General features: G+C 46.5%; 10 protein-coding genes across 19 annotated transcripts; 5 read left to right on the top strand and 5 right to left on the bottom strand.

Moving 5' to 3' along the window:
* Window positions 1–10,018: 10,018 nt before the first annotated feature.
* Window positions 10,019–36,804, top strand: LOC131269519 (transcription factor Sp8). Its single transcript, XM_058271923.1, has 5 exons — window positions 10,019–10,126; window positions 33,940–34,265; window positions 34,932–35,005; window positions 35,084–35,929; window positions 35,990–36,804. Exons 1-5 carry the CDS (start codon window positions 10,019–10,021, stop codon window positions 36,802–36,804), a joined length of 2,169 nt encoding a protein of 722 aa, XP_058127906.1.
* Window positions 36,805–40,243: 3,439 nt separating this feature from the next.
* LOC131269532 (uncharacterized) lies at window positions 40,244–73,656 on the top strand. Its single transcript, XM_058271945.1, has 3 exons — window positions 40,244–40,257; window positions 41,971–42,483; window positions 73,549–73,656. The coding sequence occupies exons 2-3, from the start codon at window positions 42,156–42,158 to the stop codon at window positions 73,578–73,580; spliced, it is 360 nt and encodes a 119-aa protein (XP_058127928.1). The 5' UTR covers window positions 40,244–40,257; window positions 41,971–42,155; the 3' UTR covers window positions 73,581–73,656.
* A 17-nt stretch (window positions 73,657–73,673) lies between these two features.
* Window positions 73,674–89,205, top strand: LOC131269524 (obg-like ATPase 1). The gene is made up of 6 exons (XM_058271934.1): window positions 73,674–73,801; window positions 74,553–74,787; window positions 76,952–77,008; window positions 86,189–86,316; window positions 86,618–86,793; window positions 88,341–89,205. The coding sequence occupies exons 2-6, from the start codon at window positions 74,603–74,605 to the stop codon at window positions 88,989–88,991; spliced, it is 1,197 nt and encodes a 398-aa protein (XP_058127917.1). The 5' UTR covers window positions 73,674–73,801; window positions 74,553–74,602; the 3' UTR covers window positions 88,992–89,205.
* Window positions 89,206–90,505: 1,300 nt separating this feature from the next.
* Window positions 90,506–113,466, top strand: LOC131269521 (transcription factor kayak). 8 transcript variants are annotated; one of them, XM_058271925.1, is made up of 4 exons: window positions 90,506–90,573; window positions 91,012–91,726; window positions 109,543–110,468; window positions 111,215–113,466. In XM_058271925.1, exons 2-4 carry the CDS (start codon window positions 91,430–91,432, stop codon window positions 111,588–111,590), a joined length of 1,599 nt encoding a protein of 532 aa, XP_058127908.1. In that variant the 5' UTR covers window positions 90,506–90,573; window positions 91,012–91,429; the 3' UTR covers window positions 111,591–113,466. The 8 variants fall into 8 exon arrangements, with proteins under 8 accessions (XP_058127908.1, XP_058127912.1, XP_058127911.1 ...); XM_058271929.1 differs by lacking the exons at window positions 90,506–90,573; window positions 91,012–91,726 and adding exons at window positions 105,250–105,330; window positions 108,503–109,129; XM_058271928.1 differs by lacking the exons at window positions 90,506–90,573; window positions 91,012–91,726 and adding exons at window positions 105,257–105,326; window positions 108,503–109,129.
* Window positions 113,467–113,601: 135 nt separating this feature from the next.
* LOC131269527 (26S proteasome non-ATPase regulatory subunit 10-like) lies at window positions 113,602–114,689 on the bottom strand. The gene is made up of 2 exons (XM_058271939.1): window positions 114,504–114,689; window positions 113,602–114,420 (listed from the first exon to the last, which is right to left on the bottom strand). Exons 1-2 carry the CDS (start codon window positions 114,606–114,608, stop codon window positions 113,839–113,841), a joined length of 687 nt encoding a protein of 228 aa, XP_058127922.1. The 5' UTR covers window positions 114,609–114,689; the 3' UTR covers window positions 113,602–113,838.
* A 1,985-nt stretch (window positions 114,690–116,674) lies between these two features.
* Window positions 116,675–117,552, bottom strand: LOC131269528 (26S proteasome non-ATPase regulatory subunit 10-like). Its single transcript, XM_058271940.1, has 2 exons — window positions 117,461–117,552; window positions 116,675–117,377 (listed from the first exon to the last, which is right to left on the bottom strand). The coding sequence occupies exons 1-2, from the start codon at window positions 117,548–117,550 to the stop codon at window positions 116,796–116,798; spliced, it is 672 nt and encodes a 223-aa protein (XP_058127923.1). The 5' UTR covers window positions 117,551–117,552; the 3' UTR covers window positions 116,675–116,795.
* Window positions 117,553–119,770: 2,218 nt separating this feature from the next.
* On the bottom strand, window positions 119,771–125,727 carry LOC131269517 (N-terminal kinase-like protein). The gene is given in 15 exon segments (XM_058271919.1): window positions 119,771–119,964; window positions 121,443–121,547; window positions 121,615–121,783; window positions 121,785–121,912; window positions 121,915–121,987; window positions 122,068–122,202; window positions 122,362–122,507; window positions 122,990–123,154; window positions 123,217–123,481; window positions 123,574–123,729; window positions 123,836–124,057; window positions 124,128–124,206; window positions 124,286–124,521; window positions 124,615–124,929; window positions 125,090–125,727. Coding segments are annotated over 15 exon segments (2,718 nt in total). The 5' UTR covers window positions 125,468–125,727; the 3' UTR covers window positions 119,771–119,818.
* Window positions 125,728–126,439: 712 nt separating this feature from the next.
* Window positions 126,440–128,353, bottom strand: LOC131269529 (probable glucosamine 6-phosphate N-acetyltransferase). 3 transcript variants are annotated; one of them, XM_058271942.1, is made up of 5 exons: window positions 128,138–128,353; window positions 127,945–128,082; window positions 127,350–127,560; window positions 127,075–127,264; window positions 126,440–127,009 (listed from the first exon to the last, which is right to left on the bottom strand). In XM_058271942.1, exons 2-5 carry the CDS (start codon window positions 127,963–127,965, stop codon window positions 126,796–126,798), a joined length of 636 nt encoding a protein of 211 aa, XP_058127925.1. In that variant the 5' UTR covers window positions 127,966–128,082; window positions 128,138–128,353; the 3' UTR covers window positions 126,440–126,795. The 3 variants fall into 3 exon arrangements, with proteins under 3 accessions (XP_058127925.1, XP_058127926.1, XP_058127924.1); XM_058271943.1 differs by having other exon boundaries at window positions 127,945–128,032; XM_058271941.1 differs by having other exon boundaries at window positions 127,945–128,353.
* Window positions 128,354–128,852: 499 nt separating this feature from the next.
* Window positions 128,853–131,281, top strand: LOC131269525 (ubiquitin-like modifier-activating enzyme 5). The gene is made up of 2 exons (XM_058271936.1): window positions 128,853–129,183; window positions 129,260–131,281. Exons 1-2 carry the CDS (start codon window positions 128,985–128,987, stop codon window positions 130,234–130,236), a joined length of 1,176 nt encoding a protein of 391 aa, XP_058127919.1. The 5' UTR covers window positions 128,853–128,984; the 3' UTR covers window positions 130,237–131,281.
* A 619-nt stretch (window positions 131,282–131,900) lies between these two features.
* On the bottom strand, window positions 131,901–137,583 carry LOC131269520 (cytochrome P450 4g15). Its single transcript, XM_058271924.1, has 5 exons — window positions 137,364–137,583; window positions 136,190–136,387; window positions 135,335–135,517; window positions 132,472–133,389; window positions 131,901–132,388 (listed from the first exon to the last, which is right to left on the bottom strand). Exons 1-5 carry the CDS (start codon window positions 137,581–137,583, stop codon window positions 132,210–132,212), a joined length of 1,698 nt encoding a protein of 565 aa, XP_058127907.1. The 3' UTR covers window positions 131,901–132,209.
* Window positions 137,584–140,850: the final 3,267 nt, after the last annotated feature.

Here is a 140,850-nt window from a genome sequence, read left to right as displayed (position 1 = left end):
TTGGTTGCTGTAGAAACTATTTGAGAAGAAAAACAACCAAAATTCCAACGAAAAAGTAAAATAAAAACGTTTTAATTCGATGAAAGGTACGATCTCGGAACTTTTTGGACGGACGGGGGGCGAATCGGTGGAAAATATAACTACAGCAATCCCGGTCGGGGTGGTGGGAAGGGAAAAAACACTACGCAGAAATCAACAAAGCAAATTGCGTGCGGAAGAAAAAACACCGAAGGCAGCCCATGGGGCATGGGAGCGAAAAATGCTAATCGATCAAATTAATCGATCATCGCGATCGCGCTCGAAAATTGATTGATCGTTCTCGTCCTCTTCCCGTCCCCTTCCTCCCTCGGGGCGGACAACAAACGAAGGAAGACACGGCACGGGAAAGGGATATGGGAAGAAAAGTGGCCAGCAACAAGGCGAAACAGGGAGCAAGAGGATGTCAGAGGCCAATGACAGTTGGCGGTGCAGAATCGGTGCAATCGATCGCTGCAAGCTGCAGAGCGGGTTGGGAAAAGAAGGGAAAAGTGGTTCAGTGCGAGTGAAAAATAATACGACGCAATTATTGACCTTAATTTTGTTTTCCACTTCGAAATAAAATTAATTTTACGAACCGTGATTCGCTTTGTTTAGAACTTTCAAAAATTAAATCAAGTTGAAGCAGGTAAATGTAACACAAATGTTTAAGGATAGAGGAAGGTTAGGATAATAGACAAACTTCTAACGGCCCAAAAACTTTCCGAAGCGGGAAAAACTAGCTTCCTTTTTCCATCAGTTAAGGAAATTGTTGGCCTCCTTAATCGGCTGCCAATTTTCACCCGCCAACAAGCCACTTGCCAGATAATTCTATTTAGTTTATGTTCCGTTACTACACACAAACGCACACACACACACACACACACTTAGAGGCCACCGCGAAGCAGGGAAACTAAAGGCTGAGAATTGGATGAGAAAACGCGAATGAAAATTCAAATTTCTGCCAATTTCCTCGCAGCGCAAAGTCGCCGCACACACCTGTACAAGAAAGGTGGGGGGGGGGGGGGGGGGGGAGGAGGTGCTGGTTGAAGCCAATAAATCACCGCTCGAAAATTCCCACTCATTTATTTTATATTTATTTTCCTGCTTTGTTGTTTTTTTTTATGCGTTCCTTGCGCTACGAATTACCATCACAGCTGGCTTTTCCGAAAGGAACTGTCGACGCGACGGCCGCCGGGGGGAAATAGGGTTGGCGGTAAAGGGGAAAAACATCCGATTGTTGCCTTGCGGCAAGTGCCCGCACCTCCCCCCACCAACCCGCTTCCTTCCTTCCAGGTGCGGGGGTGCGTGGGCAAATTGATTGTTGAAAGTACCCATCAAAATTTATCGACAGCCGTAATTACTATGATTAAAATTTTTACACATTTTAACAAGTTTCGCCTGGGAAAGGGCCGGGGCTGGTGGAAAAATGGGAGGGGAGCATGGGGAAAGAGAGAGAGAGAGAGAGAGAAGCAAACGAGGCGGTGAGCAACCGGAGCAACAAAGTGCTAACGGAGGGCTTTAGTTTTCTTGCGTGCATGTTGGCTTTCATATTTTGTGGTTTGGTTTTAGTGCCGCAATCAAGCTGGACAATCAATAGAACAGCCAAACATATTCTAACGGACCGATCGATGACAAAATGGGTAAGCGTTCGTGCGTTTTCATCATTTCCCACCGGGCTGTGCGAAGGATACGTTGCATCTCATCTTATGCACGTTTTTGTGCATCTTCGGTATGTTTGTATACCAATTTTCGAGTTGATTTCCCTCTTTTTGGGGGAAAATAAAGTACGCGAGCGTTTGTTGATGGGTTTTTCAATGTTCTTTTTAAATTATAACTTAAAAAAATCAAGTCTGTTTTTGTTTTTTCAATTTAAACATTTAACACTTGTTTCGAGTGTTGTTTGCACCCCATTGATCACTTGTTTTGAGTGTTTTCAAAGAGCCCTTGCTGGTGGAACCATGCCGATCATAAATTTTCCTTTTTTTTATCTTGTTGGGAAATGTAAAATTAATCCAATTTTAACATTTTTATATGAATTATGTTTTTTTGGATTACCTTGAAAATTGTTACCAGATTTGAAGTTGGTTTCAAATTTGTTTACTACGAATTATTGGGTTTAGTTCCTTTGTACTTGACATTAGTTTTCGTTGAGTCTTTTACCGCTTTTCAAAGTGCGTTTGTTAGAGAATTATACCAAAGTTTAGCCTTTTTTTCGTTTTTATAAATTGTACTACCGCTCGTATTGATTTAATTTTATAATTATCCTAGTAAGTTCCGTTCTTTTTATGTAACGGCAACATTTTTACAACATTTTACTAGTCAACACTACATCTTTATTAGGAACTAATTAGCTTGGAAATTGATTCAGTTTGTGTTCGTGTACTTTTTTTGAAGTTCGCATTTGTTTTCCACTAGTTTTACAATGCTTTTTCCTAGGGTTGCGTTGTTTTTCTTTCTTGTGATCCGCTTTCTAATGCCCGTTGGTCATTTCAACAGCGTCCACCTTCGAGGGGTAGGTTCGCCAAGCCTTCTCAGAATATTCCTCCCTTCCCCCTCTTCCCTCTTCCCACCGTGGAACCACTCTCCGGGGCACTGCCCGTGGTAGGCGGACTCGTTGCAGAATGAAGTCACAAACATCAAAAATGTAATACAAAACTGGATTAATTATTCGCCGAGGGTACAATTATAAACAATTTGTACCCAAACCCGCCCCCTCCGCTCTGCACAAGGGGGGGCCCTGTTTACCCCCTTTACCATCCGCCATGTTTCATCACTTCCTATCACCGTTCCCAACCCTCCCTAATAGTTTGGCTTTAAATTATGCTACCTATTGTTTGTGTTTAACGCATTTTTATGTTTCATTCAGCGTGGATTCCAATATTTATAGGTTTTTTTTCCCGGCCGGCCAGCTAGTTTTCCGTACTCCATGGGAATGGCGGCGTTTTTTTGTGCGCTTTTGGGAAGATTGTTTCATTTTTGGGTTTCACCTTTGGGAAACCGTGGCTTCGGTTTCACCTTTTTGTTTTAATTTCTCTTTCACTGGAGCATTTTTAGTTTTCGTCACAGTACCTTCTTCATCTGAAGAAGTTTTGAGTTGTTATTTCATGAAATATTATCCACAAGTATTTTCTTTTACAGCGCACATAAGATTGATTTTGTTATTATAGGCACGAATTAAAATGGATGAACCATCGAGCACTACAACCCAACAATTGAACGGTTGGGTGGGGGGGTTAGTAAATCCGGGAATTGGTCCAAGACACGGTGGTGGGAAGGGGAGGTGCTGAGATTTTTAACATTTGTTGAGCGGCCCCGGGAAAAGAAAGAAAACCCGCTAACATGTCATTTCCATCCGCAATTGTAACTTAATTTCCATCCCCGCCCCATTTCCCAGTAGCCCATTGGGGGTGGGTGGGTTTAAGGGTGGGGAGGGGTGGCAACAATATATTGTTTCGCTTTACTTATACCCCCTCGGCTTTTTCCTCCTCCTCCTCGGGCGCTCATTAGAATTTTATGGCTTGATTGTGATTTGTGCCCGGGGTTTTTGGATGTGGTTGGTTGGGTGGCTTAAATCTTTAAATTATTTCGTTGAAAGCCGGGGCAGTGGAAAGCCAATGGTCGGTGTGGGTGGAGAGTGGACGAAAGTCACTACGAAAAGCCAAAACACACACACACACACGAAATGAATATGAAACAAAAACTAAACAGGGATTTAGAAGTCAAAATGGAACGCAACGAAGGAGGGCAAAATAAAAACTCAAAGTAAAAAGTAGAACAAAACACACCACCCTGTTCATGTAGACTTCCATCGCCCCCGCCTCCCCCTCCTATGGCTTTTGATTGTTTCATTTAAGGCCCTCCCGTGTAATAATGCAAACCGATGACAGGACACGCACCGTAATGCCAGTACGTCTCTATACAATTTGTTATTGAACCGTTCCATTAAATCGTTCCATCGAAATTGGGAACGTTCGGTAGCTCGAATACCTTGCGTTTTCTGTGATTGCGTGAGTGGAATTTCGGGCGGCCAACGTTCGGTTTTAAATCGTCAAAACTACGCCGGGAACCATTTTCACGATAGCGCACACCGCACGTTGCATGAATTTAATCACCGTAAAGGGAAACCTCTCGCTCGAAAGCTGACTTTATGTGTTTGTGTATGAATTATTCGGTAACGAAAATACATCTGCTTGAAAACCAGCAACTTGCAAGCTTTACGGCTTGCCGTGTGCGGGAAAATGTGTAATTTATTGATGCCAAGTCGAACGGGACTTTTACTTTACGCTTCCAGCCCGGGGTTCGGGGCTAAATTAAAATATAATTCAATTGTCAACTTCCTCCGTCGGGGTCGTGGGAGGACCGCCTCATCGTCGGGCCGAACCTGGGCTGTAATTTTTTGGCTTCTACTTCTCCCTCTCTCCCCTCCCCTCGGCTGCACCATTCCCGGGGCAACATTGTAGCGTTTTCCAATCAATTTATTTGATTAAATTGTAATCGCACGTACCACGTACGCGAATGGGAGAATTATTATTCAATTACGACCGATTTGTTTTCCCGCCTGCTTTGGGGAGAAGGGACGGAGGGTGGGAAAAAAACAAAAAAAAAACAAGGATGAATGTAATGACAGGGAGCTACGGGAAAACCGATCTCCCAGCCACTGCAGCCAGCTTCCTGTTCCCGCCGCTTTCGGGTGAGGACCGAAAGAGTGCCGTCTTTTTAAAACAGTTCTCTTCTCATTTTCTGTAGAGTATCACCCCTTTTTTTTCTTTTTGGTTTGGCGGCACCAAAGCGAAGATCCAGGGACCCCTGGAAGTGCTTGATTGAGGTGAATCATAATTCACGCTCCTTTCAGCCGTCTTAGGTTTCCACTTTGTGCGTTATTGGATCAAATGGTAGCGAAAGAACGGACGTAAACAAAAGGGACCCCTCGAGTGCGTAAGGCGATCGCGACAAAAGAATCCTCCCGGATGCACACACACACACACGCACACATACACACGGGGAGAGAAAATCCCACATTGTTCCCCGGCCAGGAGGCAAGCCCTTCTTGGACTGGGAAAATAAAAGCGAACGCACACGCCCCCTTCCGGTATAGCTTCGGATATCCTTTTCGGTGCGCTGGCATGCTCCGGTGGGCGCCCTGTGCTTCCTGCCGGTGGCCGGATTCGCCGGATTGGCTCCGCTCGAATTCCGTCGGGAGTGATGGAAAAAAAAAACATAACATACGAATGACATCAAATTCGGTAGCAGCGTAAGCCAACGAACAGGACCTTACCTTGGAGGAACACGAAGTACAACCAAGCCGAACCAGACGAATAGAGAGAGTTTTCCGGCATTGCAAAACACTGGATGAATCTTCTTGTATTTTTAAACTATGTTATTTTTAAACTATGTAACTAAAAGAACTTGTTATTTTATTTGATTGAAAAAAGCGATCGCGTGAACTAAAATTCTCGTACCCTTTATTTCTCTTCATAACAGGTAATGTTTACAATCAAGTGAACCTTTTTCGATGACGTTTGTGACTGCTCGGCCTCAAAGCTACTATATACTTAAACAGGTTACTACAGAGTGGTTTTGCTGGGAATTCATTTATTCTGGTGCTTCATTCAATCGGTTTTTCTGGGATTGATTTGAGAAGAAATTGATTTTTAATTCAAGTCTATTTAGGATTAAAGATAAACGTTAAAATGAAACTAAAAACAATAGAGCTGATAAAAGGAAAAAATCAAAATAAGACTGATTGACGAGATTGTAGGATAAAGTCCCATCGATGAAGCACCCTTGTCTATCCTGGCTTAAAATAACCGTCCTTAAATAGTCGTAAAAGTGCCCTTATTTAATGGTGTCCCTGAAAGGGGGTTGAAAACTTGGCTTGGGAAAAGCGGACTCCACTTCGCGCTGAAAAGTCAACAATTTTCCGATTGAGTTGCCCTTTTCGAAGCCAATCTGCGTCGGCAGATCAAAGGGATGACACACAAAACCCCGCTTTCGTCACGTGCGGCAAGCGGAACCCCTCTTCCCCGCTCACAGATTTGAGTCGGTGGGAAAAAAGGGTTACCAATCAAGCTCAAACCAAACCCTTTCCCCCCCATTCTTCGGCAAAGAACAATCGATAGCCAAGGGTTGGCGTGAAAATGGCAAATGCGTGGTGAAGTGGGTGGTGTTAGAAAAATAAACTCAGTCAGAAGGCATCAGCGAACCCCGTTTGTTGGTAAACGAGCGAATTGTCATCGCTTTTCCTATTCTACTCTCGTCCAAGTGAACCTATTTGCAGGAAAAGTTGCTTTGAAGTAGGAAAACTTTTCCCAATATTACGCCCTCGCTCGTTGCGACGTGACGTTTATTGCGTTTCATTGCATGTGACGTTTATTGGGTTTCATTTTGAGAAAACGTAAATAAACCAACACGCATCGTAACACTTAAGCTCGGAGCTTATGGGTCTGGAGGAAAAAAAACCATTCAAAGATAATGCTCGTTAATTTGGGAAACATTATATCAACCTAATATTTCTACGAGTGAAATGAAATGAAATATCGGTACGCAATGAAGAGATGAGTCTTTGACATTTCATCTTTACCCGATCAGCAATTGTGAATGATGAATCAAAATGAACCCAAAGTTCACAAAAGGGATCCAATTGAATCGGTTTTCGGTGAATACAATATGATTCTGCTCAAATCCGCTCGATTCCGACGGATTGGTGAGTAAATTCAAGGTAAATAATTCAGTTGAATTTAAGTTTTATTGCTTCCAATAAATTTTGTGATCCAACCGTGTGACAATTCGTATGTTGTTCGAACTCATCAAAATTAGCCTTATCATTGAAAAGTGAAACTATTTCTGTGACCATCCTTTCAAGAATACTCTCGAGGTCCCTTAAACCGGCATGGTTTCTCGAATATCCTTGAGGCGAACGAAAGCCATCGTCGAATGTCCTCGATTTTCGGGGGAACTAGGACAGCAGGGAGTGACCATCAACACCAACTTCATACCACTTACGATCCGTACTCCAGAGTCCGCCCGGAGAGCTGGATTGAAGAGAGCTTAAAAAAAGGACTTTCGCGAACACAAAAACAAAGGCAAGGAGCCAACCGGGCGCTGGTGCTGCGTTTTGCACAAACACACACACACGCGACCGGAGGGTGCCTATTTTTCCTCGCGGGGATCCACCATTAAATCCCCCCCCGTTTCCAACCGTAACGCGAATGTCATCCAATGTAACCGAGGGAAGGGTGAAAAAAGTGGGCGTTCTCCATCGGCACAGCGCTGTGTGTGTTGGTGAGTGTATGCCGGTGAGTGCGTTTGCCATTGTTCGGGCAGTTCTTGGAAGAAGAGAAAAGGAGGGTGTTGAACGAGGGGTGAGTTTGAGTTCGGGTTTGTGCCTCGGGGAAAGTAGGCGTCACCAGGTCGCTCCAGGTAGCATGGACGGTGAGTCCCGCGTGTGAGTGTGCTCGTAAACTCTACACACACAAACACGCATGCAGCTGCTACCCCTATGCACCCTCGCCCGGAATCACCCCCTCGGAGTGGCGACGCTTTCCTTTGCATCCTTCACGGCATCCCAAGGCCGCCGTTGGCGTGTCCTGCAATCGCCCACTCATTCTCGCTTCCATCTTGAGTGCCTTCTTTCTCACTCCGGTGCTCAGGATGACCCGCCATACGCCGTACCGTGTCTACTAGCGCTCTCGCTCCCATTCGCAATCGTTCTCGCCTGCTCCTGCTCACTTCGCATCTCATCTCCCGTTCTCACTCACCCGTCTCGAGTGACGTCTTGCTGCGAGTGCCCGATTGGCACCCTGCGCGCCGCGTTGCTCGCTGGGCGATACGGCCGGCCCGGCACAGTTTGTCGAGCGGTTTGTTCGGTGTGATACGACTCGCCGACTCGGGCGCCACTTTGCTCGATCGAACCCTCGGCAAAACAGGCAGTCGTAAGTTCGTACGCGCACGCAGCAGCAGCAGCAGCAGCACCAAGCACCAACAAGCAGCAGCATCCGGACGCCGTTGTCGAGTGTAGGGCCGGCTTTCGCATAGAGGTTTTCCCCCCGCACGTCCTTGTACGTAAGTGTGTGTATGTATGTGTGTTTGTGTGTTTGTGATTGTACGACATCGGACTCGGGACCCTCGCCAGGCGTACCGTGCGGTGTAGGTGTAGGCCCGCCTTACGGTACCAGAAGCCAGAGGAGAGGAGTGGGGAGGGATCACATGCAACGCGTGCGTGGTAGGGCTGTGTGCGTGTGTGTGTGTGTACCGGCGCCCGGTCCGATCCGATCCGATCCGATCGAAAGCCCCTCGGTCGGGCCTCGGTTGTGATGGGCTCACGGGCACCGCGGGGCCCTATTCATCATCGAAACGAGTTTACGAGCGTATTATTCAAAAAACTACTCCGTTCGAGGCCTGTGGTTCGTACTCTTGTGGTCTTGTGTCGTGGCGGTCCCCCTGGTGTTGCGTGTAACCCTAGCTCCAGCATTCCCGGGCACCGGCCACTCTCCGTTCCGGTTCTCGCGCTCTGTTTGCTGTTTGCCCTTCCGTTTGCTGGCGTTTGTTTGTTTGTTTGTTTGTTTGTTGACTTTTTCCTACACGATCGCTGTCAGTTGCCGTAGTCTATTGCTAAGTTTTGCTGTTTTCAAACTTTTTGGGTGATTCATTTCGCGTTTTGTGCAGCTCGCTAGAACCCAAGAACGGTGTGGTGTTTAGCCATCGCCATCGGAGGATCACTCGCCAAGGTGACAGTTCACTGCGAGGCAAGGATTTCGAAAGGCAGGATTCTCAGGAACAGTCTCAGGAGCGGTGTACATGGGACACATTTTACATTGTGTATGCGCGCGCACCAAAGCCGAAGGACAGGCTAGAGATCTAGCGAAACTTCCTTCAACCCAACGCGGAACCTGGAACCCAAGGGAGGTCCAGCAGCGCAACCAGCCGACCCGTCGGGAGGATGACAGCGGCTAGGATCGACGTGTGCCATCATAGGGGACACGTCGGATGACACTTCTCCTTGTGCGAGATCTTTCACCAAAACACCTTGAGAAACAGTCTACAATCAAACACACTGTAGTCCAGTATCGAATCAAGCACGTCTCCAATCTGAAGGCGATCAAGAGAAGGAGGATCGATAGAAGGAGAAGGAGAAAATGGTGGGAAGGGATAGAGAGATAGAAAAATAGATCGCGAACAGGAGGGCAGGAGGTAGAACGATCGGGTGTGTCTTACAACCAAAGTTGTTGAGGAATCCTGAACGCTAAACTAGTCTTCAAGAACCCATTCATATAGGTTAGGGTGTTTATTTCAGTCGATTGACACGCATACGCCGGAGATGTGAAAACGTCAAACAGACTAACGCAAAGGCGCAAGGGCATCACGCACGTGCAGAATAACTCTTTCACCTAGGAATGTTTCCCACATCCCAAACACCAGGCTCCAACTAATCGGACGTTTCGTTTGCATTTGTGGCGCAGGTAGCAAAACAACATTGGGCAAGTGTGTATCGGTGTGTATCTCGTACACGTGCGACCGTGCGTGTGTGTATGTGAGTGTGTGTGTGTGTCAAAGTCAAAGGAACCGGTAGGTGAGCCATCAACAATCAACGCGGGCGCAAGTGGGCCTGTCGTCTATCAAACACTAAGCAACACCGTGCGAAGCCAAGTACTGTGTGACACGGGAGGTCAAACAGGTGTGGAGCGATCGTGAGTAATGCAAAGCAGACGGTAAACGGCGGATAGAGCTAGAACTAGAAGACACATTGGCAGCCATCCGGCGCAGCTCGCCGAAACGTCAAACCAAAGCGATACGGGCGATCGGCGATTGCCCAGCACCGGGCGAGACAGCAGTAAAAACAGAGTGTTACAGTGGACGGAGTGCTTCGTGTGCCGAAGCGGAAGCAGGACCAGCGGCAGCGGAGGCAATCGAACCAGTCTTTTATCCGTTCCGCCCCAGCGCGAGCGCATCCGCCGTCAAGACGGACCATCCGCGGGGAGCAGGATTCGATCCCGTGTTCAGCATGTTGACCGACATGAGCCCATCGGCCGGTGCGCAGTTCTACGGTGCCCAGATACCGGCCATGGGCATGAACATCACCAACATCACGACCCACATGCAGAAACCATCGGTAAGTGATCCCCCCGAAACCCGTGCCTTTCATCTAGGTTCTGAGTCCCGCAATTTCTGCCGCATTCTAGATCCTCCTCTAGATAGTTTTTGTCCAAAAAGTCCGACATTTGAAACTCCCTAAGAAGTCTCACGGGGACGCGGGTCCCAACCTTGCTGTGCCAGGTAGAATGTCTGCTAACCTGCAACACACAAATCGCTGCGTCCCGAACCTCCGTCAAAGCTCCGGACGAAGGTAGTACCGGAGGGTTGACGGTTTGGACCAGCCGAAATCGGTAATAACCCGGAACGGGCTGGTGTCGGTTGAAATTTGCAAATCGCCCCCTCCGGGGGAAACGACGTCTGCGTCCACTCCGCAAGCGGTAACCACAAATGTACGCAAGAAGCGAAGAAAACGTGTGCGATGGTGTTGGGCACGATTTGTCTTTTCCCCCGCGATACAAGAGTACACCAATCCTGAACGTCGGCGCTGGAAGAAACACTGAAGCAAATGGGATTAAATTGAGGATGAGAATCAGGTCCACCTCAGGAGGACAATGTTTTGTAGGTTTTGCTCTTGACTCATCAACCCGACCCCGACGCCGATTGGTCACGCAATAGGAAGCACGTCTCAGCGAACGGCACAAGCGTCCTCTCCGATGGCTACATCGTATGTCTTAATGTGTTCGAAAGCCCACGACCTGGAAACTTGTTACTATTCAGTTCTGCGGTCATTTTTGAGATGAAAGTCAGATAAAATGGATGCGTTACACTTGTGTGCAGAGGATGTATTCAAACCCCGCCGGATCTCGTCGACATAGTCCGCTTATCGGCATGAAACCATCTACCTTAGACACTCTCGTCTAGTTAGTCACTACGCGTATCACTCGACACCTTCGCGACAATCACCGGGATCGATCCCTTGCTCACAGAGCGAGTCCAAACCCTAAAACCCAGAAGCCGTGGTTAAAAATGTATCAAATGTCATTAGCGCCACCGCTGTAACCCTCCCAAGGAGTGTTCCCTAAGGAGCCCTCGCTAGATACGGTTTCTCGATAAGGGAGACAGAAGTTTCCTATCGACAGCACTAACCAACGGGAGCTAACGAGCTCCCAATGCTGGTTGGTTCCATCTGGGGTCGTTTTCTTCTTCGTGTGACCTGAAAAATAAATTAGGTAGCGTTTCGTAATGCCGCGCGGCGTTGACACTATCACCCCGACGCGATCGCCGTTGATCGTTGACGACGGTACGGGGTAGTGACTCTACAGGGACAGGAATACACCTAGAATAGGCCCTGTTTTGTGTTAATGGAATTCCGAGACGCGTGTCATCGACGCCTGGCGGGAACTTCTGAACGTAACGCTTCACGAGCCCTATATGAGGGAGGGCGTTAAGTTGTTGATAGGCGCGCGCGCGCGCTCGTGTGTTCTGGAGTTCCTAATCTGAGTTCCTTTTCCGCCTTGTAGAAGGCTAGGAGATTTTGTTTCCATACAGAAAGTCTATCGTTGATGAACTATCGACGTATAGCCTCGGCAGAAGCAATCCACGCGAACCTTATAGTTCGCCATGTCGTTTACGCTTTTCGTGCCTTAGCGTCAAAAGTTCTCTTCAGCGAAGGGTCGGGTATTATTCTTGGTGATAATTAGAGTTTTCCTGTTTGCTTTTTTCCTTTTTCCTAACCTTAGTTATTAAGACAATCAAAAGAATGCCGAGATTTAGAGACTCTGTTACTATTCTTTTGCAGCCCGTGCGATGTGTTGTTTTCTTTTCAGAAAACTATGAATAAAAAACCAGCTACAGCCTGGATTGCTGTTCGTCATCCATTAAAAAGAAACAGGATAAAAAAGAAGATTTTATCCTTCAAAATTGCACTATTTTTCTTCCTCTGGTGATTGAAATGCCTCAATAAGAAAGAAAATGTCACTGTCGTCACCGTGACGTGTTCAAAAAGCGGGTGAGGGCTTATTGGCATTTTTTCCATTATCCTTGCTGCCACCTCCTTTCCCTCATTGTATCCCTCTCTCTCCCTCTCCCATTCGGCTCCCTGGAGTGCAGCGTTTACCAAATCCCTCTTGATCTAATTGTTGCCGGAGCTGGAGGAGATTAGTCGAGAGCCGTTTGTTGCGTTCTTCATGCCTTCGGTTTTTTTTTCTTCCCCCGTTTGCAAAAAGACATGCACCTCCGGGCAACTCCGGGAGTTCCAAAGTAGAGCAGCGGGACGCCAGTTTGCCGGGGTCACCGATTGCCCTTTTTGTTCCCGAGGTTGGAGTTTGCGAGTTTGGAGTTCAGCCGTGGACACAATCCCTTGGACGGAAAACCGCACTCCGGGAGTCGCCGTCGACGACGAAGGGGAAAGGATTATCGGACCAACAACAACAAACTGCATCCATTGTCGCTGTCGTTTTGCTTGCCGGTTCGGGATAATTTGGAGCAAGTACAAAGGACGTCCAGTCGTCGGGGTTTCATGCAAAAACGGCAGTCATTTGCAGCGCAAGGACATATCTCACATTCAACATTCATGCTGTGGAATGTTTTGCCTCTAGTCTTGCACGAGACTCTTGCTGGGTTGTAAGAAACCTTCACCGAAGTGTCTTTGCCTCCCCGGAACAATTGCAGCGAGGCGCTACAGCTTAGCGCAAAACAACAACACAACTAGGGTCGCAACAAAAATAGCACCCCGAACAGCTACGGGTTTTCTTTTCGGGAGTCTGAGCGTAAAACATTGGCCCGGAGTTCGGGGATTAGGCGCGAAAAACCGGGTCACTTCAATCCAGCGACGACCAGCAGGGTGTAGCCTCGAGGAAAGAAAAACAATTCCACCGAATTCCAGCAGCCCCTGAGGGTTGTGTGTGTGTGTGTTTTTTTTACGTTTTGTTGGTCGGAGACCACCGAAAAGAATTGCAAATGAGCGTCAAGCAATCGTACACTCGCACTCCGAACAGCGTTTAATACCATTTATTACAACAACCACCACTTTGCCACATCCTGTGCGGCAAATTATAAAAGCAGAATCGCGCCTTTTGTCCACGGCGCAACAACCCGAACCGCGGCCAGCTCGGCTGCTGCTGGTGATGATGGCGCTTTTAACCTCCCGAACTCCCCCACGGTGCACAGTGTGTTGTTCCGAAATGCCGGCGCCAAAATATATGTATAAACCGTGGAGGAACAAAAAAAACAACCGCTACCAGGTTGCGTTTGCATCTTTGTTTGACGTCTTTTCGCGCCACCGGCGGCTCGCACACACGAAGGTTTTACGGTGCACTAATTGATCTTCTTTGCATTGTGCATGATGTTTCGTTGCGTCCGGTTTTACGTATACATATCGATTTCATTTACATTTTTTAAATTTTATTGCCCCCTTGCGACGATTCGGTACGACTGTTGTTCGGCTACAACTCTGTTGTTCAAGCTTTACCCCATTTTGTTTAACTCTTTCAACTACGTTATTTAATGGTTTACGATGCACTGGTTGATGTTCTACGTATTGTGAATAATTTACCATTTTAAAATGCCACATTAAACTTGATCCTAATAGGATTTTACGTTGATTTACTTCATTAACTGTTTGGTTGGAAATTGGTGCTGCTGTGTAGTTATTTCCTTTTACCAAATCATCCCGACACCACTTAAATAAATTTGCTTTGAGAGGGTTCTCCGTTTCGTTTCAACTTGGTTTAAGAGATTTTGTCTTCAGCATGAATATCTTTTATTATCACCAGCGACTTTTCAGTGTGATTTGCAGTGTAATTGTTGTGTGTTAATTTTACTTTAACAAATCAACAATATAATACATCTTCTCTATGTTTTTACAATTACATTCATCACGATTTATCTTCATCGTGAATATTGCACTAGTTCTAGATTTATTTCAATCTTTCTTTTCTGTGTGGTTGGAAATGTGTTATGTATTTTGATTTAATTTTGATAATACCCCCTCTGTCCAAACTTTCTCCAAGAGGATTTACTCTACTCCATTCAACTTCCAACTCCAAAAATGGTAAATGTAAACCATCATTCATAAATATTCCCGCACTTTCCGCACAAAGTAGCGTTAGCAGCGTCACGGTCGACGCCGCGTCGAAAGGAAGGCGTCAGCGTTTAACGTCTCGGCTCGGCTCGCACCCAACGGGGGGAACGTGCTAAATGTCGCTAAAAATATGTTCGCACCGCTTTATGTCGCCTGGGGAAGAAGGGAAAGGGAGTAATGGAAGACGTATGCGAAATTCCGGGCAGCGAAAACCGCCTCCCGTTCGTGCCGCATTCCTAGCGAAGCGTTGCGAAACATAAGCATAAGCACCGCCAGGATTCCCGGTTCACGGTTTTCGGTCCCGGTTCGACGCGAAAGTTATTTTAGCGTAACATCCTTTGTGCCGAGCGCGCTGCTTCGTGTGTGTGTGTGTGTTTTTTGCAAATGTTTGGCATTTTTCCGCTGACAAATTGGTCCGCGCGGAATGGCCGGGCCGGGAATGTCGAACGAGCCGAAAATTGAAATGTCGACTCCGGGAGGCCGGGGAATGTGGTGTTTGCCGGAATTAGATTTGCATTCGGTAGCTGGAAGGTGTTTGGTTGTTTGTTTGTTTACTGGTTGATACGCCGACAGGCCGGGATTTGCCGAGAATCGCGACCATCAATCAACGCGCTAAGCGGCCGTCTTTGGAGTTCGCCGTTGAAGTGAAACATCGGTGAGCGTCATCTCCACGGGAGCGAAAACCCCCGGGTGCACGGTTTCGCAACAGGCACATCTTCATCTGTGAATTGGATTTGGTATGCTGTCGCCACCCGAACTTTAATTTAAAATTACAATAAAATTTTTGAAAATTCGAACCCCTACCGACGCTCTGCTTCCATAACTAATGAGGGATGGCAGTGGCGTTGCCGTTGAAAGTTCTTCGTTGTTCGATGATTACAATTCAACACCTTATCGAACGGGCAGAGCTGGGGAGGCTTTGATGTTTAATAAAACATTACCGAGACTTAATCGATGCGGTGCACACCTCCAGGCCTCCCATGATCCACCAGTTCGCGAGGTCCTGAGATTATGGAAGTCAGGTCATCTATGGAATCTTCTGGGACTTCAGTTGCTAGTTGCGCTTCGGTACACTTGCACGGGATCGTAACGCTTTTAAACATAATTCTGGAACATTTTATCGCCCAACTGTTGGCTCAAAAGGGTGTCGGTTCCGGGGGTGTGGGATCTCATTCGTAAAGCACTCCCATGCCCCTAAGATATTGGCGCTAGGCTCATGGAATATGCATGGACCAGATTGGGCCCGACCTGGATCGATGGACCCGACTTCGTCCAAGAAATTGGTGACTACTCCCCACGGTCCAGCATGATAATGAGCTGCATCCAATTGTATCTGGCGCGGGAAATATGAGTTTATTGAAATCAAATTAATTCGCCATCGAAACGATAATCCCCGTGGTCCATCTCACTCTCTCTCACTCCCTCAAGTACCTTCTCTTGGGGTCAGGCGAAAGGGCAATGTCGGGCAAGTTAGCAAGGCAATTAGAATGTGGCGACGTTCTGGAAGGTTCCGGTAGTGGACGTCACCGTGGAAGATTCTCGATTCTGGGCTAGAGCAGTCCATGATGTAACGTTTCAGTGGGAGACATTGATTCCTCCCTTCTGCATCAATGTCTGGAAGAATCTCCTACACTGGAGCAGTTTCTCTTACTCTTCCTCTTATTGAGTCCAGCCTTTAACCACCGGCTGTAGAAGTTTAAATGAATATTTGGCATACATATTTATCCAGAGCGAGCGCGTGTCCACGTATCCAAGCACGTTGCAGCCTCCGCTCGCCGTCTACCCAACACCAAGAGGACGAATTTCGGACGCTTATGTTAATTTCGCGCCGCACAATATCGCTTCCCATCCTCCGGCTGGGAATTGCCAACCCAATCCAGTCTCCCGTCTCGGGAAGACGTCGCCACCGACAACCGACCGTAAATATTTGCATCACAAAGGGTAGTGCTTTCACTCCCAGCGCTTCCCAGCCTGGGCCACGTACTCCCACGGAGGGGGGGAACGTGTAGCGAATTCGAAATGTATGCTCCACAAGCGCGGACTCCACAAGTTCAGGCTCAACTGCAAGCCTCCGTTCCAGGTTTCGCTACGGGGAGTGTGCCCAAACGCCCGGACTGGGTACCAAAGTGAGTGCAAATTGGTAGCATGCCAACGAGCCGCAGCATAATCACACGCATTATGCATTTGCGTACACTTTCCACCGAACGCCGGAACGCCCGGGGATTTTCGGTGAGTCAGGAACGTCGCAACTGGAGACAGTATAAATTTTCATTGTTCGTTCTGCTTTCACCAGAAGTTCGACTGGTCGGAACTGCATTGCAAGCTGCCATTTTTTCAATCCCAAAAACCTACTCTGGATATCTAATATACATAGACGTATCTTTGGAGGAGTAGCTTGTGACTTATCGAACATTTCTTTATCCAAACAGTTGTAGTAAACTTTTGTATTTACGGCAAAGCCGCCTTTTGACATATTGTTTCAATAAGTTTAAGCTTAAGTTTAAGGTTTCTAGCTGAACTTCAGGAAATATAAAAGGTTTTGGAAGCTATTTAGGGTAATTTCAACACTTACAAGTATTGTTTGAAATGGTGAAAACACTTACAAGTATTGTTTCCTAGTTCATTTTTGTTTGCCTATGTGAAAACCCTGGCAGAAGTTATGAACTTAGGGCTAAGAAACGTATTTTAACAGCTGTCAAACGTCACTTATCTCGTTTGTTGATACTCTGACCGTATGCATACTCTGTTATACACTTTATCTAGAATCTGTAGTGCATTTTTTCTGTCAAACTTGATGCCCTAGAGACAAACATTGGCGCGTTATGTCAAACAATGGTGTCATAGAGACAAAAATTGATGCGCTATTTCAATCGTGAGTGCGTTAGAGGCAAAAGTTATTATAAATTCGTCTAAGATCTTACCTTTTATAGACTACTGGAAAAATAAACACACTCCTGGGAATAATGTTCCTCCCAGGGGAAGGATTTCATTCGTAACTATGCTTTGAAAAATGACAACGCACAAAAACACACACACACATTGTTCACAACTCGCACGAGTCAATTTTAAAGTAAAACCCCGGCCACACACTGGCCTATGACGCTGTCGGCGTGTGGAGTGATTTATAGTTGATTAATTGATTTGACGTGTCGCCTACCGTACAGCAAAGCCGCATCTTTCCGTTTCCCGGAAAACCCAGGCTTCCCGAAAAGAGGAGAGAGAGAAGAAAAAAGGTCCGCCAATTCGCCGCGGACACTTAAACCTTCCCTCCCTCTCTCTCTCGTCCAAGTGTGTGTGTTTGTGTCGAGTGGACCTGGATGATTCCCGGGTGACAAAAACCGGACCCTTTTATCCCCGGAGTTCGGGCGCAAGAATGTGTGTAATCGGGTGGAAAATTTCAAGCCGTGACGTCGTCGCCGTAGCCTTTTCCACTGGAGTGGTGTGTATATTTTACAATTTTCACGGCTAATTATGGCACCGGCAAAAACGGACGTGCGCGTTTCCCCGTGGTGCGCCGAGGTACGTGTGGACATTTTTCCCTTTCTGGTCCCTTCTTCCTTTGATTTTTTCTTCCCCACCCAGCGGGAAACCCGAACCCGAGGGAAAAGTGTACGTGAAATTTCAAAATTATCACACAAATCCAGAATACTCAAAACCGGCAAATTCCCCGGCTGGTCCCTTTTGTCCTCCCCCCTCCTCTCCCGGCTCGCGAAAGCGAAACCTAGGGTGGCCTAATTTGTTCTGCTAATGGCTATGATTAATGGAATTAAAGTGAAAAGTTTTGCGGCCGCAAAGCAAAACCGTCTTCCGCGCGGCGAGGGTTTTTTTTTCCGAACGCGTTTAGGGTTTTGTGAGGCAACGGAAAATGGGGACAGGGTGTGTCGGTTTTCTCTTTGGGAAGCGCTGGCAAAAGGTCTTTGAGAAGCGCTCCCGCAAGGGTTAGAAAATCAGAAACTGGCTTTGCGAAAACAAGTTGTGCTTTTGTTAATGAAAATGAAGTCGCGTCGCGCGAGCGATCGGTGATCACGATTTTCCTTCCCATGCTCCATGAGAGGGCGAGGAGGAGTGGGAGAGGGAGAGAGAGAGAGTGGGAGGCCCTTGGAGGGAAACCCTTGGCCGTAGAGCGAGCCATAACCGTGACACTTGGTACCATTCGTCGCTAGATTCGATCGAAACCGCGTCGTGTGCGGTTTGCTACACCCGGCCTTACCATCCTCCACCCCCTCCCACACCCTCTACACCTCCTCCCACCCATACCCCGAGGGGCTTTGGTGGCCGCAATCAATTTGAATATAATTCAATTCACCTTAGCGCACGCAGCAGCCGACGAAGCCGCTCGAAGGAACAGAAACAAAACATTACCAACAGCAACAGGCAACAACAACAACACCATCAGCAATCTGCAACATCTACGGGGGGACCGTGCTGCAACAACCAGTCAGCACAAAACCGGTGTGCGCAGCCATTAATTATAAATTATTCACGATTTATTATTAATCCATCCGTGCATCCGGGCGCGAGCATTGCGACAACCGCTGCGATGGGGTTGAAGGGTTTGGGTGGGGGGGGGGGGAGGGTGACCGATCTGAGCATACCGATTGGCAAACGGCCGGCCACCAGAAAAGGCCTATAGCAAGTGGAAGTGCTACAAAAACCCCCCCATTGGTTTAAGGGATGCAGTTTGCAGGGAGAGGGTGAGTGCGGGTGGGGGGAGGGGGGGGGGGTGTAGGTCTTGTGGGTTAAGGGTAACAGGTAGATGTGCCCAGGGGGCGCGTAGGATGCATTCCACCTCCCCCCCCTCCCTAGTTGACCTTTTCCTCCCCCCCTCTAAAGCCGTGATCCGTGCCGCTCTTACAACCGTTACTTTTTTTTTTATTATTCCTATGTACCCCCAAGGGTGCATGTGTGTGTGTGTGTGTGTGTGTGTGTGTTTTTCCGTTTTTAAATATTATTGTTGCCAGAGGATTATTGTTTCCAAGGCCGACGACAAACCCGGCAAGCGAGCTCGCCTTTCGATCTCCGCCGCGTTTGCATCGTTTGACGTTTTGCTCGGTACATGTCCCTAACCTCCCCCCTTTATCCCCTCCCGTCCTTTTGTCCCTCCGTCTCGCGAATCACGCCGATCGCGAACGCAGATAGAGAGGATTTTTTCGCAGCTCGATGCAGAACCGAATTTGCATTTCCAATTTCGATCGAACCGCACGGTAAGAAAAAAAAAAACTGCACGCCTGATAATCACAAGAGAGAAGAAAAAAGCACGCACACACACACACACACACACACACACGTACGCACAACCCCAGCCAGAGTGTGTTTTGTTGTTGTTCCTAGTTGTGCCACGCACTCCGAGAATCGGCCCCCAAAGCGAAAATTCGCTCGAGCGAGACTCATTAAAATGTATGCCGCAAAACTACGCCGTGCTACACCGGATCGAACCGCGATGATGTATGTGTGACTGGCTGGGGATGCTGGCGTTTTCGCGACTCCACCAAGAGTTTTTTTTTTTACTTCGGCCCTCGGACGGAGCGCTTCAAAGCGGAGCAACGAAAGGCAACTGCAACAAACTGTGTCTTCGGTTTGGAAGACCCGGGAAAGGGTAAAGAGGGGGAGGGGTGGGGTTTGGACCTTCCCGGGATAAGGCCGCCAGGCAGACCATCTCCCGGTCCCGCTGGATTACCCGACGCCAAATTGTTGCGAAACCCGAAACGTACCGCACAAGCAGCCCGAAGCTGTAAGTGCAAGCGAGACGAATAATGATGGTAAATGATGTTAAAACGCACGTAAATTGGTGTACGGAAACCTCGGCGTATATGGCTCCGGTTTGGAGGCTCCGGTTCCCCCGCGAAATAAGCGCTCGATCGGAGATTATGTGTCAACATCGGATGAGAATATTTCAATCTCGAACCGATAGTGAAGGCTGGAGAATCCTTTTCACAGCGTATCCTGTTTTATCACATATGCTCTAATATCCTTGCACGGACTCAGTACTCGCTTCAGAGCTCTAAATTTAGCTTGCGTTACAAGGTTTAGTGTTTATCCGACAGTGTGTATCAACAAAAGCGTTTCTCGGCTGTAAAGTAATCGAAAACAGACGATCCATCATAACACAAACGTTAGGAAGAGAGAAAGCGAAAAGCAAAGGTGCATTGTTTCGAGATGACAACACCGAGAGTACATTGACTTGTCTTACGTTCTGGTGTTGGTGTAGAGATATGCCGCTACATTCGCCCTTGTTCATCTCGTTGCTATCGTTAAGAGAAGTTAGAAGCTATGTTTACATGGCGTGCTTAGCGCCCCTTGCAAAAGATAGTATCCTGTCAGTGAACTGTCAAATCCGCTCAAATGATTTTTTCGGTACTCGAGTAAAAACCACGGTTTGCATAAGTTTGCACAATTGTCATTCATTGCGAGCGTGAGGAAGTATATTATATGCGATTATGTATTGTTTATTTGCTGATGAGGTTTCAGTAAACACATTTTGCATTTTAACTAATACATTCATATGACACTTCAACTGATATGTCCTCCCGAATCGGCGAAAAGTGATGGTAAAACTGACATTTGCCAATCAACTGGATTTCGTTGTTTGTTAGAAACTCTTTTCGTTCCTAACGCCAGCTGTCAATTGCTGCAAAAAGAGGCACACAGCTGACTGATCGCCAGGATCGATGACCCTTGAGGTTCGCGTTTCGGTTAATCAGGCAGTTGCGATAAAAATATCAAAACAAAAAAACTTTGACTCTCTCCAACTAGCGTTCCCAATGATTTACTTTTACTACGCGTTCGTTAGGACGTATCTTTACAATGTTGATTTCTAAAACACCTCATGCATGCTCCCTACAAAAGCTTTGACACCTAGAACAACGTAGTATACAAAGGGTAAACAGTCTCAGTAGGCTGTTAAAAGGTAGAAGGCATCATCAAGCCCCGTTCGATGCGTCAAAAGAGGAATCAGCACGACGTAACATTAAACAATAGATCATAGCGATATGTCAGCTACGTGCGCATCCATCTTGTCCGTGTTAAGACTTCCAAGAGTTTGCTGTGTGACGTGAGGTTCTCCTGTTGATTGAGCTTCCTTGGATTGATTGTCCTTATTTCGCATCTACTCCTGGCTGCTGCTGTCAGCGCCTCTCAACGGGCTGTTTGAAGAAGGTGCATTTCCCCAGTCATCGGTGGGATAAATACTTTTGGTACAAAGTGTTGTTGCAAGAGATAGACTCAGACCCGACCCGAGGGAGTTGGCCACGGGTTTTCCTCGCTCGTGGTGGTGTTGAGTAAAATAAATAAAAGGCGTATAAAACCGCTCAGCGGGACAGGAGCAAAGTAGCGATTCCGACACTGGCATGCTGTTACGATGTTATTGATTCGATTAGGCACGGTGATTAGCGCCCGGTGGGGGAATTCCGGCGTGCGGGGAGGTTCATAAAAGACCAATCACCAACCGATGGCCACCGTCGGCGACCTCGGCGAACCCCCGGTGAAACTGTTGCAAAAAGTGCAGCAGCCAGCAACAGGCTGCTGCGCGAAACGACGCACACAGCGGGAACTCCGCACCGACGCAGCGAGCGGTCCTGGGTTCCGAACTCCCGGACGACACGCATCTCCTCGGGAGATATCGACGGGGCGCAGCCCAGGATGCGGCGATGTGCTCGCCACCCAAAGGAACCACCGGTAGCCGTTGCAGTTTCTCCTGCCTGCCGGGCTCGAGCTGGCGAGCTCCTGCTGTTCGCCCAGGCGTGCCGAGGTGCTGAAGGCGCCCTTTTAGCGCCTGCTGTCCAACGGCCGAACGCGAGGTGTCGGTTTGAACCTTATGGCGCTGCTACTTCTGCGCCGTACCCGGTGAAACCAGCGTTTGCTCCCGATTCAGCTTCCTCTGCGTGCGTATTCCCTGTTTGACGACTCACAGATACCGAATGCGGTTGTGCTTTGCGCCTTTACAGCTCGCAATGTCTGCTCTCGACTTGTGATTCCCTGTCGCGCATTTGGATATGTTTCCTTTTTAGTTTTTTTGGTGTTCCCCGCCCGAAATGTATCCTTGAGGCAAGGAGAGAAGAGAAAAGCAACCAAAAGCAACCGGACGCCCGTTGCGCTCGAGGTAATAATCGGCATCGCTTTGCTTGGGATGGCGCTGTTGGAGATCCCGGGAGCTCCGGAAGGGGCCGCCACACAGAAGCCACGCGGCAAGCGATTGCCAATTCGGCGCATTTGGAGCAGTGAAATGGTACCGGGCATAAGAAGTCGAGGTGTAATTGGATTTATGTTGTATTCGTTTGATTTATGGACTTCTGGTAGCAATGAACAGGTTCTCGTTGTTGTGACTCCGGCTATAGCTATAGCACCACTGCAGATATTCATTCACGGTGAATCGTTGAACACACATTTCACATGGATCCGACAAAGCGAGAAGAACTCTGTTGCAGAACATTCGACGCCCGAATGGTTTACTTTCCGGAACGTGTCGATGCCTGACGACATGTTACAGATATTGGACACGTTCCGGGTTCGTGCGACAAACTCCTACTAATGGCGTCAGTCTGGAATAAACTGTACCTTGCATAGGTTCCCGGAGCTGGAGAGGTGATGGGGGAGAAAACACTTACGCTACTGCCATTAATCGCCCGCCATTAGACGCCGGACGTTTTTGGAGTGAGTGGCATGTCGCCCTCACAACCCTCCAACCGTGCGCTACAAAAACAAATAGAGCTGTCCCCAATGAGACGACGCGCTTGCTCGTGATGTCACTGAATTGTTTCATCGTGTGTTGTCCGCGCGCCAATGGACGCCATTACTCATAATTTCCCCTCGCAAGTTCTCCTGGCGTTTGGGTCGGTCACCTGACACCTCGCGTGCGGTGTTTCGATCGCTGTCATCTAGGCTCGGGCTTCGCTCGTTAAAAGCGGTTGGCGTTAATGTGGCCACTTTAGGGAGATTTTATCGAACGAGTCGTCCACCCCAACACCGAGCTGCACTCGACGCCGTTCCTTCCGGTCCGGTTGATCATTGATCGGTTGAAACGTCACTTCTTCACGGAAATGGGTTGTTTTTCGTCGATTGATTCGTGTCGCTTGTGGGACTGGAAGTAAAAGCACTAGAAGGTGGCTCCCTAGGAGGTTCTCTTGCAACACCTCGCCGTTGGGGAAGGGACCTTAACAGCTAATTAAAATTGCTTCAATGTAGCAACCGCTGCCTTACGGGGAAAAGACGCACCAGGCATACATTGGTTCAGGGTGTATCTTCGAAGATCTGTTCGCTGGAATTGAATCGCTGCAGTTGTCCGCCTGCTCTCATTACCACTGGCCAGAAGCCATTCCGGCAAGCGTCCGCGGACGAAAGTTCGTGCTCATTAAGTGGAGCTTCCAAACCCGTGCGATGAGTTGCTGTGGTGTGTCTCACCGAGTGTCCGACCGAAGACAAACGTGGGGTGTCAGCGCGGCGATTCAAGCGTCCACTCAATCACCGATGGAGAATCAATTAGCGCACAATGAGTTGAAGGCTGGCTGACTGACTGTTGGGCCCCTAATGGCGGATGTCGGAGGGGGTCCACGGATCGGTTCTGCAATCTCTGGTGCAAGTTGAAAATGAGTCGAAATGAGGAAGGAACCTGAGGCTCCGCAAACAAACACTCGACGGGAAGGAAACGACTGCACGACTTCCAAATGGAGTCCTGGTTACTGCCCCATCCTCCCCCCTCTTGTTCGGTCTCCACCGGGCTCCAAAGCGAACGTCATTATCGACTCCCTAACACGCGATCATCATCCACCGAGCGCGCTGGGTTCTCTTCAGACTCCGGTCTTAGGCTCGGGTCTCGAGCGACATACAATGTTTCTGTCGTGCTTACGTCGCTCCCTCACACCGCTTACGGAGTGTAATGAGCCTCGGCTCCGAGCTAAGAAATAGACCGCTAAGAGAAAAAAAAACAAGGAGGAAATGAAACGAACCTCTTGCCGACGCACGCTTATCAGCTCTGATGGCTCATGCCATCGTGCTGGGGCGCTGCCACCGGCTTTGGGCCCCGGCCAATCCCAATTGTTTCCGCACGCTATATCGTCGGCTCTTCCGGACTTCTTCGCATTTCTTGGCATCGCAGTTGGCCCCGAGTCGTCATTACCTCAGCCCGGTAGACCTTCGCCCTCCGGCCATTCGTTCCTGTCTTTGCCTCCGCACGGGAAGGTCGCTGGAACTATGTACCTCCCGGAGGTGGCCGCACGCACCGAAAAGCCAGAACACGCACTATTTGCATGCGACCTGCGCTATTTTTTGTTGCTGGTTATTTTCCGCAGAATATTATACAGCCAAGGTGAGCCGATACGATGCTCTCTGAGCTGCATCTTGCATTCTTGCCTGAAAGGAAGACGAGCGCCGTGCGTCCTGCGAATCGACACCGCCGGGTGTCTAACATTGTTGCAAATCTCAGCATGATAACATTGTTGGGGCCGCCAAATTATCATGCCACTGCTGGTTGTTCTCCCCTCGGGGGGTCTCCTTCATAGCTCGCACGCCACGCAATCGCGCTCCTTCGGATGTTTTCCTTTCGACGGTTACTCCGCTGTATCGGCCACTGTCACTAATGACCATCTTGGACGTAAGGGCATCGGCCAAATCCGAGCCTGAGGGAAGGTCGAGATGTCGCCACAATCCGATTCTTGTCCAAGAGCTCAATGCGCTAGCTCTTCTAGTGCTGATAGCCTACAATGTGTCAACCAGGTTGCCGGTTACCTAGAGCTCGAGCATAATGACGTTGTTAAAGTGTACTTACCGCTGGAGTCGGCCCTTCCTGGGATGCACGCTAATGAACACTTTTCGGAATCGAGATGCTGGAGGTGCGACAACACATCTCTGATCCATCGACACATTGTTGTGCAGACTTGTGACGGGTCTTGGGGGAACCAAGCGATCCTTACATCAGGAGGCAAGCTGTACCTAGAACGTCCGCCTTGTTAATGTTTCCTAGAACTCCGACATTTCACTTCCTAGATCCGCCATATTAAAATTAATCGTAACTCCCCGGGCAAAGGCAAAACACCCTTGATGATAGACATTCTACTGACATCGGGAAGCTGGACTAGATGTAGAAACTGTTATCCGAAATGGGAAATTGAATCAACTTGAACGTTGTCGTACCGTACGTACTACCAATATTTAGTGTATAATCGCAGGGCGTACATCAACTCATGCGGTCGATGTTTGGGGTTTCCTTCAACTAACCTCATTATCCCCGCTACCGTTTTGCTGGCTAATTGGAACCACCGAGGTACTTGGCACTACGGCAAATTCAGCAAACCAGCTGGTCTTCACCTCATTACAATCACTATACGGAACCGTTTAATAGACTCTCAACAAGGTTCCACTAGGTGCTTAGCGAGAGAGGGGGAGGGAAACAGTTTCTAACTCGTTTTGGGGTAGCGCTATGAAGTTTGGTTGATTGCCCTATTCCCATACCCTACGGTACGATTTGATTTGACGCCAGACGGCAGGTTTTTCACGCTTTTCCGCAGAATAGTGGTCGTTACTACAAAGCGAGGTTCTGTTTTTCCCAATCTTTGAAGAAAAGTTGTTCTATGATGTTCCATAAGACTTAAGATAATTTAGAGCTGTTGCCTTACCCATGTAAATGGGTGCTATTATTGATCAAACAATTTGAAGCCATTTTGAGGCTATCATGAGATAAAAACGTGAAGATCCGTCAGCTTTCTCGAACTGGCAAAATCCTATACAAAAAGTAAACAAGAACTTAGACCTCGTTTACTCGTTGTCGCTAACGACGTTTTAAACGTCGATAAGTCCTCGACACGGCTAGGCGTGTTTTCGCTTTCTCCTATATGTTGTTTACTTTGTGTATGGGACTTTGACGTTTCGCGTCAAGAAAGATGACAGATTGTGTCCTTATCTCATGATAGCCTCAATCGTGTTCGTGACACCCAACAAAAAAGGGGAAAACAAATACAGGACATCATCAGTTTATTGCAGCGGTTATGCAAACGTTACGCTAGCGTAGAAAATGCTTTGGAGACGTCGCCCGGACACCGAAATCCTGATGCCGAATGCGAAGGACAATCTAGAGCCGTTAGAGACGTTGGTGAATCATTAACGTGTACGGTTGCATCTCTACCCTCTGCCTCTGCCCCTTCTCTTACTGCTCTTCCAGCATCTCTTACCCCTTCCTCGACTCTTCCTCCAACCAATCCACTGGAGAGGGTTGGTTCGGTTCGGTGCGGGTCTGTTTTTGATGTATTTATTAGCGGAACCCGAAATTGAACCAATTTGGAGCGGTTTCTGTGTTTTTGCGGCGGGCGCCATTCAAGTAGAAACGCCAACCCACCCCCCCCCCCACCCCCGCTTCCCTCACTCCCCACCCCTTTCACTTTCCTCCCCGCAGCAGACGCAACCGGCGCGCCCCGTGGCTTTTACTCAAACCCCTTTTTTCCCGGTTTGCGATGACCACTAATGGCTTTTCCGCTTGCCTCGGGGTTTTGCCTAAGCACCCATCGCTGCCGAATTCCTGCCGAATGGTTGTCGTGGAATGGGAGGGGTGGGGGAGAGAGGGAGGGGCCACAGCAAAGACGCGAGGGTGCGATGACTTGCGGGTCCTGCCCAACAATCGAGAGAGCGCGCGCGGTAGAAGTTTTATTTGTTTTAACTTTTTGGGCAGCGGGCAGCCAAAACCCACACATTAGTGGCGTGCATTTTACCCCTGCTGCAACCACCCTCAAGACCCCCTGTTGTACACACTCTCTACCCTGCTTCCCTGGGTCGGTGACTGGAGGCTCTTTACTCTATTGATTTTCTTCGTCATCCTGCCGACTTCCAAGCCGCCTGCGCTCGCCTGTTCACCCTTAGATAAGAGAAAGGGGCCCCTTCCTTCAGGGGCTTGCGGTGGAGGCGGTTTGGAGGTTGTTGCTGCAGGACCGGCCAGGGCCGGCGAGCTTCTGACATGCCGCATCCTAGCGATCGATTTAAATGATCCGCGGCGGTTTTTTGGCGTAACGTTTTGCCCGATTGCGCGTGTTTGGCGTTTTGGCGAATGCTTTTAACGCTTTCATCGGTGCCGGTCGCGCGAGACCGTTTTCTTGTTCTCCCCTTCCTCTTTCCCCCACCTCCTCCGTTCCCTGCTGAGTGTCTTTGCTGCGTTTTGCGCGTTGTTTTCGTGTTTAGGTACGCCATAGGCTTCCTTACTCTACTTTTTCGACTTCGCGGTTTCAGCAGTCTCTCTAGTTTCTAGTTGTTGTTTCATCCTTCATCATCATCTCGGCAACGCTGCCTGCTCGCTGACCCTTGCTTGCTTTCCCCCCCCCCCCCTCCCCCTCCCCCTTCCTTGTGTTCTCGTTCGTTCTCTCTTTTGATTTCTCCTTCGGTTTAATTCACCCGCGCACTATTACTTAAGCCCGTATTAACAATGCTCTATAATTATGTTGTCTTGAGGGTTTCAAATTTATGTATTCTTTCGCCACTCGTGTCACCTCGCCCATCCCCCCTGCCCCCCCCTTCCCTGCCCACCCATTCCAGGGGAGCCCTTTTTCTATAATGCATTTTATTTTATTTTGCGTTCCGCTTCGCTCCTCCTCCTCCTCCTCCGTTCCTACCCTTCTGGCGTGGCGCTTCGTCATCGATCAATGTATCCTTCGCTGCTCGCTAGATGCCTTGCGGCGCACGGGGACTCGCCTCGCCGAGCCCGTTTTTCTCGTTTTGCATTCGGTCCTGGCGCTCGGTTCAACGCGGTCCCGCCGGATGGACGCTGGGGCACTCTCGAACAGCGCACACACGTTGCACGGAAGCCGACGCGGAGATACATTGCGCCATATACTGGCGGTGATACAGTTTGTTGGTTTCCGTTCTGTTCCCCCGCAAACGAGAAACCACACGAGAGGTGTTTGGTTGTCCGCGAGTGATAAGTGAGTGACATTTCGATCGGTTTATCAGTCGAAGAACCAGAACAGCTTCGAGAAGCAGACATGTGTGCGGTTATTCTAACTTTAAAAAACAACAACATTCTCTTCGGTACTTATTAGGTTTCAAATCAAAGTGATTCGCGGAGTGCTCATGGTGCAGTGGTAGTGCAACAAGACACCACGCTAGAGGTTGTGCGTTCGAGCCTCGAGTCTGGCACCTTCTCTGGTATTGAAGGTATCTGGCTCTAATCACCGGTCTTAGTCTATAGACGTAGGGTCCCATTGATGGATCCACAGTAACTCTCCACGAAGTCAGAAAAAAACCACTGTAAATGAATTCAGCAACAACCCCCTTCCTCCACCTCTCTCTCACTGAGTTATTCTCCCCTTCCTTTTTATTATCCTGACTAGTTTCTGAACGGAAGCGGATTAATTCCAATCGCCCGGCCCAGGCTCCGGTTTCAGGTCCTGGGCCAGCCGAACTAGAATTACCCCCAATCAATTGCGACCTGCAATCAGCGCTCGCTCGCTCGTTCGAGCCCCCCTCAGAGATTGCGGCACAGTGTGCTCTACACTTCTCTTAACCTGGTTGCGTCGGTGGCGTAGGGAAATTACACGTTTTCGCGAGGCGCGCGCGCACGCGCACCCAACCGGTGCTTGAAGGTTTCTTCCGTGTGAGGTCCCCGAAGTGCCACAGTGTACGGCACACGAACCAGCTACACCGGTTGTGGCCATATATGCAGTTTTGCTGCATTTCGCAGGACCATACTGCAACTCTCGTGGCCAGCATTGATTGATTTCGCTGGCTTCCGTACAGCGCCTTTCGGGGAACGTGGGCCCTATAATTTGATGCACGGAGTAACGGGGTTTACGTTGTCCGCTAGAAGTCATTCAAGGGCACCGAAGGGGCAGCCCTCTGCGACTTGGCGATCCCTTGGCTCTATCGCCACATGCACCATAGTTGATAAACTCTCTTTCTAGCGGAGATCGTGAGTTCGAGCTCTCGGGCAATTAGACAATCCGGTATTAGGCGGCAATAGACCCGAGGACCTCAGGTTCCAGAAGTACCTGGAGTTCTGAGCTCACGCCAGATATCTCAGACATCGGTTTCTGCAACATTGAGGCACTACAACACCTCGAAAAACCGTGGTCGTCTTCTTTTCTGGACGTCTTCTGCCAAGTACCCGCTTCGTGGAAATTGCTACGGGAAAAGTGTGTCACGTGAAAATCGTCCATCGCTGCCAAGAACTGGAAGCTGATGAGCCGAACAAACACCCAACACCGAGCTGCCATTTGTACTGTTTAATTGCTATCTGGCACCATCATCTGGGCCTCCATCATCGTTTTGCGGCCAATGACAAAACCCAGTAGGGTCACATGCAGGTCGCAAGCGCCGCTTCTCGCTAGCCTTGGTTATGCGCGACACGGCGGTCTCCTCTAAGCACACTTTTTGCACCTTCCTCGTTCTTTGCCATTTTAATCAGCCCAGCGGTGTTAGAGGGTCAGGCCGTGTCGGTGTCTCTGTCCCATGCCGCATGCCGGATCGCAAATCGGCCGCCATCGTTAATGCCATTATCACACATATATATATATAGCCATACTGCTATCCACCTTCGAGCGCAACGATTTCCTCGGTTGTTTGTGAAGGGTTTTTTTTTCCTCGCTCTCTTTCTCGCTCGCTCGGTTTTTTGCAATTAGAAACGCATTCATCATTTCGAGCCAAGCAACCAGCATATATTGGCATCGGGCTGAAACCGGTTTTTGGTAAACCATCGCTCCCCCCCCCTCACCCCCTAACCCTTTGCTTCCTGATACCTTTTTACAGGCTCTGTGTGCCGTCGCGATTAACGCGATTGAGAACCATCTTGAAACACTCGAACATACGGCTTCTCACGCAATCGGATTCGTTTCATGTTTACTCACCGTTTCGTTTTGTGGTGCCCGGTGTCGAGTTAAGAAAGTAAGTTGTTGGAAAAATACTATTAACAGCTAATGGTGCTTTCCACCTCACTTTATCGTGTGAGTACTCGACCAACAAATTTATCGTCAGGTGTTTAAGTTACAAGAGACAACATGCCGTTACCGCTAATAACGTTTGAAAAACCGCATCAACTTTCAACCCAATGACAACTCAATTTGACATTTTGTCACTGAGGCAACCATGTTTAACTCTAACGCATCTACTTTGTCTCTTTTATCTTAGAAGTCAAGTCGATTTAAATGACTGCAACATTCAGCTATCGTTTATTATCAAATCTTTTCTTTCTTATTATCCTTCCGAGCCACAAATCAGTATTCAAAAACGCAAATTTTGCTTTGTAACTTTTGTGTTTTACAACTTCACACTTTACTTTCCAATTCTTCCAATGTAATTCTTTTGCTATTCTAGTAAAAACCAATTGTTTTGTACTTGTATTGTGTTTATTGATGGTTTTCATACATATTTGATTAACTCTCCTTATTTTCTTGGTTGTTTGAGTGAACTTTGTTGAAGCAGCATTTGGGAAGTGTTAAAAAACGAGCAAAGCTGGGTGTTGCGAATCTTTCCATTGTGGATGTTAGCTCCAAAACATAAAATCACTCAGAGGAGCTGGATTGGACACCTTAGCCTCTTAAAGGATGCTTATGAAAAGTCTTCCGCTGGTGGAACCGAATTTTCGAATAGGGTGGCATACCGATTGTTCGCATTGTTGCAGTTTGTGGGTTCAGCTGGCTGGCTGTGTGGCCGTGGAGAACCAGTTTACGAACCTCCCGCGGACGATGGCGCCAGCGTTCTTGGCCTGCCTACCTGCCAAACCACTGCGGCCCGGCTTTTGACCAATTATGAGCAGTAAAAGTCCCATTCTTTGGGACCTTCCCTCCAGGAGGTGCCGCTGGGGACCCCGGAGATAGATTTATGGCAACAACAACAACAACAACAACGGCAACCACTGCAACATTGACAGCTCCGACGCCGGAAAGAAGGGGGTTTCGGGCCTCTCTTCCGGGGACTCCGAGAGTCCCACCGGCGCTAATGATGCCTCGGAGCATCGCGGCTGTGATTAAAGAGCCGAGCCTGACGACCTTTAGGCGACCTCGTGGCGCTGACGATCGATCGGAGCGAGTCGTGCCCTTCGGTGACTTCAATCGACACACTTGAACAGGCACGGGAGGGCGGTGGGGAAAAGGATGAAAAGGAACAACACACATACACACACACAGTCCAAGAGTAATATGCGTACACGCAACGGCGAGGAGAAGCCTCAAAAGGAGTCAAACGTCAAACGGGGTCCATAACCAAATTAAATAAAATTTCGTGTTTGAAAAAGGCGATGCCCGGATGGTGTCAACATTTTCGAAAGAAAAAATCGAACAAAAAACATTAAAAAATAACAACAAAAAACCAACCATCTCCCCCGGAATCATGTTCTTTGTCTGCCTTCCTTTCCATTCCCCCGACCGCACCCATCCGCGGGTTCATTCATTCCTCCGGACCGTGGCGTTTAATCCAATTTCTTCCGTTTTTCATTTTTTCCCGAAACCCTTCCGTTCCCATCCGGCCGATCAATTTTCTACCTCTTCATCATTCCCCCTCCCCCCACCGACACACACACTCTCCCATATTTCTCGGTGTCGTGCCTCATCTTCTCTCCTGGCGGCGGGTTTTTGTTTTTTGTTTTTTTTTTTTTGTTAACACAACCGGGACCCAACATCGTTCCGTTGATGGGGTGCGACGGTTGGCTAGGCCGTTTAATTTTACGACCGGCCTTTTTGGAAGCTGCCAATGAGTGGACCCCGGCAAGTGGGAAAGCAAAGGCCAAATAAAACATAAATTGGTACCAAATAAACCCAATCGGACGATAAAGGAAAGTAAAGGCAACGAGAGGGAACCCGTTCTACCTGGAACGGAGGGCAAGTGGTAATATGTGCAAGAGCGCCAAATAAAAAAAAGGAAGGTATTAAATTAACAACGGGCCACTTCTTTGGCTTGTTTTAGCGAGTTTGTGCTGGATCGGTAGGCTACTACTTCCTAGCAAATGCAGCGCAAGAATTAATTCCTTGGCGCTAAAGTGAACTCTTCGTAAAAACACTTTTAAAACGATCAGCATCAACTGTCAAACGCTCATTTCACTCATATGAACCTCTATTTGGTTTGACTAAACGCAAAATGAACAAGCAGTTTTAGTTGCGCAACTAAAGTTTCACTTCAATTAGTCAGCAATCAAATGAGTTTGACAACTCGCTCAACTGACAGTTTTGAAAGAAGTCAACAGTACAAATAAAACAATTTTAAATCATCATTATTACATTGCCATAGGACGAATGAATGTTTCCGATGAATGAACGATGATGTCGTCTATCGATACCGTAACAGTGCACATCCTGGATTGCTTCATTATTGCATTGCTCGCTGTAACTTATGGCTTTTGACAGCTTCACAAAGGAATCCTTGCAATGTAATTGACGTGTTATTCTCGTCAAAATCAATTTTCTTCTGTGTGGAATGATTTTTATCGATAGTTGTCACACACATTTGATTAACTTTGACTATTTCATATAGTGTTTGAGCGAGTGAACTTGAAGTGAAATTAGGATAGTATGCTGTTATTTTGCTTCATAAACGTACGCGCCTTGTTTTGACAGTGTGAAGAAACTCCGATCGTTTTATCAATCTCGAGAACGCCAAGAGATTGCTACATTTTTGGGGCACTTGTCCCGAGACACTAGGACCTGTTTTCCTCTTCCCTTCACCACTTTGGGTTCCACAAAGTTCGCACGAGGCCTTTTTGGAAGTCACGAGAGCGAATTTTAACGAAATGGAGAAATCCAAACAAGCAATTCCTCACCTAATCGACCGGCGATCGAAATGGGGGGGGGAACGAAAAAAAAACTCATCCTTCAAAAATCATAAGCTCATCTCGTTTCTCCGGTCCCCCTCCCCGCGCTTCCTTCCTTCATGTCAATGTTTACGTGGTCGAGAACTGGTGAATTTCTGGGGCCTTCGTTGTCGGCAAACGAATTATAATCAACCGCCGAATTATGATGGACGCCAGCGCCAGCTCTGCTGTGTGTGTTTGGCATAGCCGACCCTTCGAGGCCAACTTCCGATCAGGACGTAACACCCCCCTCTCCTCCTTAGACCCCAAACTCCAGACAAACCCCGAAAGTGAGCCAGTTCTTGCCGCTAATGATTTTCCTGTTTTCTGTTCCGGCACCGAGTGCGAGTCAAAAGGACCCGGTGCCTTAGATCCTGCACCCAGCGCTGCCTCCCCCCCTCTATCGCTCCCAGCCACTCAAAATTGGGCTGCGAAAATGTATGCGAGCGAAAAATTAATGAGATTTTTTTTTGTCTTTCCCCCAAAAGCGGATGCTCCGCAGGCGGACTGGGGTTCTGTTCTTAACCTCGACACCTTCTCGCAAAAGCGAGGCAATTCGAGTAATTGGGAAACGGGGGGTCGTTTTTATTTTCCTGTTTTTGTGTTTGCGTTTTTTTTTTTCGTCTTTCTCTATCACACCAGTCCCACCAAACTGCATCGCACTAATCAACCTCACATTCATTAGGTCGCTTTGGACCTTCTTTTTCGGCGTTGTTTGGGAAATTTATACATGTGCTCATGTCTTTTGCCACTTTCGTCCAACGATATATAAACAATCATAAAAGTTCATTTGGAAGCACATTTTAACAATATTCACCGTCTTTGAGCTGAATCAGTTCAACTCTTGGTGATACCGAATCCTTCCAAAGCAATAGCACCATGGCCGCACCTTTTAGGCAACAGTTTTTTTGATTGGTGTGTTTTATTTGACAGTAGTTTGTTTTAATTCTCAATACGATTCTTGTTGGTTCTTTGTGATCGTAATAGCGTTAATTAATTCCCACTTTCTCTTCTTTGTTCTGCTCTTTCTCTTTCTTTTTTTTTTTCTCCTTTTCCGCTTCAGGAACACCCGGGATTGCGCGGCACACCGCTGGCAATGCTGGCCGCGCAGTGCAACAAACTGTCCAGCAAGTCGCCCCCACCGCTGGCGGACGCCGCCGTCGGCAAGGGCTTCCATCCGTGGAAGAAGAGCCCGATCTCGTCCGGGCCACACTCGCCCTCGAGCGGACAGTCGGTCGGGCTCGGCGGCGGTAACGGTGGAGGCGGGGGAGGCGGCGGTGGCGGGCTGGGGCTTGGAGGGGCCAACTCGGTCGTGCAGTCCTCCCTCGGGCGGCTCTCGTCGTCCGGCAGCTCGTCCACCATCAGCCCGATGGCGAACCTCACGTCCAGGTAAGGGATTCAACTCGTTCATTCTCCGTGTGCGTGTGTGCATGTGACCAAATCCGAGGTCAAAAGGGCAAAGTTGCCAATGTTAATTAGCGATGGTCGAATATCAGTGCACCGGATCAGTGTGAATGACTCCTGGCTCTGATTTGCAAGTGCAGTTAGTTCGACGAGCTGCCAGTAACGAAAAGAGTACCAAATCGCGTGCCCTGTTCGATCGTACTCGACACGCCCAGACTAGAGATGTGTAAGATGATTCATTTGACAGCTGAGATTCGCTCAGTTCGCAATGGATTGATTACGGCGTGTATGGCTTCCCAGCAGCAGATGCAAGAGTGCGAGCATCTAGATTTGGTGTGCCAAATCCTAACTCCCGACCATAACTTAGCCCGAACTCGACTCCGGATCCACGTAGAGCAGGGGTCGGCAATGTCCTGCCCGCCAAAATTTGGGTGTTACATACGAAAAACACATCTCAAATCTCATAAGTAAAACGTATGCCGACCCCTGAGTGTAGATAATTTGCCACCGTCAACACATGCACTGTTAAACCACATTCTCCATTGTCTGTTTTTTTCTCTTCCACTCTCGCTCTCTCTCTTTCTCTCCCTCTCTTCTTTTCTTTTCTTTCTCTCTCTCTCACTTTATGTCTTTTCCTGGCGGTGATTTTAGTGATCTGTATTTCTCCGGCGCAACCGGATCGCCCGGTGGCTGTGGAATGGACAGCCCGCACGCACTGCAGCACGGCAAACTCGGCTCCGACGGCGGCGGCGGCGGTGTAGGTGGCGGCGGCGGCGGAGGAGGAGGAGGTGGCGGCGGAGGAGGCGGTGGAGGAGGAGGCGGGGGTGGTGGTGGTGGCGGTGGCGGCGGGCCGGGCAACGCGAGCTCGAGTGCGGCCGCGGCCGCCGCAGCCGCCGCCCAGCTGGGCTCGGTGTACGGCCACCGCCACCCGTACGACTGGCACCCGTTCCAGGCGGTCGGCAAGCCGGACGCGAACGGGCTGGGTGGGAACGGGGGCCACGGGGCGCCGACCGGCTGGTGGGACATGCACGGGGCGGCGGGCAGCTGGCTCGACATCGGCACGAGCGCGGCGGCCGGCATGCACGCGGCCACGATGGCCAACTACGCGGCGTCGGCCGCGGCCGCCTCGGTCTCGGTCGGCGGCTCCGAGCACTACGCCTCCACGCTGACGCACGCGTCGCTCACCAACACCGCGCACCTGCTCGGCTCCGGCCAGCACCTGCTGCAGGACAGCTGCTACAAGAGCATGCTGCAGCCGGGCGGCGTCGGCGTCGGCCAGTCGGCGGCCGGCGTCGGCGTCGGTGGGTTCGGGCTGGGGCCGCACGGCGGCGGCTCGCCCGCGCCACCCCCGAGCGCCCCGCAGGCGCCGTCGCCGCGCAGCCAGAGGCGCTACTCCGGGCGGGCGACCTGCGACTGCCCGAACTGCCAGGAGGCCGAGCGGCTCGGGCCGGCCGGCGTGCACCTGCGCAAGAAGAACATCCACAGCTGCCACATCCCCGGGTGCGGCAAGGTGTACGGCAAGACGAGCCACCTGAAGGCGCACCTCCGGTGGCACACCGGCGAGCGGCCGTTCGTCTGCAACTGGCTGTTCTGCGGCAAGCGGTTCACGCGCTCCGACGAGCTGCAGCGGCATCTGCGCACGCACACAGGTGAGAAAAGATTTGCTTGCCCCGTCTGTAACAAACGATTCATGCGAAGTGATCATTTAGCCAAACACGTCAAAACCCACAACGGCGGCGGCGGCGGCGGTGCTAGCGGCGGCGGTGGCAGCGGCGGGGGCGTCAGTGGTGGCGGCAGCGGTGGAGCCGGAGGAGGCGGAGGCGGCAGCGGCAGTGCTAGTGTTGGTGGTGGTGGTAATAGTAGTAGTGGTGGTGGTGGTGGTGGTGGGGGTGGTAGTGGTTCTGGTGCTGGCAGCGGTAGTGGAAGCGGAGGTGGTGGTGGTGAAAGGGGTGGCAGCGGTGAGAGGAGTGGTACTAGCAATGCTGGCAGCAACAACGCGTCCAGCTCCGGCGGCGGAAGCTCCGACAGAGGCGGCTCCTCGGCCGCCAGCAACTCATCAGCAAGTGGTGGCGGGGGAGCTGGCAGCGGCGGAGGAGGATCGGCTGGCAGCACGAAGAAGGGCGGCTCGAGCTCGCAGCAGCCGATGGACACTCAGCACTGCAGCGACTCGGAGGATGCACACCCGGGAGCGACGCTGGGGGCACTGGCCGGGCTCGGTGGAGGAATGGGCATGCTAGGGGCTGCCTGCCACTCGATGGGTTCCCCCGGGCCCCATTCGCACCCGCACTCGCAGCACCCGCACCAGCAGCAAGGATCCGCCGGGTCCCATCACCTTCAACCACATCCGCACTCGCATCATCCGCATCATTCGCATCATCATCATCATCAGCAACAGCAGCAGCAGCAGCAGCAGCATCACCATCACAGCCAGCATCAGCAGCACCACTCGCACACGCCCAGTCCGGGCCTGGAGCACGTCGGCCAGGCACAGCAGCAGCTGGACGTGAAGCCAGGAATCGTGTGAGGCCTGCTGCCGGTTGAGCTCTCCTTCTTCGGACCGAACACCGGCGACGTTGGCACCAGCTTCACCACGCGCTTCTACGCTCCTTAGTAGAAACGCCCCGTCTATCCCCGGCAGAGTCCGGTCCGGACCTACGAAAAAGCAAGTATTCACATCCCACGCTACGGAACTCTCCTTGAGCGAGACCTCAGATTTACAGCCACAGGCCAGGAAGCGTCGGGCACCGACACCTTCAGATCCAGACAACGGTCCTGTGACCTTCAACCACCACTCAGTAGATTGTAGTGCAGGTTCATTTTCGGCAACACTCACCCGGTACCGTCTAAAACCCCAGTCATCGGTGTTTTTGGGGAACCTAGACATCAGGATATTAGCAAGCAACTTTCCAAAGTCAACACAGCTCCAGATGTGGCTAAATCCGATACCAGTTTCGGTTTTAATCCATACTCCCCTCTCTTTTGTAAACTTTTCCCGAACGGAAATATTTGTTTCTGTTTGAGAGTAATGTTACGTTAATTGTCTGGAACTGGAAACCCAACTCCATCCCGTATGCCCATCTCCATCACCATGAAAACTATCGCATTTGCTGCCAAACAGTTCTGTGTCGGAAGCTGTAGCTCCTCAGTGCAAAATTGACAACACCTTTACCCTCCGCAGGGTACGCTCGGTTATGATGATGGCCAGGGGAGCTACCTCTTGGTTAGAGACGAAAACAAGCGATGCAAACCACAATGGGTAGCCTTTTTATAAGCCGCAACCGCGTTGCGCGAGAAGATCTTTAGCGAACAGTCCGGTAGAAAAGTGCGATGGAATGTCGAGCGATTGTTTCTGTGAGAGAAAGTGAATGACATTTAAAATAACAAACACGAAAAAAAAACAAGAACAACTTTAACATTAACTATAACTTAAAGCCACTGCTTGGAGGCAGCATGTTGTCTCGTATATGTGAAACAGGATTATGAAAAATTCAATTGTTACTCTAAGCTAATTATTTAAATTTATGTAATTCGATACACGATCGCGCACATGATATGAATGTAAAGTAAACAAAAACATAATTAAATAACTGCATTCACGTCGACGCAAGCAGCTGAAAGATCGGAACGAGCAAAACTGCTGTTGCAATGAGGAAAGTAGCAAAGCGTCTCGCAACGAACAAAAAAAAGGGATAGGATACTAAAATGCAACAGAATGGGTAAACCCTTGCGAGTTGATAAGGTCGTGGAACACCGTTTACTACCATCAGGTCGTTTTGTTTGGGTATAGAATTAAGAATTAAATGTTACTTGCAGGAAGCATATTCAATGGGAGTGTACTCTTAAGCAGGACTAAAAACAAGCCTCTAACAATGTGAAGGAAGGTTTGCTAATTGAAACTCATATAAAAAACCCCCAAATACACACACACACACAAAACAAACGCGAGGAATTCGCCAACCCATAGTCACGGGGAACAGGAAATAAATTTACCAAGCATCACAAATTAACAGATTTACTTTCGACAAAGGATCGCATCCAAACACTCGAGACTCGTTTTGGGAACTGTACATAGGATCTAGTATCCATTTTCCCTTGTTTGTAGGACGTTTACGAGTGTGTGTGTGTGTGGGTGTGTTTGTGAACGGGAAAACGGTAGCATAATGGACAACGTGAAAGAAGACGAACGCCGAAAAGGTGAACGGAGAAAACATGACGATTAACCAAGATTAATCTTATTACATTATTATCACTATGAATATTATCTTTATGATTATGTCCACCATTATATTTTCGATACGGATAGAGCAAGAACGAACGAGCAAACAAAGGCAAAACAGAAGCGAATCAAACTATTGAAGAAACCTTATAAATATAGACAAAGTGACACCCCATCGGATGTGTTTTTATTTATCTTGTTTTTTTCTATTTTCAATAATCCGTAGAGTCATCCGAAATAGGATTCCAAACTAGAAACGTCCGCTCAAATCGCAAACCAAGGTCATCCAACAGCACTTATCAAGGCATCTGCCACTTTGTTTTCGAACGTTTGTGATCGCACCTTTCCATTCCCAAACGTGTGAAAACAAAACCTACCGTTGACGGCGCGTCGATTCGCCAGGTCCAGCCTCGGAACAGTTCGCGTGACACGATCTCCGGAGCCGGTTTGCTCCGAGCCGGGCTCGATTAAATTCCCATTTTCCCACCTTCGCGACGTCCCTTTCGCGAAGCCGAAGCTTCTGCTAATTGCTGGGAGTTTCGCAATCAATTACCTTCACTAATTGTCCACGACCCAGTCTCCTCCCCCTCGCTAGTGTTGTCCAGAATAATCCGATAATTTCCATCTCTTGTGTTTTTTTTTCTCTCCCTATCATCACGCGCTGGAGACACAAACTGGAATCGTTCCGCGGAGCAAGGCGGGTTGCTGGCTCAGTGGGGGGGGGGGGGGGGGGGGGGGGGGGGGGGGCGCACTAGCAGTAACTATGTTATTTCCCCATACACGTAAGGTCCTGGGAGTGGTAAGATAAACTCAATCTTAAATCTAATAGCTTTTGCTCGATTTTGCCCCTTCGCAGAGTGGAAAGTTACAAACAAAGAACAAAGAACATGTGCGGGAAAGTGGGGCAAAATATACCGATGCGGTAAAATACATTAAAATGTTTGGAACCAAATTGATGCAATTTCTAAAAACAAGAAGTATTTACATATCGTTAGAATGGTTCTAACATTTTAGCTGACTTTTATGGCTTTTCGTCAAAATTTTAAAGAAAAAAATGAGATAAATCAAATTGAGTATACTCGGTGTTGAAATGAAGAAGGTATCTACATATGTTAAGCAACATAAAATAGGCACGAAGTAGTGAAATTATTAACCTGTTTCTTAAGTCCTGTGCAAATTAACATTTAACAGAGAAAACAAGACAAGATAATTTTTATATAACCTACCCCATTTATATAACATACATCACCATCCGAAGATAATTTCCCCCGGCTAATGTGGAGCAGAAAAATGGGGTAATTGTGCGGCGAGAAAGCTGACATTTCGGAGCAGCACTGTCCAAACTGTATCATCACTAGGTTGTACAAATTCTGTATCCATAACTCACAAACAATTAATCTTCATCATTTTGAATTGAATGATAAAGTGATTGCAACAAACGGAAAGCATTTCTTTGCAAGGCAAGTTGTGTTTTGACAATCGTTAGATAATGCTAAACTAGATACGTTCTATTCCATCATTAAGTCCATTTCACCCCCTAATTCAAAACCTTAGTTTAAGTAACCATTTGAGATGTTTTTCTTTTATTGTGAACTCAATTGTTAAAAGTAATTTAGGATCAATTTCTTTTTTTCGCATTTTCGCTCAAGGAGCATGTTGCCCCACGATACCTTACGTGATTTCGACTAGCCGCCTAATGGCACAATTACAGATATGATTTGCAGTGCGACAGTTTGCACCGGGCCGGCGCGATGTGAAGCTGTAAGTGTCGATGGAGTTATCGCGGCGCGGTTGATCTCTGATTTTGCCATCTTTTGTCCGAGGCTGCGGTCACTGCGTGTGACTCGCCGGCGCTCTGTTGTTTTCCTGTGCGGCCGGCGCTCGAGCCTCGAGACCGCAGGGTCATCAGAATTAATGAAATCGTTTCGCAGAAGAGGAATCCCATCGATCATCCGACCCGGCCCTGGACCCGGGCCTTTCCCGGGAACTCGCCTTCCTGTGCGTGCGTGCGCTTCGCTCCATTCCGCGGCCAATAAACCAATCTACCGAAGGCGAAAAAAAAAGGCAGGAATTAAAAGCTATACCCGGGAGGGATGTGGTGCCATTTGGTTGCCGTTGTTTGGATCCTGCCGGTTGAGCTTGTGTGCCCCGCTATCTCCTGCTTTGCATGCTCGCCCTGCGCCCTCGGAGCGTCCCTTTCGCCGGTCCGTTCTTTCCTCCGCGAGGCGGTGTTCGTGCTTCCACCGGACCGGATCCGCGGATCGTTTCATCTAAGGCGGACAAGCCGGCGCTGGGCGCCACTTTGATGCCCGGCGACAGCTACAAAACGCGAACCCCGGGAAGTTGCGAGCGACGACCGGACGGAAAGCAAAACAAAACGAACCGTACCGTCCCGATGTGTGCGTACTAATTTGCTGCCTGTTAGTTCCATCCATCCAATCTTCCCATCCATACCGCATTCCACATCCTGCTGTTCAGCGGACTTGAAGACAAAATGTTGTTTGCAGTGAACCAATTCCGAGTTGCGAAGTAAGAACACTCCGGGGTTGTGTTAACAAGACGAAGTTTAAGCTCTGTTGCATCCTCGACAACCATTTAAAGACAATTTAAAGGTTCTATATCAGATCCCGCGGGTGACAGATACATTCTGTATACTTTTTGCAACTGTGAAGCTTGAGCAGGCCTGTGAAGTGATTTCGTTGACAACCGACAAGTTATGCATGGACATTAAAGACGACACTCTAGATAAACAAACAACATTTCGCTTATCCAGTAACTGATGCGAAAGATACTTATGATTGGCATTTGTGTATCCACATGTGGGTGTAAAATCCTACTCTTGATGGCAGACGTAAAGGCTCTGCATCCAAGACGCCTTCGGTAGACTGTAACTAACTGAAGCAAATCCAAATCGGCTGAACCGAACCGCCTTTGATCTCCATACGGTATTGGTTAAAGTTTCCTCTGGTACGGAACGGTGGTGAACGGTGTCTTCACGCCTCGTTCGGGAGTTGTTTGTATTTAAGGAGCGCTGGAAGAAGATGACACTTTATTGCTTCCAAATGGCAGTTCCACCCGATCATACAATGTTTTCGGCTTGGTCTCTTGGCCGTAAAAGCACGGTGTACAGCTCTGCCTACAATAAACACAACAAACTCGTCAACAGTTACTCCTTTTCTGATAAATGAGTTCTTGGGAGCATCGCTAAACTTACGAAACGTTGCTTCCAACGTTAGTTTTTCAAACACAATGTTGATATAGGATTATTTACCAGGTCAACTATTGTTAAGGACAGTATAAGAGATTCTAGCCAAATGGTATTACAGAAATCAGTCACAGTTTAGGATCGATCAATACGAATCGCAATTATTACTGAGGGAGTAAACAAAGTAATCACGTTTCGAAGTGAAAATACACCCAAGTTGTTCTATAGAAAAATTATGTAATATGTTGGTTTTCAAAAACCTGTTTAAGTGTCTTTCATTCTTAGACGACAAAGCTGTTCTTCCGCACCCAAAAACTTTGCCCATCAGTTCGCACCACTGTGCGCTTGGCGCAGCGAAGAGAATATGCCGACAACACGCAACATGCCTGCCGCTCACCACCGTTCCCTGTCAAAGTGTCAAAAACCAATAAATTAAGTGCAGTGCGGTGTGAATATGGGAACATTATTATCATCGTCCTCATCACGAAAACCCGCACCCGCGGTGGTTTCATTGAAAATTCCGAAAATTCGACACCCTCCCTCTGGGACGGTCTCTCGCCCACCGCAGCCCTCGCTTGGAATGTCATGCCATCCAGCCCCCTACACCCGTTCCCTTGTCGGATTGGGTGAAGTCGGTTCGGGTTCGACACGGCTTGGAGGACCCGGACTCCCTAACGAGCCGCCGTCGAGACGACAACAGCGGCTGACCGGGTCATTAATCAATCAGGGGGCGCTTCAGAAGATGCTAGCGATGTGCGGAGTTCTGCTCGATTCTGGACGAGGTGAGTCTGTATGCTATTTGATTGATAATGTGAAAAGCGTGCTGCATCGTTCGGCTACATAATAGAACCAGAGGACTCTTCATTTGGGTGATCCCGTTGGCTTTGGGATGAATATTTTAAAACTCTATCCACATCCACACAAAAAAAAAGAACCCTAACTCATGAACTTGAATACTTTTCATAATTATTATTACTGTTCTTTCGATGTTTGGTGATATTTATTTAAACAAAATACAGCCCAGAAAGATCGACTGGCTCGTTTTACTACCTTTCTAACATTTGTGCGGAATTTGTGATTTTTGTTTTTTTGTCGAAGAGTTTAATTAATCAGATGCTTTTATAATTCCACAACCGACTGTTTGAAGAGTGTTATTCGTAGCTAGGTAGTTTCATATTTCATCATTTTGTTACTTAAAGGAATTGTCTCCATTTTTCATGTTTCATTATTTGCTTCACTAGAATGTGTTCTAGTAAACATATAAATCGATCTTTAGCATTGCCATTTTTACCATAAAACTAGGAGCTTTTAATTTAATTTATGTTTGACTACTATTACTTTCTATTTGATACCATCTTTTCTGCAAAAGTAAGTGAACAATAGCACTATAAAGCAGTAAATTTTACATCTAAAATTTAGCAGATCTAAAATGGTCTTCGAAACATGAAAAAGTATAAGTGTTTTGAAAATGATTTGTTAAATTGAACTCTTCAGCGTTATAAGTTTGTTTACTTACCGTATGACTTCTGGCAGTAGATGCCGTTTTCCCACAGAGATAACGATTGAAACAAGCACAACCTAATCCAATAAAAGCAACCAATTCCGTTTGGCCTGCGTGTCAAATAAACAATCCACCCTCGACTCGACTCGGTTTCGCTTTCCACCATCAGCATTCCAGCAGGTTGCCGGCAGCAGCAATCAAAACATGTCAAAACGTCGGCCACCCTCGCTTGTTCGTTTCGGCGGCATTTAGTGGGAGCATTAGCGGGCATTAGCCAGATTCGATTGGTTAATCCCCTCCGGGAGCGCCCTCGAGCGACCCTTCGTCCCCGGAGTGACTTTCGGGCTCGAAGGGACAATCCGGACCGGATCCGACGAGGGAATGGAACAATGGAGATGCTAAATGCGTCCCATCCCGGCGTGGTCTTCCCCCCCTCCGGGCGAAAGGGCGCGTGTGCCGACGCAGGTCCCGGGAGCGATTTTTCCCCCGTTTTTCCAAACGGGGAATTTTCCCACCCAAAGAAAGTTCGGCTATCAGCTGCAAATCTAAACATTATCAATTTTTCATTGGGCAAAGCGGGGCTGAAGTGGGAGGGCGGCTTGTGGAAAGCGACGTCTGCCAACCGTCCTACCCACCCTACCACCTCCCCACCCTCCATGGAAAAATAAAAAAAACGAGGGCGCAAATGCAAACACCGAATCATCGGAAACCCGAAAAGGAAGGGAAAACTTGGGCCCATCGCAGACAGGCAGAACGAGCTGCTTATGCTTTACCATGATGCGAGTGTGATTCCCCCCCCCCCCCCCCTCACCCCACTGCGCGCTCCCCCACATTCCGATTTCCCTACGAAAAACTCCGTGGCGTCGACGTGCGAATTTAAATTTAAATCATAATTAAACAGAACGCACACGAGCGGGAATGGGCACGGAGGTTTTCGCAAATTTTCCTCAAACCGGACCGATAAGCAATCGGCCTCGCATGGGAACCGACACCAAACGGGGGGAGGGGGAAAATGCGGGGGCAAAACCTAACCTCGACATTGATGCTTCTGCATGTGGGCTTTGCCTTTGATTGCGGGCCCCTTAATTAGTTGGCAATTTCCATAATTCGTGTATAAATAGATAAAAATGCTAATCTGGAGCACGGAGGTTTTGCGTTTGCCCGGTTTACGGTGATGCATTCGCTTCTTCACTGCGCGCCCCCCGGGGGAAAAGCCCGCCGTCCTGCCTTTGATTGAATTAAAGCGATCGTACGGCGAGGGAAGGGGGAACTTCCCGCAAAACGGGTGAGCGAAAAAAAAAACGAACGGAACCTTACGCCTTTGGGAGAAGGGAAGGGAGAAGGGAGGGACACCACGCACAACGCACAAGAGACTTCAACAGTCGAAACGGTGCGAGAGAAGAGAAGGTAGCACGGAAAAACAACCAAGCAATCATAAGGAAAACGCCCAATTTCACCATGCTCTGGCGTGATAATATTATCAGCATGTAAATAACGATTAGGGCATCGACCACAAACACACACACATACGCTTGCACACCCACTTAGCGTTAAAAAAATAAATAAATTACAACAAACAACGGTGATCGCCTTTGAAAGCGTTAAGCGCCGGCGTTTAGAGGAAGCGTCCACTTGAGGAAATGAAACTGGAAGGGAGGGAGAAGGGTTTTTTTTTTTTAAATATGCAATTACGCGTACACGACCAGACTTTAATTAAGTTAACTTCTCGGTTACACGTTCGGCCCAGCGAACCGGAAGGGCGACCGACCGTTAGCAAAACCGATCAAGCACTTTCCATAATCCGAACCATATTTTCTTTAATCGGTTGCCATTTTCAACAAAGTGTGAAAGGGAGTGGTCTGGAAATGCTTTATACTTGCATCAACAGTGATGATTATCGCGGGAAGATATACGTAATACTAGAAAATTGAAATTTCTTGTTTGTTAGGTTGTAATTTGTAGGTTATAATGCTCCTTAAACACTTTTATTTATTTAGGTTCAGGTTTGAGGTTGTAGTAACAAGCGTATTTTATGAATATTGTTTGAAAAATACTTTCCAATTTCATCTTTAGTTTCTTATAAAACAGTTGTAGTTACTATTTCCGCGTGTTTTTGAACTTTGAGCTGTAGATTCTATTAATACACAGCAATAGCTCGTTTTAGTTAGTTTAGTGACGTCTTCATTAATTTTTACCAATAAGTTCGTATATTACACTCTTGACAGCACACTCTTGTTGAGAACTTACCCGATTTATAGCTTTTATCTCCTTAGTCTACTTTATATATGCTTTATTTAACGAAAACTTGTCAACTCTCTGTACTTACTTGATTGTTTATTCGCTTTGCAGTTGTACGAAACATTTACGTATTTGATATAGGTTTCCCAGTTTTATGTTGCACCCCTTCAAATATTGTCGATTTGTGTGTTTTGTTTCGGAGTTTCATCGTAGACGTTCAGGTTTTCGAAGAAGAAACTGATTTACTTGTTTGTATTTTTTAATGTAACTTTTATCTCTTTCGTAAGACAGCTTTTCCAGAAATTTTACTATGAAATGGTCAGTACCCTGTTGGTTACTTGAATACTATCCTTTATTTTCGAACAAAAGAGTGAGTCGATGACAATATATTATGCATCATATGTCTTACCAACTGAAAGTTCATAACTCCACATGTGTTTACCAATTAGAACTAGTTTGATCGTTTTACGAGACACTTCGGGAGGCGTTCATTAACGTTAACCACGCTAAGGAGCTTCGATGTGAGCACCGCGTCCGTAAATCAATCCCGAAGATTTCCCGACAAGCCTTTGGCAGAAACCCCAAAACCGAAGAACGGGTAACGACCCTTAATGTACGTTGCCTTCGGGGCAATAAAGCTATATTCGGCACCTCGTAGGAGGTTGCTAGCGATGCCCTAATTAGACCGTCAAGCACGTTGTAAATGCGCCACGATGGGATGGGATATTAATATAAATTTCCCAACGACACAAAAACAACCCGTTGTAAAAATGCGGAACGTAAGGCAGCATCCTTCCGGGAGCGCTCATAAATCTTTTTCCTGAAGAAATAATGTCAGGGGTAGTCTCAAAGGTGTTAGGTAAGAAAACAAAAACCGTGGTGTGAAAATATCAACCAATATGATCTCGTAATTTGCGGTTGAATAAAACGCAAAAGATACAAATATGTAAATAAAATATATAAGTATAAAACTATTGGACAATCAGCAACCACAACAACCATAAGATTGAAGACCAGATAAAACATCGACAAAGTGGCACAATGGCAGTGTACAAATTTTGCTACATTTGCTTACCCTCTGCTCCCATTTACTCCGTGAAAAACCTTATTAACAGCAGGTTATCCGCTTCATCATGTTTTCGTTTTCTTTACCTATGTTCTACCTGATGTTACTACTTGTTTGCCATTAGCAAGACGGTCAGCTTTGTTTTTCATTCTTTTCATCCCTTCCGATCTCCCACTTGGTTGCCTTTCCATGGTTGTACCTCGGACGTGGCTTTCCATGGTTGATGCATTTATTAATGAATCTTTCAGGACAGCTATCGAGGTACAAATAAAAAAAAAGCCGTGTGGAAAGCCTGCGGTGCCCGTTCATTCGTTTATTTTATTTATTCCATCGCTGTTTTCCCACTCTCTTCTGCGCAATTTTCGTACACCGTTTGATTGCGTGCGACGCTGGGTTTGATTTAGCTACTCGATCCCCCCCCCCCCCTCTCCTTCTTCCTCCCCACCCTTTCCTAGGACATTTGTGGGCCAACGTTCGCCTGGCGTACGCCGGTTAGTTGGCGCACTCTTCCGGAACGCCGACGCGGGAAAGGTGCACCGGTTCTTGTTACATTTAAATTTAAATTACTTTTCACTCCTCAATCCAAATTCCGGCGATCCAGCATTATACGTGTGTGTGTGTGTTTGTTGTTTTTTCTCCGCTCGCTGGCAACAATGTGTTTAATTTGGGACTATTTTTCCCCATTTTTCCCGCCACTTCGGTTGTCTGCAATCCTTAAACAATCCGACGCTACCGAAACGCAAACAGTGCGACAAAGAGCGTCTCTCCCCCCTGACGGTGGGTGGCACAGTGGGATAAGGTAGAACAATCAAGTGGACTTTTTCAACTTTGGATGATTTTCCAAACCATTGAAACCAACTTAAAAAGTCAAAACTGATGTATGAAAAAGGATTAGTAATAAAAATTTCCCAGATGCGTTTTGAGACTCTTTTCTATTTTATTCATGATTTAAAACCAAATGAATGAATCATGAATGATTTGTTTTTTTCTTCATATTCGAACAAACCATGTTTTTATAATGCTTGCAGCATAACACAAATCAATAAAGTCCTATCAATTATAGCAAAACAAAATTGTTACTTCAGTTTTTGATGAAAAACTATACAAAAATGTGGAAAAACAGTGTGAGAAATTTGTTGAGTCATTTTCTCGACTTTCCAGAACTGTGAAAGGGTTAACATACAAACATTTAGATATTGTCCACCACTTAGCCCACCGTGGTTGCGTTTCAGATGGCGTTGATCTCTGTTTACTTTACTTTGTTTTTCTTTTTACTTGTATTTCATAGTTATTGTGAGAACATTGGTGTCATTATTTTCCCAATTCACCTGCAGTCGAACAAACACGCGCTGATTAGCATGCGACTGGGAAAATCGGCCAAAACATCAAAGAAAGTGTCTCCCAAAACCACCCCAACGTTCTCGTACACGTGTCACGACTCCGGGCGCCCTGAGTCCTGGGAAACTTTAAACGCCCAACACCAACACCGCGGCACGCTCGAACGGAGTTTCCCAAAATACAACCCCCGGAATCCTTCCGAATCCTTTCGGCGGGCGGGAAAATTAGCCGCCTTATTATTTGCCGACGCACCGGAACGGACGCCAGCGGGCCGCGTGCCAGCCTTCGCTTGTTTGACAGGAGTTGGCACCTCCCGTTAGCCGATGTTGACGAGACAATGAAAATTCGAAACCTATCGTCACAATGCACGGAGGATGACGGATGAATGGAGTTAAATTTAAAGCCCGAAGGCGTACGACGAACGATTGATCATCTTCCAGCGATTTCTTTTTCATCCCTGCAGGAACATGAACGGTTGACATGGTGACGTATCTTGGCAAAGTTGGATTGTTTTCCTCCGCTTCTGCCAGATTTAAAAGAAAACTGAACTTTTTGATGCGCCATTCTTAAGGTTTTCTTCTGTTTGAAATCCAAAAACCTCAAAAATGGCGTAACCAATGGTGACCAAAAACCACAAACCCTCTAATCCAATGCGGACCTGGCGGCTTAATTCCGAATGCCGTGGAAAATACCGTGTTATAAATATTAAATGGTTCCACTCCCGTGCACCAAAAGCTAGCACCGGAACCGCGGCTTTAAGAACGGGATTACCACAAAACGACGTTCACTCGGGCAGAAGAGTCAACAGAGGTTAATGGAAGACGATGTCAACAGGTGTCGAAATGAGACCTAAAAACTATCAAGATCATGCAAAAAATATCAAATATTTATGCCATGTCAAGTTTTTTTCAATGGCTTTTAGGGTTTGCCACCAGTTGTCAAACAGTTCGAGTCCACAAAATGTCTTGGTAAACACAAATAAGAAGTTCAAATGCCTCTCCAAGTACTTTTAGGCTTTGTAAAGCAAACGGATCGGCAATAAAGCAGAACACTTATTCATCACAAACTTCTCAAAACAAAGTAAACAATCAAACAAAAACCCTACAACTAGATAACAAGAGTACAGCATGAGTCAATACCACAAAATATCTCGGATGATACTTATACTTATGTTCAAGCTAAATGCAAATACCAAATTCAATGTCTTGTAGTTGGCTTTTTCTTGAATTCTGCTGCCTTAAGCTTTTAAAGTCTTATGTTTTTTCCATTTATTGGTGTTGGTGGTTCCATTTATAACCCTTCCACTACTACCCTTAATACTACTGCTTCTACCACTACTGTTAATCTTCTAACTTATTTATTTCAAACCCCTTAACAACTTTATCTTCTACCAAGGCTGTTAAAACTGATCAAATAATTAGGATTTAGATTTTTGTTGATGAAGAACTGCGTTGAAAAGTACTAGAACCACTTACTTAAACCTTCTGAAAAATTCAAAACACGTATTAAAAACATCATAACAAATTAATGCCAAGCCGTAGAATGCTCTAACCTTTATCTATCTTTGAGAACGTTGATAAATAGAGCAATTTTAGCACGTAATTTAGCTTCGGACCCTCAACGTCTCAGGCGTAAAAACAAATAAGTAATTTAGTTTTCGACAAAGTCATAACACCGGAACGGCTTCGGACCGGTGACAACATTTTGCGGTGCGACCGTCCAAGCAGAGGTGAACGTCTCTCTGTTTGCTCGTCTTTTCTGTTTTGCTAAGGACCTTTGTTTGTGGTTTGAAGAGGGCCCTCTCATCAAAAGCACACAGATGGCGAACCGTCGGTTGAAACCGCAAAACATTTGCTGCGTTTGCGGGTGAAAGTATTTCGTTGCGGTGCGAAAAATGCACCCGTTTAGAGGCTCGTCCTCTGCTGTGTAACGCTTGGCCGGCCGCAAATAAAACCCACCAGCGGGCTTGTCAGTCATACACGGTCATACTCTCGATCTCGCCACCGTCCATTGCCAACTGATGTCCTTGCTTCAGGACATCTGCTATCAGCCTCCTTCCGAGGGGCGAATCGAAATAAAAGAAGTCAACATCAAGACACACATCCTTGGAGAAATGAGCGTAAAGAGGGAAAACACGGAGCGCCTTAGCGGTTTTCTAGCTGGCGACCGGGAAGATGACATAATGTTGCACGTAATTGCATTTAATTTGTCCGTAGCCCGGAAAACCCAATCGATACAAAGCCTCTGACTTGGGGAGGGGAGTGTAGGGGAGGGCGGTAGGAAGAACCAGGCTTGAAGTTGCTAGAATACAATGCAGGACCCAGAACCGACCTTCTGGGCTGAGGAATCCTTTCCTCCTTCGGTTGCATCTTCCCGGAGTTGCGCCCCTTCGCCAAAGCATTGGAAATACGTTCTGTCACAAAGGAACAAGCTCGGAGGGAGGCGATGATGCGGAGGAAGGATCGGGCAGTAACACAAAAAAAACAAAACAAGACCTCAACCTTCTAAGGTCCGGAATTGTATGGAAAGGCATCGACGAAGGTTCATTCCTTGACCTACGGACATCCTCGGGCTTCCGTTAGAGTATCAAGCCTTTGTTGGATTTAGCCCATTGTCACTCCACATGCAGGCGATGGTACCCACACCCCGGCCTGCGTTGTGGTTTCCTGCCAACATTAACCGTACCGACATCTTGCAATTTCCAGCAACCCATCCATTATCCTTGCGATAATGTGACAAAATTGTCCAACTGCCTCCAATGCCGAACCGTTCCGGGAAGATTGTATAGGAGAAGGTAACCAAAAACCATCACGAACATGTTCTTGTCGACGAAGCGGGAACTTACAGAAGCTCTTCAAAACAAAGGACTCAGCTTCGGTGAAGTAGAATATCAATCAATCTTGATATGGATCTTGAACAAAGATTTTTAGTTAGTTAGTTAGAAGTGTGCATGTTTGACTTTACCTTGTTGTTTTAAAGCTGTTGTCTACGGCCTGAAAATCTCCTAACCAACCGCAAAGTATCAGATGATAGTGAATAATTCGATAAGGATATCATAATTCGAAGGAACTCTAATCAAGTTTAAGGGCTCTCTATCTGGATCTAGATCTTGAACAAAACCTCAACTCAGATCTTCATCTCAGGGGGTGTATAATACTAATACTGGTAGGGTTAAATCAAGTGTTGGTTAGTAGTCGAATGTAATACGCAGATTTTAAGTATTTGATACCATCAGGCATCAGGTAACATTCAATAATTCAATGAAGTCGAGAAGGACAAGACTTCGGTAGTGGTATGGCTTGTGGCGACATTTGAGTAACCTCTGTCCGGGCGCGATCCAGGCGGGGGACATATGCCGGAGTTCCCGGAAATCATTCCTCCTCGCTACATATAGCACACTCCTGCCTCATCCGGCGGCATGTTTCCGATTCCAACTGATCCTGTCGCTTGCGGTTTGCGGTTTGGCGCGACATTCCCGGGCTGTACTCGATAGTCTGACGTTAGGTCCGGGACAAAAAATCCCTAGCTTGCAAACCCCGGCAAACCGCACACTGGTGATTTATCGATCTATCGGTGGACTCGGACCGAGTCCTGCGATTCGGTGTACGTGTGTGTAGGGCGATTCGGCAAAACACGGGTAGCTCGGAACTCCGGACCCTATCCCGAGGTCCACCGTCTTGGACTCGTTGTCGCACACACAAAAGGACTCGGCCGAAGGACATGTTCGCCTTTTTGTCCTCGTCTCACTCCAGGACGGAGCTGCTCGGTTGTGCGGACCAGGGAGGACTCCAAAAAAAAAACTATGACTCAATGATTTATGAGCTCCCCGAGCCTGACCGCGTTACGGGACGGGACAAACTGCTAGCTTTTGTCATTCTCAATTCCGTTTCCGCAAGGTTGATAGGCTGATGGTTAGAGACCACTGAGCGGATCATACGGAAAGGGACCTATCGTTCGCCACGGCATGATTATTATCCAAAGCGATTGGTGGTAAATCCCGTGTGTTGGATCACGCAAGAACTGTGCTAAATATTGTAGGGGAGTGTGGGGCAAGATACATCGACTAGGTAAAAATCATGAACCAATAGAATGTGTCTATAAGTGTTAGATTTTCGTTGTAATAACAGTTTGACAGATGATCTGTAGTTGTAGAAATGTTTGGTAGTTGCAGAATTTTGGAGAATTGTTATATAAACAATTTGGGATAGTTTTGCTAAATGAACTGCGAAATGGAATGGGAAAGAATGTTTTTTGCTTAAGCGGTGCGTAATGCCTCAACATGCCTTATAAAAACCCTATCTTACTTCGAAGCGTTGCACTTTCTGATGGCACGAACAACGAAAAGAGATGTTTTCAACATCAAATAAACTATAGAAGAGTCCATTGACTAGATTTAAAGCTAGCCCAAACCCCCGACACTCTTCGAGGTGAATGAATCAGCTGGCTCGAGGAGAGAGAGAACAGGAAGAACAGGCAACACACAGGGACCTCTTGCGGTTGTCGGGGCTCGTCGGTACTTAACAAGGCTCGGGTCTGAAGACGAACCCGCCCGAAACGTTCCTTTTGTCTCGCTGGGTGATGTTTCTTTTTTTCCGAAAGTCATGCCTTTTTCCTGACGGCCCGAGCCTACATAGACACCGCCCTGTGCCGCCTCACGCCCATCCGGCAACCCCGCCGAGGATCGATTGGATTATTAATTTACGACACAACTTTGCTTTCATCCCCCCCCCCCCCTTTGCACGACCCTGCGCCGGCAAACGGAGGGACGCGGCGATGATGTTGTAAGTTACGTTTACCTCACGGTGCCCACTTTATTCCGCCGGCCGGGTTTCGGCAAAACATCGACCGCAAATCATCCCTTTATCACCTCGGTCTGTGGCGAGCGACTACAACAACCGACAGAACACCGGGAGAACGATTTTTGTTTTTGGAAGTTTTACCCCGAACTGTTCCCGCAAACGAGCAACAATCCATTTTCCAGCACGGAAAACCTCCCCCCGAACGCGATGTGAAAGTAACTTCCACCTCGGAAGTTTCGTCGGAACTTTTCCACCTCTTCAAGTTATCCGGGAAAATCCGTTAGGGATCGGGCGTGAGGCACGCGAGTCAACACTTGCCGTCAACAAACTAAGCAAACAAACGGAGGCAAACAGTTGAGGAAAAACAATAAGCAGAACCCCTTGTTATGAAAGCAATGTTCACACGGTCAACGGTGTTTGTTCTGGGTGTTATAGAAGGAAACATTATACAATGCTTCTAGTTGACAAATATCCCCGTGAAAACAGCAACTGCGGGGGGTGTTTTGCTTTAGATGTTTTCTCTTGGAAGCATTCAAGAAATATCAGTTTGTCTGCAGCGCAATTTCATACTAAACCCGATTTGAGAAGAGTTTGAAAGGCATTAAAAAAAACTCTTCCACTCCGCAATATGAATAAAAAAGCTAGTTTTGAAACTGTTTAAGTAAACATGAGCAGCAAAACTGGCTAACACTTGAGATAATTTACATTAATCACTCTTTTCTAAAACCGCTACAACTTCGACATTCCTTAAGACTTTTCTATTGACTATTGATGTAGCCGTAATTGAAGGGTTCATGAGAAACGTTGAGAACAAATTTGTTTTACCACGAAGTCCCAAACATTAATAAAATGGAGTTTATTTGTAGTATAAAGTCATTAAAACACACTGGAATCAAGGTTGTTTGAAAGCAACAAGACAGCGTGTATAATAACATATGAGTGGAAAGTAGAGTACAAGGAAAAAGTAAAACCCAAACCAGCTACAAATTGTGATGAACTCCCATTTAAACGACCTATAAGACACAGACCGTGAGGTCTACACATTGCTGTAGAAGTAAAACAAAACAAAACAAAAACATTTCGTCTTTCAACAACATCCAACTTCTATTGTATTGTTCTCTTTTAAACAACATTTTACTCAATTCTGTGTATAAAATAAAGTTTGGTAAATAATTAAATCAAACACCCAATAACGTAACGACTTCACTAATGCATTCTTATCGGAAACAAAATAATGAAAAACAAACTAAGAACATATCTCATTTCAAAAATTTGTTTTCATTGTTGTCTTTTTTTCCCTTCCAATTCTAAATAGTGCTTCTGTTTTGTCGCACACAAACAACCGATGTCGAACGATGATAGCCATAATCGAGCGTAAGGAAAAACCCCTTTTTGGAATCGGTAAAGTATGAAATGCGGGGAAAATTGTAATGACTTGGGAATGAGGAGGCAAAAAGGAACAAGTACTACTTTGATCAACCACTAGCAATTGCTTCAAGGGAGGAGGGGGAGGATGGGAAGTATGGTGCATAGTAAAGGCATTCGGGGGTAACCGTTCGGAAGATGTCGACACCGTCAGATCAAACGGCAGCCTTGGAACGGAAAAAAAACAACAACTATCATCAAACGGTCACAAAACGCGAAGGTAATAATTTGATTAACTAATGACAGTATAGAGTAGTGCTTAACGAACGATAACGATGGCATCCGCTGGTTGGAGCTGTGGTGGTGGGTGGAACAGGACTGCGCGGAACTATGGAAAAGGAATCAGACTAAACAAGGGACCCCGAAGCCACAAAACCGCAATAGGTAGCGAAAGGACGTTTTCGGCTGCATTTCAACAGTGACGGGTGAAGCGGCTCCAGGTTATGGTTTTCTCCCCCCGGTTGATTGTGATCCACCGAAGCGGAAGGATGTTGGTTTGATGCTGATTGAGTGGATTGGAGTCGTAGTTGCACCATAAATTGTGTGTCCCCCTCCAATCAACAGCTCCCCAGATGGGGATGTCGATGTTCGCTGGAGGCAGTGACAATCGTTAGGGCAACAAGCACCCAACAAGGACGGAGGAACACGGAACACGGTCCGGGACCATCCCAGTGGTCCATTGTTACGCGGCTCGGACACGACAACGGCACAAATTGCTCATATTCAAATGAAGCTCGATTGGCGGATGTCGAATGTCCTCGTGGAACCTGGCTAGTACCCACCATTCGGGCCACTCCGGAACCCAGTAACTACCGGTGACGATGGTGCAGGTCGAGGTTCCAACTGGACCATAAATTACCATCAACATCCAGCACTAGGTGTACGTGCACCTCGACTCGACGACTGCGGACCGGACCACCTCCGCCATTTTTGTATCTCTGTCCGTACGCTCCAGCCTGTTGCATTGTTAATATTATTTCGTTTTATTGTGCTCCACTTGACAACTACAACTGGGGCTGGAGAATGAGCCGTGCCGAGCTCGTGGAACGATGGTTTTTGGAAAACACCGAGATTTGGGATTCAGTCAGGTGTCGCTAGGAGTCGGTGCCCATCCGAACAATCCTCCAAAAACCGATAGAGCATCCTCCACTGCTCGCAAGTGCGCGGCGTTGGTTTGGTTCCCCGCAGGTAAATCGATGCGGAAATTATGTGTATCCAATCATTAGCTGTTGCACTAGCGCTGGTACCGGTTTGGCATCGATGTACCTTTCCATTTTTTTCCGCTGGAAGTTCCAGTGGAGGAGGAAATTATACGTTGAAACAGCGACCGTATCCACTGGACCCGAGCAATAGAGAAAGAATGGGGTCACGCACCGCCGGCCAGATGGTTTATTTATTCATAATTTCATTTCTTTTCTCGTCGAGAAAGTAAAAGCCGCAAGCCGCAGCACCGGCGGAGCTAAATGCTAAATGCCGTATATTGGTCACTTTGCACCAATTCAATCAACAACCAACCAACGGCTGTGCCCGGTCAGGCGTGTCACCATTTTTGTCTTTTGTCCCATGACAGCCTGCTAAAGCACCCGCTAAGCGATCGGTTCAACGAGGGCAGCAGGCCGTGAGCGCCGTCAGAATGCGACACACAATCGACATCGGGCATCCCAACAATGGCCAGCCTGTTTTGTGAAACCCTTTTTTTATGCGGGGCAAAATCGTAATTATAATGTCGCTTCGTCTCTCCAACTGTTACGTCAAGTGTCACTCAAGTGGGTTTGCGAATAGGCTACCGGCGACTCCCGGCACGCATTCCCACACACAGAGAGGGTGGAAGACTATGTACACAAGGATCCCGGCCCCGATGGCGACGGCAAAGGCACGGTAATCAAATACCGACACGGAACTCCTCCGCGCTACCGGAGCCTAATTAAAAGCCAATCAAAGGGATCATCAAAAGGGTTCCTCGTGCGTCAATTGCGGGACGCTTCTGCTCCGGTTACACAAAAACGGGGACATCTGGAATACGGTGGCAACATTGGCTTTCTAGCTCCGGTCCTATGCTGTAACTCTTCAGTTCCGAAAACGGGTTCGGGAATCCCGAGCGTCTTTAATTACTCCTGGCGTTGCGCGGGTGTCATTCGAGCGCCGGCGACTGTCAATTAGAGCGCCACCGGTCTAAGGCTGGTAAGCGAACGCAGTGTCAGGCGGATAGCTGAGGGATAGCGGTAGAGTTCTAATGAGCAATTACCCGAGGATTTGGAAGTTCGAACTCCTTGGACTTGTTGGACTCCTTGGAGCATGTTAAATAGAACACTGGAACCAGTAGAACAAACACTAAGAAATATCTTTTCTCGAGATGTATAGACTCACCCCAAGAATCCAATTGCTTGTTGATGGTTTGTAAAGAAAACTCGGATTGACTTTACGATTCTTAAAAATAACTTACGTCTTCGATTGTATAATTGTCCTAAACGTGCTGATAACTATACAAATTGTCAACGCATCGACGCATTAGGTCTAGGTTCTTAGGTGGAATAATAGAATTAATTGTCCAGAGTGTTGAACTAGCGATAAACCTTATAAAGGTGACCGAGCCATATCCCAAGACATTCTAGAGTTCGATTGGCCCAATGACATCCTCGAGATGAGTCCTAAATGTTCACTTGGAGGCAAGTATTGTGCTAAGATCGCCCATTTGATCACCTTTCGATGAGATACTGTCGCGATGCCACCAAGCGACAATCAAGTGGTCCAATCTGCCGATGTCCCGATGCCTGCCGATACGGAGCGGCAATTAGATATTGGATAAGAGCCGGGAATCGGAATCTGAAATCGATTCATAAATTAGCCGCCCGAAAGGTCCACCGAAGAGCGGACCTTCCTCCCGAAGTTCCCGAGGTCTCCGACAAAAGAGTCGCTCCTTCTATCTCTATAAATCATATCTATTCCCAGTTCGGTTTCTACTTTGTAGGCAGCAGGTAGCTCTAGGTTGGTTTTGGTCTAGTTTTTTCTTTCTGTTGTTCGATCTTTTATGATTTTCCCTTCGCTTTTTTGTAGATTCTTGTTCTCTCTTTTCTCCAGTGTGGTTTCTATCTTGTATTGATTATTTAAACGGTTGTCTACTTCCCAAGCTTCCAACCGCCGTATATCGCTCTATTTCGCTCGCCTTTCCCATGGCCTCTCCCGAGCGTCCGGGTCTATTGTTCCCGACGCTGCATGCTGGACCTTCCGCCGGTTTTCGGTTCCACAATTGTAGTACACCCTCCGTCGTTTGTCGGCGGCGCTCTACGCTGTGTAATTATAATAATTTGTAAAATATTGAAATTTATCGCCGAAAATTGGAGCGTTCTGTCGGTTGTTTCTGCGGGAGACCCCGGACGGTGATATGTGTTTCCCCGTTGTGCGGAAGTTGAGCGGAAAACGACTATCGATGGCTCCACAGTGATATCCGTCCAACTGGGGCAGTTGGACAGCTTCGTCCGAGGGAACGAAAAGGAGGGGGGGGGGGGGGGGGGGGAACGGGCAAGAACGAACAAGAAATAATTAGAGTTAAAGATTTATTACTTTAATTATACGTGAAATGATACCGGTTTCGGAGATGGCTCTTCGATGGCATCGATTTCCTGAACGTCCGAATTGCGCCCGCGTGTTTTCCACAGTGTCCGGTTTATCGTCTCCCTTTCTCTACTCTGGAGTCTGGTGAGTCATTAGTTCGCCACGCTCGAAGTCTACGACATCCTGGCGTGGCATTTTCGGGATGAATAATCATCGCCGCACGTACGCCAGGAACGCCGATTCCGCCGATTCCACCGTCGGTGGTTCGAATTCGATATGATAATTCACCCGAGCCCACCCTTGCTTCGGAAATCGGCAAATCCGAGGCATCTGCACCATCACCACCACTCTCGTTGCCGCATCAAGTTCTTCCCAGGACCTGGCTAATGAGAAGTAGCCACCCTAATAGAGCCTCATTATATCCCGACACCCGGTTCGCTGCCCCATCCCGATTCGGTACATCCAAACCGCTCGGAGTATCGTTCTGTCCTCCCTTTGAAGTTGTGGGAAACCCCGGTGCTTCCCGACTGGGCCACTCACAGGCGCCAATTATAAGATTACAGCCACTGAGCGCTGGGTTAATCATCGGCTCAACCACTGTCAACTGTCATCAGACGTCCTTGTTCACACCGTTTTTTGTTTCCCTTTGCTTATTCCACACACAAACACAAACATCCTTACATGAAATCGTTTGTTTTTAAACGGATTTAGTTTCAATTGTGTCGTACATAAGTCATACGCATTTCATGACATTTAAAAGAGGGAACAGAAAAGAAGGAGTAAGGATACAAAGCGTGCCTTTTAGTGCACATCGAGTATGCATCGTGAGGATTAAAATACTCAAAAATACAATGCAGATGAAGTATTTGTTAACTCTAAATCGATTGTTTTTTATTTCATAGAGCATTTGTTTATGTTTAGGTTTGAAAATTGTCACTTTAAACGCGGATAGAGTACTACCTTAGTAAAATAAAATAAATCAGAATACTCAGAGTACTAACTTAGAAAAATAAAATAAATAAACACGAAGTAGGCAAATACGTTGCTGGAGTCGAGCAGAAATTATCTCACACAATAATCACACTCAAACGTTCAAGTGACTAGCGCATGAACAATATTAGTGAGATTACAAATAAGGACATGTAAAAAGGATGGAATAATTGTGAGTAAAGTATTCAAAACACAGGAAGAACATATTCCAGTATTCACAAAAGAAACAATATTGCAACTGAATTGTAAGAAAATGAAAGGAAAACTCATTCAGGCTCCAAACTCAACAAGGCTTTTGATAGAGTAAACCACAGTTACATACATAATACTGCGATTGATGTGAGGTTCAATACAAGAATAAAATCAAAAACTTCATTGCTTTAATAAGAGAGCCTGAAATAAAAATGATGTGCAACAAAGCTAACTGAATTAAAATGATAGCACTAATTACTAACTACATAACTTTACTCTATAAAAAGGATATTAATCAAAATGTAACAAAGACAAGCTTACGTGGAATGCTAATGTAAATTTTAGATTTAGGATTATGTATAAAATAGATCGTAACTTGTTAATACTATAAAATAACCTTTAAAAAAGCAACTGGATATTGTTGTCTTTTAGAAATAGTCCCAAAACGACTAACACATCGTCCTAGACAGGTAACATTTGCGTCATCTCGAATGGAAACATCACACGCCGATGCAGTCCCCGGAAAATGGTCACGAAAGCACGAAAGGTAAATTAAAAGAGGTGACAACGCTCGGTACAATTATTGTTCTGGTAGTCATTTGTCATCCTTTTCTGTGGATGCGCCGGCTAAATGAGCGATGATGCACTACCCTCGTGGTTTTTCCCGGGCTCTCGGATGAATGCATACCCCCCCCCCCCCCCCCCCTCCCCCTCACCCTGCAAACCGTTCACCGTCCGCCATCGTAACGTTGTTTTTTTTTTATTTAACTTCTTTCCCTCTTCAACGATCCAATCCGCGCGATCGACAGGATGCAAAAAGGAAAGTTGGGAAATCGGGAAGGGAGGAAAAGCGCGCGGGTAAAAAACGATCGAAACGGGTACTAAATAACGCCGCTGCCGGGGTTGGAAAACGCAGGCTCCTGGTCGGCAAACTTCCGGATGATGAACAGCGCAGCCCGGCACGCCTCCTAATCCCGAAAACTCAATGACAAATTTTTCAACCCCTCGGTTGTGTTCGGGTTTTCCTCTTTTTTTGATTTCATCTCGTCGTTTCGCTTCGTTCGAGGGCTGTAAAATATGTTTAATGCATTGTATTGTGAGACGTTATCCTCCGTATTTGCTTCGCGCCGCTTTATCGCTACTCTTAAAACATTCCATTTCGGCACTTTCCACGACGTTGGCAAACCAAAAAAAAAAAAAAAAAACACAAACCTTTTGACCTTCTACCGGTACGGTTTTTGTTTTTTCGTTAATATCGCGCCGTACATCAAGCAACCAGAAATAATTACTCGAAGAATAATTTAACCATTTTACACGCAGCCCCGATTCCGGATGCGAGTCCGGTTTGCGTTTCGTTATCCTTCACTTCCCGGGCCGCGGTGTTTGTAACAAATGGCGGCCATTCGTTTTCCTCCTGATTACTTCCCTGATGCTGCCCACCACCACCACCACCACTACCACCGTGATGTGGGATGATAAACGGCCGGGGCTAATTAATACTAATCCTGATCGTGTCCTTTTTTAATGGGGTTTTTGCTCGCGGGGAGCGAAAAGAAAGAATGAAAAACCCAAACGGTAGTTTGCGCCCGGTTGTTGTTGTACCGAAATTGTTTATTTAGTTTTTCTCATTTGTAATCCCGCAAACCGGCCAAAAAGGAGTTCATTTCTTTTTCCCATTTTTCGGGCCGGTCATTTTTCAAGCCACTTTTCCCGCTGGTGATGCTGCTGTGTTCCCGTTTTCTTCCCCAGGCATGCATAATGTGGAGCAGCGTAACATGTTTTCCTTTCGATCTCCTCTAAAGTGCTACCACATGGTGGGATTTTTTTTTTGGGACTCCTATCGCTGCTGTTTGGTTTATTTCAATTTTTATTCCGTGCCATTTTGCGTTACGTTTCGGGGCTTGATAATAGGTTCATTATTGATACATTTTTTTGACGAACTCCTAATAGAACAAGATCGATCGGAACGATGGAGGAAGGGCGAATAGGGGTGACTATTTGGAAGGGCAGAGTCCCCCGGTGGAAAAACGACTGTCGCGAATGTAACCGTGCGCTGAACGTCCGGAATTACATAATTATCCTTAATCTGGAAGGATATGTTTCTGATTCACTCCTTCTGTGCGTGCGCGTGTCTGTATATGTGTGTGTGTGTGATATTTCCCCTAATCCATTCAAATAGTAAAAAGTAAAACCCGATGCGATGCGACTCCATTTTCCCAATCCCAGGTGCTCAGCTCGACGTTCGTCGCTGCAGGCGAGTCGCGCCTTCCTTCCACCCCGAGGAACCCCGGAGGAAGCAAACGGCGCCTTGCAAGGGGGAAGGAACAATTACAAATATGACCGTCACGCCCAGCATTTTTCGTGCCATATCTATTGTGCGATTTCGTAGTTCCGGAGCTTATTTATGATTTTTTTTGTTTTTCCCCCGTTTCACCTCGATCGCCGTTGGGAGATGCAGGAGGGCAAAGGGTGCTGAAAATTCAGCCGGAAGAACGCCAGGTTCGGTGACGCCTGAGGTTGGTGTAGCGAGTAGCTTTGGAGTTGATATCCCAAAATCTACCGGCAGCTAATCGGCGCACAGAAGAGTACAAAGCCTCGTTCGTCCAGAACTTCCAGACCGTGTGACATTGTGCATTTCAAATATGAGTTTTCAACAACGCTAGCAACTTTCTTGGGAAAGAGTAGTATTTCTTTATTGATCAGAACAAATCGGACAGAGTTATCGCTTAAATCGAATCCGTTATAGCGAAAAGTGTAAAGCAAGTAAGAAGCCTGTCGGACTGAAAAGTGCAACAGAAGTAGAAACAAAAGACAGAAGTAAAGAACTAGGCAAAAAAGTCTCATCAACAGTGCAAATAGTTAAGAAAAACTAAAGAAACAAAGCGTTAAGGTAAATCTATGAAAAGATAGAACTAAAAACAGCCACGTATTTTATGCTTGATGGCATGGATTGGATACTATTACGTTCCTTTTGATATTAACTACATTTCCCACACCGCAAGATCCGCAAGAATGTCACAGTGTGGTTGACAATCAGCGCGAAGGGAATGTCAAACTGCTGTTCCTTTTTCAGAACTTGCAGTTTATGGCATAGAATATAGCCCACAGTGCCTATCAGAAGTGTCTACATCTTTCATCATAATCTTATAACGCCAAAATTCTCTTATGGACATGCAGGATAGAGATCAATGTATGGTTACCAACCTTGCAAAACCTTCGAAATACTTTTTTAATAAACAGTCTGAAATTTGACTACCTCTTAACCATTTTCAAATACTAACTACTACTGGAAATCCCAAAAATTTGAAAGCCAAAACGAAGTTGGTTGTGTAGGACACAAAAAACCTAGCAACATGTCAACAACGGTAGTTTTGTCGAATATGATTAAAGTTCTGGCCAGATGTCACGATAAAGCCGCACTTTTTTTAAGTACTAAAGTGACTACACTTTGCAATACATTGGCATTCATCTAATCATCAAGTGAAACCTGTTTTCTTTACACCGATTAAAGTTACTTCATTCGTTTTACGTTTGCAACGTTGTTGTACGCCTTACAACCAGGAATCGAGACTCGACGATGACGCAATTGCGAACTAATTTTAGAGGCTGACGAAGAACCTCCTGACCTCCAACCAAGCAAACAACTTGGGGTAAACATTCCGTGGTCTGGTTTGAAATATTCTCACCTTTCTTCGAAGGCACGGTAGCGGAACAATTACCCCAAAAGCCAACAGCTCCCCGACCTCCATCAGCTTCGTCTCGAAGCGAGCGAGACGGGTGTCGGGCTCCTTTGCCTTATAATATATTTACAGTTCGATCCGATTGACCTGTGGCGCCAGCCATCAACATCTCGCCGGGCTCTCTGGAACCCGAAATGGATATGCGCCGTGCCGGGTTTGGTTGCACATTTTAACGCGCCACCTCCTCTAGTAGTGGGGGGGTGATGAGTGAGAATAGCGGGGGGGGGTGGTGGGGGGGGGGGGGGATCCCACGCAATTAATGTTTTACGGCCCTCCCGAACGACCGGCCGATCGGGCGGCGGCGATTTGCGGCGAGTCATTTTCCAGCTTCGATTCCGCAGCGGTTTCCCACCGCAGCTCATCTCATCGTCACCTCGTCTTCTCGTTACCGCCGCACCTTGGGCCCTGTAAACCCCCCCCTCTCCCACCCCTCTCATCTGTGTGATTCCTTAGACGCACATCCGCGGGAAAGTTCCAAATTGTAGAGAAGTCCGCAAATGATGACGCGCCGACGCCGAATGATGGAAGGAAGGTGGAAAAAAGCGCTGGACGAAGTTTTTCGGAGAACCTGGAGGACATACCCCCATGGAGGCGGGGGGATGGGGGGGAGGAGGGGTTTGATGCTGAAGAGAAAGACCTAGACTCCCGAGCTCTAATTTTCGCTCATTAACATTTTCTCAATTTCATCCGAGCACGGCACGCCGGCGCCGGAGCCGTTAATGCCAAATCTTGCGGCCTCCCGAAACGGTGTAGGGTTTTCCTCCACCGCCACTCCCGCGCCTGCCTCTACTATTCTTCGCCTTTCCCTATTGCTCTGCGAAGGAAGGGCCCCTCTCCCCGCTCCCGGGTCCATGCAGCCCCATTTTATTGTTTTGCGCGGCCGTTTCGGATGGTTTCGGGTTTCTCTATTCGTTTGGGATAGGTTTTCGGGGAACAAGCGGAGGCGGAGGGGACGTGCGGTGGTGCGTCGGTGGCAAGTCGTTAGTAGGTCCCCGATACCCCGCCACCTCGCGCGCAGGGTGATTTGCGTTTTGCGATCGACTTTTCGATCCGATCGACTCCGGGGCCTCGAGAAAAATCGAACCGCCCGGCCAAAGACGGCTTCTTTCATTCCTCCACGGCGGGGGGAAGGCGCCGGGGAGACCCGCGAGGTGTTCATTATGTGCTCCCGGTAAGGTGAAGCGGACGGGAAGGGGGAGGGAGAAGAAAGTGTGGAGCACCGAGTTGGAGTTTTTATTTCTTCGCCGTTTGATCCCTTCGGTCGATTTTCCCGATTCAATTTGGAGTGCGTGCGAGCCGTTTTGCGGCATTGTTGTTGCCGATGCCACCGAACTTTCTGCCGACTCACGCTCCGGCGGCGGCCAGTCGGCTCACCGCAGACCCCTGCCCTGTTCTTAACGCCCCGCCTTGTACCCTTTTCCCGGGCTTTTTATTTTATTTAAATCCTTTCGGGTTGTTTTTTTTTCCTCAAACATCGTGTACATATTTTAATCCAAAACCGTCGCCGTCTTGGGAATCACTGTTGGGAACGTGGGGAAAAGCGCATCGATCGGAACGCACCCTTCGATAATGGAGGTGTGGTTCCTGGGGGTTCTTCGCTGCCGAACATGTAAACCTACAATTGGACGCGAATCAAGCAATAGAAACATCAGCCTCATCGGTCATAGTACAGGTAGCAACCTGAATAATTTCTGCCGTTAAATTGGTGGCACAGTACCTAGTGTGATAGTTTTTAATCAATTGTTTCAATTGCAAAACTTGCCCACAAAAACTTTTAAACTTTAAAAGCATTTAAATTTTAATTATAAAGTAAAAAGCAAAAGGAAAAGCGTAATTCCTTTTGCTTTTTACTTGATTTTGGAATTATAAGATCGAAGTTAAAAACATTTGGATGGGGTTTAACGGCGAGGGAATGCGTACCAGATTTCAAATGAACTATGTAATTCGAACATACATAAAACAATGGAAGAAGCTCATGTGAGTTTCATGGGCTCTAGGAAAATTTAACCCCGGAGTAAATATTATAAAGTTAATTACGTCTGAAACCGTGAACAATTTTCCTTCCGTAGTTTAAGCTAGTGTATCAATCTCGCATTTATAATGTACCTCAGCCTGTTATTTAACGAATACTTAAAACAGTTAAATCCAATCTCCGCCTTCTGGATGTGGAGACACACATTGAAACATCCTCATCAAGCTTTCAAAACCAATCCAATGTGTCAAAACTGCTATAATTTATGATTATGCTCCTCCTGGGAAATCTTGTGCAGCAGAATACTGTTAAACTAATATTTTCGAGTTTTGTTGATTGAAAATTTAATTCGCTTAATAAAGAAAAGTATGCATACAGATCGTAGTCACCCACCGTAAACATGGCATTTTCCTCCACCAGTATTTAGAGGTAAAACGAAGTTAACCTCATCATCAGATGGTAGGTTTCACAAAGAAATAATATATCAAACGAAATGCAAGGACAGAAAAAGGAAGGAAGATTAAGTATAAAATCTTTTGGGTTTTCAAAACATCCAACATTTTTTGCTAATCATCCGTATGTCACTGGCGCCAGTCTGCATCAATCGATCCGAAATTAGTCGAACCGATCGATAGTCCAGAACCATAATGTGAGCTAGAATTTGAGCCAAAGCCGAAAATTATCGAAAGGAATTCCTAAATGAATGCAACCAACTTGCAGGTCGGGGAGCGAATCCTTTTGGAAAAACGGGAAAAGCAGCCCCCGAAACCCGTTAGGAATGTACCGTTCGGCTCTCTAATCACTATCCTTTCCCCCCTCTCTTTGCTGCACCTTAACTGCCTTGTGCCCGATCGATCGCAATTTGTTCGAATTTTGCACCGAAATTAGGCAGAAAGCTCAGATCCATCATTACCCAGCTCGGCTTAGGAAAGGAAAGAAAAAAAACAAACACCGAGCGTCATTAGGTGATCGGATGCATTCGGGGAAATTCTTAATTTTATTGCCACAAATTGCGAACCGATCGGGTTCAATTCAAAGGGGGTGGGGGCGGGGGAGCGAGGGTGAAATAAGGCATATTAAATCGAGGTTGTCGAGGCAACATTTTGGAACAAACCTTCATCCAGCCAGCCTCCCGGTTTGAAGAATGTCCCGGCAAAGACATCGGCGCATGCAAAAGAATGAAACCTTTCGGAAACACAAAAAAAAACACTAAACGCCATTTTTTAAAAGCATCCCCCCGCCCGTGCGTGGGAGGCCCAAGCAAAATGGCATGGCGCCCGTTGAGGGAAAGAGGGAAAAATTCTGTGAAATTTCGGCTTGCGGTAGGTGAAGCGGAACGCAACAACGGGACATCGAGGAGTGGGAAAAACAAAAGGTAACACAAACCGCGTGCACACAAACGGTAGCTAGCAAATAATGTAGGCGGAGCCAAAAGCGAAAAGGGTGGCTACGGGGGGGGGGGGGGGGTGTATTCATCATCCCCCCCCCACCCCTCGCCTGGGGGGGAGGGGGAGGTGGCGAGTTCAACCGAAAGAGGGGTTGAAAAGTCGGTGGAAAAGGTGAAACGGGAGACTCGCGTCGCTTTCTCTTGTCGTTGTGGCGTTTGTTTCTGTTTTTATTTCTCTTTCCAACAGCACTTATCAATCTAGAGAAACAATACTAGAAAATAAAACAAACACACACAATGGTTGAACCAACCATTACAACTCGGATGAAATGCAAATAGTAACGAACCGAAAATTTACACGCTGCTTACGCATGCGAGCGTCATTAAAGACGGTCATCGTTAAAGTTCTTTTGCTTAATTCTTTTGTTTTAGTTTTCCCGCTCGCCAGGGAGAAATTCACCTTACGCTCGAGAAGAACCGAACGAGGGAGAGAGAAAGGGGGGGGCAAATGTTTCGTGAAACATGGCAGTCAAAAGGTGAAAAAGGAAAATGGAGTACACACACAGCAATGGGCGCCGAAAACGCGGTCTCTTATCGGGTCGTTGTGTGCCCCGTTTGAAGTTTACCTTCTAATGCCGTTCGGGCCCGCATGACGAGCCATTTTTTTTTTTTTTTGGTTTGGTTTGGTTTTGTGCGGTCGTCGTCGACGGGTCGCGACGTCGGTGTCATGTATTCAATTACAGTGAAACACGCACCAGAAACCGGCGAGAAAGTGGTAAGTTGTTGCGGTGCGATTCCGTCCGTCATGCTTTTCCTATCGCCGTTTGGAAAACGCAATTGTAATGCTGCTCGGCTACTTCGCGGCGAAGGACACGGGGACTTTAAGCACTAGCAATTGGCCGGGCTTCAAATAAATAAAGTACATGACAGTAACAGTTGCCGTGTACATAATAAACATTTGATTTTAGTGTTCATCGAATTCATTTATAATACTTTAAAAATTTAACTCTAAGGAAAAGTTAAACAAATTATTCTTCCCACTGCAAACAGATCTGAACAGATTTAGTCAATAAAATCCCAAATTTGTAGGGAAAATATAAATGTGTGACAACTTTTCGCGCCATTTTCTCGACTTGGCAGAACTGTGAAGGGGTTAGAGTAATATCTTTCTCATTTGGTGAGATTTAAAACAACGTTCCTCTAAAGCATTTGGAATTTAACCTCATCTAATGTAATTTCTTTACTTTCACCCGAGTTTTATAACCTGGAAGAATTGTTTAATCACACTTACAAGCTTAGAAATTAAAGATAATCTAGCGCGTTGTTGATAACATTTCATTTGATTTATTTTAAAGGTAGTTGTTGTTACTTTGGTGAACATTACAAAGTAAACTAAAATAGGTATGAAACAACTCAAGGCAAAAAGTAAACTCAGGGATGGTTTCTTAATATGGTGTGAAATAAGTTACTAACCCGAAACACACCTTAAACCATTCGTGCCTTCCGTTGTGATCGATTGCCATTAAACGGTGAACCGAACCGTACGAAGCAAACATCTTCGGAGATGTCAATAGTTTTCCCTTGAACACAACACACACACACACCCTGCAAAACGACAGCGATTGCTTCAACGACACACCGTAAAAGACACTCCCTTCGCTCCCGGCAGTCGTAAATAGTTATGGCGTGTTTTTAAAACAGTGTGACAAGCAACAAAACCGACCCCCACCCCGCAGGTGTTTACAGCTTCACGCAGCATCGGCAGTGTACTGTGACTAATCGCAACGGTTAGTGTCGTTACATTAACTACCTTACCAACTGACATACGATCAGCTTGTTGCCATTTGCAAACAGTTTGTTCGGAAATGTCCACGTTGGTTTTAATAGATTACTATTGCTTTAAATCAAATTATAACGAAAAAGACTCAGAAAAACATAAACAGTCACTTTCATCTGATATCAAAGTTGCGTACAATACCAGTTTCAAAGAGGAAGAGGATCTTTTTTAATGTACATCAAATTCGGTTCATGAATCTGCATGAATGTTGTCGCTGAATGAATTTTTATTGACATTTGGGGACTAATAAATCCTTCCAAATTGTTAATCCTCTATCAGGACTCAGTGGACAATTGTTTTCTGAACCCGATGGACGAAGATGACGTGTTGTTTATATTGAAACAAATAACGGGACATATTAAAAACAGAAAACTTAGATATGTTTACCGCCCGAGTTTCCGACTATTGTGTAAACCAGCCACTGTTCCCACCATCTGCACATTCAATAACATCGGCCCTCGACTGACACATTCCTCGCTTCGATAATAGCAAAAGATATCCCCATTGAGTGGAAACAGGCACTGCTCGGTGTTAATTAGCTGCCGGGTATGTGTATGCGAAACGATTCCGTTCGATCCGGATCTTTTTAGCAAGCGGCAGATTTGTCGGCATTCTAGTCCCGTCATCATCAATCAGGTCCCGAAGAGCGAGCGGGAGAAGCGTTTGCCTGGCTTTGTGGCGAGACGCTACCGGGCAGAAATCAATCACCCCGGGCCAACAAACAATGGTCAAAACGATCTGTCAAATGTGACGCCAAACGAAGGTGAAAAGTGGCGTTCGTGGCGAAGCAGTTGTACGAGGTGATGTACGGCGTAAAAAAACTAGCGTAAGGAAAACTGAAAACCCGTAGCGGAAGGAAAGTGATGGCCGTTGGGAGCGGGTAAAACAAACTTTGCGGAGTAAAGTGATGTGGAGAAAAACAAAAGCCACGCGTAGAGCGCGGGGTCTCGGAGGTAGAAGCAAACTAATAGTGGCATCTTGGAAAGGAGAGGGAACAGAGTGCGTTTCCGTTCCCAAACAATGACACGGCGCGGGTTTTACGGGGCAGAAAAAAGCACCCGTCATCGTACTCAGTCGTGCCATTTGGGCTCGGTTGAGGTTCCCCCGGCCCGGCCGGCGGATAGATGTTCCCAAAAGGGAACCGAGGCGGCTCCCTTTAGGTGCCCTGTGCACCCGGTGGGCCTCGTTAGTGCCGCCAATTGGAGCCCAATTACCCGGGGTGGGTCACCCCGAGGTCCGGAGAGAAAAGCCGGACCGGCCATTCGGTCTAGGAATGATATATATATATATACATATATGTATAGGTCTCTCTAGAGCTAGACCCAAAGGGTGCCGGGCAGCGGGAACCGACCGAAACGGGCGCCCGTTCCGTCCTTATCCATCCGCTCCTAGGGCGTAGACTAACGTCTGCAAATGCGTGAAACCATATAATTAAGTGACAGATGTGTTAATGCACTGGGTGCGCGTCGGCTCGGTTGTGCGCGGATTCAGGATTTGTCCGTTTTTCCATACACCTTTTTTGCTCTCCCTCCCTCGGTGCCTACCGGGTAGTCCATTAGCGCTGGGAGGGAGGAAAAAATACGGTTTAATAAATTCGGTTCAGGGAAGGACGGTAAAAACGGCGCACCGAAGGGTAAGCACGCTGCACGTCGGACGGCTGCACATCCGCCGCGTGGACAGGAGTGCGTTCCTTTTCCGGCCGAGTCCGAACATGCAATTGTGGAATGGGAGAGGACTCCGAAAAACAAGAAATGAAAAGTGAACGCACACAAAAAAAATAACTCCAAAGAAATCTAATTACCGGTTACCCACTCTGGATGGATATTGCCTACGGAGCTGTACGACGCCGGAGGAACCAAACGTCACCCGGCGAGCGCCGGAACTGGAGGAGGAGTAGGAGGCTGCACCCATGGGTGGGTGGATCAGACTCCGCCCTTGCACACACATACCCATTTTGTATTCATAGCACCCGGGTCACAGAACCTCCGCTTGGGTGCGTCGGGGTTTTCCGCTTCCAATTCATTGCGGCGTTTCATTGAAAGTGTATCAAATGTTGCTGTAGGTCGATGTGGCTGGCGAGTGCCTTCGGGGGACATGTGGCACGCACGTACAGCGGAACCGGGAGATTATGAGCAGCCAAATACGCTAACAAGTTGCCGACAGCAAGCACCTGGGAAGAAAGGCGCGAGCGGGTGACAGTTGGAAGAGCGGGACATCCTGAGGCGGAACGAGTCCCAAACAGTAGGAACCACCGAAGGCAGAAAGGACCCAGAAATTCTGAGTTTGTCCAGGCTATGGCTATGAACGTTCTTGACGTCCGGTGTCATATCTTAAGATTTTGCAGAATGCCAGGTAGCTGTGGATTGTAACATCCCTTCTCACTGCCAGTTCTAGCCAGTTCTCTCGATATCTTTAGGTGTTAACATGCTATGCGTACGAGCTGCCCAACCCCTTGTTGAAGGTGACAAATTTTGGCGAAAGTTTTGCGCTATCTCTCTATCCATAAAACTCGACTACAACAAACGAGGCGTTAGGCGTATCTACCAGGGCTTACACATGTTTGGGGCACCGGCCCCGGTCGGGCGTAGCAATCGGTCCGTCCCTCGCACTGTCCCTCTCAATTATATCCTTTCAGACGGCACCTGCGTTGAGGCGCCGACCAATGGATCGTGACACGTTACAGAGCACAGCGTGAGAGATAAATCATTCACGGGTCAGACCCTGTAGCCGTGGGTATTCCTGGCGTGTTTCGGTCTCCGTCCCTGCTCGCAAGAGTGTTGCTTTTGTTTTCGCCGAAATTGCCGGAACACACTCTTTCTCGGTTCCGGTCAATTAATAACGTTAAAGCACATCCTCGTTTCCGAGCCGCCCGCTTCGATCCATCGGTGTCCGCTTTCGTCCCGCCGCCGGCGTGCCTTCTCCGGCGCCAGCGACATACATCATATACCCGGCCGGGTCCCGGTGTGGGTCGGACAGTTTTCGGACAGTTTCTCGGTGTTCCCTAGAGCCTTGCGGAGTGTCGCCGGTACACCACGTTTGCACGTTTGCCCGGCGCGCTATGATTTATCGCACGAGCCGCCCAAAACACCAGGCGAGCAAGTGTACCTCCACCGGCCACCGGGACTGGCTGGCGGAAATCTTAGGCTGCGAGACCCCGAAACCCAAACCGCCGGACCCTTTCATCCAGGAGTCCTTTTACGCTTTTCCTGCCTTGCGGCTAGATGCGGCTATCTTTCTATCGCAATCGTTCTCAGATCAGAATCAACACAATTTACTTTCGACGTCGTTGTTGAAGCGAAGAAGAATCATCGAATGAGGTCAGTGGGTAAAAGACCAACAAGCAATAGACAGAACCGAAATAGGCGGCGAAGGAGAAAGTTAGATAAACAGAAAGAATCAATGAAATCTGTGTAAAAAACACAATTTGGTTGCTCACTATTGATAGTTTACAGTGAATTCATCATTATTCTCCATCTAAAATATTATATCGTAAAATATTAGTCGATATAAAATAGTGCCAAGTGAACCGACTATAAACATTTCCTTAGTAACATTTCCAATGCCTCATAAACTTAAACAAGTCCTAAACATGTTTTCCATTGCTGTAGTTTATTCTACTTGTATATTAATCGTTTAGATAAAGATAGCTGTATAGCCGATCATTAAGTCGAATAGTTTTGTCATGAGTCTTGAAGAGTGTGTGAATGCGCAGTATAAACCTTCTATTACTACCAATCCAAGACAATGTGTATCAAAAACAGCTAGACTTTACGTTGTCTTGTTGGAGAATCCGTAAGACTGCGCGAAGAATGTTACAGAAGTGTCAAAACTATTATAAACTGCTTAAAAATTACGAAGACGAGTATTCAATATAGAAGAACAGATTTGACGAAAATGTAACTACGGATGACCTAATACCTAAAGCAATGTTTCTTTGTCTTATGACTTGCTAAATCTTCACCGTTTATTCAACCCTTTAGGCAATGATTACGACGTACTTGAACGAAGTTGATTCAATTCAATTGATTAGCAAATTCATTTCGGAAAAGCAAAATACGATGCCTCGAGCTGTTCAGCGAGTCGTCAATCAAATTATGACCCCCGATGGGGGGTGCCTCCAGTCGGCTTTTCCATTGAATGTCTGAAAGGTCTCCTTCGGCGTCACCCGGCCCGCCTTACGTTGGCCTCCTTCGACGACGTGCGGGACTCTGGATCCGCCTTTTGTCGGGACGGGAACGAAAGGGTGCTCGCAGCACCCCCGGGTTCGTTTGTTTGTAGGCCCAAGTTGGCAAATACGCCGAAATCACCCGGAGAGTGCGTCGGGCACTGCACCCGCGACCCGGAGCGGTTTTGCGCACTTCGGCGCAATTGGGTTTTGCACCCAAGCGCCCGGTCGGGGTCCGGCCTTTGGCGGCAAGAGCGTGCCCGGCCAAAACGGTGTACGACGAGGTGCCATGGTGCGTCGCAAAAGGCACATTACGCAGGGCTGTAATTACCGACCTTTGGTTCCGGAGCTGGCCGACCGTTGGGTGCCGGAAGCCGGCCAGGACCCCCGAGCTGCTATGGGTGCGCACAGTGAGACTCCTTCGCCTCCGTATGCCAAAATAGACGAATGCGCTCCCGGGAGGAATCGGTTCGGGGAACCCTTTTTTCCCGCCCGACAGCCAGCCCAACTTTTCAAAGAGAGCAGCATGCACGTGCGCGCCAAAAGCACGCCTTATTTGATTTTTCCGTTAGGCGAAACACACTCACACACGGCCTTCAAATTCCTTTGCGCGCATTAACAGTTCATAAAGTGTAGAACACAAGAACAAACGTAGAGCTCAAGCAGGAGTGTCGAAAGGATCGAGAAAGCAATATGATATCAGGCAGCCCGTGTGTCACTACTTCCGGTCGGGCGCACAACACCGTTGACGCAAAGCTATTGAGTGCAAACGTAGATCTAGATCACGAACGTTTAACGATTGCTACAATTGCTTGGGCTTTGTGCGCCGCAATGGCGAAGGTACTTCCGACCCGCCGTCACCTGGGCCTACCAGAAGCACCCGAACCGGAAGTTAGGTGTAGAGTTTCATCTCAACCGTAGAGCATTAAGCAAAGGATGTATTTTTTCGCTGATACGACCGTTTGATGTTTAGCTGGCCGCTTTATAAAACACGTTTTGCTTATAAATCATTCCAATGGAGGTTTCATCGCCGCTCGTAACGAGCGCTTTAAACCTGAAGTTAACTAAAACTGAACATCGAAAGGCATCGAATCGCTATCGGGCAAACTCGTAAACTTTGATTTTCCATATAAATCATTCACAGGATATCGATAGAAATTTCAGCGACCGAGTATGGTCACACTTCAAGAAAGAAGTTCATGTGTCAACTTTTAATAATATAAAGTTGCTCGTGTTTATTGGAGCATCACGTTCCACAGAAAAAAGAAACCATTTCGCTTTGGGTGAATGAACAAATTGAAATAACATTTCAAACCACATTTGTTCAACTTGTTCGGTGGTATTTGCTGCGTACTGCAAGTAAGGTTCAACATCAGCAAACATTTAATTGGTTGTAGATATTTTAACTACGTTGATTAGAGTTTCTTCACAAATAAACCCATCCAGATTTCCCGTTTGGCTAGGTACAAGATAGTGAACGAGATTTCATGCTCAGCATGAAACGTTCATGAGACACTAACAAAAAGAACCTTTAAGAACCACGATTCTTCTACCCATTTATTAAACTTTGCGTAAACTACACGGAAAATTTATACGATAATTTATTAAAGCGGCATTTTCAAATCCGGATGCTACCTAACTATAGATGTCGCTGAGTCGCCTACCGTGAGTCAGTGAGCAAGAGGAGACGTCAAATAATCTCACTATCACGACAAGTGAGTGAACGATGAGTGAGCCCGCATGTGTGGAGCGAAAACGTCAAACGATGAACACCCGCTGCTGTCGTCCAAGAATAGACCTCCACGTTTGTTGCTTTCCGGATAGTGGAAGAGGCTTTCCGTTCCTGTGCCGAAACGATTTGATAAAGAAAAATAACCGGCGCCTCACGCAACATCCAGGTAATTATCCATTGCATCCATAGATCCACGGGCGCCGTGAGATGGTGTATAGATCGCGAATTCTGGTGCAAAACACAACGATCCGAAACGATCCTAGTGATCCGGCTGCCAACAGCTGCATTTGAGACCGGGTTACAAAAGTAAGGTTATACTTCAAAAGACCGTGTCTATCCCGTATCAGTCCTCGATCAAATAACCAGCAGCTGATGTTTGTAGATGGTTGCAAAAGCTTCGGCCTACCTCTAAATTCGACAAGATCGTCATCGCAACACTTTCTGCAATCAATCAGTGAAAATCCATCTACGATTCATGTGCATTTGCTTGATTCCATTGCCATATAAAGAAACAAAAACATCTCATGAAGTTCGAGAATGTTGGTTCGGTGTGAAAATACCTTTACACGGTATGGTTATGGTAAAACTAGTAACTAGTTTAGTTCTATCGGTACGTGTTTGCGAAAAGTGTGCGAAAAATCTCTGTTTCCCGTGGAAAGAGCGTGCAATGCAGTTTGTTTATTTGACCGAATGAACACGTCATGAACTCTGGAATGAATCAGGTGCATCAGCTGCATCAGCTGTCATCATCAATTGCACCGGCAAATAACTGCATATGAATTTGCAATCGCTTTGCATAAGAACTAAAGCACGAAATGATGTCTCGTCCAACCGTAAGGGTTGGGGCCTAAAAGCCACTTATCAGATGTACTGACATGTTATGTTTCTCACCAAACTTTCCTGTTTAACATTCGCAGTGTTCTCGCCTGAATTGACCACCACTAGCGTGCTCGCATCGGACTAAGAGATGGCACCGAAGAAGCCCACGGAACCGGAAGTAAAGCCTCTGATCGGACGTATCGGAACCAACCTGCGCATCGGTATCGTTGGTGTGCCGAACGTGGGCAAGTCGACGTTCTTCAACGTGCTGACGAAGAGTGCGGCACCGGCCGAAAACTTCCCCTTCTGCACCATCGATCCCAACGAGAGTCGGTAAGTGGTGTGCAGATGGAGAGAGAAAGAGGGGATAGGCGACGAAACACGACGAAACAACCGATCGAAACGGAGCAGAACGTAATCATCTGTGGCGCGCAGCAGCATTCATTTGCATATCAAACGAAATTCAACCAGCTAACAGCGAATGGCAGCGAACCGAAACCGGTGCCAATGAGCGCAAAATTCGGTACTGTTGTTTCTTTTCTGTTTGTATGTGCCCAGAGACAATGCCTATTTGCTCATCGCGCAGGCCGTCTGCAAGCCATGCGTACAAATAATCACTCGAGCGACGGTGGTCAAACGATGTTGAAAAATGACCAACGCCAGGTTCCGGCACGTAGGGCGGAGCCGGCCTGAACCAACGGTGGGATAATTAAAGACCATTTCCATTCCCAGCGCCCCGGCGAGACACCGGGTGCAACCTGCTGCAAACACATCCCCCGAACGGTTCCGTTCGTCAATTGCGCCCCATTTGCCGGGATGGGTCGCATTAGCGGCGAAACCGATATCGATTGCTGCCCCTCGTGACCGACGAGTACCACCGTTTTCCGTGCACCAGGTATCGGGCTGGCGGACGGTGGCGCAGTGTGCGCGATGGAATTAATTAAAAGTACTGCAATTATCCACCCGGTACCCGCGGGCACCGAGAAAACCGAGCCACGTTCCACCTTTCTTTCTGCGCTGCTCCCGCCAGCCTCCAGTTTAATGTTCGTACTGGCAATATCGCCTGACGTCTCGCATTCGACACGACACACACTCCACTACTGGAAGCTATTATGGATTGATTTCATCAAACGTCACCGGGTATGCTTCGCGCGCGCTGATAATTATTTGCCGCCCTCCCACTCTACGAAGGCTCTTTTTCCCTGCCCGGGAGCTCATTCCGTGCTAGGCCCGCATTTGCATCGTTCTCCCGTTCTTACACTCGTATTGCCCCTTGCCTTACCCGCGAACAGACAGTGCAACCAAACACAATTGTTTTTGGCAGACCAAGGGCGATAGCTATCGCATATTATTACGCCCCGTCGGAGTCTCCTGACTTGGTGGAGACAGGCCAACACAGTCCTTCGGACGCTCGGTTAGCGTGATAAATGATAATAATGAAAACGGTATTGAGCTTAACCATCCCGAACCACAAGGTCGCCCGCTAGTGGCAAGCGAAAAAACTGCTCCAGGATTCATCATGCAAATAAAAGCCAAGGGGAAGCATGAAAATATCATAAGAGTGGCATAAATATGCTGCTGCCGATTCATCTACTACCTTTTTCGGGTACGACGTGTCCGTCCTTGATCCTCGCTATCTTGCTTTCCGCTGCCTCGTACGGCAGAAGTGTCAGAATGCCAAATTGCACCATTAAGAACACGCCATGTGAATACAAAATGAACGCCAGCAAATGCAGCGAGCGAGTCGGTTTTCCAAGATGGCCATTGGCCAGCGAACAAGCGTTGACCGGTTTCTGGCCCCTCTGGTTATTGCGAAGATAATTCCGCTCGAGTTGAGACACGGCGCGAAAGTTCATCAGTCTGCGTCGGTCTGCCAGCTCCACCGATGCAAGCGTCGAATAATCGTTTTCGGAGTACCAATTGCTCTCTTCCAGCTATGCACCGTTCAAACCGTTTTCATTCTTCCAATTCGATCCCATTCCGATTGTCTTGTTTGTGAGAGGTAGCTTGTTTTATTTGCTTTACTTCAATGTTCCTGGCCCGCTGTTGGCGGTGCAGAAATGCAGTGCATATGATTATTCGCTTACATCCGGAGTTGAATTGCGCAGCTGAGCCTGCGTTTTTATTGTGGTCCGGTGCTATGGCCATTGATTATGATTTCAATGATATCAATTGCTGTTTAAGCGAATCCGCGTGCGCTCCCAATCAATTGTTGCCAGTTTAATGAAACCGATGGAGCTATCGTTAATCGTCATCTGCTGATTATACGGAGCAAGAATCGTCGTTTGCTCGCTCGTTACATCATTGCATAGTAGTCAGCCAGACATATTGCTGTCGGTATCCGTGATTTTATTATTCTACACAGTTATTTCTCAACTTACCATTGCATTATTTCATTTTACAGGAAGCAGATTTTAGTGAAATGGAATTTAAAGAAATTTGTAATCAATTTCAATTTACTTATTAGTATTTTTTGTTTGGCTTTTTATTTCCGCAGAGTTCCGGTGCCTGATTCACGATTCGACTATTTGTGCGAGTACCATAAACCCGCCAGGTAAGTACCTTAAGCAATTAGTGGTTAAACCATCTGAGAACACATATCGAACTTTGAGTCATTTATGCCTCCCTCTTCTCAGCAAAACTACACGAAGTTGTGATTCGTTGCGGATACTTTGCGTTGCTTTAGCATACCTTAATCCTAAATCAATCATTCGAACCCGAAAAAATTCCCCGAAACGCTTACGTAGAGTGGACACAAAACCCTTACTTTGGGGAACCCTTGGGGTTAGCAAGATTGCTTCCTAGATTTAGACCTTCCCCTAGGGTTCGACGGTTAACCTTTTATTTTATTTTATGCTATATCATTTGCAGTGATTAGCGTTCGGTTTTAGATCGTCGCCGTCGCAAAAGCGGACGCATGGGAAGAATAAAATAAGCCATCCCTTCTTAGCTAGCGTAGATAGAATCGGGTTCCAATAATCGATTCGTTCGATCGAACCGGACCGAGCTAAGTGGGCAATCCCAGCTTTCCAAGTAGAGTATGTTTCTATTTGATAACTGTCGCTGGGAAGAAAAGAATGCCAACGTCATGCTTGTGGTGTTCGATTCCTGCTCGGTTAGATGCGGATAAATTTTGCAACAGCTCGAACAAAACATTTCATTTGTCCATCTGAGGAGATAAAGCATTTGCAAACCAGCTTTCTTTTGCCATCCTTGACAGACAAATGGTGCACAGAATCACCTACTTTAATCGAGTGCAGGCAATGAACCGTGCAATCGAAACCATCATTCAGCACTATTCTCAACAGCCCAGTTGAACGATCGGTAATGAGAATGTGGCAACATGTTGACGCTCATTAAATTGACAGGCCAAATGCGAGAAAGTCGACACCCGGTGTGGTTGCAAATCAATGCGCAAAAATCGATACCCATTAGTAACCCGCACTGGCGCTAGTTATCTTCACACTTTTTCTTTGCCCAACGGACGGGGACGGGGAGTGTAAACAAGGTGTCTAGGTTCGGCCGGCTGCGAGGAAAACTCTCGGCGTCGTCAGCAGAATGCAAATCATCGCCGGTGATGATTCCGATCGCTCAACCGTTCCTCCATCTCTGGACAAGGCTGGCTAGTCACTGCTTAATTGCGAGGTACGGTTTGCAGGTTCCGATGTAAACACTTGGCGGTGATAAACCTATCATTAGGCCCGGGGGAAACGTTTCTTTTTATTCTATCCTGCAACCAGTATTGATTCTGCTGCGGTATTATCATATCACAAGTTATTTTATCTAATTTCAACTTCGCTACTGAAATTTCTTCTAGGACAACTTTCGGTTCTGTCAAAATATTATTTCATATTGTGTCAAAATGTTTCATAGAGAAACTCATTTGGCGTTGCTTTTACTACATGCATCTTGTGGATGCCTTGTTTGTGAAAATGGATTTATTATTGTTCTACCGTTTAAACATATCTGTCTTCTTTTCCCTTCTTTCAGCTTCATGTACTTATCAACTAAATTGATTCTCACTTCATTGATGGTGTCTTTGCAAAGCACTTTCTTCCCTATCTTGTTCTTGCGGAGTAGAAGATCGCGCATCGCGTCGTATTCTATCTAAGCGCACCAAGTAATGGTTGTTGTAATGACGAGCGAATTACAGAAGCTACGAATTACGGTGCACTTTACAACATTATCATTGGCATGCCAGTGTGCGCCGGGGGGAAAGGGGATCCCGAACGAGAAACCGAGTGGCCGTTGTTTGATACAGTTTGGCAATTATAGTAATTGTACTAAATGTGTGTATACCGAGCGTATCGGTTTCTGCGGGCCATCCGAGCACGCCCTGTCTCTTTGGTTCGATATCATCGGCCACGGTCGATCTACACTTCCCTCTCTTCACTGCTTTCGTTCCGTGTTAAATCGAAATTAAATGCAAAAAACCAAAAACACAGTTTTGTGGTGCGGTATTCTTCAGGTACGATCGGTCAGAGGAAACAAGAAACACACATGCACAAAACACTCACACACCACTTGGTGTAGTGTCCAACCACCGTTGGTCCTTCGAGGAGCTGTTCAGCAGCATTTCGCAATTTTTATTTCGGATGCAAAAAGAGCATCAAAACAAAGCAGCCTTTCCGGCGAGCGGTAGCGACTTCTTGCTTGCTTGTGCGCCTGCCTCATCGTCGTCGTCGTCGCGTGTGAAAAATTGGGCAAAAGGTTGGGAGCGCAAGAGAACGCCCGAAAAGGGTTGGAGCAAAAGCGCGAGATATACACGTGCTTCCAAAAGAGGCGTGGCGTCCTGTTTTATACATCCATCATTTTGTGCACACCGACAGGAAGAAAAACAAAACACCACCACCGAAAGAAGGTGGATGTGAAGAGCCGAAGGATGTGTCCGGAAAGAAGAGCCCCAGTCGGCTTGTTTCATTGTTTCTCAATTAGGGTAGTAAGGTTCTCAATAAGGGATCCTTCTTACCTATTTCAATATATCCATCAATTGGTTCTCTATTCTATAAAAACACATTTCAGAACTATCCTCCTGAAACTGAAAAGGATCCTTTGCAGCAGAACGTAGTTACGCTATACATCCATAAAGAAAATAGAAACGGATCAAAAGGATGACGGATCTACACTCTCGAAATCCACCAATTGGGGTTGTGGAAAACACACACCTGAAGTTGGCACGCAAAACGGAAGCCACACCAAAACACACCGTCCCGTCGCCGACTAATGAAATGGATGGCGCGCACGCGAGGAAGAAAAAAACCCCGGACTGCGAGAAAGAGAGATGGCAAGGGAGCAGAGACTCCATTTTTTAAATGGCGGGTTACGTGCAAACTAAAAAAAAAAAACCCGCGGGACGCGACGGGCCTGATGAGCCTGTTATTTTGTCTTTTTAAGGTAGCTTCTTGCCGCCCCGTGGCCGGTTCGCACTAGCGCTTCCTCTCCCACTGTGCACTTTGGTGCATGCATACATGGATGGGGCGGGTTGTTTCGCATTAAAAAGGCAACCAATACCAAAAAATAACAATGAAGAAAAACGAAATGAGAGATAGCGCTACGGCCACCAGGATGGGAAAATGAGTGTTTGCCAAAAAAACGGAAGCAGCCGTGGGTCAAGGAAAAAATAAACACCATGTTGACCTTGTCCAACCCCTTTAACCATTCTCTCCACCATTTGAAATTTGAATCCAAAGCAAAATGGTGGCTTTCGGTCCGTTTTGGGTGAGCTTTTCCGCTCAAATCAAACGTTGAAATGTCTGCTGTCATTTCATCACACATGATGATACAACTAACATGCGGTTGGTTTAGCGTTAATTGCAACTACTTTCCTTCTATAATGCGATTCCATAATTCCTATTCTTTTTTCTTCTTCCAGTTACAATACGGAAGGCTTAGGAGTTTCAGAAATAATCCCCAACACGCTTGTAAACGGAGATTTAATATGCTTGAGATATGTGGAAAACCATGTGAATTAAACCATGATGTTTCCCGAGCTCCCCAGCCAGCTGTATTGGCAAACAAAGTACACCAAATTATGTTCGACTTCCTGCTACACATTGGACGTTCGACACAGTCCCTCGAGCAACGACGTCCCGTCCGTCCGTGCGGTGCCAAAAACCGGGAGCGCCATAGTTATTACGCAAGAAGGAGAAAACTGTCCAAAGCGAATGAATATGCTTTCCTTCCCGCATCGCGAACCCAGGGCCTTTTTGCTATCGACATCTTTATAGCCTGATTGTAAATCGGGGTCTGGTGAAAAAAAAAACAACAATCTGCTGCGACAGAGGGAACATACACACACCTACCCTTCCAACCCTACCTGCCACTTCCCAAAACCACGCGAAGAAAATTATACCGTGTGGAAAGATGGCACAAACCGCGGCGCTGGGCCCCGCTTATCGCGCCCGACAAAATCGTAACGGAACATGATTATTCAAATCACTACCCCCAATCATCGGCGCAAAAGGGAGCGGTTTTTGGTGGAAATTCTTAGAAAATACCCTCGCCATTCACGGTGCGCTCTTATTTTTGCCTCCCGAAAAAAACGAGGAAAAAGTCAGGAAAATATTCGGACTTGCCATTCCTGTTACATATTTTGGATGGATTCTAAGACTGTGTTGCACACTACACTCAACTTGTCGATATATGGTTGCCAGGCTTAACCTAACCCCCAACCAGTCCTTTTCCTCCATCTTGGGGTGGGCAGCTTTACGTTTGGCAAGACGTCGTCGGTCGTGCTGCAGCGGAAATGCACAGCCAGACGTCGTTACGAGCCCTGCAATCATTGCCCTTTCCGCAGCATGTACCACTTTGTATGCTCTCCGTTTGCGATTGTTTCGTTTTCTTATCTCGTTTCAATTCTTTTATTTATTTCCCCTTACCTGCAGCCAACGATTGTTACTCGTTACGGGGCTGTCTGTCTTTTAATGTTATCCAGTATAATACTAGCATTAAGTTATCGAAATTTACGTTACACTTTTTGATCTGTGCCAGTTTTTCATCTAATATTTTTGTTTACCTTTCAGTATTCGAAGTTAACACTTAGAAAAGGAGACCAAAAGTCGGAAATCAGATGAAATTAAACAGCCAAAGCGTTCCCCCAACGGGTATTCGGGTGTCCTCGACTGGACGCGGGGACCCTCCAAACACCGGGCTCTTGAGGGTTCGAAAAGAAGGTGTAGAAGTCCTTGAGTGCGGCGGGTGGATGACGCAAATGGCAGTTACACAGCTCTTTAAATTGCCAAGGCAAGGGAGGAAACGATAAGAAAATGGTGGCGGGGAGGGAGGGGGGGGGGGGGATAAGTGGGCGACCTAGCGACAGAGACGTAATTATACAAAATTGCTCAAATTACGTCGAATCGGTCGGAATTTTTTGGGTACGGAATTTTTCGGCAGGACTCTTCTCATATCCATACATCCACACCGTTCAAACCGAACCCGCGGCTCACGAAGCGGCAAGGATGGACGGCAGGAAGGGTCTGAAGAAAGGGCCAGTCGCTTCTTGCTTGCGCGTACGTGCCTGGTGTGTGTGTGTCGTTTTTCTGCACACAACGTCGCGTCGGAAAAAATGGGAAAATTTACCTTCGCGCAGGAAAAGGAGCCAAACCATTCCCGGGGGGAGGTGGCAATGGTGGTGGAGACTTGCTGTAGGGAGGGTCAGGGGATGAAGCGGTGTCCATAGGAAGTTGTAAACTCCGTATGTAGCTATTTTGTTTTTCTTTCCTTTCGTTAACGGAATGTATGAGAAGTAAAGAAGAAAGTGTATCGTTACGTTGAAGATTTCTTGGAACTTGGAAATCTTCGACGGTTCGTTTTTTATCCGGCTCGAAAGGAACGGTTGAGAGCAGCTTGCAAATGCACCGTGCCATTCCACGCTCCCCTTCCCCCGTCCAGCACTCCTGATCCGCCGGAGTCTTTGGCCCAAGGTATTCTTAGGCTGTAAGCCTTTTTTCTGCGCTCAATGCAGGCAATGCTTCGATCGTTATGATCATCATAATTCGATCCCCTTAATGGGACTTCCTTGAACCTCTTTTATGTGTTGCTGTGTGTGTGTGTGCGCTAGCTTTTTTTTCCTTCCCTTCAAAACGATGGTACGCCGACGAAAAAAGTGGTCGACGTATTTGCTATGCAAAACCAGCTTTTTCGTCTCCCTGCTGTTTTCTTCCTTTTTCTCCTCCTTCTCGGATCTCTCCTCTCCATAATCCTTGGACGAGAGGTTCGAAGAAGGATGCTCTTTGCCCCAACCAAGCGGCAAAAAGCGGTGGAAGCGAATTAATCCGCCCCGGTGCACGATGAAAACGGTGCACGCCGAGGGTGGAAAGGGCATACGGAAAATTACTACTCCACGGTTTGATAGTGCCACACGGTTTCCCGGTAGCGCTTACAGTCGTTGCCGCTCAGGGTTTCTGTCGTTAACACAACCGTCGTTGATGAAATGCATCCATTTTTATCTCTTAAGCATCCATTTTTTGTCTCTAACGCATTTTTGCTTCGTGGTTATCTATTTTGGTTGAGTTTTTACTTTCGTTTGGTTATTTAGTCATTTCAAATGAATTAAAACAAGAGAATTATTGTTTCTTATTGACTAACATAACAAGTGGTCTAGAAAAAGAAAATTACACAGCATTAATCCTTGAATTAAAATGGACTTACGGCCAGAGCATCAACAAACAAGGCAAGTGACGTTTGACAGTTATGAAAATGTGTATCCTTAAGTTCATCACTGTTGGGTGAATTTCGAAAAAACGCAAACAACAATGAACAAATGCACCGTAAAAAAGCACAAAACTAGATCCGCTCGGCAAACGGTACGTAGAGGTACACCTAATCAGCATGCTAAACTCTGTTGCGGCTTTGCCTTCCGAGGTTACACAAACGATAATTATATTCCTAATCGACGAATCCTGTTCCTTAGAATGTAGCACTTGGAACCAAGGGATCGTTCAAAAGTGTTGCAGAATGTTTTTCTTATTGTTTTACCTTTAGTTTTCCAGTATACTGATATGAGTCTAGAATGAGATCAAACTCGCCGGATGCGCCTAGACCTGGCACAGAAGGAAGACGGGATCGCCGGCATGCCAGGCAAATTAGCATGAACGTTTGTACGCAAACAATCCTTTGCAGCATCGTGGAACTAAAACCGTTCGTTTCGTTGTTATTCCAGGAAGAGGGAACACAGTGTCTCGATAAGCGGAATCGGGAAAACCATCGAAAAGTATGGGGTTCCGACCGACCCCGGCCCGGGAAAGGACGAGGGACGAACGTCTGGAACTGGTGCCAGGTTCCCGGCCAGGAGATCGGGAGCAAAATTTAAATATTTAATGACTTCTATTATCGTTATACTTGGCCGGCGTAATAGTGGGTAATGATAAGGTCGTCAGCACTCTGGTAGCTGACAGCCAGCCAGCCTCTCTCGCCGCGGCGTCTTCCGCGATTGCTTCCATCCCTCCAGGCGCTCCTCTATCTCTTCTTCTGTTACTGCGAAAATGTCCGTTCTGCAGCCTTAAACGGGAAACAATCTGCGCGTTCGGGCGATTTGCCACCATCTGGGGGTTACCTGAGCCAGCTGGGCCGCAGTTAAACGGCGGTTTATCAGCCCCGAACCACCAGGTCCGGGTAGAACGTAGATAACTATCATCTCCATTCAACTCCCAGCTACCTGCGAGCTTTAGGGAAAAGTAGTCCGACCTAGGAGCGCTCTGTGCTTTATCACGTGCCGCGCAACCTGTTCCCAGGCAAATCTTCCTCCGGGCCAGGTTGATACTATCGGGGAAAGCTCACCGATACGCTGGGAACCTCGGACACACCATCAAACGGGGTGCAAATGGTTCCGTTTCTCCGTTCCGACCTTCTCATTAACACAAGTCACATCCTCTCTCCGCTCGCTGGCATTTCGTTCAAGAGTTTGCTTCATATATATCGCCCAAAATATTTCCGATTGATTTTTCATCATTATTTTACATTAGTCTGAGCTACAAGATCAAAAAAAGTTCTTTTTTGCGTATAATTTGGTGCTTATACAGTTGTATGCCTGGATTCGGATAGTTTACATCGCGCTTATCATTGTTTCAACAATGTACTTTAGATTGTTGAAAGCCTCACACCTACGATAGAACGAAACGTGAGAGTTTTGTTTCGAGATTTTTAAGTAGATAGTAGATTTTCTACTATTGAAACATGACATTTCGTAACTTTTCTTAGTGCTGTTGACGTTCGTGCCAACTACATTGCACTTTTAACAACTGTAATTAAAAAGCAGAAGATAGACAATGTTATGAAGTCGTTGAAACTAACATAACTTGTATAAATAAAATTGACTCTAGTGCGGGAACGTTGTGATCCTTTCTGTCTAATGACGTGCTATAATGTTGTTAGGGTTCTAGACTACTGAGTGTTGTAATGTGGCGCATATTTAGGTTAAGAAAAAATGAAATCTGATATTCATATAAAGAAAAACAGGACATTCTTTTGGGATAGAAGTCCTTTCCCAGATTAAAACGATTCCTGCAACTTCTAGAATGGAACGAGAAGAGTAAAAACGTGATAGAGAGAGAGAAAGAGAAAGTCCCTGGGGTCTCAAATTACCCTGGCTGGCCCACGGGCATTTAGTCTGTCCTCTCCGCTCCTCCCCCCCTCCCTACCCAACATCGTGTGCTTTAATAACGACGAAGGTTTGCCATTTTGCATTTACCATTTCCACCGAGGCAGCAACCCCCAACCCTCTCCCTGCACGACCGAGCGTCCCCTTGGGGCGGCTTGGGGTGGCTTTGATCGGAAAATTAAGCAAATTACCCCCGACACGGCTGCGCCGGAATGAGCCTGGCATCCATTTTGGAACCGGCCGGTGCCACCACCTTGAAGGAAGGACCGCTCGGCCCATTGGAGTCCTTTGCGCGATGGGGAAGGGGGCTCGTGCCTCCTGCCCTTTTACGCTCCATGTGGTGGATAATTGCACTACATGCACGCACCGGCCCGTGGTTGTAGTTGTTTCCTTTTTTTCCTTTCTTTCTTTCTTTCTTTTTGCTTTGCAGAACAGTTGTCGGAAGGATGGGAGTATGTTTTTCCAAGCTCTCCTTTCCGTTGTGTTTACCATTTTTTTTTTTTATTCCAACCTTCCATTTAACCTCCGAGTAACGTCGGGTCGCCGCCAGGACGATCTTTCCGTTTACCTCGCTTCCGAAACAACATTTAGCGATGTAGTGCTTCTGGTCTTTTTTGCTGGACGTGTCGTAAGGTTGTCTTTAACAACAGAAACACGACCGTTTTCCCAGAAAGAGGTCAGATGCCTTGAGTTAACTGAAGTCAAAGTAGCACAATCTGCCAAACCACCTAAGTATGATGTCAAGAAACATTTTATCCTCGGGATAAAAAGCTCAAAACAGCTAAAGCTGACGTATCGGATGTTTATTTCTACGATGAATAGGATATACTATTAATTTTATGTCATAATGATAAACTTTAAACTACCTCGAGGTAACTGATTGTGTTTTGTTCAAATCATAACATTAGGCCATTATGTTGATTCAATTTAATTTCTTCTTTAACTATTTTTATCAGGTTTTATTCTTATGAATTAAATATGTTCAGATGTAGCATTACGTGTAGGTAAACTAGCAAAACATGTTTCAAAATTTCTCCCGCAGTATTCGATAAGTTTTCTCAAATGGTTGATATCTGTTTTGTTACCTGTTTGCAAGTGTTTCATATCTGCTTTACTATTACCCTCTATCTTTTCCAGCAAGGTGCCGGCGTATCTGAACGTGGTGGACATCGCCGGTCTGGTGAAGGGTGCCGCCGAGGGTGCCGGCCTGGGCAATGCTTTCCTGTCGCACATCAATGCGTGCGATGCTATTTTCCATCTGTGCCGTAAGTTGATTGTAGCCGCCAAAACATCCCATTCGCGTGATTTGCGTTTTCGATTGGCTGAGAATTAGGGTTATAAACACGCACCCTTCCGTTTCGGCCGCGAGCTGAAGGTGTAGAAAAAGCCCGCGATCTTATCTTTTCGTGTCAAAAAAAACAGAGGGAGGTCTCTCCCTTGTAGAGTAGAAGATTTGTGAAGGATAGAAAAATGAATACCAGCGTGTTTGAAAATGGGAAATCATTCTCGACATTGAACTAACCGCGCATCATCCATGTGTTTTTCCTCTTCTCGACCCCACCACAGGTGCGTTTGAGGACCCGGACGTGACGCACGTCGAGGGTGAGGTCGACCCAGTGCGTGACCTGTCCATCATCAGCGAGGAGCTGCGGCTGAAGGACGAGGAGAAGCTGATGATCAATCTCGACAAGCTCGAAAAGCTGGTCACACGCGGCGGTGACAAGAAAAGCAAGCCAGAATATGTGAGTAACGGGTTGCGGGACGGTGATCAATGAATCTCTTCGAAGGAGTGGAAAAAGGAAAGGGGTAAACAATTTGTCCACGGCACCAAGATATCATCGATTAATCATCACCACCGTGTGCGATATGGATCCAAGTCGATCGGTTTGGGAGCATGGGCGGCGATTATGTTGCTTCACACTTCCCGTGTTTCCACGGCACGGAAACGACGGTGGGGCACGAGAGTAGAACGGATCCAAACACCTACGATGATTAATTAAGCGACGGGCCCGCCACACCCATGTTCGATCGCGATCGGATCGCCAAACGCGCCGAACCTTCTCGGAATGAACAACATTCAGATCTCAAGCGGCGGCTCGTGCGAAGCGAAGAAAGAGGAGCGGACACCTTCGAGCAGGAACGCAACAGCACTGGCTGCGACGGAGTCAACAACCATTTATCTTCATCGTTCTTCTGTACGAACCCCGCACGAACTTGGGTGGGCGCATCGTGAAAGGTTTATTCTGTCACCGGACGGAAGAGACGAACTTGACGACGCTGGTGTCAAAGGGCAGCAATTCGAGACGAATGAATCTCGGATAGGCAAGCATCGGCGAATGGCACACGAATGGTAGCACACTTCCCAAAAGCCTCGAAAGGAAGTACACAGTACTACGATGCTGCTGCAAATTAGTTTGTTTTAATTTCGAAACCATCAGTTCTCTTCGTAAGAATGAGCAGCATTTAGATTTGCCTTTTTCCCAAGATCATCGGATCTTAACCAAAGAATGAAAGGAGCACCCAGAAGTGCCAAACCAAATGTCGCGCTGTGGTGTGATCGATTGTCGAGAGCCGGGAAAACATGTAAATTGAAACCTCGCTGCTGGCGGAGCGAACCCCCCGAAAATAGCTCCGACAAAGGTCGGACACGGTACTCTCCAGAGTCGTCGGAATTAAATTAATCATTTCATTCATCGATGCGGATGATGCTGCGCTTCTTTGCGCGCTGTAAAGAAAAGCAGCCTTCTCAGTGCATGTTGTCGGTTGAATTGAACGTTGATTCGTGCTTATCTTCAACGGTTCACCCTACTCGCCGACCCGACGGGTCGAATGTCAATCAGGCGACTTCACCCGGAGCGCATATACATCCATTCAGTGTTGCCCGGGACCACCTGCCGGGGTGCGTAATGGTTTACGACATTGCGTGAAAGTGGGATCCATTCGATGAGTGATGATTCTCCCGGTGGGCGGTCCGTCGTGTGGCTTGTCTAACTTTGTCAATGATCCCCGGAATCGGTGTGGCGCGTGCCCGTGCTTTTTCAAAGGCTTTTTTTCAAGATAAAACGGGCATGAGGATTAGGAACCGAGTCAAAGGTCGAACAAGTCGCAGAGAATTTTTACAGTCGAAGTTGACCCGAAATCGATGGTGGAATTCATTCATTTTACTGGGTATTGTTAATTTTGGATTTGTTCAATTAATATTCGCCTTCCGATCTATATTTTCTACCGATATATACGAGCTTGAGCCTAAATAATATGATTTTCCTTTCCGTGTTTTTTTTTTCCAAAGGAAACGTTGCTTAAAATTAAGGAAGTGCTAGTGGAGGAGAAGAAACACATCCGGTTCGCCGACTGGAGCGCGCATGACATCGAAGTGCTGAACAAGTACCTGTTCCTCACGTCGAAGCCGTGCATCTATCTGGTGAACCTGAAGGACACGGACTTCATCCGGAAGAAGAACAAGTGGCTGCCGAAGATCAAGGAGTGGATCGACAAGAACGATCCAGGTGCACCGATTATCCCGTTTTCCGGCGTGTTTGAGAACACACTATCCCAGCTCGAATCGGACGACGAGCGCAAGAAGTACGAAGAGGAGCACAAGTGCTACTCGGTGCTGGACAAGATCATCACCACCGGCTACAAGGCGCTGCAGCTCGAGTACTTCTTCACCGCCGGCCCGGACGAGGTGAAGGCCTGGACCGTGCAAAAGGGCACGAAAGCCCCCGGGGCCGCCGGCCGCATCCACACCGATTTCGAGAAAGGCTTCATTATGGCGGAGGTGATGCATTTCAACGACTTCAAGGAGGAGGGCTCCGAGTCAGCCGCCAAGGCTGCCGGCAAGTATCGGCAGCAGGGTCGTAACTACGTCGTCGAGGATGGTGACATTATTTTCTTCAAGTTCAACGCTGGCGCTGGCCTGAAGGACCCGAAGAAGAAGTGATACCACCGGGCCGCCACCACCATTATCGTCGTATTTCTCTACATTAACATGATCTTTTACGCGCACTTGTTTCTGCCGCAGCTGAGCTGAACTGGCAATGGTCGCCATCAGCCGGCCGGGCAGCTCAGTCAGCTTACTTAGCTCAAATGCATGTGGACTGCGCCTACAATATGTTACATGGAATAAATTATCGCTACAGATTTGACATACAATTTATTTTGGTTTCCATTGAACTAGTGAAAAATGTTTATGTCATCTTGGATTTTTATCATCCCGAACTATTTTTCCAACACCAGTCAACTTTTTGAACTTTTATTTTCAATAATCTATTGTTTTTATCATCATTTAAATTTTTAAACGTTTTTACAGCGACATCTTCCGACGCATAGTGGAAGTTTCAGGTGAATAACGCATGATTGTTCACGTCTCACCAAAACATCGAGTGAGAGCTCACGCTCAACATTCACTCTCACGTAGATGTTTTTGTAAACAACTACAGTAGAACGTCGATTACGTGGGGTATACTGGACACGCCGGTTGAAGGATGGTCGAACCAAACAAATATGAATGTCAAACATACGTTATAAACGTAACATAAAGTGCAGGATTTTATAAACTGTCTAGCTCCGGATAATCGAGGTCTTACTGTACATTTGAACTTGACCTAACAATCCCCTTCTCATATTTCACAAAAGCCAGAATTCTTACTGACACCAAATTTACAGTATTTTACGGATCTGTTTTTAGTTTTAATCACTCGGTTGACAAATATTAAATTTTTTTGCAGCTGTCATGTAGTTACAGCAAGTTTTTCCATGGCACTGGGATTTTTGCTGGAATTACATGATAGCAGCAAACATTTAAATTTCGGTTATATATCGAGTTAACCAGAAAACGAAACTCTTTCAACTGGAGTTGTCTTAATTTACAGGGATTTTCAGATGATATCATAACAGTAGCAGTATTTATGCCAACTGCAGCACATGATATTCCAACAGCATCAGTTGATTTTATAACGCAATCATGTTCATTATAACTGTGTCAGTTGAAATCAGAATCGTATCAGTTGATAAAGTTGGTATGGGAGGTCGACCGATGTACGTAACTAACTGGACTTCGAATGAGACTCGAAACTAGTTCAACATATCAGGTGGGTTCATCTCGCATGAATCGCTTCAATTTTATTAGAAAACGAAAGGAATTTTAAAACAAGTGGTGCTGTTTAATTCTCATGTTGACTGCATGTCATTCTTTTACTTATTATTGTGAGCTGTCAATAATATCAACTGCTACGACAAAGTTATAATAAACATGATGATTTTATAAAATCAACTGATGCTATTGGAATATCATATGCTGCTGTTGGAATAAATACTGCTACTGTTATGATATCATCCGACAATCCCTGTCATTACAAGATGGCTAACAAGACCACGCCTCCTTACCATATGCACCTTGGTTGTTATATAAACTAAACATTGTAGCTGCTGCTCATGACAGTAGGCTTTTCCCGTGGCTTGTGGAAATGTGTACCTGTGGGCAAAGTAGAAAAAATCGCTTGATGTTGTTACAGAATCAAACAGTGAGTTCGCCTTTGGACAAAAGTTTTGCCAAACAATAGAAAGATTGTTGTGTCAACGAGATATGCTTCTTGGAGTGTTACATATTCGCTAAATGTCAAACGATAGCTAGCGGGTAGTACCGTTATGACCAAAACATATTCGTCCGGATTGACCCATTGTTTCAGAGAAGCGGATACGCGTGGTCTTTCTTTCTTTAGTGTTGGTGTCAACACGGTGGAACTACCGATGATTCATTTACATCAGATGTTGGAGAAACGATAGGCAGCGCATTAAAAAGTTTGTGAAAGAAGCCGTGTTAGCTGCTATGTATCCTGTGTGTAACTTTTAAGTTATCGTTTGTTGTGTTGGAAAACACTGAAGTTTGTTGTTGTTAGTTTTTTTTCATTGCTCGTTTGTTTGCCCTATCAACGCTAACTTTCTTCCTGGTTTATGCTTAGTTTATGCTTGCGACAGTGCGCCAGTGAAGGTTAAAGACTCGTTGTTTATTACCCGGTGTGAACAAGGCTATGATTACATGCACGTGTTTCTGTTTATTTCTGGTTTACTGTGCAAATTTTACCCCGAAGAAATGTTCCAGCCTCCCACACTTTGAAGGTTAGGAAATCTTAGAATCGACTCGTATTGCATCGGTGGCGCCTGCTACCCCCCGTTAACGCAGTAGCTTTCTTTAACGCACTGGTGTGAGTTGAGCTACGTTGTGTTACGTTTGCTTGGCGTGAAAAAGGGTACTCGACTCTGGTCGCACATACACCCCCGAGAGACGAAGACCCGGTTGCCAACGGCGTTCTGTGGTCTAGCAGTTCCATCCAGCATCCAGCAGCAAGCCCGAACCTGTTTACCTAATTGGCTCGAACGATGAAGAATCGCAGTAAACACATGGAGTCGGCTGCCTGCGACGACAACTCGCCGTATGACAGCGACAGCAATGGCAGCAACGCCAGCAGCGATAACAGCGACACCGGAAGCCGAAGCAACACAGCTAACAATCAGTCCGATTTAGCAAGGCCCGCGGAAGTGCCGGTACCGCCTGCTCATGCTGAGGGCGTCGTCCTTGCGCTGGGTGGCTTGGGACGCTCTTCCTATCTGAAAACGCTCGATCTGTCAATCAACAGTGGAACGCTGGCGACATCAAACGTGCTTCTAACACGTGCGGTAAGTAGCAATCAACAATCAAGGGGGCCAAACATGTACCGTTGAATTTAATAATAAGTAACAATTAACAATTATCACCGTATCCGTAACATGCATTTTAATGTTAAACGATTAAGAGAAATAGATTTACTAGCCTTTTCACATTTATTCTTGACTAATAGGTAAAACCCTAGCGCTTAGCTTCATAAGTCAAAGGGCGATTGAGTGAAGCGTTAGTTTTCAGAACGCGCTAAATTCACTACGCTTAGGATTTTATTACATTTTCCTAGTAATTACAGAAGATGGCATCCTCTACTTATTCGTATTCTTATTTGCAAGGATTGAGCCTAATAGATAAATAGATTGAGCAATAATAATTTAATGACTTGACTGATTTGATTGATTGAACGAATGCCATGCAAGGCAAAGTTCATTTTAAAAACAAAATCGAGACCAACGAAAATTGTAAGAACTATGGCCTACTAGAACACCGACATATGTTGAATACCGTTTCATGTACGTTAATCATTTGGCAACAAACATTTGGTTAATATGTTTTACAAGAAGCAAAATAGTGCATAAAAGTTTGCTAATGAAACATTTAAAAACAACTTCAAGGCAGCTCCTCGTTTGGGAACGAAAGGTACCTGAATTGCTAAACAGTTACTTGTCCTATCAAATACTTGATAAATGTTTGGATTTACTTTCAAATAAATTTGAAAAAGTTAGACAATGATACAACTAAACTTTCTGGACTGTATTTTGTGAAGACAGGCTCTGTTGGATTTGAACAGTCTTCTCTACCGTAAGCGAACCCACTTTTTAGCCAGCTGATCAATTACCATAAATCGTTAAGTTCAACCTCTTTGAAACGAATCCTCCAGCTCTCATCACATCATATGTGAGGATTCACAAATTCTAATGGATCCTTTAAGAAACAAGAAACCCCGATTGCAAGATTCATTCATATTCATGAATATAAATCTGATTTAAGAAAACTCTTAATTAAACCTCATGTTGTCGTCCGACACATCTTGCGGTGGTTGCATCAGAATAACGCTAATGTTATGCCTTGATCTCAAAGAATTTTGTTTGCATTTGTAGCACTGTTTTTCGAATTTTAAAAGCTTTAATATAGTACTATTTGTAGGGATTGAGCCGAGCTAGATGAATAATTAGAAAAATAGTAATAATGAACGAATTGATAAACGAACGAAAATTAGAAGAGCGATGGGCTACTACTGAACCGAGATGGATCTGCAGATGGAAAAAGATGGAACAAAGTAGACATTGAAAACCGGAAAGGGTTGAACCATCAGTCTTGTGATTGAATTTGACGAGAGTGGATAGTGAAAATGAAACAAGTAGGTGAATTTGGAAGTTGAAATATATTGAAATAGAGAAATAATCCGTGATATCACGACACTACTCATATGTTCCTGTCCAATTTTTACTATTTGTAAACATCGTAAAAAAATCGCTAAGATGTTCAACTTGCAGTTTTTTCCAAACTCTGACGACTTATGTGGTAAGCGTGACGAATCCTGTTTTAAAACACTCACTGCTATCAATTTTTTTAATGTAATTTAAATGACTTGGCCTCTCTTTCTCATGGTTTAGAGTTGTAATAATGGAAATGTTTTTTGAAGGAAATACAACAATGCGTTTCACACAATATCCCACTTTGGCGCCTTCGCAAAGTTAACATTCAAAAACAGAAATTCGAAAATTGCAAACGAAAACGAACGAAAACAACTTTGGACACTACCATACACGTCCATTCGTGTTCCGCTTTCCACGGTGAGTTGTTTTTCTGAAAGGCTTTGTTTTTTTTCTACCTCTTTTTTTTATCATATGTTGAGAGCGCGAACTAAACCGCCAACCTCCCAAGTATCCAATTTTTATTCGGATACTACGCGTCCGCCAAGCGGATTCGCTTCACGATAACGTCATACTCGCTCGCCATTGGACGTGCCAGCGCGAGCAAATAAAAGCATTGGTAGGGCATGTGGGGTTTTTTTTACCAAAGGGTGGCATGGAGTAACGAAAGGGAACGAATGAGAGCATCGTGCCTAGTTAAGTCTGCTCTCGCTCATTACGGCAGGTTGTTTTGAATCGGCGGAATTGCTACCCCCTTTAGGGGGTAGCGGCAAGCAAGGGGTTGTGTGCGCGCCTTGGAGCAATGCGTCATCGTTTCGAGAGTTTCACTTGTATCGCTGGCAACGCGATTTTTATGGTACGATGACGTCAGCTCGGTGGGCATTGTCTACCCAATTGATGCCAGCAGCGATCGAATGACGTTGCACGTTTTCTGATGGGTTGTGCTTTATTTTCGAGCTTTGTTGATGTGCATCCGCTTTTGCTGTTTCGTTTGTAGTACCGGTTAAAGTTGGAATGTTGGTTAACGGCACCACCCGGCATATAGCTGTTTGGCACAAAAATCTCCCTGCAGTTCACCAGCATCCCGTTGGTGTTGTCTCGTTTGACAGTTCCGGTTAAAAGAATTTTCGATCATTAACACGTTCCGTACCGCGTCACCCAAATATGGGTGACAGCAGTTCTAGTTCTAAAAAGTTTTTGACCCATAACTTAATGAAAATGCAACATAAAAGTAATTGTAATATTTTATATAAAATTTTTGGGAAGCTAAGTTTTTGCTTGACCTTTGAACACAATCGGTTTACCAACTATTATAAACAAATTGTAATTAAAAAAAATGTACTAAAAATTGTGCTAAAACGCTTGGTACGCAACGTGTTAAACGAAGGTAGATAGAGTGCTGCATGGGATGGTACAGATTTATATGTACTAAAAGAGAATTCTGAATCCATTGTCGCCCGCACATTACAAGCCGTCGTGTCGATGCAGGTCAGCCTCTAGCGCGCTGCAAACGATGGGCCCGGCTAGGCGCCGCCGTTCGCCCAAAGTGGTGGATCTTCCGAGACAGCGACGGTGACGCTATACTTACGACAACAGTGAATTCGCAGAAAATCGATGACTCGGCGCTATTTCGGCTTCGGTTGAGTACCTCGCTTGGTGTTTTCGGCGAATCGCGATGCCACCCGTCGCTCGTTATGTCTCGTTTATCCTTTGCAACCGGGCAGCTTCACCGTCTCGCCCACCCGTGCGGTGTTTTCTACATACTAAATGGATCGTCTCTGATCTTTTTCTAGCACATGGGGTATCGGTATTTTCGCGAGGCCAGCTTCCAACGCGAGAGAGCGAATCGCGTACGCCGGCTATAACCAATCGGTTGGGGATCGTACGGCACTCATCGAGGGGAACTCAGCGTGCATTGAATATTTATTTCTTTTTATTTTTTCTTTTCTTCATTCGGTTGAAAAGTTAACGGACATCACTCGCAATCCGGAGCGTGTGGCCGGATGTTTATGGCCGGGTTTTTCCAGAATTCCGATTCGTCATCAGCATCTCCTTGCCGTTTTTCCATTTCTCTTTTTTCCTCGTAAGTTCTCTCGATGGCTTACCAGCAATGGGGGCTACCACCGGAATGGTAACATATGCAAGATTATTTTTTCATTGATTTGTTGCGTGAAATTAGGTAATCACTCGCCCACTCATTGTTTTGATGCTTGTGTCTTTGCTGCATGGGTTTGCTGATCCCTAATCGGCCACTGGGTCCGGCTTGCTCCAAGATATTTTGAACCCATTAGTTTGGACCCCTAGATTTACAATTCCGGACATCGTTTTATTGACAGTATGTGTTGTTGTTTTTCTAATTTTCTTGAGCAACTTGTCCAATCAAAATATTGTGTCACTTTTATTTCAGTTCCGGTGAGCGGTGTAGAAATTGAAGCTGACTTTTGCAGTGAAACGCGCCAAAGCTCTGGCGGGTCTGGGTTATGGATGGGTTGATAGGGGCGTTCAAATGTAGACACAAGATAACAATGGAAGCCCAATTTCCGGCCGACGTTTTACTTCGCGTGCTCGCAGATAACAGATATCTCTTCCCGCGAGCTCACATTATCCCCCGATAGGTGCACCGGCAGCACATTGGACCGGTTGCGAAAAAAAATACAAACGAACCGTTCGTTCGTTTGGATCTGGTCCCGAACTCTGAAGTACTTGCAGGGTGGTGCAATTCTTATCATCATTTTTAAAGGAAGTGACATAAACATTTGTTCTTATCATTCATTTTTCCATCCACCACGATTGCCACTGTTTCCGATTCGCTCGCTCGGTTTACCTCTCGCTAGCGTCTCGGTTTTACCTCTCCAGTTCTACTGAAAATGGCGTAGTTATCTAAGGAATCCACGAGCGACGAATGACGTTTACAAGGCGTAGTTTAATCTGTTCCTTAAAATAATTTTTGCAGTACTTTCAAACACTAGTCTTCGTGGTTCGTGCAACTGAAGTTAACTTAATTAACTTGCCCCTATGATTCTCCATTACAAGCCTTACTTATAAGCCTCTATATAAGCCGCTAATATTTCTCCGAAGCCTACAGATGCTTAAGGTCCGAGAGTTCAGCTTTAGCAACAAGTTATTCCAGGCTGTGTCAGCTATCATGACTTTCATTTCTAAATAGCTAAGAATGTAGTTGCAGAATCTTTCCATGAACGGTGCAACATTGTGGAAGAGAACTCCTGCTTCTTCCTAGGAAGTGCTTAGGCTCTTTTACAATACTGCACCTACAGCTGCGGGCATGTGCTTTTATCTCGCAGTCACGTGACACTCTTCTTAATCTACCCGCCGCCATGTGTGTTCGCGGTCGCTGCATGTGTAGATGTCACGAACAAAGGAAGGACAGACAAGGACAATAACGATGAGCCGTTGGTGCATTCGGACAAGCAGCCGCTGTGGAGGTTGAGCTGTGGCTGTGTACCCCGCGACAACGTATCCACGTTGTCGGTGAAGGTGAGCGAGGTTGAAATTCAGGAAAAACACACGCCGTTTGGGGTCGCTAGAGAAACGAGAAACGGGGGTTTGCCATGGGAATTTTTGTTCCACAGGCCGTGTGGTGCCGGTTCGCTAAACCGCGGGGAATTCCCAGCGTGCCTTGCGTCGGCTCGACTCGGCACGGCTCGGGCCGCGCAGCCGGGCACTCACGCGTAACTCACCGCTGCGAAACCGGGTGTGTACCCCAAAAGGTTTCGTGTGCTTGCTGACAAGGGGTGGAATTGAAAGCAATAAACGCGGCCAGCCGCAGGAAGATGGGATGTAGGAAATTGCACCCGAGTGTGGAGGAGACACACCGCGTGCTCTTGATAGCTTCAACCAAGGAGGGAAGACAAGACAAAACCTTGGCAACATTATCGTTGCGGGAGCGGTTTTACGATTACACTTTTCTCGGAACTGACCATCTCGCGGGTATTGAGCGCACATAAACAAAAACCTGGGGTTAGCGAAGAAGCCAACAACAAAACCAACCACCAAAAGACACTCATACCGGTTGGGGGGGGGGGGGGGGGGGGCCGATACACTCGCGATCGAGTGGAGGAGCGACCTCGCTTTCGACGGCCGCCCGGCTGTATGGGGCGCATATTATCACGGCTGGGCAAAACCACGCACGGCAGGCAAATAAAATTAAAAAAGAAACCGGTATGCGAGCAAGCAGAATGGGCAGCAGCCAGCAGCCCGGAGCTGTGTGGCAAGGAAAAGGAAACAAAATCGCACATCCACCGGCCTTCCGACTGCCGGCGCTTTGGGGCGCGATGGAAGCGGGCACGGGCTCCTGAGTGGCCGATATAAATGCCCAGCCATAGCGGCGTGCCGGTTTAGTTCGCCAACGACCGTCAACAGGAGCGCACGTAAAAGTTGATAAAGTGAGATCCTTTGCCAGCCGGGTCCAGAGAGCTTGTGGATCAGCGTTTCTTATCAGTTGCGATTGGGAAATTTCCACCCCGAGTGTGTGCGTGTGTGTTTGTGTTGATGAAAGAAGGTTAGCCGATTTTTTTAAAACCAGGTTTCCGAGTTCGCGCAATCAATCTACGATAAACTGCAGCAATCAAATAATATTCCGAGCCACAAAGAGGACCGGGACGCAACTGCCTCGGGTTTTCAGTTGGTTTTCAGTGGGTTTTGTGAAGAGTAGTGCGCAGACTCCAGTAGCTGAGATAGCATTTAATACAGATTTCGGTACAGACTTGTGGGTCTAGAAAGCTAGCTCTTATAGCCAGCGGTTGAGACAAGTTACCCTCAGTAGACGAATCTCGCCTACTTCGTATTGTGTGTTGTGCGTGCCTTGATTGTGTCGCCGCGATAGCTGATGTGCCACACCGATTTACTCCTGCGTCATTTCGATTAACGACCGGCCATCGTTGTTGTGTGTCCTAGTTCGATTCGCCTACTACCAAGAAACAGTGCGAGAAGCAACTGCAAAAAAAACAAAGGCGAGACAGCAAGGGAAGGAGCCCAGAAGTAAAGTTCAATACCAGCCAAAACCAACCACAGACGGCCGCCCAAATGACGCGAGATGATAACGTGCTGCTAAACGATGTATACTTCAATGCGTACAACACAAATCCGCCCCTCACGCCACTGACGCCGATAAGTAAGCTAGTAAGTATTCGTAACCGATTCAGCCGCACCCCGCTCTGTGGGGAGAAAGAGCGGGAGGGGAATGGGTGAGCCTTAAAGTCGCAGCCTTCGTGCGGGGTCTGGGAAGGTATACGGATAATTACAGTGGAGTGATAAAAAATTCCATCGAAGACCCGAAATTCCTTATGGGATAAAGGGGGTGGTCCCATGGGGCGAACTGTCACCGGAGGTCACTCATTTGGGATGGGAACATGTCGATATGATAACTGGGCGAGAATGCTTTTGTGTTATCACGTTGACTGCCAAGCGTGTTTAGTACACTAGTTTTTTTTATTAAATTTCTTTATATAATGTATAAAACCGACGGTTTTCTGAGGCTAATCATAGACTTAGCTTCCCAAAGAATTAGTTTTTAATATTCCTATAATTTTTATGTTGCATTTTCATTTACTTATGGGACAAACACTTTTTAGAACTAATGTAAAGTTTTAGAACAGCTGACAGTTAACGTGTTATTCCACTTTTTCAACACTTTGGATTCCTTGTTGGACTTAGTCGGACCTACTTCTTCTCCCGGAAGTGAGACGAGTGCACTTTCGCGTTGGTGCGTGACTTTCCGTCCATATTTCGTCATCTAACGGCACGCGGTGGCCCACCATTTTGTAGCGGGATTGCACCAGCGCGCGTCACTCGGTGAATCAGTTCCTTACAATAATATCACTTACGCAAAGCAAACGCTCTCCCCTCCCTCCTACCCGAAGACGGTGGCGAGGCGAAATCTTATCAGTGGACCTTGTTTTTTGCCGCCCCTGTGCGCTAGAGCTAACCTACGTGACGGTGGTAATGTCGCGTCTCATATCAGCTTTAAAACTGTGCTCTGCCATGGCTATATCGGAACGCAGGCAATTCCTTCATAGTTCAATAGCTTAGCTCACAACACAATGGTTAAAAACATCTACGCCGTCTTAAGTTCCAGTTCTAAGTTCGCTCTGCAGAATCGCGCAAATGCGCACACCTGTTTGTCGCCAGGAGGTTCATCGTTTGTCCGCAGGCGAGACATTCCTTTACGACCCTGCGGGTTGTTTCAGGCATATGGGAGAGGTAAACAAAATGTATAACACCACATATAAAAGCAAACAAGCATCATTTCTGTCAGACGGTGGGTGGAACAGTTGTACCGTAACATTTCCTTTACCTCCCGAGCGCCTCTCGTGTGGCCTTTGTCTTTGTACCTGTTGCTTGGATTGTATTTTGCACCCAACACAGGTGAGGACATGATCAAACAGGAACTTACCGGAACCACGGAGGTGCAACAGGACGGAAAGCGGCTAAACCACTTTGTGCTGCCCACCTGTAGACATCGAATCGATACAACTCAACCACCGATGGTCACTGTTGTGCATTAACACTATTTTTAAGTGTTATTGATGTGGTCGAATTAAGCATCTGTCAAAGTACCAACATAAAGAAGCTTACTCGCGGTTTTATATCATAAAGTAAGAACCCTTTTTGAAGCCCGAACGGAGGCTCTACAAGGTACAGAGGGATAGCTCTCCCTTAATTGCAGTGGAATTGAGTTTCAAATGCACCACAAGCGATGTGTTTTTGGTGCGCGCGATGCTGAACTCTTCGAGAAACAATAAAGCGATGGCTATAAAGCAGTAGGCGCCCATTTGAAGCACATTTGCGTGACCGCGTCAAGGTTATCGAGGGATCTGAACAGAGCTAATGGCGTAGTGTAACAGGCCATACCAACTCTCACACACACACACAGCCGCGTGCCTGTGAGAACAATTGTATGGCGGACGAGGAGGTGTACGTATAGTCCGGAAGTAGCGAAGTCGATGTAACTGTCCTCCGGGCACCCGCGGGCAGTCGAGGTAATGTCGCGTGGCACCGACAACACCACCGTCCCGAACGCTCCCACAGTCAAACACACGGTCCCGAACACGTGTGGGTATCCAAACTGCGCGACGATTGCATCGACAGCGACCATCGCCATATCGGGCACATTAGTATGGTTGGAACATTCTCGAAGACATAGCCACACAAACACACCACCCTAATCTAACCTCCCCCCCACCCCCCGTCAGTGCTGCAGTATTGCGCATTGGCAGAGTGTGTGTTGTTGATGGTGGTGGGGACAGAGTATGATGTGGAGCTTTCAGAATCGCCATCACCAACCAGCGACCTGCACGCCTGCAAGCGCCATAGAACGGAACGAGATCCGCCCCTTAAGGCCGGACCGCAGACTCCTGCGCACACAGGGCACGGACTCGAATGCAATGGTCACCCACCAGTCGCCGTCCGAAGTCCGAATGTGTGCCGTCCGCTGCACGTGCCTTCTTCAACATTCCCTGCTCGCAGAAAACACAACACAGCGCCTCAGAAGCTGCGGGCGTCAAAATCAATAACCAAGGGCGGATAGGCGACCCTGACGCAATAATGGCGTCGATGTTGTGATAGTCTGCCGGCAGCGACACAGCGTCGTTCAGCTGTGGCTTCTAAGTGGAGCAGTGACTGATGACGAAGTGTTTATAATGGACGCTTCGTTTTCGACTGCATGTTTGTGATAATCTAGCACCGTCGCTTTAGATAGGATCGCCGACCTCTGCCTATCAAAAACATGCGACAAAGTTGGAAAGCTGTATACCATACCCAGGGCTACGTTTGACAAAAGTATAGCGTCAACTACGGCCAATCTAACGAGCAAAACCCATTTCTACTTAACGGGGTTTTAAACGATTTCAAGTTTCCCTTAACAGCAACTGTCAAACACTCATTTCACTCTTGTGAAACTCAACTTAGCATGTCTAAACGCAAAATATACGAGCTGATTGGTTTTTTTGGTTGCAACTAGAATTTCACTTAACGTAGGCAGGCTAGAAATTCATTCACTCAGTTTTGAAGGGAGTCAACAGTATACAACCATTTAAAATGATCGTTAAACCAAATACGTAGCGTCTTTTTTTGTGCAATTCAAGTTCACTTACTTGATCCGAATATCATCGGTCGAATCCGGATGATTGGATACCGCCATTGGTTGCACCAGGAAGAACCAATTAGAAGGTTACTAGCCTTTGCTCCAGTGTTACGATCGAGTGACCATCGATCTTTAATATACCGCTCGTTAAAAGGTCACAGTAACTCTCTTCTAAGAGAGACCAAAGGGGTTCAGAGGAGGAGAGGGTCTAGTCTCGGTTGGAATTCGAACCAAAGTCACCGAGAAGGGCACCACCCTCCCTCTCTCTCTCTGTGTATATTGGAAGTTCTAAATTGATTAGAAGGTTAATCTGGACATTGGTCTGGATATACTGAGTCACTCCGTATCAGTGTTTAGTGTATTTACTCTCCATTTCTAAAAGTATTTGATATGTCTAAAAGTCACTCAGTTGGTATCAACTTTATCTGACCAATGAAGGATTTGGATCCGACATCCTCATGGGGTGATGCTCTGCATGGTCGGTAACCGTCTGGCGGATGCCGGATACACTAGGGCGACGCGTTGTCGCCTCATTGACACCCGGGAGGTACCCCTCCCAACAACAACAACAACAACAAAAACAACCACGCCATTATTTGCTTACGGTGTTATGTGCCCGTTCCTTCCCTCTCCTTTGTGTCCTCCTTACTACGCTGCTGGGTCTCCAGCGTCTTAACATCCAGCAAACCCTTGTTTGAGCTTGGAACGGCGAAAACCGCATGACGAAGACGACCAACATGGACCGATACGCCGACAATGGGGAGAAGAAATAAGGTCACTAAAAAAAAAGGTACGAGAAAAAAATCCCCAACAGCCAAAGGAGTTGGTATGAGTAATTGCGACTCCGTGTAGGTTTGGTTATGGTATTGATAGTCAATATTGTGATGTTTGGTTTGGGTAATTTACTGTGCGGTATTTGTTGCTGGCTCTTATCGCGCTCCTTCTTGGAGGCTATATAGAGGCGCGTACCCGCTCTTATCGCTCGCCAGGAGGGAGGCGTAGGCGACAATGTTCGTTTTGCGTTCTGCTGGGTAGGAACCATTTTACGAACGCTGCCAAATGTTTTCCCTTCTCCTGTGACGCCTCCTACCCGGCGTTTACTGACGCTATACTGATAGAGAAAATAATGTTCAGAGTGGCAATAAACCCAAGCAGTTCCTTCCAAGATCACGTCCAACTCGGATCGTCAACTTCATCGCTTTGTTCGCAAACGCACGCGACCCTGTGTTGGTGCATTCCTTCTTGCGACGCATGTGCACACGATTCCGTACGTGTGTCGTATGGCCGTAGATATCGATGCACGACGATGCACACAGTATTGCGCCGCCTTAAGTGCGCCACAATGACACGGCCAGGCCTGACAATGACACAAAACGGCGTTGTTTGACACAATCTCGAGATATGGGAGGTGGGGGGGGGGGGGGGGGGGAGGACGTGGAGCCACAGTGCACAGTGGTGGGGGGGAATGTCTTTTGTTGCAAAAGGAGCGCATGGCAACGCCCGTCGGAAGATGGAAGGCAGACGGATTCGTTCCAATAATGGTGCACGCGATATCTGCCTTCTCAGTATTCGCGAACTATGCGACCAACTTCCGGACGAGTTCTCCCTCCCCCCCGACTCTCGCCTCGCTAGGAAAAAACAACGCATCTTTCTGTCTCGACATTGCAGTAAACTCCACGTCCCCCCCCCGTTCATCTCACCCTTTTTTGCCTCTTTTTTCCAACGTCGGGCGGCTGACGTCAATTCCAAAACCAACCTCGACTCTCGGCGGAAAACCGCGGACGACAACAAATTCACACTCTCACTCAACCGATGCGCTTCGCCTGTGGCTCACACACACCATGTGAGTCGTGAGTGAACGCTGACACCTAACATCGACCGCAGATGGGGTTAGGGTTTGGTCCGACAAACAACAACGGCGACAAAAAAAAAAAAATCCCCCCATTCGACCCTTTTTCCAAGCAAGTGTGCGCGGCCGCTGGAGTGATGTGAAGGCCAAACGGGGGCGAGTTCGACGAACCGGCGACCAAGTGGCGCCATTTTGGCCCCGGCGGCGAGTGCGCGCGTTGCGTGCCGTCCAGGAGGCACCCTTTGCTTGTCAACTGTGCAGGTTGACCGAGCCCTCTCCCCGGCATATTTACTTCCGACAACCGAACGCTGGAGCACCGGGGGCATCCCTCGCGAGGGCGTTGGAATGTGGGCCGCGATGGTCGATGGAATGTGCGGTCAAACATGTTTCTCCGGAGGGTAGGTTCAACATCGTGGTATTGCACGTGAGAAACGCCCGTCTTAGATTCTTGACGAACGTCGCAAACAATGACTCTGTAACCCGACTTCTGGAGGCACAAACTACAGTCGTTGCCAGTGAGTTCTCGTAAACTGCCACTTTTGTCTGAGAGACATCTTCTTTTGACATAACGCATCCATTTTTGTCTCTAGGTAAATTCATTCCTAAAACCAACACCAGTGTACCTGTTACCACTATGCTTTTCAATAATTATCCAAATATATTTTGGTGTCTATCTCTTGATAGGGCGCGTTCATGTTTCCTTCATATTTGTTTCAATGTTTGGACTGTACTAAACTTCCATTTTTGACATAAATGCCTTTTTAGTTTGCAACCTAATATATAGATCTTGATGTAGACAATACTTTTCATCTTTCAACTCATGTTAACTAAATTTTCAAATAAGGATGAAAACAGTAGCCTTAGTTTCAATAATGGACACCGACGAAACGAGATGCCTACACACGATGTCGCAAAAATTAGCGGCAACGACTGTGAACCTTTAGTTCCTGTAACCAACGGCAGGCTTCGGGTGTTTGAACTTTGTTGTTTTGTTGTGCCCACTGTCACGTGGGTTCATGATTTCGTGCCGGGTGTGCTGGGGGCTTTTGTTTCTTCGCTGGCACGTGGGTTCATCCGAAAAGTACCACTTGCGCAACAAGTTGTCCGTAGCTTCCAAACGGTGCCAGCTTCAGTTCAGTTGCAAAACCTAGCTTTAATTCGATTATTACGAGTGATGGCGACCGATGTCGGGAGTTTGGTAAGGTGTTTTTCGTCCCTAAAATTCGCTCTCCTCACTCTGCCCTGGACTAGGGCTTCGTCTCGATGCCAAACAGTTGGGGATTTCCTTCCCCCCCCCCCCCCCCCCCACCCCACCCCACACATTCGCATCAGTGCCTGAAGACTTATTGAGCAATGGGCGTTACTCAGTCGAGTGTTTTTGATAAGCCCCGATGGCCAGATCCGTGAGGCTCGGTCGGCTCTTGAGCTCTTCGGCCGGTCCTGGAAGGGAAAACCAGCTGCTCTTGCACTTGCGTCCAATGGAAGCGATGAGTCAGTGGCTCGCTTTTCCATCGAAATCGCCGATTAGTCACGGGCGGCCATCGGAAGGGGTTAGCGAAGCGGTCCGCTGTGGTGGTGTCGCGCATGACGCCTCGTTCAGCATCCTCTAAATATAGGACCGATCGCACTCCACTGCCTCCCTTCGCTTTCGCCCTCTCGTCGTCGTTTTGGGGTGTCAATTTCTCGAACCCTTCTGTTGAGGTTATGTGCGAGGATGTGCGCTTTTGGGAATTGCTTGGCCATCGCGACCAATGGTTCAACTGCACTTTATGGATGCGCAAAGGTCTTTACCCTGCTCTTTCGTTCATCAATGAGCACTCCGTATTGGATCTGAAGAAAATGGCTTTCCACCGAGGAAAACGTAAGCAAACCACAAACAACCGCCCACCGATATAGTTCATCCAACTATGCACACGCCGTACCTGTGCTGTTTCCTTACACATCCTTTTCTCTTCAGCTGTCTCCATCGAGTGTATCTATGTGTGTGGCATGTTTGAATTGCACACACCCCGCCTCCCGGGGCGCATGACGAAGTCGCGCGATTCTCGAGCGGTCGCCAGGGAGGAGATTCATTTTCACAGGTGGATTGAGACCCGCCGCCGATCGGAACCACGCAAGCACGAGCACGAGCAGAGAGCACAGCATCAGCATCCGTCGTCCGCCCGGGGATGGGAAAGAACCGTTCGTTCGGGGAAAACCTTTCAGTTACGAACTCGAGATTCAGCGCGCCGCGCGTGTTCTCGCTTAAAAGACCTATTCGAGCTATTTCGCTTTTCGAGCCACCGATTTTCGTTTGTTTGTTTTTATTGCTTACGCACCCGGCGAGCTCCACCCGGATGTGCTCTTCTGTTCTTGTTCCTTTATCTCGCGAATTTGTACCGTTTGTTTTACTTATTCGTTGCTTCCGCTCTGCGGTGGGCAGTTTAATTTATTCCTTGCGTATCTCGGTGTGATTTTGTCTTTCTATTTTTTTTAAGTTCTTAATTTCGTTCCGCTCGTTACTTTCACTTCTGGTGTGTGTTTGTGTGTGTCTGCGCGGATCTTAAACAGTGAAGGAGGGAAGCGTGCGTGCGTGTGTGCGATTGTGCAAAAGTGGCAAAATATTTTCCTCGCTTCCCTCCCTCCCCCCGATAGAATTTCGGCATTCCTTAGGCAGCAATACGAGCTCCTAAGCGTTTTCTACAACAATCAACGATCAAGACACACCAACACACCATACGTAAACGCTACAATCAGCACCAAAATTCGAAAGGCCATCAAATCAAAACCGCGCCCGTTAATTAATTGCCTTTGTGGATTTGGAACCGATGATGCGAATGTGCACCGATCGGTTTCCTATTGTTCACTTTTTTTTCCAACGCGATGGTGCAACAAATGACGATGACCTCAGGACCGGTCACCGGCGTTCCACGTGATTACTATTCGACCAGGAAACATCCTAGTAACGTCTGCCGTTTGTGCGTGTGTGAGGATGAAGCGCTTCACGAAAATACACCTTCCAAGGTCCGTCGGGGGTGGAGGGTCGAGAATAGTTGATGGTTGCGAGTTTATGATGCGGTTAACGCCATAGTAGCAGAACAAACAGATCATTTCGACCCTCCTAAAAGGGGTCGGGAGTGCAGGAGGTCATGGAGAAGGGGAGAATATTAATGCTAAACCATCTACGGGGATGATGGAAGCAGGTAAACCAGGTTTTTTGGTTGAGGAAAAACGAAGACGCGACCGAAAGGAGTCCAAATGACCGATGATCGGGGAGGGGGGGTGGTAGATGGGGAAGCGAATGGGGGTTGGGTGGTGTGGCGAGTGTTGATCCGAAGGTTCGCAACTGTGTTTACAGTGTGGTGCTGTGCTGCGCGCCGGTTGAGTGATTAAATCACTTTTAAAAATAAACGTTACCTTTTTAACTCGCCACCAACTCGTTCTCCTGCACACGCATACAAACACAGCCAATAATGGCTAACGACAAAAAAAATGCGCGAAATTCGCGGAAACACTCACACTACACTAACATAGAACATTGGACAGAACCATCTCTTGAGGATCGGAAAAATCAAAATAAACGAGATCAATATCTAAACAGTCGAATTTAAAGCTGTATAGTTTTGGAACGAAAAATGCATTCCATTCAATCTATTATATATTTTAGCTATGGAGTTTTGTGCACACTAAAAACTCGACCAAGTTAGTTTACACAGTTAGTTTAGTAGTTGAAGATTTGTTTGATCACTATTTTTTGATAAAATGATCTAAATTTTACAATTAAAACTCAGTTGCACTAACTTAAACATAACAAGCATGTAAACATTCTACACTTCTTGACTATATGACAATTGAGCATTTTTCAAAACGGTCAGCGGATTTTTTTGCATTTTTTAAAGTGTTGTTAAGTTGGTGATGCCTGTATATACGTTGGTTCTGCAAAAGGCTTTTTCTTGGAAAAATAGGTTTAGATGCAATTTGTTACCATTTGTCCTTTGTTCTCAAAGTTAGTCATGAGCCAACTGTGCATGCAACATGTTGCAACATGTTCTTCCAAGTGTATGGGCGTTTTTTGTGTATAAGTTTCGTGATTTGTTTTTTTTTTTGTGTTAAAGTAATGTAACATCGGTTGTTATGATTAAACGCAATCGCTTTCGTTATTTGTGTTTTTGGACGTTTCGGGCAAAGAGTAGTCCTGATACTTACTTCGCCTGGGGGTTTCCAGACGTTATGGACGTTGCAGTCGGAAAAAGGCTTAGCTGAAATACGCGAGAAACGCCCTTTTCAAATTGAGTACAGGTAGACAAAATATCTGCATGGAAACCAAGAAACCAAGCTTAAAACTACTCATGAAAACAACAACGAGATGTTCAACGATTTCGCAGAATGGCTTATGTGCATGGGATGAGGGGCTGATGTATCGGAGTAGGGGTTGGGGGTCTCTAACGATTAGCGCATCGAGCCAATATGCCCGCTCCACACCTAAGTGGCAGCGAAACCGGTGGACATTGACAACAATAACATAAAAAAACCCTTCAGAAGCGGATGCTGTATCGCTTAACCTCAATTTATCCGCGTCGAAGTGCGGGAAGAGGTAGTTTGGTTCGATGAAATGGTTTTTATCTTTCCGGTTTTTATTGCCATGTCTTATGGAAAGGCAAAACGGTGGTATTTCAATCCTTTAGCGAAAACATTAAAGCAAATTAACGCATTTTGCCGAGTGTCGCGAACGCTGTGGAAGACCTACCCGGAACGATCCGTTCCTAGAAGGGAGATTATGCATGCAATTCCGCGTAACAGCGAGAACTACAGGTTCTTTGGAACGAAAGACCCTCAAACAGCGGTGTGAGTGGTTTAGTTACCGGCAAGTACTTGCTACAGTGCGAACGGCTACTTGCCACATGCCACTTGCAGGTGATACATTAAACTCTCAGTAATCTAGTGATTAGAAAATCCGCTCTCATGGGGGCTTCAATCCGATCGATCTTCAATGGGATCGATCCTCAGAATCCGATCCGAATCCTTCATGATCATGAAAAATGGATCATTAAAGGGTATGCTCTTTTGACAATGAACAAAAATAGTTTCTGGACTGAATCCGGACTGATCCGACTGAGGATCCGTTTCTAAAATCCGATCCGGATCCCATTACCCAACGCTACAGTGAACTGTGTCGGTGCATCTTCCCAGTTCATTACGTGCAAATGCGACGAATTAGGTGCACTACCCGCTGCAGATGCAGGTGGAGCAGATTCTTTGAACGCAGTTTCGCGGGCACTCTCCAAAGCTCTGGTTCTTAGCTACACTCCGTGTCAAGATTTTTCAGAAGTTCCCTTCACAACTGGCCTGGCACGCCTTTGTGATTTGTATGAGTTACTATACGTTTGTCTAGCACAGAAAAAAGTTTACATTACGGAATACATCCCGGTACCAAGTACACTGGAGCGAAACAAACGTCGAATGGTATATTTTTACATTGCGTTCACAGAAAGAAGGAACCCACGATCGGAGGAAACGAATTCGCTGCACTACGGCTTGTCTCATCTGCGGCGCAAAACGATCGAAACATATTAGTGAAAGGAAAAACAAAACACCCGAACGAAATGTGTTAACTAGTGATGCGCGAGAAGAAAAAGCGCAGAAGCGAAACAAATTAGCAAGTAACTAAACAAAACACAACCCGCAAACAAGCAAACACGAAAAGGAAACAGCAAACAAATATGTAAAAAAAAATATAACAAAAAAAGAAACAAAAACGAACACTCACACGAACCAACCAGCGAAACGAAGTTGCAAACACTTGACAGTTTTACTGACAGTCAAGCAGGTGACTGTTTGCGAACGGAAAGGCCCTGAATTAGTGGTGTTAGAAGATGTTGAGGAAGAATATCTAGAGCAGCGAACATCTTCCAATCGAAAACAACTAAAAGAACAATCGACGATTTTTTTAAAACGACATAACACTGAAACAATAAAACGAAACTAAAAGGCTAGCGACGAGCAAGAAGAAGAGGAGGAGAATAACACCTGTGGCTCGAGCTGAAGACGACCGCCGTCGAGGATGGATGCCAACGAATTTGCGAATTTTCTCGCCCGTGAGCTGCTGATGGAACAGGTTTGGCAAAGAAGGGGTGGTGAAAGTGCCTGTTGGGTGGGGCTGGCAGAGTGGGAGAGTGGGCAGGGAAGGGGACGAGAGATTTGTTAGCGGGAATGTCTTAATGCTTTTGTGTTGCAAAATGAATCTGCAAACATTTGATCGGTAGGAAATGTTGTTAATTTACATTCTATTTTTTAATTGGTTGATCATCGGATTCCCTTGCAAATATTTACACCGTTGGAAAAGGATTATTATGAAGCAAGACAAAAACGAAACCCCAAAAGAAATTGGAAAAATAATACACATCTTCCTAACATACACATTTCCTATTCAAAGATGCCTTTAGGAAAAGCTGTAAACTATACCGAAGAACTGTTTGTGAACTGAACTAATGAATGTTTTTCTTCCTTCTTTTCGTTGCATTAAAACAGTTTGCCTCGTTCGAGGGGATTGGCGTCCATAGCGGTGTACCGACACGGACAACCCCGACGCTGACACCGACCACGCTGAAGAACATCGAGCAGACCTTCATCGAGGCGACCACCGACGCACCGGTCAACCTGCCGTACCAGGCCGGATTCGTGCCACCGCCGTACCCGATGGAGGAGCACAGCCAGGACCGGGACGCGAGCCAGGAGTCGCTCAGCTCGAACTCGAACGTCTCGTGGCATGTGTCCGGCTCGCACGGCTACACCGGGGACGATCTCGACTCGAAGTCGTCCGCCTCGATGGAGCATTCGCCGACGCTGCCATCGACTGGCGGTTCGCGTGGTCGCCGGTCCGCCTTTGCCGCGGGCCTCTCGAAAGCTGGCGGCGGATCGAACTCCAACTCGTCGTCCGCCTTGGGCGGATCGGGGACGGCCGGTGGGGCAGTGGCGGGTGGGTCCGGTGGAACGGGTCGGCGCAATGTCGGTGGGCGCCGTCCGCACAAACCATCCAACCTGACGCCGGAGGAGGAGGAGAAACGACGCATACGGCGCGAGCGCAACAAGCAGGCCGCGGCGCGGTGCCGCCGGCGACGGGAGGATCACACCAACGAGCTGGTGGACGAAACGGACCAGCTCGAGAAGCGGCGCCAGTCGCTGCACCAGGAAATCCAGGCGCTCCAGCAGGAGAAGGACGACCTCGAGTTTCTGCTCGAGTCGCACCGGGAGCACTGCCGGCTGCGGGCCCGCCTCAGCCCGATGGAGCTCAAGATCAAGACCGAACCGGAGGAGGACCTACCTGTACACCAGCAGCCTAACTTGCAACCACAGCAGCAGCAGCAGCAGCAGCAGCACGAGCTACAGGAGCAGATTGTTGCTGCAGCTCTACCAAACGAACATCACCCCATCTCCCGTGGCCCGATAGCAAAGAAGTAAGTCACTCTCGCTTTAGGCTAGGGTATAGATGATGCCTGTAGAGTGAAACATATCAAGACAGTAGTCTGATACCACACGCGCATATAATTTGTAAGAAACTGATAGCTTTCAATTAATTTTTGACCATTTTGAGCGAAAATCGCAATATATTTATGTGCCTTTGGTTTTGCATCAATCCAGGCCCTCGATTTTATGATCTGGGTCTGAATACGTCTACGTCGAAAATTGAAAATAGTATAATCCAATTTTGGCCAATCAACAGGGAGGAAAACGTCCCATAGAATCGAAACCAATGTCAAAAGCAGACTCAACAGAACATGTTTATTACACTTGTTGTTGTCAATGCTGTAAACATTTAAAATGTTGATGTAAATTTAGATCACATTGTTTCACTCTTAACTACAATTTTGTGCTTCTCATGATGGCGGGACCCGTGTTCGAATCAATTATGCTGATTGTATAAACATTTAAAGATTGTTTACAAGATATTGTTTGGTCAATATGATTGTGCATGTTCATTAGATGAAACAAAATAACATTAGAACCTCGTTTCCTGCCTCACATTTCGTGATATGTTTTGTACTCTAAAACTGTTGCGTGATGCTGTTAGCGGACTGTCACATTGTGCTACATTAGTTATATTGTTATGCCAGAACTATAGTTTTACAGAAGGTTTATTACACTGTATCATTCTGTTTGGAAAATTCTTTTTAATATCTTCTCTATGTTTTTTCTCTTTTAGATTAAAGCTTTCGAACGAACATACCGATAGTTTGGATACGCCAACGCCAACCACTCTCTTCGCACCGGCGATCAGCGGCGCTGGCAAGGCGGCCGGCCCAGGAACCACCCGAACCACCGGCACCGACCGCCCGTCCCGGCCGGACAGTCTTGACGTGAAGGCGGCACAGTTCCCGATGCTCAGTATCCGCAACGAGCTGGCGGCGGCTGTCGGAATCTCCACCCCGTCGAACGGACTGTTCAACTTCGATAGTCTGATGGAGGGAGGCACCGGGCTGACGCCGATCGCCGCCCCCATCACCTTTCCACCGAACCGGAACCCGCTCGAGCTGATTACGCCGACCAGTACCGAACCGTCCAAGCTGTGCAGTCTGTAACGAGGGCGAGCCGGTGGTAGATCCGTTGCAAACCGCTCCGTGGTGGAGCGAAAGCACGGCCGACGACCTAAAAGAAACACCGATATACATACACACATTTCTTAAACGGTTCGAGAGGAAGTTGTGGCTATATGTGGGGGTGGAGGATGGCAAGTGGTACTAGAAGCTGCCCATACCACGCCCCTACCAGCAACGTGCGAGTAAAACGCATGTCTCGTATCCGACTTCTCACCGATACTTAGGCGAACCGAACACGTTTGTAGCGATAGCCATATTAGGGAATAGTAATACTTGTATAACTTATTACATTTTTTAATTAATTGTACGTCTTCTCCCTCAGTTATACACACACGTGTAGATCAGATTTCCCATTCAACCCTCTCAGAGAACCAGAGCAAGCTGAACTTTAGTGCCAGGGATCGCGATTTGTTAGCTCGCGAGGATTTTGTGTTATAGATTCATGAATGAAAAAAAAAATACTTTGCATGCAATATAAGGTTAGATAACCGTTTGCATTCTTCTTAAGAGAATGTCAAGCGCGGCTGATCAGTGATTCCAACGAGAAGAAAACGAACACAGCATTCGCCTCATATTTCAAAAGTTTTATTTCGGATGTGCCTTACCTGTATCTGTCCGAAAGAGTCCGGTATGCTCGAGTGGATGTTAGCGCGTTAAGTTTATTATTACAGCTATTAAGTTTATTTCAGCTTCGCACCGATCGAAGCTTTTTATATTTTCAGCTTTATACTTTTCGCTACTTTGCCAGACAGGTTTTAATCGGAAAAGAAATTAATCAATTTGACAAATAAAAACATTCGAAATTAGTCTTGATCAGCATTTTCAAAGCTATTAAACTCGTGGGCTTCTGGACCGACAGTTAGGCAAACTTAATTGAGAAGGCGCCCAATGTAGGTTGCAAAACAGAAAGCATCTTTAGAAAGCAAGGATCAACCCCCCGTCGGATAGCATTTTCTTTTTCTCTGCTCGTCTGCAATCGTTTTAATGTGTCCAACGCATTGCCTGTAAGTGATAATAATTAATAACGTCAACGATGCATCGTACCGACAGCGTCCCTGTCAAGAGTATTGATTTAGGAGAAATGCCTAAATGGAGCTGTTTCGCAGGACAAAACTGCCCTAGGCGCCAAGGGGATAGAAAAGCGTCTTGTTTTTTGAAAAAATACCATACATACATCTACACTTCTAGATACATGAGGAGCGTGTAGCATAAGAAGCCCGTGTAAAACAGAGTAAGACGAGAAGTGAGAAAACGAAAATTGATAGTAAATCTGTCTCGTGATATGCAACAGATTTTCCCCCTTTGGTATTTTATTTTATTCTTAACTTTTTCGTAATAAAATGGTATACTGCTTCACATGGACACACACCAACACTACATTCAAATACCATTCATGTATGTAAGCATACCAGCTAGCAAGTAGGTGAACGTAAGACTACATTAAGAAGGAACCTAGGGTTAGCGAATGAGCAGAGTGGGTAGATCGGAAAGAAACATATTTACACGAGTTATATTTTTATAATGAAAACAAAAAGGCAGTAAACGAAAGGGGGTCGGCAGTTTGGAGTGATAAATTGCTTGCATCTCGATGTCCTGGACCTATATAAAACTACTACCAAATGCTTAGAAATCAATTAAAGAAACAACGAGAACAATAGAAGCGGATAAAAGTGTATAAGTTAAAAAATTCAATGCGCTGCCTAGCAACATGTCGAAGGACACACAGCGTGCGGCCATCGCTCAGAAGGAGAAGTTAATATGCTATTGTTTTCTAGCTATCGATCATTTCCAACGGTCATGTCATGCCTGGGCACAACTGAGATATTCAATAAAGAACGATCAAATACTGTAAAGATGATTACCTGCTTGTTGACTTTTAACCTATCCAACTCATGAAATACATATAAGCTGCATTTAAGGAGCTTAACTTAAGTATTATCTGTCGTAGTATCGTACAACGAACGACAATAGTAGTCACGAGGAGTTCATTCGAATCCGAAACATAATAGATCGACAGTCTTTTACGTTTAGTCTTTTATTGAAATCCTCACAGTAGATTGATTATAACATAAGGAAACGATGATGCATATACATATATTTCTTATGAATTCGTTAATATAAACAAAGCATTAGAAGGAAAATAATGGAAGAATGAATTACTGGAAATTATAAAAAAAAATCAATTATGGCCAGTCCTTGCCAATCAGTCAAAACTAAAATGCTTTCCATGTCAGCCGGCATGGCGAGAATCTACCTCACTGGCGATCAAATTCAAAAGCGACCGGGTTGCTAGGTCGAGTGGAGTTTTCTCGTACGCATTAAGAAGGGTACGATTTGCCCCACGCTTCAACAGCAAGATCGCACACGTTTGCTCATTTTCTTCGCATGCCAAATGCAGCGGTGTGTTGCCTTCTTTGTTGGCTTTGTTTGGATTGGCCCCGTGCAGAAGCAGTGTGTCCACGATGTGGTTGTGGCCAAGCGACGTTGCCCGGTGCAATGGCGTGTCGCCGATCTTGTCGACAATATTGACATCAGCACCCTCATTCAGTAAATAGTTGGCGATGTCGAGTCTGCCCTTCGAGCACGCGTACTGCAGTGCCGAATGACCACCGCGGTTGCGGTGATTGATGTCAGCACCCGCCTTCACCATCAGCACCGTAGTTGGAAGGAAGCCGCCGACGGAAGCCAACACCAGCGGTGTCGCATTGGTGTCATCCTCTGCATCCCGCTGTTCCGGGAAGCGCTGAAGGATGTATTTGCATAGCTCTTCCTTCCCAGCCAGTGCTGCCCAGTGCAACACAAACCGGTCGTTCTGCAAAGCAAGCAAATGGAGGGATTAAAACACTTTCCTTCAATGATGAGTATGCAGTTGCAGGGCTACTGCTTAAATCTAACCTCATCTTTCTGGGAAATTATGTTTGAGTTTTCCGTCAGTATGTAGTCTATCTCCTCCTGACGTTTACGTACAAACTCATAAATTTCCATAGTTTTGCTGGTCATGGTCAGCACGTATGATAGAGGCACGATGGTCAAAAAGAAGTTTTCCGTTCAATTGCGCACTTTGAGTATCCACGGCGTTTGTTTTCGAACTGAACACTTCAGTTACTGTGCTTCATCACTGCCCAGATATGCTGTCAGTGTTACCAAATGTCAATGGAATTGGGCAGCAACCAAGGTAGCTAGGCGAAACTGTAGTTGCTTCAGGATAATTTGAACTAACCGTTAAACAAACTGAAATTATGGAAAGGAAATGCAACGGCCTTCATGCGTGCGATTTATTTCGCATGATTTGGTTTCAATATCATATATTTTTAAATTTTTGACAAGCATTAGATCGTAGGACACACACGTGGAGCATCTCAAATGGGCATGTCATGTATGTGTTTGGGGTCATGTGAATGGGAAGTCATGCTTCAGCCACCTAGCATTGAAGAAACATGAAAGATTTTCCGTTCCCTCAAGAACAACAAGTCGCCTGGCACAGTCGGACGGAACAACAGCCGAACAGATCAAAAACGGAGGCGCAAATCTAGAAAACGAAATTCATCGACTGATATCTGAGATATGGGATAGCAAATCGATGCCTTGTGACTGGAATCTTGGCATCATCTACCCCATATACAAAAAGGAAGATAAGTTATATACCGCCTACAAAATATTCTACCCCGTTCTTTAAGAACGACTTGACCCATACGCTGAAGAGATAGTAGGAAACTATCAGAGAGAATTCCTAATAGGGAGATCAACCACTGATCAGATCTCCACCATGCGACAAGTCCTGGAGAAGATGGCAGAGTATCTACAAAACACGTTCCATCTCTTCATTGACTTTAAAGCCGCATATGATAGCATAGCCAGGGTAAAACTGTATCAAGCCATGAGCTCATTTGGAATCCTGGCTAAATTAATCAGACTTGTAAGAATGACTATGATCAACGTCACTTATCAGATGAAGGTGGACGGAAAACTCTCAAGTTCCTTTGCTACCACCAAGGAACTGCGCCAAGGGGATGGGATTGCTTGCATACTCTTCAACCTAGCGCTAGAGAGGGACATCCGAGACTCGGAGGTAGAAACTTTGGCGACCTTCTTTTATAAATCAATCCAGATCCTGGTATACGCTGATGATAATGATATTATTGGTAGAACACTCCTATGTAGACCGAAGTAGACCTATGTAGCAGAAGCATACCAAAGTATAGGCAAGCTGCGAATAACCTCGGACTGCAGATTAACGAGGGAAAAACCAAGATGATGGTGACACCATCAGCGGCCCTGCCAACAATTGAACATTGAAGATGAAATTCATGCTAGGGTGCTGGCAGCCAACCGGTCATATTACAGTCTGAAAAATCTCTTCCACTAATGATACTTGTCAAGACAGCCGAAGCTGGGACTATACCGGACATACATAGTTCCAGTGCTTACATACGCCACCGGGACATGGAGTCTGTCCAAATCTGACGAAGCCCTCTTAGCCGTGTTCGAGAGGAAGATGCTCAGGAGGATTTTTGGCCCCGTATGTGAGGAGGGACAATGGAGGAGCCGATATAATGACGAGCTCTACGAGCTGTACGGAGACCTCACTGTCGTACAGCGAAATAGACTCGCCAGACTCCGGTGAGCTGGTCATGTAATGCGAATGGCACCGGACGACCCAGCCCGTAAAGTCCTTTTAGGTTGTCCCCAAGGACAGAGGAGGTGTGGTAGGCCTAAATTGAGGTAGAAGAATGGTATAGATGAAACCATCAATAAAGCCGGGATACGGAATTGGACCTCCGTGGTGAGCGACCGTGAGCGGCTTTGGGTGGAGCTTCGTCAGGCCAAGACCGCTCAGCGGTTGCAGTGCCAACTAAGTAAGTAAATCATGTATAAACGAGCAACTTAAGATTAAGTATTATCTGTCGTAGTATCGTACAATGAACGACAATAATAGTCACAAAGAGTTCAAGCGAATCCAAAACGTAATAAATCGACAAAGCCTCATTCCTTTAATCCTTTATTAAAATCCTCAAAGTGATTAAAACATAAGGAACCGATGGTGGATATACGTATATTTCTTATGAATTCGTTAATATAAACAAAACATTACAAGAAAAAGAATGGAAGAAAGAATTACTGGAACTTTTAAAAATTCAATTGGCCATAATTCCTTGCCAATCAGTCAAAACTAAAATGCTTTCCATGTCAGCCGGCATGGCGAGAATCTACCTCACTGGCGATCAAATTCAAAAGCGACCGGGTTGCTAGGTCGAGTGGAGTTTTCTCGTACGCATTAAGAAGGGTACGATTTGCCCCACGCTTCAACAGCAAGATCGCACACGTTTGCTCATTTTCTTCGCATGCCAAATGCAGCGGTGTGTTGCCTTCTTTGTTGGCTTTGTTTGGATTGGCCCCGTGCAGAAGCAGTGTGTCCACGATGTGGTTGTGGCCAAGCGACGTTGCCCGGTGCAATGGCGTGTCGCCGATCTTGTCGACAATATTGACATCAGCACCCTCATTCAGTAAATAGTTGGCGATGTCGAGTCTGCCCTTCGAGCACGCGTACTGCAGTGCCGAATGACCACCGCGGTTGCGGTGATTGATGTCAGCACCCGCCTTCACCATCAGCACCGTAGTTGGAAGGAAGCCGCCGACGGAAGCCAACACCAGCGGTGTCGCATTGGTGTCATCCTCTGCATCCCGCTGTTCCGGGAAGCGCTGAAGGATGTATTTGCATAGCTCTTCCTTCCCAGCCAGTGCTGCCCAGTGCAACACAAACCGGTCGTTCTGCAAAACAAGCAAATGGAGGGATTAAAACACTTTCCTTCAATGATGAGTATGCAGTTGCAGGGCTACTGCTTAAATCTAACCTCATCTTTCTGGGAAACTATATTTGAGTTTTCTTTCAGTATGTAGTCTATCTCCTCCTGACGTTTACGTACAAACTCGTAAATTTTCATAGTTTTGCTGGTGTAGGCAACACGTATTATAGAGGCACGATGGTCAAAAAGAAGTTTTCCGTTCAATTGCGCACTTTGAGCATCCACGGCGTTCGTTTTCGAACTGAACACTTCAGTTAACTGTGCTTCAGCACTGCCCAGATATGCTGTCAGTGTTACCAAATGTCAATGGCATTGGGCAGCAACCAAGGTAGCTGAAGCTAGTGCTTCAGGATAATTTGAACTAACCGTTAAACAAACTGAAATTATGAAACATGTGAACATGGTGTGGAACATAGAAATAAATATTATGCTGTAGTGGCCAATGAACGTGAGAAAGTATTGGAAGCAGCAGTATTGTATGACAATATGAATATTAACATTTGTTGATGTCTATAACATGTTTCCGTTGATTTCTTTCCCAAACAAAAAGAAAAAGCCAGAGTACATCACCCACCGAAAATGGTTCAAATAATAATAAGAAAAGTATCATTTTCGTTAGTCGGGAATCTTCTTTATTTTATTCTTCCACTTTACGCCAATTCATTTGATAGCGTCAGTTAGATTACTGTGATCGAGTGTGCTGTTACGTTTTAAAAATGTCTAAAGTGCGTGATTATTAGATTTGAATTTTAGTCTAGCTATGTTCGTTCACCTCACTTGCATTTCTATCTCTCCGCCATTTCGGTTAGATACTCTACCTATCTAGTGCAGATCTTTCCATTCCATCGGTTAAAAAAGTTGGTTGGCGAGATAACGAGAAGAAGGAATGTGCCAGCGAATGAAAACTAAACGAATGTGTATGGGACGTGTGGGAAAACACACTAACCGGTCGATCAGGAAACGTCAAGCTACCAACCAACTTTTGCACAAGTTGCAAACCGACATGCCTGTTGGAGGACGATATCTCAATGTTCTTCAACGTCTACGACTTTTCCGCTCACTGAGATTACGTTACGTACACGGGTATTAGTACGCTGTCTACTGCTAGTAATAATGCTATGGCTACCATTACAACCGCTAGATTATTACAATGACGACCACCTCTACCAGTAGAGTCTTCCAAGCGACGTACCACTCATTCTTTTCTCCTGCGCCTGATAAACGCGCACAAATGGAGAAACCGTAGCACCCGTCGTGGGTGCCAGGTTGGACACCAGGTTATCTTCAAGTATTTCCCCTCCACGATCACGACAACTGCCATCACAGATGACAAATAGACCTACAGAACGCGATTGAACGGCCAAGAATATTATAAATTCGTATATTTTCTATTAAAGCTATTTACTCATCATCATTATCATAAGTTTTCCTCATCGTTTATGTCATCCGCTATATCTTTCACCTTCTATTCCTTCTAAATCTGATAATCTGTCCTTTGTTGCATGTTTATAATTATTTCTTTTCCCTCCATTTCTTGTACCCTTGCTGCTATTTCCCACTTTTACTGGCCCTCTGCTTTTATCCTTTCGCTTCAGCTTGTCAAAAATGTGTTTCACTAGCGACGAATCCTGTCCGTAGGAAATCTAATTTTACACATCGATTTGTTTTTCTTCGAATATATTTATCTCTTTCCTCTGCATTCTCTGCCGCCTATCTATCACGATTGCAAAGTCTCCTCCAACGCCTATCGTTATCATTATCATCCGCAACGTGGTGCCATCGGAAGGATCTTCTCCTGCATTCAAGCATTTATTCAATTTCTTTATTTATCAGTATCTCGGAAGCGTTAGTTTATCATGGTCATCTACGAAAAGCATTTATGTTATTATCGTGCCCATCAAATCGTTCTAAAAACCATCTTCGGTCTTTTCGTCAAAACAGCCGACACGATACATTCAAGTTAACTGATGGTGGTAACTCGAGCAAAGGCTCAAATGGCATGCATCGAAGTCGGATTAAATACTGAGTAAAATGTAACGTAAGGTACCGTACTATCAAAAAGTCAAATTGCGATTTAAGAATTAAGATTCCGGTTATTATCAAATGAAAAATATTCAACTGTTTCCTTTAACCCTAGATTATACGTAGAAGCGTACGAGAATAACATTATGGCGTGACAACATTTTGACGCATTTTTGGGTTTCACATTCAAATTGAACTCCAAGCTGTTGTGGTCATAACGACGGCGCACCATCCTCGAACTTTAATCGAACTTAACTGCAACTGTTACACCGCAACAAACATTGCAATAACCGCTGTGCCTCCGCTATACTGATAAATTCAAGCCATACTACGTACCCGACCTTCGCGCCGTTGCTTCGGGGGATGCCTTCTGGGTTGGGGATATTAAATCTTTTTGGCACCTAACTTCAGGGGACCTCCGCCGGCACCAGCTCGGGCAGCACGCCTAGCCTCCAGCTCCCGCTGGCGCTGCATCTTTTTCTCCTCTCGTTTTCTTCGAGCTTCGTCCATTTTAATGTTACCTACAAGATATTAATATATTAATTAACGATAAATAAGAACATTCCAATCAAATAATGTTAAACGAATGAACAACCAAATGTGGATAAAGCACCCAATTCATACGAAAAAGAGAATTAAAGAAATCTAACTCATGCGGGTGTTGGATGGAACGGATGGAAAAATAAGTCAACTCAAGATGCCTAAGTCCACGCCAACGGAGTAACCTTCGAGAAATCAAACTAGAAATAAGTGGTACAAACGAAAATGATACCGGACTAGGGTTTCGTTCCATCGATTTCCAGTATTGGAAAAAGTCTAGAAATGTAAGGTCGGTGGATAATATAAAACGCGTTCAACTGCGATCAGTGAGTTCATGGTGGTCGGTAAATACAGGATTCATAGAAAAGAAAGGCATAAAGCTACAAAAAAAGCGAATAAACACATGTGCAACCAGTTCGTAAACTTATAGTTGGTGGTTGAAAAAATTTAAAAAAGCAGGCCATTATACTATCTGTGACGCTCATGCGGGTGCACACAACCGGTTCCCTACTGGTACTATACTTTTCGAAGGTTCGGATGGTTTGTGAAGAGGATGATGATGATGATGATGATGGAGAGATGATGTTTTAGGCGACTGGCACTGGCGACTGGCGAAAGGCAAAGGGTTGTGTTGCGGAAAAAGCTCAGTAGCCCTTCCTTCGATTGTGGAAATGATTTCTCCGGTGCAAGCTGTGAACGATATCGTCTATTTTGGGTTTTTATGCGTGTTTGGTGTAATGCGTGTGAGTGTGCATGTATTGACGTGGGCGATTTGAGAAGTAGTAGAGAATGAGAATAAGATACGAAACCGAATCGGAACAGCATAGGATGAAAGGAAAAGAATGATACAATGCAAACCATTAGACCGATCATTATATGGCTGAGGAAAGTTTGGTTATATAACGACAAATTCTAAATGAGTAAACTGAGTGATTACACCGTTTACCAAAAATCCGAAAACAAGAACCCATATCGAATAAACAAATTGTGATATAGACAAATGCATCGAACAGAATGAAAATTTTAATTTTAATTCTTTAAAAGAATTCAACGTTAGGGGAGAAAGTGGTTTTACAGCTTTGCATGAGTTAGTTAGGGGCCTAATTGCATATGTATAGTTTCCGATATTGCTCTTTTAAAGATGAAATGCCCAGGATACCGGATTCATATGCCCTACCAAAGCAAAGTAACACAGTCAGAAGAGAAGGAGAAGAGCACGTTTATGCTTAAAACACCCTATATAAAGAAGTTATCACAGTCCCATGTACCCTCAAAATAATTTCCTTTCCATAGACTCTCCATCGAACTTCACACAGCATCCAGACTAGTGAAGCGAAGGGTGAAGATTGCGATGGTTTTGTCTCAAGAAACCAAACCAAAACAAAACAAGTTCGATATAACCACCATGACCATCCATTAATAAATAAAAATAAAGCTGTAAACTGGTTGCTTTTAACTAAGAGTGTGCTGGGTTCTTCCAGGGGCTCGAAATCACCTTCGCCCCAGCCGTCCACTGCAGCACCGCAATTAGTCCAGCTGGTAGCGGTATTTGTTAGCGGTGGTGTTGTTGCTGCTGCTGTTGCTGTGACTGCTGCTACTGCTGCTGCTGCTGCTGGCAGTCGTCGTGGTAGCCGCGCTACTGTTGAGTAGATTGTTCATGTTCTTAAGCGCGATCATCTTACTGGGACTGCTAGTGGTGTGGTTCATTAGATTGTTGTTGGTGTTGTTGTTGCTGTTGCTGATATAGGTGCTGGTGCAGGTACTGTTGCTGCTACTGCTGTTGTTGCTGCTGGCCTTCACCGTGCTTTCCTGTGAGCGACGAGTTCATCGTGTTGTTGGTCGTACTGTTGCTGCTGCTGCTCCCTCCCCGAGCGGGCGATATTGCTGGCGCTCGTGACGGTGGAAGACGGACCGTACCGGCGCTGATCAAGGGGATGCACTCATTGTATGCGCTTGGTTTTGCTGTGCTTGATTGAGTTCATCCTCGTCTTTCTCGTTTAACGCAGTTTCGTTCTAAATAGGAATAAAATAACATCTATGTTAGTGGCAATTGCTCTTTTTTTCAGATAGCACATATTGACGGGGTTACTTACCGGGTCTTCCTCTAGACTTCCCCAGTCTTCATTGTCCCAGCCGTCACGAATGTCGCTCACACTTCCAACCATATTCAGGTTAGTATTGAGTAGTGGAGTCGTACCGGCTATCGGACTGCTCGGATCTTGCGATGTCTGCAAAACGGAAAAAAGGCACAAATGAGCTAACGCATAGAAAACAGGCAAGCTTCAGCATGCTTTATGGGTGTGCCGATAGGTTGTAAATCCCCACCCCCCCCCCCCCCCCCCCCCCCCCCCCCCCCAAAGCCCTGTAATTAAACCCTTTACACTCACGTCCATGTCGCCCCAATTTTCCTGGTCCCAGTTGTCCGGCCCGTAATCGCTGGCGGAAGCCGACGTATCGGCGCTCTCATGTTCGAGCGATGTCATCGACGTGACGCTGCTGGTTGTAGTTGAAATGCTACTGCTAGACGGTTGCTCTGTAGTGGAGGAAAAACCATGCCAAGAGTAAGCAAAACGATGCCAACAATGTTACGAAGCAGAGGGAAGGGAAAAACGCAAAAAGGTCGGCAGGATGCAACAAAAAATAGGTCTCGAACTTAAACACGATATTCTGATCATAACTATGCCAATTCCAGAAATTATACCCATAGGTTTGCTGTATTCGGAAGACTACTACTGATCCGTATCTTCTATAAGTGAATAATTTTTAAGAAATTCAAAGAGTTAGATCAAGCAGAATGTTCAATAACATTTAACTATGGGGATTTCGTGTATGTTTTTTCATCATAGTTCTAGTTTTTCAAACGAAATGTTGGACAACAGCTACGGATTGATTCATTTTGTATGGTAACATTCTGTCCATGAGCGGACCGTTAACGGAAGTGTTGCGGAAATTATAACCTAAATGCGGACAATGGATAAGAAGAGTTCTGGTTTGAGCAAACAGTTTTCTACATACCCAAAGAAGCAGGTTTACTCAATGTTTTACCCGTTAGTGGCGGCCTCGGTCGTGCGGTGTCGCTTTGGCTTCGGTAGAACTTGGCGGTTACGGCCGTCACAGCCCAGCCAGCCCAAGTGGCGGCGGCATTTCCTAAAGACGGTGTCGCTGTATGCACGTCGGCCTCTGAAATGATTACCAGCAGTTTGAAATATCTAATAACTATTGTATGTGGCATGTAAACCTACCCATACTCTCCCGTAGGCTAGGGTCTTCCGATACTTTTTCGAGCTTGCCAAGAAAACCGCGAATCGTCTTGAAGGCGGGATCGCGCACCGACTTTTCCGGGTCCATCGTTAGCGGACACAACGCGGGTAGTATACGAACGGCGACTTCGTTCAGCAGAAAATACTGCTGTGTCGCAGCGAGGGCCAATATGCCGGCTACCCTCGATGGTGGAAATGGATCCCGCATTGCTCTAATGAACGCCGACACTAGCACGCGCTGTCGAACCTGGAAATAGAAATGTGTTAGGCCAGAACTGTTAATGCACACCGAGCAACGTACGTATGATGATTTAGTCAACTAACTACGTCGGTGCTTACCTGCGGATGCAGATGTGGCGCAATTTTGCCCAAACAAACGGTCGTATTTGTCCGGATTCCACCTTGGTCATCACGAGATTGCAAGCGCGCAAAGTGGCGCAGCACTTCGACGTTCAAATTGTTGTAGTTTAGCTTTGGTGCTAGGTGAATGATGGACTGAAATTGATTCAAACCAACGCATTAGTCAATGTGAAGTGTGGGTGATAACAATGCCTTTTTCGGTAGCCTTTTAAATGAGGTTTAAACCGCGGTAGGTACTTACTTTAACTGTTTGTTCCCTTATCGTCGGATTGGTATCAAGAAAACCGTGCGCTATTTGCGGAAATATCTGATCGTTCACTACATTCGGTTGCAGGTGCGAAATGAACAGATCAAGCTGTTGTAATAAACGCGAACGTGTTACACGATCCGTCGATGCAAACAGCTTCACAACGCACGGCACGATCCGCTTCTGATATTCGACTTCATCTAGTAGGCGCCCCAACTATTCAACGTAGGAAGAGAAATAAATAAAATTCTCGTTCCATCGTCCCTTATTCACATGATTGAATTACCTTAAACATTGGAGCAAGCACAGCCGATCCAGCGTCTCCGTACTCGTAGGCCGTTATTAATTGTGGTAAAATTTTATGCCTGAAACAAATAGGTGGATGAGAATTGGAATATTCTAAACGAGTAGCTCACTGGCCATCGGGCAAAGAACTTGGCATACCTGCAGACAGTGTCTGGAAAATTATCTAACTGTCCTGTTAAGGCGCTGAAAAATCGGGTCTTTTCCGCCTTATCCTTGATTTGAATTTCCTCTAGAAATAGCAATGAATCAACCAAATCATTTTTGAAAAATCCACCAGGTTTACGACACTTGGTTATGACGTCGGCCGGATTCGGCCGACTGGCTGGAGCTGCTCCGACCAATTCGCAGTATAACGGAGCTAATGATTTTGGTATCTGGAAAGGGTGGAAAACGTAAAATAAAAAGCAACTGATTAGTTCAGCAAACTCAGCAACCCTGCAACAGGATATTTGCTGGCAGACACTTACACCCTCGATGTTCTTAAGGTTTCCCCTCGTTTTGAGTGGCCCATTGAAGGCCTCCCAGACAAGGCAACCAAGGCCCCACATATCGCTGGAGCACTTGGTTGCCGATTTCAACTTATTCGAATCGCTTTTCTCCGGCGGATCGTATATTTCAAGCGACGGCGGAATTTTGATTGGCGGAGCTGCCGGCACCTCCGTTGACGACACATACTCCAAGCCGCCTAGCTTCCACTCGCCAGAGGAGTTAACAAACACCGACCAAACGGATACGTTGTTATGGCGTAAATTTCCATCGTTGTTGAGGAATGATAGTGCCCGCTGTAACGAAGGACCGGAATATTCAATAAAAGCCAATACCCAAAGAAGAAATAATATAGTTGAAACTCCTTTTGGCTATCCCATGCTCCTATTAGCAAAGGAAATCTTGCAGCAGCTGTTGCCAAACGCCAAACTAAGCAACCGAAAGGTAGCCACTTACCGTGATTTGAAAGATACCCCAAGCCAAATACAAATCCCGCTGGGGACCACTGGTCGCCAACTTATTGATGTGTGTACCCAACGGTTCGACTGGTTCGGTTGCCACGTACAAAACCTTGTCCGTTTCCAGGCTGTCCAGAAACTGTAGGATGCTCGGGTGGCGTAGTGTTTTCAATCGCTTCACTGCGGCCTTCGCTAGCTCGAACTTAATGTCCGTACCACTTTTGATGTCATACGTGAAAACTGACACCTCATCATTGGTATTTTTTCGCTTGCCACGGTGCAGACTCCAGATGCTTTTGGTGTCGAACTGTTGCACTGGATCACCAATTTCATACGGGAAGTCCTTCGACGAATCGCGCAAGAAAAATGACCACATAGTGAACGCAGGCACGCGTGCACTCACAGATGGCACAGGATTGTTGGCCTGTGCTCTTTAAGCTCCAGCAGTAGCAAACAGCAGCAGCAGCACGGCTACGGAAAGCAGAGCAACGTTCTGGTTCCGTGTATGCTGAGTTCAAAAGGTCCAATTGCTGGTAACCGTCTTTCTTATGCCGAACAGAAGCGATACTTAACAATATAAAACAAATACAGACGGTGTAGGTTTACTGATTCACAAAAATATGGCTAGTGTTTTGTGTTTTCACAGCTTTCTGGTTGCGGTGAATATGAAAATTTTCTGAACTTCATTTGACAGATTACTAATGGGAAAGCGCTTGTTTACATGCGTAGTTTGATTCTTCACCGATTTTTCATTATAAATTTATTCTTTTTGTGTTAGAATGTCACTATTGCACTGAAAAGACACTAGAGGAGTGCAGTAAAATTAATTAATTGAGAATATTGCTACTTTCAAACGTGAGTTAGTCGTGGATTTCAAAAGATTCGAAAATAAAATCATGACTAAACTTCGGTACAAATGAAATATGTAAACAGCATATACTGGCAACGTCAAATTAGGTTCGGTTTAAAACAGCGGTTTATTGTTTCACATAAATTGCTACTGTAAAAAAGTTATTATTATTTAATTCAATTAATTGACTTTCATCTAAGTATATCAAATTAGCTATTAAACACCCATGCCGTTTGATCTATTGTAAAATCAAAGAGCAAGCAACCCATTTTAAAAGTCCAATACCCAATATGAGCCAATAAATGAGACAATAGTTTGGTAAAAAGGTAATACCATACTCAAAGATGATTGCTGAAATGCTTTAAAACTGTTCTATTAGTTGAAGTACTTTTTTCAATAATTTCAGGCTAATATGATACTGTCATTCTGTTTTTATTTCCCATTGCTCTATAAAATAACCACAACCACCAATTAAAATGAAATGAAAAGAATTGCATAATTAAATCATACATACATTAAGTAAAATAATAAACAATTTTAAAAAAATCCGATTATGTACCAGATGCTGCTACGGGGGCATATGTTGCACGTCATCGAAAGTATGAAAGAAATTGAATTTCACACGTACATTCGAAGTCAAGCAACACCAGGCTCCCCCGATAAGACATAGTAAATCCAATTGCAAAATAAAAGCTTCAACATAATTTTGCGTGGGTAAGCTAGGCAAATTGCGGGCTACGGAAAGAAACAAACGCAAGCGACAGAATCACATGTGAAATGCTTCTTTTCAACGTACGCTAGGTGCAAGTCTATAGCTTGGATTTACTAGTAGTAGCAGCACTGGTGGCTAATTGTCAGGATGGTTCCGTATCGTCCGGCTTGCAGTTAGCCCCGGTACGATTGGCACTGATCGTGCCGTTTTCATAACGTATGTTCATCGTATTTGCATTGCCCGGTTCCAGTGCGTATCCAATCGATTTGTAGAAAGGAATCAACTTATCTTTGCAATCCAGGGACATTTTATAGCAACCCAACTGTTCGGCTAGGAGGGTTACGGTGACGACAATACTGCAATGAGGAAGATGAAAATGGTTAGTTACTTTGCCACTTCGGTTTGGTGTAGCTGCACGTACAGTTTACCGAGCTGCTTCCCGCGATACGTATCGTCAACGACCACATCCTCCAGGCGGCCTCTAGTACCACATCCGTGAATAAACTTACGTTCAAGTACCAGTGTTGCACTGCCGATAATTTTATCGTGCCTGGTGTCCACTATGACCGTCACATAGTAATCACCGCTTGCTCGCATTTGTGCAAAGCGATCTGTGGGTTGATTGAACGTATTATTAAAAAAAAAGCTGGTCAAATTAGATCATTTAGTCAATAAGAAAGTTGAACCGCTACTTACTTAAAAACTGCGTTAGCGATACATCGCCAACTTTAGTAAGTTGCGACAAAATTTGGAGAAATCCCCGATTATAGTCACCGGTTTGGAGTGGTCTGACTTTCAGCCATGTTTCTCCCGGCACGGCTGCCGATATGCGTGGGTTGAAGCCGGCAGGCGAGCGGAAAAAATCCAAACCCAATAGTAGCGAAGGATCGTAAAGGGACAGTTCCTCCTGCATAAGCCATAAATCAGCATTGATTTGATGTTGCCATTCATGTTTGAAGTGATGATAACCGAGAAAGATAAAAAAGTATTGATTAGATTAGGTATGCAAAATAAGTAATACATTGTTTCTAAGGAGTATTTGCTTAGGATGAGATGATGATTGGGATGGTGTTCATATGCGGCTCACGTGGACCTTCGAGTAGTTTGTCACGCGTGAACTATACTATCATTTTAATGACCTTGAAGCATTTCTGCCACTCGCCAATGTCACGGGCAATTTTAAGACGGAAATTGTGTTAACAACAAAGGTGCAATATTTGTTTTTATTATATATGCGTGGCCATGTGTGCCACGTAGATCAAGACAGCGGTTCTGCTTGAGCAATACCTACCTCGTACCTATGGCCCCCCATAGCTGGATTGTTCGGTGTGATGCACACGCTAGTTTTCGCAATTCTGCTGAAGTACTTATTCTTTAAACTAAAAAGTATTGTATGAAAACGATAATCGAACAGTGCCACTTGGCTAGGCTGATTAATTTAGTACATTTTCTTGGGGAAAACAAACTAGTTCAACACGAAATACCTGGCTGCTCCGCAAGGAATGTCGTTTTACACCTCATACGCTGCCAGCGTGGAACAGTTTTTTAACGCAAAATTAGGAAGCGAAAAGCAGTTGCTAAACAACTTTCTCTTTGCGGCACAACGTACAAGCTGGCAAAACGTTCTTCCGACGGGTGCCCGTCACGCCGCTGAACGGCACCGAGCGTGAACTGCCTTTGTTTACCCCGGAACTTCAACTACGACGACGACGTTATCTTTAGGCTGCCCAAAGCCACCATTCTGGTACAAGCACACTATGGTTATACCAGTGGCTCTGCGGATGACAGTTACAATTTTATGTGTTTGGTTTTTTAAATTCTAAAATCTACCACGCCAACATTTTATACAAACTCATGTAACTTTCACTTTCTCAAATAATACATCAGAGCAAAACTATTATCATTAGCACACAACACTCAACAAGTGTAGCCACGACTGACGTCTTGGGGAGTCATTTGCGATTTTACCTCAAACCTCTCCTTGTAACAAACATCAACGTTGCAAAAACTGTGTTAAAATGTATGAGAAATATAAGCCTTGAAAATAGAAAATAATTGTAGGGAAAGTGTATTTGACAGCACTTTAAACGATTTTGTGTAGCCGGAGAATAACAGAAGTTTTTCTGGCAACACTGCCCTTGCCTCAAAGCTTCCCACGTCACTCGATCGCTTTCGAATTGTCAATACGTAGCGAGCCACGACAGCTGTTACTTGCATAGCACAGTCGATAGTGTACAGTTTTTTTGTTGATTATTCTTTAAGGTTTTTAACTGAAACATCCTTTAGTTGTTAGCTGAAACGGTTTGTTAGGTTACGCAGTAAATAATCATAATGGATCAGGTAAACAACAAACTTGGTCAAAGTGATTCTCACGGAAGTGAAAGGGGATCGAAAGTCGGAAGGGATCGCATTGAAAAAATGTCCTCTGAAGTGGTCGATACGAATCCGTACAGTCGGCTGATGGCCTTACAGCGTATGGGAATCGTTAAGGAATATGAACAGATTCGTCAAAAAAGTGTGGCTGTTGTTGGTAGGCAAAGATACGATGGTTTAGGAGTACCCGCAATCCTAATTAGTACAATATTCATCCTCCGTACTTTTTACAGGTGTGGGAGGAGTGGGAAGTGTCACGGCCGACATGCTAACCCGTTGCGGCATCGGAAAGTTGCTTCTCTTCGATTATGATAAGGTGGAGCTAGCGAACATGAATCGTCTCTTTTTCACGCCTGATCAGGCTGGCTTGTCGAAGGTGGAAGCAGCGGCCAACACGCTCAATTTCATTAACCCCGACGTGGCTATACAGACGCACAACTATAACATTACCACGGTGGATAACTTCGATCAATTCCTTGAAGCAATCTTACACGGCGGCGTAGAGCAGGGCAAACCGGTCGACTTGGTGCTAAGTTGTGTAGATAATTTCGAAGCACGAATGGCGATAAACACAGCGTGTAACGAACTATCCTTACATTGGTTCGAATCCGGTGTCTCGGAGAATGCCGTCTCGGGGCACATACAGTTCATACGCCCGGGTGAAACAGCCTGTTTTGCCTGCGCCCCACCGTTGGTGGTAGCCGAGAATATAGACGAAAAAACGCTCAAACGTGAAGGTGTGTGTGCGGCTAGTTTGCCTACAACGATGGGTATTGTTGCTGGGATGCTGGTGCAGAACACCTTGAAGTATCTGCTTCACTTCGGGGACGTGTCCGACTATCTTGGCTACAATGCGATGATCGACTTCTTTCCAAAAATGAGCCTTAAACCGAATCCAACGTGTGATGACCGCTTTTGCGTGCAGCGACAACAAGAACATCAGGCAAAACCAGCACGCGAAGCGGAAACGCAGGTAGCTTCCGATACAGAAGCAGTTCTGCACGAGGACAATGTTTACGGTATCGAGCTAGTGGCAGAAGACGAGGCGGCTCCGGCTAGAGATTCTCAGCCATCGAACAGGTCGATTGACCTTACGGGAGGTTTAAAATTAGCCTATGACGCACCAGTGGTTGCTGACGATGCATCTCAACAATCAACTACCGACGATGTAAGTCTCGATCAATTAATGGCACAGATGTCAAAAATTTGAATTCTTTCCTAAAATCAATCTGTTTTCGCTTTTGTGGTTCGTATACTTCGTCTAGTATCTATAGAATTAAGTATCACAAGGACACTTCCACTAGTATACAATGATTTTATAGATGTTTGAAACAATCAAGTTATATTTTCACTGTTCTGTGGCTTTAGAGCCCATAAGTTATTACGAACGAAGTAAAAACAAGGTAAAGTTAAAGTTGATAATGAAGAAAATTATGGGTGAAATATGGGTCCGTCGGTATGGACATTCCCATATGATCCAATATTTTATTTACAGAAATTTAGATTGTTAGTGGTATGCCAAACCAAATATTCTAGCATTAAAAAGTAATTGAACAATATACTATTTTTTTATATTCATGGAAAAAAGTATACCCGATAAATTGTAGCAAAATGCGGGTGACTCTATAGAAACTAGACGAGGCGTACGTGTTTGCCATCTATGGCGTTTAGCACAGAAGCACCACGGATAAAGACATTTAATAAGTATTCCGTAATCAATGTTAACCATTACTTCACGAACAGAAGAATATCAATATAACGTATGCATAAAAAAAAGGGACAAATTTTCATCGGCGATAAGAAAGCAAACAAGTAAGAAAGTTGCTTGCGTTTTCCGTTTTTGCATGAAAGGTGGTTAAAATTTGTCTATTTTTTTAATGCAAACGTTAGAGCGTGACTTACACATAGGGTAAAAATTCTCGTAAGCCCTCAACGGGGCAGGCATGACCAAACGGTCGCTACGCCACGAAGAAGTTAGAGTGTGACGCCGGACATTCAAAAACATGCGCATTTTACTTTCAGTGGCTTATTTCCACTCTTCTTTCATCCGTATAATCTACCATGTAGGCCGTTATAACTCTAGTACGATGGTTATCTTGTGCTATTTGTATATACAGAACTTATGTTTGACTTTACAATTTTTTTAAATGTTTGTTTTGGAGAAAATAATGCCTCTTGATTTTGAGTACATAATCATTTATGAATATTGCTGCCTTATTGTATTAAAATAAAATAGGTTATTATATTCTTTGCTTATACAATTTCGCTAGTCTTTCACATATTTGTACAAAGCCGAATCCGAAAAATACATATTTTTCTCAACCTTTTTAACAGCCTTTTGGAGGTTCGCTGTGCTAGTATATTAAAGAAAATAATCCTTTTTGTATATCATTATACTATAAACTGTAGACACGATTCGCGGTAGAGGGTGGAATGCCAAATCAGCATAAACAAATCAACACTAGAATAAGAAATTTTTCAGAGAAGTCAAACATAAAGTTTGTAGTTTTCAAATTATAAGCGGTTTTTTTTAATACCGGAATACTTAATATTTAAATTGAAAAAAAGTCGCTAGATTTCGTTCTGAGCTCCACAATTGTCTCAGAGTAATTGACCCTCTTTATTTCACTCTAAGGGTCGGCCAGTTATTATAAAGAGAAATTTGAGAAGTTTTATATCAGAAAAACTATCTATGAAACCCACTTCGACCAGCACACCTGGGTATAATATTATTTTTGTTTGAAAATCTTCTTTATTTTTCATTATCCACAATGAGTAGTTTTTTTTATGTATAACATCGATTATTTAATTTCCAAACAGTAATATGCACTTCCTCTGTATGTAAATTTATGCGAAAACGATTGGTGGGGGGGCCTTGCAATGGTATATTTGATGCCAATTATGGTATGGTTGATAGACCTGCAATTTTTCTCACATTTGCAATAATACGCCAGTAACTTTACCCGTTATGATTAATAGTTGTTTTAAGTTTTATTTCTCCGAATGTAATCCCAGTTGCAAAAAGAATGATAAATTTGTCATTTCGTCAGCGGATGCGTGTTGTTTGCCTATACCTTTTGTCGCCGGCAGAGTAAAGCCGGTTCATATGGTATGCGGTGTAGAAAAAAAAAGGAAAGGGTATAGAAAACAAACACGCGGGTCGCAACGCACGCTTGCTAGAATCTAAAGTGCCTTCGCCTTGCGCTTGCGCGGCTCGAGACGAATCTGGAAGCCTTCCTCTCGCTTCAGGATGATGTCAGCCTGTAGCTTGAAGTCTTCCTCTTTCAGGTCGGAGTGGACACGGAAGTTTCGCAGGATGGTCGAGAGAATGATTTTCAGCTTCAACATTGCGTACTTGCGTCCTGAAATAATGGCGTAAATAGTAAATAGATGAATGGCGATCGTCCCGGGTATCTACATCCGGTAGGCGGAGGGGTTTGCTTACCGACGCAACTTCTCGGTCCGGCGGAGAACGGAACGAACGCGTAGTAGTGCCGGTTTGCCTGCTTTTCGGGTAGGAAGTTGTCCGGGTCGAAGACGTCTGGGTTCGGGTAGATCGATTCCAGGCGGTGCAGCTTGAAGGTGGCCACGGTGATGGTTGCTCCGGCCGGGACGACCAGATCGCTGGACGCTAGCTTGAGGTCCTGCTTCAGCGACCGGGCGATGATCGGCACCGGCGGGTACATGCGCAGCGTCTCCATCAGGCAGCGCTCCAGGTACTTCATCTCGAGCGTATCCTGGAAAGTGGCCGGCCGGTCCGAGTCGCCGAAAATGTCGTCCAGCTCCTGGATCACCTTGTCCTGGATGTGCTGGTGCACACCCATCATGGAGAGGAAGAAGCTGCTGCCGGCGGCCGTCGTGTCGTGTCCCTCGAACATGATCGTGTCAACCTGGTTCTTGATTTCCTCGTCTGAGATCAGTGCCCCGTTCTCTGCGCTCTCCAGCAGGAGGTCCAAAAACGCGAGGCGCTTCTTCTCGCCAATATCGTTCTCGTCCACGTCCAGGTCGTCCTTCAGGTTGGCGGACTGGCCGAACGAGAGACCCTCGACCGTGCTGGTCTTGGCTGCGTCGCCCTTCGGCTTCTCCAGCTCGGACGTCTTGATCGACGTGATCGCCAGCGAGCCACGCGTTCCCTTGTCGAACGCTGCCTTCTTGTTGCGGATGACCTTCTTCGTGAGGCTGTGGATGGTGTCGAGAAGCTTCACCTGCTTCTTGGCGTACTGCGTCAGGTTAAAGAACAGGTCCGGGTAGAGCCACATCTTGCGATGGCGCAGGTGCAGAATGTCGCACATCTTCATCACTGCCATTGCGTAGTCGTATCCGGACTGATCTTGTGTCTTCTTCGACACACCCATGGCGGTCTCTTTTAGGTTGTGGTGGTTGAGTTGAAACAATAACATTGATTAGTTGATTTCGCAGGAGCAATTGATCAAATGAGTAGCAGAGTTAAGTGTTTGCTGTGCTTTTCAACGTCGTATTGAGCTATAGAATTTGTTAAATTCTAAATACTGGATAAACGAATTATTTCTTCAGTGGTACTACATCGTCCTTTGGAAAGATTTATTGTCTCTACGTAGAGTTATTTAAAAATCATTGGTCAGCCGATCGTAATTACGGGGATGGGGATGTACCAGACTCAAGATTCGAACTCATGACTTCTAGCTTGGAGTGTTCGTTTGGAATTGGGAACTAATTAGGTTGTTTTGTATAACCATTTAGTATGCGACATATTACAGGGCAAGGTTGTTCTTGCTTAGGGCAACTTCAAATATTAACTCATGTTTTACAAATTCTAAATTTTTAACTTTTTCACTCACATATTCCTCAATGGAGTAAAGGATAACTACTTTGGTTTGCTACCTGTGCTAAATGTCAACAAGACGACAAATGCGATAAAGACAGGAGCCATTTGTAAAGCAGTTCTACCGGCAATGAAATTAAACAACACGCGCTTCGCCATAATGGCCGCTCGCTTCGGACCCCTCGGGCCGACCGTGATTGAGCAGTTAAAAAAGAAAACAAATAAAACAGCTACGGCTTGAAGAAGGAGGGTCGAGACCACGCATACCAGGGCGGGTTAATCGGGGCAATAGTGCGCCGGACGGTCGGACGGCGAGTGATTTGCAAATTGAATTAAAATTTAACGATTCACCGGTGATGACTATGCGAGCAGGAAGTCGAAGCCGGGTTCGGGTTTCTAGAATGCTTTAGCTGCGACTAGCATGTCAGGATCAGGTTCACCTCGGGACCAGGGGGGACTAGGCGAGCGTGTGGTTTCCCGCTGCTGACGCTTAGTGCGTCACATGAGCTACAAATCAAACCAATCCAACCGAGCCGGCTGCTACATTCTATCCCGATGATGATATGCACCGCTGGCGCTCTTTCATTTCCATACACCGTACGGTCCCGGGGGGAATTGCAAATGGTTGGAAATTGCACATACACGCGCCGATTACGAGGGACAGGTCCTCCGAAAGGTTGTGCACAAAGATTGAAACTTTCCCTGCTTCTCTCGTGCCACCGAGAGTGGTAGAATATTGTCTCTAAGCATAGTCCGGCGGTCGGTGTTGAAATCGAGTAATGGCCGCCAGCGATTGCGTAACGGCTTGAGTGGCTGGACCCACAACACCTGGCGCAACGATGGAAAGTGTTTCACCCGACGCCTGCGATGTCGATGCCCTTCTTGCATCTAACGTCAAGACAAGGGCTGGAAGCGCCGAACGGATGGGAGATAGGAAAGAGTGCAATTCTGCAGCAGGAGCCGATTGCATGCCGAGGGCCTGCGGTTGACAGAGTGAAAAGTGGAAAACTGGTTTGCGGGCGAACGCGGACAGCTTCACCGCACGGCCAGGAGGAAAATGGCTAACAGCACACCCGTAGGCTTCTTGCGATAGGTGGAGGGAGGAGAAGGGCGGCCCTGGAACACGGATTGCGGAATCCAACTCGTTGGTCCAGTGCAGGTTCAAGTTACCTCGCTGTCCGCTTCAGTTCATCTGCAATTTTCCCCTTACCGTACCGTATGGCTTGGCTGCATGACCATATAGCGAATTTCCTTATGCAACTTTGCCCGCGATCTCGTTAGCGATCGGGCGACCACCGTCGCACGATGGCGCAATCGGCGCTCTAAGCTACTTCTAACCCCTTCCCATCGGACGGACGGTGTGTCACCATTCTCCGAACCGTGACTTGACTTATCTATTTCGACGTTCGATCGAGCGACAAAACTCTTAAGACCACTTAGAAGTTGTCCTGGCGAATGTGCTGATAATGACTCTACGGAGGTCACTACTAGCACCTGCCTTACTTACCTAGCAGAATCTCCACCGTGCACTCGCTCATGTAGTCGTGACAGTCGAACGGCTTGCCATTTTCCTTGTGCATCTTCTCCACCACCAGGCGCGAGTTTTCGTTGAACAGATCGATGAAGCTCTTCAGCACGTTCAGATGGAAGGTGGGCGCGATCAGCTTACGGTGCTGGCGCCATTTGTGTCCTAGCGGGAGGGTCGGAAGAAACCAGCGAGAAGGGGCAGGGAGAAAGAACAATTGAAATAAGGATAAAAATACCCGCCGAGGTTGACGGCGGAAGCAGTAATTGCCATTTTAATCTCCGATCTCAACTCTCTGGCGTTCTGGGGCATCCAAGTATGGTCAGTGGAAGGCTCGCGTATCGAACTGTCGAAAGCTGAGTGGATGAGTCGGCCTAAAATGTCGCAGAATAGCTATGGAACATGGGCGGTCCCCAACGTGCATGTCTTGATGTTAATTTTCGCGTGTTGGTCCTGTACAGCTTACGCCGTAACCATTGCGACTACGCGGTACACGACGCTGACGCACTAGCGGTCATGCCGTTCCGTTCCGGGATTTCGATGGATTCGGCACCGGTGACCGGAATGGCGATAATGACCGCTTCCGGTCCTCCGGGCCGGGGGTTTTGGAACACGCGACGCGAGGTCGCACACAAGTGGGACCGTCTCTGCCCAAGTGCTCGGCACAGGCAAATGTATGCAAATCGTGCCGCCGCGGTTCGAGTCAATTGGTTTTTCGCCTTTCGTGGGCAGCGCAAAGTGGCTCGCGCGCCGTTCGTGGCCCGCGCTGCGTACGGAGTATCACGGCGCGCACGGACAGCGGGCGAGCCGGGCGTCCGCGGCTCCGAGGGTACGTACCGGTGCTGATGAGCAGTCCGTTGCCCAGCCATGGCTTGAAGAAGCGATACTCGGGCGATTTGTCGATGAAGACGTGGCTGCTGAGTAGTAGCTCGACGTCGCGCGGATCCACCAGGAAGACGATCAGCTTCGGTCCAATCCAGATCTTGATGACTTCGTTGTAGTCCTTGCCCTTCTCGATGATCGTGCGGAACACGGCTGCCGAAAGGGAAAGGAGATAATTGGACAACGCCAAACCATCGACGATCAGTATAGAGATATTCGTAAGCAAAGGCACGGTCGAACCTTGGTGTCTAATCTAAGGAGCGAAGCTTACGACGGGATGATAGCCTGTTCAAAGCACATACAATCTAGGTCAAGCTGTACACTACTTGATGGATATAATGATCTGCAGTTGCTCAACATGGAACCAGCGGTAGTTCCAGAATGTTCAATCCAAAAGTGTCTGATATCATCCTGATTAGATGAAACATCATCTCGGGTTCTCTTTATCCCTTCGCTTGCTATTCTGATTCTTTCCCTGTTTCTCGCTCTGTCTCTCTCTTTGGTTTTCCTTTCCCTGCACCTTCTTTGCCCAGCCACTCCTTCCCGTGCGTTATCACACTCACGCACACGCTGGTTTTGACTACATTCCAGCTCCTTTCCTTTCAACTGATCCATGCTGGGTCAATCACCCGCGCGCTCTGATTAGAGCTGATTGGTGTTAGTGGATATAACGAACGATGCTGTACTAACGCTTCCGTTGGAATTCAACATAAAAAAAAGAAAAATAAAAGAAAAAAGCAAAAGCAACGCCCCACAGAACCGGGTTGGAGCCAATACTAAGAGTTGCAGAGCAAAGAATAAAGATTACCACGGCGGGGAAGCAGCCCAAGAAGCTGTCAATTAGGTTCTCGAGTGTGTCTCAGAGTACCTCCCTCCCCCCTCCGCTTGCTCTCATCAATTTATGCCATTTATACGCTACGCCGGCCATTGCAAGTGACGTATAGCCGCTGCCGCCGGAAATTGACCATGCGCTTTGAGAAAAGGAGGTGCGAGTTTTTGAAGTCTTTGGAGTTGGTGAGCATTTGTTCAGAATTTGGCTTTCGTTCCGTAATACTGCACCCCGAACCGGATACACTGTGGCAAGACGGTGATACCAGAGATCACCAAAATCCTGGTACCTGGTACTTACAGTGTGAGCTGCCCACCAGATCGAGCGCGTTCCCGATCAGTGGTAGTCCTTTGGGGCCGGGTATCCTTTCGGCTAGCTCGAGCATGTGACGGCGTGACAGGCGCCAGTACACGAACCACAGGAGCAGTGCGGGCGCGAGCAGAAAGTAGAACATATTGATCGGTGAGATGATGTTGGCGTTGCCATTGAGGCTATCCGCCTGGGCTATCGTGGCCGACATTTCTGGTTGCTGCCTGTTTGGGATGTGCTGGGTTTGATCGAGGATACTAGTACTAGTTATGGGGGTTTCGTTTTTCTGTTTGTTTTTGGCGGAGTTTCGCGGCCTCAACGCGTGCGCTCACGAACTACGTATCCACACGGTGTCCCGGAACTGAGCGACTGTTTTTTTTTTTTTGGAGGTCCTTTACCCAACAACACCGGCGCACAACACACCGAGTCACAAACAACACACACGCACACAGATAGACACACGCTCACAAGAGTGTCCAACACATCACAACTCCCTGCCAAAATGGTGTCGCTACTTATCGCCCGGTGCGATTAGTGACACCAAACTCCCAGCTGCAAACCCTGGAAGTGGCCTGCCCTGTCTACTAGCGGCTTGATCGTGGTTGGGTTGGCCGCAAACGCTACGTTTCTATTGCCGCCCGATACAATCGGTTCGATTCCGATCGATCGATCGAGCTGACGGGTGCGTCAACTGAGGCAGCAGGCAAAAGGACAAGTGTTCTAGTCAGACTCCAGCGGAGTGTTAGGCCAACTCGTGCGGATGGCAGCGGATGTGCTACTAAGCTGTTGCTGCTACGCTCGGACCACTGCAACTGACTGACGGATGGTCTTTCAAATTTGTTTTTATAGCGGGCATAATTTGCCTGCCTCCAGACGAAAAACGTGCTCGGAGGAGGGACTCAGATGGTGTCGGAAACCGCGACCGCGGGTCGCGTACGCACACACACACACACACACACACACACACACACAAACGCCGAGCCGCCTCGGTTCGATCGGGTCGGTTGATCGTCACGAGCAAGTGGTGCGCGGACGAAGAACCACACACGCACACACACACACGGGCGCGCGCGAGCGGCCAGCTCGTTCCACGGGACGTCGCGTACGCGCGTACTAACGCAAATTCAGGCGACCGGACCCTACCTGCAACCTAATCCAGATCCCTCGCCCCATCCCCCCTCCAAGCCTGCCACTGCAACGCTTGGCGGTGCACCGATTGACCTCAAATCCGCACCGCGGCCTGGCATGTGGCCGTAAGGTCACAGTCCGAGCGCCGTGCGGCCGGAGCAGCGACGATATGGGGCGGTCAGTTCCTCTTCCTCCTCATTGACTGATTGTGGCGATAATTGATTATGCAGTTTTCAGGGTTTTTTGTGCCCGGCTGCCTGTGCCCGAGCCGGCCGCTATACGCGGATCTGTCACAGCGATCTGCTTTGATTAGAACCTGTGTTTAAGCTAAAGGGACATAATATCAGACGTCAGCTCTCATCATCTCACCGCTGGTGTATGATATAATAGTTCAAAACCACATTCCCAATCCAAAAGCAATGCACCAAACCTGTACCAACAACACACAGTCTAGAACGCCTAGGTGTACATGAAGCGCAAAACAACTTTTGCAAAAAAGACAGAATGCTGTCTAACTGTCAAAATCCGCGCAAATGTCTTTTTTTCCGTGATGCTTAGTTTACACGAGGCGCAAAACTCTGAAAATACACGCGCAAATGTCAATTTTGCTGCCACTTTTTTTCGCTTCGTGTAGACGTTCCTATTCGTGAGCCGATGCAGATGTAAGCGCATTCAATGTTGATTTGATTGTTTAACTGTAAAAAAACAGCACAGAGGTATTGTACACACCGAAATCTTATCAACAACCACTGTACATCATCACAAACAACTATTTTCCATCCACCGGCACTCTATACCAGGTGCGCAAATTTTTGCAAAGCTATTTTTCACTCGCCGACCGAAAAACACATTTGCGCACATTCTGACAGTTGACTGCCCATCTGACAGCATTTTACCGCTAACTCACAGCATTTTACCGTTTGCAAAGGTTGCTTTGCGCTTCGTGTAGACTAAGCATGATAAACACGGTTTGCAAAATACCTGCACTCCTAACAAGGAGTTTCAGTTCCTAACATAAAATTTCATTACTCATTACTTCAACACATTACTTCTCTGCTTCTTTTTCCTTTTTACACTTTTCTTCGTTTCGTGTAGACGTTACTATTCGTGAGTCAGTCCAAATGAAAGTGCATTCTAAATCGCTTTGCGCTTCCTGTAAACTAAGCAACGTTCACACAAATCGTACAAAGAATGGTAGCAAAGCTGATATTTGCACTATGAAGTCTAGCTCAATGCCTCCAGGTGTAAAAAGAAAGCTTTCGCAAAAAAAACACCTCAAAGATGCGGTGCGTGTAATTAGTGGTTTGCTTACGTTATTTGCATTACAAATATAGCGGAAGATTCGACAGCTAAATGGACAGAACAAAATATACAAGAAGCTGCATAATATTGCTTAAATTTGTTGACAAGTTGTGCGGCGCAAAACTGTTTGCGCCAACATGTTTCCCAGTTTGCGCTTCGTGAGGAACGTATTTCGAAAAGAGATAAATTGAAATTGTCACGCCATTTCCGAATCAAACACAGTAATTTAAAATGGGCTGCCGCTATGAATATAAAAACATTGATAATAATTACTCAAATGTTTAATGCATTTATTACTTTTCGGATTCGTCGTTTGCATTGCGCTGCAACACAACATTATTCTTTCATTTAATCACTATTGTAAAGCGAAGATTTGAACTCTGAAGAAACTTTCATTTTTATCAAACACACCGCAGTGAAATGATGTCACAGCTTGCCGGTTCGCATAATGTTTTGCGTGCGTAACGCTTCAAGCACCCCGATGCTGCTAGCGGTACGGCGATCCTGTAACCTGTCGCTCGGTTTAGCCATTCCGAGCATGCCATCGGGAATGGGAGAGATACAGTACGTGTATTATCCGTCCCCGAGGGCGTGCGGAAACCATTGCACGCCACGGAGTTGCGCACGCGGCGACGGCAGATGGTTCCAGGGCCCGAATGAGATTGGTTTTTCCCGTCCTATCCTCCCTGAACCTGATGCGACGATGTTCGTTGGGTGAGCTAAATGTTCTTTTCGCATTTTCCACCAGTGTCACCCGGGCCCGGGCAGGTGTCAGGAGCTCCCCACCCCGACAGTGGAGCTATTAATTTGCATAATTTGCTGGAATAGTGTTGCTTTCTGTCTCACATCATTTGCCACGTCCAGCGTGCGTGCGTGACTGACGATCGGTTGTACCCCGATCCCTTGTACCCGAAAACAAATCTCTAACACAACCTGCACCGGGGCCCAAAAACCGTGACTCGGCAGCGTCGTGCCGGTTTCGTGGGACACGTTTTGCACATCATCGAACAAGGTCTGTGTGTCAAAAATGGACTATTGTGTACTGGTC

This window comes from Anopheles coustani, chromosome X (assembly GCF_943734705.1).
Source record: "Anopheles coustani chromosome X, idAnoCousDA_361_x.2, whole genome shotgun sequence".
Taxonomy (NCBI): Eukaryota; Metazoa; Arthropoda; class Insecta; order Diptera; family Culicidae; genus Anopheles; species Anopheles coustani.
The sequence above is the reverse complement of the archived record's forward strand: the minus strand, read 5'-3'. Positions and strand labels throughout refer to the sequence as shown.

What these genes read in the sequence shown, in the direction of transcription:
- LOC131269519 (XM_058271923.1), top strand. Translation starts at nt 10,019, where the DNA reads ATGTTGACCGACATGAGCCCATCGGCCGGTGCGCAGTTCTACGGTGCC. An exon ending in ATGGCGAACCTCACGTCCAG is followed by an intron (nt 34,266 to 34,931) that starts GTAAGGGATTCA and finishes CGGTGATTTTAG; the next exon opens with TGATCTGTATTTCTCCGGCG. An exon ending in CCCGCACGCACTGCAGCACG is followed by an intron (nt 35,006 to 35,083) that starts GCAAACTCGGCT and finishes GCGGCGGAGGAG; the next exon opens with GCGGTGGAGGAGGAGGCGGG.
- LOC131269532 (XM_058271945.1), top strand. Translation starts at nt 42,156, where the DNA reads ATGGGAACATTATTATCATCGTCCTCATCACGAAAACCCGCACCCGCG. An exon ending in TCTGCTCGATTCTGGACGAG is followed by an intron (nt 42,484 to 73,548) that starts GTGAGTCTGTAT and finishes ACCTAACTATAG; the next exon opens with ATGTCGCTGAGTCGCCTACC.
- LOC131269524 (XM_058271934.1), top strand. Translation starts at nt 74,603, where the DNA reads ATGGCACCGAAGAAGCCCACGGAACCGGAAGTAAAGCCTCTGATCGGA. An exon ending in GAGTACCATAAACCCGCCAG is followed by an intron (nt 77,009 to 86,188) that starts GTAAGTACCTTA and finishes TATCTTTTCCAG; the next exon opens with CAAGGTGCCGGCGTATCTGA. An exon ending in TGCTATTTTCCATCTGTGCC is followed by an intron (nt 86,317 to 86,617) that starts GTAAGTTGATTG and finishes ACCCCACCACAG; the next exon opens with GTGCGTTTGAGGACCCGGAC.
- LOC131269521 (XM_058271925.1), top strand. Translation starts at nt 91,430, where the DNA reads ATGAAGAATCGCAGTAAACACATGGAGTCGGCTGCCTGCGACGACAAC. An exon ending in ACGTGCTTCTAACACGTGCG is followed by an intron (nt 91,727 to 109,542) that starts GTAAGTAGCAAT and finishes GCATTAAAACAG; the next exon opens with TTTGCCTCGTTCGAGGGGAT. An exon ending in CGTGGCCCGATAGCAAAGAA is followed by an intron (nt 110,469 to 111,214) that starts GTAAGTCACTCT and finishes TTTCTCTTTTAG; the next exon opens with ATTAAAGCTTTCGAACGAAC.
- LOC131269527 (XM_058271939.1), bottom strand. Translation starts at nt 114,608, where the DNA reads ATGACCAGCAAAACTATGGAAATTTATGAGTTTGTACGTAAACGTCAG. An exon ending in TAATTTCCCAGAAAGATGAG is followed by an intron (nt 114,421 to 114,503) that starts GTTAGATTTAAG and finishes CTTGCTTTGCAG; the next exon opens with AACGACCGGTTTGTGTTGCA.
- LOC131269528 (XM_058271940.1), bottom strand. Translation starts at nt 117,550, where the DNA reads ATGAAAATTTACGAGTTTGTACGTAAACGTCAGGAGGAGATAGACTAC. An exon ending in TAGTTTCCCAGAAAGATGAG is followed by an intron (nt 117,378 to 117,460) that starts GTTAGATTTAAG and finishes CTTGTTTTGCAG; the next exon opens with AACGACCGGTTTGTGTTGCA.
- LOC131269529 (XM_058271941.1), bottom strand. Translation starts at nt 127,965, where the DNA reads ATGGGGGGCCATAGGTACGAG. An exon ending in ATCGCTAACGCAGTTTTTAA is followed by an intron (nt 127,265 to 127,349) that starts GTAAGTAGCGGT and finishes ATCAACCCACAG; the next exon opens with ATCGCTTTGCACAAATGCGA. An exon ending in GGGAAGCAGCTCGGTAAACT is followed by an intron (nt 127,010 to 127,074) that starts GTACGTGCAGCT and finishes TCCTCATTGCAG; the next exon opens with TATTGTCGTCACCGTAACCC.
- LOC131269525 (XM_058271936.1), top strand. Translation starts at nt 128,985, where the DNA reads ATGGATCAGGTAAACAACAAACTTGGTCAAAGTGATTCTCACGGAAGT. An exon ending in AAAAAGTGTGGCTGTTGTTG is followed by an intron (nt 129,184 to 129,259) that starts GTAGGCAAAGAT and finishes TACTTTTTACAG; the next exon opens with GTGTGGGAGGAGTGGGAAGT.
- LOC131269520 (XM_058271924.1), bottom strand. Translation starts at nt 137,583, where the DNA reads ATGTCGGCCACGATAGCCCAGGCGGATAGCCTCAATGGCAACGCCAAC. An exon ending in CACGGTGGAGATTCTGCTAG is followed by an intron (nt 133,390 to 135,334) that starts GTAAGTAAGGCA and finishes ACAACCTAAAAG; the next exon opens with AGACCGCCATGGGTGTGTCG. An exon ending in CGGACCGAGAAGTTGCGTCG is followed by an intron (nt 132,389 to 132,471) that starts GTAAGCAAACCC and finishes CCATTATTTCAG; the next exon opens with GACGCAAGTACGCAATGTTG.